General features: G+C 43.7%; 6 protein-coding genes across 13 annotated transcripts; 5 read left to right on the forward strand and 1 right to left on the reverse strand.

Annotated features, from left to right (window-relative positions):
* The first annotated feature begins 10,047 nt into the window (after nucleotides 1-10,047).
* On the forward strand, nucleotides 10,048-35,033 carry LOC106583214 (protein kinase C delta type). The gene is made up of 18 exons (XM_014167130.3): nucleotides 10,048-10,299; nucleotides 22,315-22,450; nucleotides 22,704-22,903; nucleotides 22,988-23,057; nucleotides 24,217-24,376; nucleotides 24,920-24,951; nucleotides 25,153-25,238; nucleotides 25,967-26,096; nucleotides 26,183-26,283; nucleotides 27,042-27,141; nucleotides 27,326-27,456; nucleotides 27,695-27,868; nucleotides 28,110-28,201; nucleotides 30,876-30,938; nucleotides 31,223-31,361; nucleotides 32,231-32,419; nucleotides 32,532-32,660; nucleotides 32,920-35,033. The coding sequence occupies exons 2-18, from the start codon at nucleotides 22,336-22,338 to the stop codon at nucleotides 33,076-33,078; spliced, it is 2,070 nt and encodes a 689-aa protein (XP_014022605.1). The 5' UTR covers nucleotides 10,048-10,299; nucleotides 22,315-22,335; the 3' UTR covers nucleotides 33,079-35,033.
* A 350-nt stretch (nucleotides 35,034-35,383) lies between these two features.
* On the forward strand, nucleotides 35,384-43,823 carry LOC106583213 (man(5)GlcNAc(2)-PP-dolichol translocation protein RFT1). Its single transcript, XM_014167129.3, has 10 exons — nucleotides 35,384-35,670; nucleotides 39,050-39,135; nucleotides 39,579-39,695; nucleotides 39,822-40,113; nucleotides 40,478-40,612; nucleotides 40,811-41,071; nucleotides 41,211-41,355; nucleotides 41,536-41,641; nucleotides 41,726-41,975; nucleotides 42,448-43,823. Exons 1-10 carry the CDS (start codon nucleotides 35,608-35,610, stop codon nucleotides 42,610-42,612), a joined length of 1,620 nt encoding a protein of 539 aa, XP_014022604.2. The 5' UTR covers nucleotides 35,384-35,607; the 3' UTR covers nucleotides 42,613-43,823.
* A 220-nt stretch (nucleotides 43,824-44,043) lies between these two features.
* On the forward strand, nucleotides 44,044-74,978 carry LOC106583211 (scm-like with four MBT domains protein 1). 5 transcript variants are annotated; one of them, XM_014167123.3, is made up of 21 exons: nucleotides 44,044-44,228; nucleotides 45,692-45,787; nucleotides 45,871-45,962; nucleotides 46,090-46,333; nucleotides 46,500-46,588; nucleotides 46,745-46,988; nucleotides 47,260-47,354; nucleotides 47,488-47,589; nucleotides 47,745-47,904; nucleotides 47,996-48,078; nucleotides 48,395-48,521; nucleotides 56,023-56,136; nucleotides 56,251-56,293; nucleotides 56,438-56,502; nucleotides 56,590-56,732; nucleotides 56,916-57,025; nucleotides 67,725-67,900; nucleotides 69,308-69,483; nucleotides 69,725-69,958; nucleotides 70,075-70,203; nucleotides 70,300-74,978. In XM_014167123.3, the coding sequence occupies exons 2-21, from the start codon at nucleotides 45,763-45,765 to the stop codon at nucleotides 70,438-70,440; spliced, it is 2,592 nt and encodes an 863-aa protein (XP_014022598.3). In that variant the 5' UTR covers nucleotides 44,044-44,228; nucleotides 45,692-45,762; the 3' UTR covers nucleotides 70,441-74,978. The 5 variants fall into 5 exon arrangements, with proteins under 5 accessions (XP_014022598.3, XP_014022597.3, XP_014022596.3 ...); XM_014167122.3 differs by lacking the exon at nucleotides 44,044-44,228 and adding an exon at nucleotides 44,270-44,632; XM_014167121.3 differs by lacking the exon at nucleotides 44,044-44,228 and adding an exon at nucleotides 44,270-44,621.
* Nucleotides 74,979-75,614: 636 nt separating this feature from the next.
* On the forward strand, nucleotides 75,615-77,494 carry mustn1a (musculoskeletal, embryonic nuclear protein 1a). Its single transcript, XM_014167009.3, has 3 exons — nucleotides 75,615-75,927; nucleotides 76,093-76,222; nucleotides 77,276-77,494. Exons 1-3 carry the CDS (start codon nucleotides 75,919-75,921, stop codon nucleotides 77,371-77,373), a joined length of 237 nt encoding a protein of 78 aa, XP_014022484.1. The 5' UTR covers nucleotides 75,615-75,918; the 3' UTR covers nucleotides 77,374-77,494.
* Nucleotides 77,495-78,068: 574 nt separating this feature from the next.
* ruvbl1 (RuvB-like AAA ATPase 1) lies at nucleotides 78,069-91,177 on the reverse strand. Of its 2 annotated transcripts, XM_082967479.1 has the most exons (12): nucleotides 90,847-91,177; nucleotides 90,620-90,706; nucleotides 90,330-90,462; nucleotides 87,320-87,471; nucleotides 87,147-87,236; nucleotides 83,858-84,007; nucleotides 83,642-83,705; nucleotides 83,231-83,429; nucleotides 82,932-83,034; nucleotides 82,709-82,800; nucleotides 78,337-78,543; nucleotides 78,069-78,236 (listed from the first exon to the last, which is right to left on the reverse strand). In XM_082967479.1, the coding sequence occupies exons 1-11, from the start codon at nucleotides 90,985-90,987 to the stop codon at nucleotides 78,384-78,386; spliced, it is 1,371 nt and encodes a 456-aa protein (XP_082823605.1). In that variant the 5' UTR covers nucleotides 90,988-91,177; the 3' UTR covers nucleotides 78,069-78,236; nucleotides 78,337-78,383. The 2 variants fall into 2 exon arrangements, with proteins under 2 accessions (XP_082823605.1, XP_014022595.1); XM_014167120.3 differs by having other exon boundaries at nucleotides 78,069-78,543.
* Nucleotides 91,178-91,369: 192 nt separating this feature from the next.
* eefsec (eukaryotic elongation factor, selenocysteine-tRNA-specific) lies at nucleotides 91,370-111,000 on the forward strand. 3 transcript variants are annotated; one of them, XM_014167119.3, is made up of 7 exons: nucleotides 91,370-92,120; nucleotides 93,427-93,634; nucleotides 95,146-95,242; nucleotides 95,971-96,135; nucleotides 98,081-98,752; nucleotides 101,369-101,525; nucleotides 101,776-104,094. In XM_014167119.3, exons 1-7 carry the CDS (start codon nucleotides 91,817-91,819, stop codon nucleotides 101,943-101,945), a joined length of 1,773 nt encoding a protein of 590 aa, XP_014022594.2. In that variant the 5' UTR covers nucleotides 91,370-91,816; the 3' UTR covers nucleotides 101,946-104,094. The 3 variants fall into 3 exon arrangements, with proteins under 3 accessions (XP_014022594.2, XP_045561141.1, XP_014022593.2); XM_045705185.2 differs by lacking the exon at nucleotides 101,776-104,094 and adding an exon at nucleotides 109,656-110,417 and having other exon boundaries at nucleotides 91,373-92,120; XM_014167118.3 differs by lacking the exon at nucleotides 101,776-104,094 and adding an exon at nucleotides 110,448-111,000 and having other exon boundaries at nucleotides 91,374-92,120.
* The last annotated feature ends 11,493 nt before the right edge of the window (nucleotides 111,001-122,493 follow it).

Here is a 122,493-nt window from a genome sequence, read left to right on the forward strand (position 1 = left end):
ACTTCTAGACACTAATGGGAGAACACCTCACTCTGACCATTTTACTCACCCTAGCAGAGCTGGTTAGTCTGTTTTCACGTTATCCAGAGCGTTGGGGACTGTAGCTGTGCTGCTGGCAACAATTTAAATACGCTTTTTTGCCGGCATTTACCGGCACCGGCCATATTCAACAGGTGTTGAGCGTTTTATTCTGCGCTCTGGCACACTCAGACAAGAGTGCTCTGAAATCGGAGAATATAGCCAGAGCGAATATACGAACGCACCCTTAGACTACCGCCCTTACTTCCACTGTGCCTAACAGGGCACTAAATAAGCAGAAGTTGCAATAGTACAATGTTCCCCAATGCTGGAAGGGGGTCCTGAGTGAAAATTAGATTACTGTGAAGGCTGCAGCAGTAAGGCAACAGAGCCTGGGTGATCCAGACAGATAGACAGACAGGCAGCAGGTTGCAGTACAGGAGAGTAGGGCAGGAGAAAGGGCAGCTCTGCTCTGTTTCTTACCTCTCCCCTGAGGTTTCGTGACCCAGAATAGTAAGGGGGAAAGTTTGTTTTCTGGGGTACCTGAAAGTTGCAGACACCTTGTTCTATATAGGTTGGATGATTCATCATCCAGTGCTCTCCTTTCTTCTATGTCCCAGGCTCCCTATCTTTCTCTTTACTTTCTTCAACAGCATCCCTCATTCTTTCAACTCTTCCTCATTATTTTTGTCTAGCTCTCTTTGTGTTTCACAACGTATCCTGTTTCTCAGTTGTAAGGCTGTTGGTTAGGTCTTCTTTAGTTCATGTAGGTCTCATCTTATTTTCATGATCTGACTAGGAAAAACTTCAGGCCCTACTCATACTGCATACCATTCCAGTGATGCTTGCTGTTCTTGACTAATGGCCATTCATTTGTTCCAATTCCTCTCCCTCTCCAGAAACTAGCCCCCCCCCCACCTGCCTTCTGCACCTGTTCCTATTATCCAGCCTGGGTTTTCTTAAAAAGTCTTCGTTAGCAGTCATACGCCATTATCCCATACTACCATACTGTTTCAATGAAAACACTGAATGGGAGAGATTAGAAACAGAACAGGACGGGACAGTATGAAACAGGGAGATAGAGTGAGATATTAGAAACAGAACGGGACGGGACGGGACAGTATGAAACAGGGAGATAGAGTGAGATATTAGAAACAGAACAGGACGGGACAGTATGAAACAGGGAGATAGAGTGAGATATTAGAAACAGAACGGGACGGGACGGGACAGTATGAAACAGGGAGATAGAGTGAGATATTAGAAACAGAACAGGACGGGACAGTATGAAACAGGGAGATAGAGTGAGATATTAGAAACAGAACAGGACGGGACAGTATGAAACAGGGAGATAGAGTGAGATATTAGAAACAGAACAGGACGGGACAGTATGAAACAGGGAGATAGAGTGAGATATTAGAAACAGAACGGGACGGGACGGGACAGTATGAAACAGGGAGATAGAGTGAGATATTAGAAACAGAACAGGACGGGACAGTATGAAACAGGGAGATAGAGTGAGATATTAGAAACAGAACAGGACGGGACAGTATGAAACAGGGAGATAGAGTGAGATATTAGAAACAGAACGGGACGGGACAGTATGAAACAGGGAGATAGAGTGAGATATTAGAAACAGAACGGGACGGGACGGGACAGTATGAAACAGGGAGATAGAGTGAGATATTAGAAACAGAACGGGACGGGACGGGACAGTATGAAACAGGGAGATAGAGTGAGATATTAGAAACAGAACAGGACGGGACAGTATGAAACAGGGAGATAGAGTGAGATATTAGAAACAGAACGGGACGGGACGGGACAGTATGAAACAGGGAGATAGAGTGAGATATTAGAAACAGAACGGGACGGGACAGTATGAAACAGGGAGATAGAGTGAGATATTAGAAACAGAACGGGACGGGACGGGACAGTATGAAACAGGGAGATAGAGTGAGATATTAGAAACAGAACGGGACGGGACGGGACAGTATGAAACAGGGAGATAGAGTGAGATATTAGAAACAGAACGGGACGGGACGGGACAGTATGAAACAGGGAGATAGAGTGAGATATTAGAAACAGAACGGGACGGGACAGTATGAAACAGGGAGATAGAGTGAGATATTAGAAACAGAACGGGACGGGACGGGACAGTATGAAACAGGGAGATAGAGTGAGATATTAGAAACAGAACGGGACGGGACGGGACAGTATGAAACAGGGAGATAGAGTGAGATATTAGAAACAGAACGGGACGGGACGGGACAGTATGAAACAGGGAGATAGAGTGAGATATTAGAAACAGAACAGGACGGGACAGTATGAAACAGGGAGATAGAGTGAGATATTAGAAACAGAACGGGACGGGACGGGACAGTATGAAACAGGGAGATAGAGTGAGATATTAGAAACAGAACAGGACGGGACAGTATGAAACAGGGAGATAGAGTGAGATATTAGAAACAGAACAGGACGGGACAGTATGAAACAGGGAGATAGAGTGAGATATTAGAAACAGAACGGGACGGGACAGTATGAAACAGGGAGATAGAGTGAGATATTAGAAACAGAACGGGACGGGACAGTATGAAACAGGGAGATAGAGTGAGATATTAGAAACAGGACGGGACGGGACAGTATGAAACAGGGAGATAGAGTGAGATATTAGAAACAGAACGGGACGGGACGGGACAGTATGAAACAGGGAGATAGAGTGAGATATTAGAAACAGAACAGGACGGGACAGTATGAAACAGGGAGATAGAGTGAGATATTAGAAACAGAACGGGACGGGACAGTATGAAACAGGGAGATAGAGTGAGATATTAGAAACAGAACGGGACGGGACGGGACAGTATGAAACAGGGAGATAGAGTGAGATATTAGAAACAGAACGGGACGGGACGGGACAGTATGAAACAGGGAGATAGAGTGAGATATTAGAAACAGAACAGGACGGGACAGTATGAAACAGGGAGATAGAGTGAGATATTAGAAACAGAACGGGACGGGACAGTATGAAACAGGGAGATAGAGTGAGATATTAGAAACAGAACGGGACGGGACGGGACAGTATGAAACAGGGAGATAGAGTGAGATATTAGAAACAGAACAGGACGGGACAGTATGAAACAGGGAGATAGAGTGAGATATTAGAAACAGAACGGGACGGGACAGTATGAAACAGGGAGATAGAGTGAGATATTAGAAACAGAACAGAACAGGACGGGACAGTATGAAACAGGGAGATAGAGTGAGATATTAGAAACAGAACGGGACGGGACGGGACAGTATGAAACAGGGAGATAGAGTGAGATATTAGAAACAGAACAGGACGGGACAGTATGAAACAGGGAGATAGAGTGAGATATTAGAAACAGAACAGGACGGGACAGTATGAAACAGGGAGATAGAGTGAGATATTAGAAACAGAACGAGGACGGGACAGTATGAAACAGGGAGATAGAGTGAGATATTAGAAACAGAACGGGACGGGACGGGACAGTATGAAACAGGGAGATAGAGTGAGATATTAGAAACAGAACGGGACGGGACGGGACAGTATGAAACAGGGAGATAGAGTGAGATATTAGAAACAGAACGGGACGGGACGGGACAGTATGAAACAGGGAGATAGAGTGAGATATTAGAAACAGAACGGGACGGGACGGGACAGTATGAAACAGGGAGATAGAGTGAGATATTAGAAACAGAACAGGACGGGACAGTATGAAACAGGGAGATAGAGTGAGATATTAGAAACAGAACGGGACGGGACGGGACAGTATGAAACAGGGAGATAGAGTGAGATATTAGAAACAGAACAGGACGGGACAGTATGAAACAGGGAGATAGAGTGAGATATTAGAAACAGAACAGGACGGGACAGTATGAAACAGGGAGATAGAGTGAGATATTAGAAACAGAACGGGACGGGACGGGACAGTATGAAACAGGGAGATAGAGTGAGATATTAGAAACAGAACGGGACGGGACGGGACAGTATGAAACAGGGAGATAGAGTGAGATATTAGAAACAGAACAGGACGGGACAGTATGAAACAGGGAGATAGAGTGAGATATTAGAAACAGAACAGGACGGGACAGTATGAAACAGGGAGATAGAGTGAGATATTAGAAACAGAACAGGACGGGACAGTATGAAACAGGGAGATAGAGTGAGATATTAGAAACAGAACAGGACGGGACAGTATGAAACAGGGAGATAGAGTGAGATATTAGAAACAGAACAGGACGGGACAGTATGAAACAGGGAGATAGAGTGAGATATTAGAAACAGAACGGGACGGGACGGGACAGTATGAAACAGGGAGATAGAGTGAGATATTAGAAACAGAACAGGACGGGACAGTATGAAACAGGGAGATAGAGTGAGATATTAGAAACAGAACAGGACGGGACAGTATGAAACAGGGAGATAGAGTGAGATATTAGAAACAGAACAGAACAGGACGGGACAGTATGAAACAGGGAGATAGAGTGAGATATTAGAAACAGAACGGGACGGGACGGGACAGTATGAAACAGGGAGATAGAGTGAGATATTAGAAACAGAACAGGACGGGACAGTATGAAACAGGGAGATAGAGTGAGATATTAGAAACAGAACGGGACGGGACAGTATGAAACAGGGAGATAGAGTGAGATATTAGAAACAGAACAGAACAGGACGGGACAGTATGAAACAGGGAGATAGAGTGAGATATTAGAAACAGAACGGGACGGGACGGGACAGTATGAAACAGGGAGATAGAGTGAGATATTAGAAACAGAACAGGACGGGACAGTATGAAACAGGGAGATAGAGTGAGATATTAGAAACAGAACAGAACAGGACGGGACAGTATGAAACAGGGAGATAGAGTGAGATATTAGAAACAGAACGAGGACGGGACAGTATGAAACAGGGAGATAGAGTGAGATATTAGAAACAGAACGGGACGGGACAGTATGAAACAGGGAGATAGAGTGAGATATTAGAAACAGAACGGGACGGGACGGGACAGTATGAAACAGGGAGATAGAGTGAGATATTAGAAACAGAACGGGACGGGACGGGACAGTATGAAACAGGGAGATAGAGTGAGATATTAGAAACAGAACGGGACGGGACGGGACAGTATGAAACAGGGAGATAGAGTGAGATATTAGAAACAGAACAGGACGGGACAGTATGAAACAGGGAGATAGAGTGAGATATTAGAAACAGAACAGGACGGGACAGTATGAAACAGGGAGATAGAGTGAGATATTAGAAACAGAACAGGACGGGACAGTATGAAACAGGGAGATAGAGTGAGATATTAGAAACAGAACGGGACGGGACGGGACAGTATGAAACAGGGAGATAGAGTGAGATATTAGAAACAGAACAGGACGGGACGGGACAGTATGAAACAGGGAGATAGAGTGAGATATTAGAAACAGAACAGGACGGGACAGTATGAAACAGGGAGATAGAGTGAGATATTAGAAACAGAACGGGACGGGACGGGACAGTATGAAACAGGGAGATAGAGTGAGATATTAGAAACAGAACAGGACGGGACAGTATGAAACAGGGAGATAGAGTGAGATATTAGAAACAGAACAGGACGGGACGGGACAGTATGAAACAGGGAGATAGAGTGAGATATTAGAAACAGAACGGGACGGGACGGGACAGTATGAAACAGGGAGATAGAGTGAGATATTAGAAACAGAACGGGACGGGACGGGACAGTATGAAACAGGGAGATAGAGTGAGATATTAGAAACAGAACGGGACGGGACAGGACAGTATGAAACAGGGAGATAGAGTGAGATATTAGAAACAGAACGGGACGGGACGGGACAGTATGAAACAGGGAGATAGAGTGAGATATTAGAAACAGAACGGGACGGGACGGGACAGTATGAAACAGGGAGATAGAGTGAGATATTAGAAACAGAACGGGACGGGACGGGACAGTATGAAACAGGGAGATAGAGTGAGATATTAGAAACAGAACAGGACGGGACAGTATGAAACAGGGAGATAGAGTGAGATATTAGAAACAGAACAGGACGGGACAGTATGAAACAGGGAGATAGAGTGAGATATTAGAAACAGAACGGGACGGGACGGGACAGTATGAAACAGGGAGATAGAGTGAGATATTAGAAAAATGGTGGTGTCTGTACAAGTAAGAAGTAGTGAGAAGGAGAAGTGAGAACTAAAAAGAGAGAGGAGGGAGGTCAGTTCTTCTCTTCCTGTTACTTCTTCCCTGTGTGCTAATTACTGACACTGACTGAGTGTTGAGTGCACTTGAGTGTTGAGTGCTTTAGGATGGAGGTCAAAGGTGGGAGGATATGCTGTTTTAGTGAGATGGTACTGTAACAGTATCATAACCCTAACACACACACACACACACACACCCCGGGCATGAGCCACAGAGAGCAAAGCATGCTGCTCATCAATCACAAAGAACAGAACTGCTTAATAAGGTCAGCTGCCCTGGGCTCTAATTGTCTCTCAAATGCACATCAAATTATTAAAGACTGCTCAAATATCTATAATGAAGTAAACTTATTCAACTATTCCTTCTGACCTTAGAGAATGACAAAGTGAGAGCTGTATTGTCTGAACTCTGCCTTACTCCCACGGCCAAATTCACACTGACACACACATCATTTATTGGGCAGCAGGTAACCTAGTGGTTAGAGCGTTGGACTTGTAACCGCAAGATTGAATCCCTGAGCTGACAAGGTAAAAATCTGTCATTCTGCCCCTGAACAAGGCAGTTAACCCACTGTTCCTAGCCCGTCATTGAAAATAAGAATTTGTTCTTAACTGACTTGCCTAGTTAAATGAAGGTAAAAAATTACAAGGATAAGCTATCTGACCCACTCACCAGAGAGGTGAATAAGGCGTGTGTATTAGTTCTGAAAATATTATTGCCATTGGTTACCATATACACCCTCATTTTCTTGTGCGTAAAGCATCACCCACAAACAGGGTTTTTCTGCTGCTTTATGTTCAAAAACGGAAAGCATTATCAATAGGGATGTAGGAGGTGGTTTAACCCATAAAGAGACTTAAAGAGTCATAGAACTGGATATGTGACAGAGAAAGAGAGGAAAGAAAGAGATGAGAAAAAAAGAAAAGAGATTGAGAAAAAAGAGAACAAAATACTTTCTCATGGCATTGGGTTGACATTTCTGGGTCTGCACCTTGTCTCGCAACGCAGTGGAGAGAGAGAGGAGAACAGGAGAGGGGAGAAGAGAAAGGGAGAGGTAGAGGAGGGTGGAAGAAGAGAGGGACAAGCTGTTATGTCCCATTTTTTGTGACTCTACATGCCGCTCACACTGACAAGTCACTGTTACACCTCTTCCCCCTTCCTCCATACCTCCGTCCCTCCACCAGTCCAGGTTTAGAATCCTCCCGCTCTCCCTCCCTGAACAAAACATAAAGTCCCTCAACCCCTCGGCCCTGTGTTATCTATACATGGAGAGTGATCCCCCCCGGCCCTGTGTTATCTATACATGGAGAGTGATCCCCCCCGGCCCTGTGTTATCTATACATGGAGAGTGACTCCCCCCGGCCCTGTGTTATCTATACATGGAGAGTGACCTCCCGGCCCTGTGTTATCTATACATGGAGAGTGACCCCCCGGCCCTGTGTTATCTATACATGGAGAGTGACCCCCCGGCCCTGTGTTATCTATACATGGAGAGTGACCCCCCGGCCCTGTGTTATCTATACATGGAGAGTGACCTCCCGGCCCTGTGTTATCTATACATGGAGAGTGACCCCCCGGCCCTGTGTTATCTATACATGGAGAGTGACCCCCCGGCCCTGTGTTATCTATACATGGAGAGTGACCTCCCGGCCCTGTGTTATCTATACATGGAGAGTGACCTCCCGGCCCTGTGTTATCTATACATGGAGAGTGACCTCCCGGCCCTGTGTTATCTATACATGGAGAGTGACCTCCCGGCCCTGTGTTATCTATACATGGAGAGTGACCTCCCGGCCCTGTGTTATCTATACATGGGGAGTGACCTCCCGGCCCTGTGTTATCTATACATGGAGAGTGACCTCCCGGCCCTGTGTTATCTATACATGGGGAGTGTGTCATGGTTTCCATATTCTGTGTCATCAGTGTCAGTCTGCAGAGGGGGAACATAAACATGCGAGCAGCACTTTTTAAATTTATGCTTAACTAGGCAAGTCAGTTAAGAACAAATTCTTATTTACAATGACGGCCTACATCAGCCAAACCCAGACGACGCTGGGCCAATTGTGCACCACCCTATGATACTCCCAATCATAGCCGGTTGTGATGCAGCCTGGATTCGAACCAGGGTGCCTGTAGTGACACCTTAAGCACTGAGATGCAGTTCCTTAGACCGCTGCGCCACTCAGGAGCCCAAATGGACACCACTAAAGTCCAGCTCAGTGGGTAGGTGCCGGTGTCTGTGTCAATGGTTGTGTCCCAAATGGCATCCTATCCCCTAGTGCACTATTTTTTGACCAGGGCCTATAGGGCTCTGTTCAAAAGTAATGCACTATACCTGTATAGGGAATAGGGTGCCATTTGGGACTCAGGCTATGTCTGTCTGTAGTGGTGGTGGGTGGTATAAACTGTCCCTGGGGGATAAAGGTATCTTATTGGCTGGGGGTCATTAGCTGGGCTTTCATAACAACGCAAAGTCCCATTATGCTCACCAGCACGACAGGGCTTCCTTTCAATTTAATCAAACAATGATTACATTACCACATTACACTGAGCGGTTCTCATTAACTTACCAGAGAGACTCAGTGTAGAGACTCAGTGTAGAGATTCAGTGTAGAGACTCAGTGTCGAGACTCAGTGTCGAGACTCAGTGTAGAGACTCAGTGTAGAGACTCAGTGTCGAGACTCAGTGTCGAGACTCAGTGTCAAGACTCAGTGTAGAGACTCAGTGTAGAGACTCAGTGTCGAGACTCAGTGTAGAGACTCAGTGTCGAGACTCAGTGTAGAGACTCAGTAGTAGAGACTCAGTGTAGAGACTCAGTGTCGAGACTCAGTGTCGAGACTCAGGTCGGCTCGGAGAGGCTCAGTGTAGAGACTCAGTGTAGAGACTCAGTGTCGAGACTCAGTGTAGAGACTCAGTAGTAGAGACTCAGTAGTAGAGACTCAGTGTAGAGACTCAGTGTAGTAGTACTAAATCAAAAGTGCAGAGTCAGAAGCTGAGTTCCACACCACAGGTGTACAGAGTGGCATCCTGCAGGATAAGGACTTCCCCAGTTCTGTCATGAGTCAGGATCTACCTGTTATGTAACCATGACTGGAATAGAGCAGTGACACACACCTGTACCTACCTGTCCCACAGATGTCTTACCTTACAGCAGGGCGTACACACATGCATGCATACACCTGCATACACACACACACACACACACACACAGTTTAATTAATGTATAATTAAGCCTCTATATGGCTATAGACACATTTCTATGTGCACTTAACTTAACTCTGTGATGAGCTCTTTAGTAGTGATGGTGTGTGTGTCTGTGAATGCGTGTTTGCCGATGTGTGTGCCTGCGTGTGTGGTGGATATATTTGCACATGATGCCGAAACATTGGATGATGTTGAGTAATTTACAGTTCTGGTGCCAGTTTAGCCTCAGGGACAGTGCTAGCAGCAGCAGCAGCCAACTCTTACCACCTCCACACCCGCAGAGTTCTGCCCAAACCCAGACTACACCCACAGCCTACCCGTGTGATCCAAACCCACACACATCAGGACTTTACGTAAAACTCAGCACAAGTCTTCTCCCACATTGAGAGTTTTAGGACAGACATACTCACAGTACTGCACATATACTACACTCTAGCCTGTTTAGGAGACTACAACAAGTCACAGTGAAATTCAGTGAGGGAGTGGAGGCAGTTTTGACTAAGCAGTTGCACTATTGTAAAACCAAAGGTTGAAGAGGGAAGTCAATCATCATCTCCCATTGGTATAAATGTTTCCTGATGTGTGTACAATAGTAAGATCATTCAATGTTACACAGGAGATGACCAAGAATCTGTGAAACCAAACGAGGACACGTGCATAATAACTAAGACTGCTGCGTCCACAGTGCAGTGTGTATGTAGCTACCTGGTCGACGTCACATTGCCACGGTCTACAGAGCGAGCGAGCGAGCAGCTACTTCCTCGATCAACGGAATCACAGAACGAGCAACGGGAAGGAAGACAAGAAAAAGAAAAGTCACAGAACAATAAATAATCCGAACATTTGCAAGACGAGGTAAGTCAATGGGGAAATACTTTCGGTCATTTGAACAATAAAGACGCATATACGTTGGTAACTTCGCTGTTGTTACGTTTTGCAATGTAGTTTAATACCTTTTTTTAGGTTGATTATTTAAATAGCCTTTATTGAAGAAAACATTAGGCTACATACTGTGCACTGGAAACTACGAAAACTTGCGAGAATACTAGGTAGCTAGTATTTCCGTAACCCCAGAAAAAATGAAGAAAGCGTTGTCAACTGTAATGTTATATATTGATATTGGCGTGCACTGAAATCCGCTACATTCCGGGTAAAAAAATGGTACAGTACAATTTCATGTGCAATTGGCAAATTAATTATTCAATAGAAACTTGGCATTGTCGAATACGGGGGAAACCGTGGTTGGTTTTCATACTTTTTACTAATTTGTGTATTTCTCAACACCATTTATTTAACTAGGCAAGTCAGTTAAGATCAATCCTTATTTACAATAACGGCCTACCCCGGACGACGCTGGGCAAATTGTGCGCCGCCCTATGGGAATCCTAATCACGGCCGGTTGTGATACAGCCTGGAATCGAACCAGGGCCAGTAGTGACACAAGCACTGCCCCACTCGGGAGCCCCACCATTAGGCTATATCTTACGATACTATTTTCAATATTAGGAGAAATAGCAAGGTCTTGGGTTGAAATGGGGAACCTTTGTATCCCCATATCTTATTCCAACATAGAGTTACAAGCCATTAAACACACCACTTGTGACAAACAGCTGCATCCAGGGTTGGTTGTCACACAGTATGGGCAAAGATGTTTATATCTAACCCAAGATAGACCACAGCCTGTCGTTTCCAATGGAGCAAATGAATCATAGTGGGCAGCACAAGTAAGGAGGTGGGCAGAGCCAAGTACACCCGAGCAAACAAGGTGAAAAATGTGTTGAAGTGCCCTTGAGCAAGGCAGTTATACTACTATGGCTGACACTGTAAAATAACACATTTCATTGCACCTATCTGGTGTATTTGACAATTGTTGCAGTGTTTGCCTTTTTTTCTAGCAACAATTTAACTAATTTACAATAAAATAAACAAGTTAAGCCGTTATCTGAAAAAAGTAAAGTCTTTATTTATTTAACAGTATTTCTATCTAACATAATACAAATAAATAAGTAAAAATGTATTCAACATAGTTCAATATTTGCTTTGACAATGTAGTTCTTACTCCACTCAAATTGTCATATCAACGCTTAATAAAATAAACAGTAACCATCAGATATTTGGATGAAAATGAAAGTGTGTGTGTGTGTGTGTGTGTGTGTGTGTGTGTGTGTGTGTGTGTGTGTGTGTGTGTGTGTGTGTGTGTGTGTGTGTGTGTGTGTGTGTGTGTGTGTGTGTGTGTGTGAATGTTGCTGACTCTCAGTCGGAGTCACATGACTCACAGTTTTGACAAGCAGGTCCGGACTGGACCAAATCTGAACCAATCAGAGATGCCTGTGTTTCACAAGTTTGGACAGCACAGTATACAGTAGAGCATAGTAGAGTACAGTACAGTAAAGTAAATAAAAGTATAATGTACTCAGTGCAGTACAGTAGAGTAGTGTAGAATACCGTCGGGTACAGTACAGTAAGGTAAAATAGAGTATAGTTCAGTACAGTAGAGTACAGCACAGTAGGGTAAATTACAGTATAATGTACTGTATTGTATCCTACTGTACTCAACTGTACTGTGGTGTACTATAATTTACTGAATTAAACTAAACTGTACTCTACCAAATTAAACTGTTTTGCACTGTACTGTACTCTACTGTGCTGTACTGAACTGTGCTGTACTGTACTGTACTGTACTGTACTGTACTGAGCTGTGCTGTGCTGTACTGTACTGTGTGCTGTACTGTACTGTACTGTGCTGTACTGTATTGTGCTGTACTGTACTGTACTGTGTGCTGTACTGTACTGTGCTGTACTGTATTGTGCTGTACTGTACTTTACTGTGCTGTACTGTACTGTGCTGTGCTGTGATGTGCTGTACTGTGCTGTATTGTACTGTGCTGTGCTGTACTGTACTGTACTAGGCTGTACTGTGCTGTACTGTACTGTGCTCTACTGTACTGTACTGTACTGTACTGTGCTGTACTGTGCTGTATTGTACTGTGCTGTATTGTACTGTACTGTGCTGTACTGTACTGTACTGTACTGTGCTGTACTGTGCTGTATTGTACTGTGCTGTACTGTACTGTATTGTGCTGTACTGTGCTGTACTGTGCTGTCCAAACTTGTGAAAATAAGTATTCTAGGCATCTTTTCGAAGTCATTTAGCTTACTGGGTACATTGTTACAATGGGGATGGTTGTCAGATTGTGACAACATCAATTTAACAACCATGGCCAACCACCCCAATGCTAATTAACATGCTAGTTACCACATTGCTTGACCTAGGAACTCACAAATAGGCTTGAAATAAAGCTATCCCTTTCCACGTTCCAATAAATATATTTTATGGATACTTCCATCAACTATTTATTAAAGAAATAACAAGCAGACAAATGTTTGCTTTCAACCATGAAACATTCTAATATTCCTCTCACCTCAATGTTTTGTGATCCTGTCCTGATTTGACCACATGGATGACCTCTCCTATAGAGGACACACATGTTTATCTTGAAATGATTACACAGCAATAATAAGCAGTGACAATCAATCCATGAGACAACCAACCGTGGTCTTCAATACTTCAAATTATTCTCAACTGTAAACGCACGGATCTTATTGTGGGCAGACTGTCAACATGTTTAAATACATAAAACCAGACCATACTCGGTTATGAGACAATGAGAGAAACCATTCTTCTTCATTTGTAATACCTTGCTTTCAAAGCACTCTGGGGTTTCTCAAGATCATGACATTCTGTGGGTTCATTGTGACATGCATGATGCAAGGCATTGCCAATGATGTAGAAGCCGTTTTGAAGACTTCCACTTATCCACACTGTTCAGTCTATTTCCCAATTACTGGACATGTCATGACCACTTCTGCATGTTTGTTGTTCACTAATAACTAGGTTGAAAACAAAGGTAGTTTCTATACATTTACTGTCAAACTTTTATATGCAACTTTACTTGCTAAAAGAAGCCCCTTTTTAAGTTGCATTGCATTTGATGAGTCACCACTGTGTCTTATCATAATGCCAACTGAATTTTGTGAACCACATCCACATTTGACAAACAGTGCACAGATGAAGCAAGAACAAGACATGATTTCTGCACACCCACCCGTTAACCAACTTGTACTGATCTGATGATGATGTTGTGCGTGTGTGTGTGGAAGTGTGTACAGGTACATGGAGTAAAGATATCATTTAACTTCCTATTCCATTGTGTCCCACTATAAACACTGGACTGTGCATTGTGCTGCATCCTCCATCACAGGGTATTCATCTTTATCCATATACTACCTGGCTTTTTGTTCTGGATTAAAAAGGGTTTAGGTGGTGAGCGTGACAAGGGGCGTGGCAATGGGCACGGCTGGCGGACTGAATTTTAGAGAACATTTTAGAGACCCTCATCTTGGTGGTGTTTTTTGTTGTTGCAATTTTAGCATTTTTAAGCCAATTACAGTGTTTGTAATTGCACAGCTCAACGGTCCGAAGATCATGCCTACACTGTAACATTGTTCAGCTCACTAGCTGCATGGCTTCGGCTGTGACTGCATTGGATCTGTTTGTCATAGAGTAACAGCTGAATAATGATCACTTTGAATGGCCCATTACATTTAAGTTATGAGTCTGTGTTAGAAATCTTGTAGTCATTACCGCTCTCTCTCCGTTCATCCCACTCTCCCTTCATCTCCCTCTCTCTGTTAGGTCATAAGTATTTGTTCTTGCCCGTCGGTTTGGTAACAGACTCCAACCCCAAATTGCACTATATATATAGTACAACACAAGACTGGCTCTAATCTCTCATGGACAAACTACGTAAACATAAATGGTACCGTAGATCTGTCATGATACAGCGGGATGTGTGAGATAACAAGCCGCATTACTTCCGGTGGCTTTTTTATCACTGGTTATTTGGACAAATCACAATTTCGCAGCTGTTAACATCCTTCGAATTTCAGGAGGGAATATTTGGCCCATAGACTTTACGTAACTTGGAAGAGAGTGGAGCTTTTCGTTCCGTTTCCGATCCTCGTTCTATCGCTTCTCTATCTCTAATCTATCTCTTCTCTATCTCTTCTCTCAATTTTGTTATTTTAACAACCAGTTATCCAATAGCAAAAAAATGTACGATACATACAAATTGCCCTTTGAATGTAGTATGGTACAGTACATTACACTGTTTTCACATTAGGCAATACACTTGCACTACCCATTAAAATTGACTAAACATCAAATTTCCATCATTTCTATACCATGTGTGATCACTGAAGAAATGAACTAAACAATGTTTAGCAGGCACTAGTTTGCATCAAACCTGTCTTGAGCATTTGGCCATAGGTTCCCATCGAAATCGCAGTGAATATCCTCATTGTTCATGCACCTGGGAAAAAACCTTTTGGCATGGCCTGATTTAGGTCTGGACTGAAGTCATTGCATGCCTCATCCATGGCCTGAAGGAGGGTGGTACGCTCATGGGGATGACAAGCAAACATCTTCCACTGGGGTCACATACCAAAATGTGTGGACTGTTGTCACTTTGGATTAAAGTGTCTGCTACATAAATTGCATATATTACAGTATTACAGCACAGTATTGGCCAACGCAATTTTAGTAAAGCAGTATGAACCCTTTCTTGTTTTGGACATTCTGGATTATTTGCGTATTGGTATTGTATTGATATTGTATAACTGCACTGTAAGGGCTAGAAACACAGCATTTCGCTGCACCTGCTGTAACATCTGCTAATCTATAGTAGACAAACCAGATTACATGTCAAATCTAAAGGTTTACCAAATGTTTAAGTGATCATCAATTAAGAGCAGTCGGATTAAGTAATAGTAAAATATATTTTAACAAAAGAGAAGATAATCATGTCAAAAGTAATGTGCGCACTGCATTGTGAAAGGCAATGACTTAATATGAACATGTATTGCAATGTGAAACATGTATTTCTAGATGAAACACTGATTAGGTATTTATAGATTTTTTTCTATTGTGTTATTGACTGTATGTTTGTTTATTCCATGTGTAACTCCGTGTTGTTGTTTGTGTCGCACTGCTTTGCTTTATCTTGGCCAGGTCGCAGTTGTAAATGATAACTTTTTCTCAACTAGCCTACCTGGTTAAATAAAGGAGAAATAAATATATATATATAAAAAATAGGTTTGGTGAAAAAGTGACTATATGATTTTGTGTAATGTACTTAGTCAATAAAAAGTGTGCTTAGAGTTGTGAAACAACTGCCTTTTTGATGATCTATTTTGAGTTGTACTAAGAGTTGTGAAAATTTACCACATACTTGTGAAAATTGTACCGAAGCGATTAAAAAAAGCCTGTAAGAATCCCTTCCATAGTTTGACAGATCACAGACACGCAGTGTAAAGAGCTCTCTGAAAGAGAGTGGGCTCTATTTTCGTGTCAAACGCACGTTAGTTAAAATTTCATCATGTAAAAACTGGTGCACTGGCATTTTCCAGCTCTAACGCCAGGTTCGGCAATTTACCTGTCTAACACCAGCACGCTTGCGCTCAGATGGGAAAGGTGGAAATATTTTCGGCGTGTCCTTAAAAACATGACCCAAAGTGATGATTTCAGGCAGTGCTGGTAGGGATATTTAAGACCAACCAAAAGCTGGTTTTAGCGCTAACAGTTGGTTATGGCATTCATTTTAATGCCCATGTGCACATGTAACAAAAGTAGCCCAATGTGCTTTTGGTGCCTGTATTTAGAAATATAAAAACTCATATTTTTTCCCCATTTTATTTTATTAAAAACCAAATATAGCCTCCCCTCCTCTCAATTAAGGCTTTTTTTGTCTGCCCAATGCAATCACAAAGTAGTCAAGACTGTCGATAAAGGGTTTGGCTCCTGAAACCGCTTGAAAATAAATCTTAATCATTAAAAGCTTTATTATAATATCAAGTTTGAGAGGAGTAAAACAGTGAGCTGACATTCCCTTTTTATGCATTGTAGGCAGGCTCACAGTATTTTAGTTATGCAGGTCCCGTTTTGGACGTGCGTAAAACCCCCTCCATGATGTAGGCTACGTTTCCATGCCCATCATGAAACGAGAGATGATAACCTTGGTGAATACTGGTGAACCTCGTATTTAGAAGTCATAAGTAACCAGTAAAAATAGCTTGTTTTCCGTTTCATATGTTCAAAACCCAAGCCCTCCCATAGGCCTACTATAACGAAGGCTGGTTCAACAGCAATGCCTGTCTTTTTTTATCATGGAGATTTTATGATATCATTACATTTTACATGTATTTATTGTTGTTTAAAAAAAAACTGGTGGCTTGTTTTCCGTTACATTTTATGACAACCAAACTTATTAGAATGATTCACCTTCCTGGTATTATGGTGACAAGGTCCGTGGCGTGCTTGCAACTTCTGGAGATGTGTGAATGCGATCTGATCTGTAAGATTGTTCCGATTATTTTCATAAAACATAGGCCTATTGGGAGCAGTATAACGCTGCGTGGATATTCTCCCTTTCTATTTATATTGGATCTTTGTCCAGCAACTGTAAAAAGTTTGGATGTACGTAAACCCTCCATTGTCTGCGTTGTTTTAATATTAAATGCCCATGGGGAGAAATTATGGTGCCTGTAAGTGTGGCATAGCCGATTTAAAACAAGTTGTTGTTTCGTTTTGATTACAATTATTCGTTATCTTCTTAGGCTTTATCAATCATTCATTTAAAATTGCTTATTGACAACGTTTAGCATGTCCATGCTCAGCCATAATGCAATTTACAGTAATCCTAGGCCCTATATCAGTGCTAATTCTATGTATATATTTTCACTTTAAAACCAAGCAATTACTTAACGTATTTAGAAAAGATAGGTCTACATTTTGTATTTTTTTCTGTAAGCCATTTAACAAACTATAGCGGACTAAGATTGGAATTGGAGTTGATTATACACAATACATTAAAGACTGTAAATACACAAATTGAAGCAACCACATATTTTGCCTTTGAACACGCTCTGATTGGCCAGTGAGGGCCAAGCCTCGACACACCCACAACTTGTTTATTCATCAAAACCCAGCTCTTTCGAGCCAACGCCAGCAAGTTCGCCAATAATTGTGATAGTGAAAATAGCAAAACTATTTCTGACACACCCCTGAATATATAAGCTACCGCCTGTGGTTGATTTACCATTTTGTTAGGTTTGTTCAAATAGAGCCCAGTGTGTGTGTGATGTCATTGTCTGAGGTGCTAACAGTCAGCTGTCTGTGAGTCATAAGGGGAAGATGTGTGAATGCATGTCTGCATGGGACAAAACAATAAAATAAAAGAGAGAGAGCGAGAGAGAGAGAGAGAGAGATGAAAAGGAAGAGATTATGAGCTCACAGCAACATTGGGTCCTTGAAAAGCGCTACTGTCATGCCCTGACCATAGAGAGCCCTTGGTTCTCTATGGTGTTTAGGTCAGCGCGTGACTAGGGGGGTGTTCTAGTCATTATATGTCTATGTTGGTGAGTTGTATGGTTCCCAATTAGAGGCAGCTGGTAATCGTTGCCTCTAATTGGGGATCATATTTAGGTAGCCTTTTCACCACCTGTGTTTTGTGGGATATTGTTTGTGTTAGTGTGTTTGAGCACTACGTCGTCACGATCTTTGTAAGTTTTGTTTATAGTTTCACTTTGTAATTAAAGATGTGGAACTCAATTCACGTTGCGCCTTGGTCCGCTCATTTCCAAGATCGTGACCGCTACATAAATGTGTTATTATTAGGTTAAATTCCTACCACATATACTGTACAGAGAGAGAACTAACTGGTGGACAAGATTAGTTAACAACTGACCTTGAACATAGAAAGAGTCCCTTGTCCTTGTCAACCCGGCTATGATCTGATAGGTAATCAATATCGATCTCTGTGATTCCCTGGTAACACACGCACAGGCACGCAGTCACACAAACACAGGCACGCACGCAGTCACACAAACACAGGCACGCACGCGGTCACACAAACACAGGCACGCACGCGGTCACACAAACACAGGCACGCACGCAGTCACACAAACACAGGCACGCACGCGGTCACACAAACACAGGCACGCACGCGGTCACACAAACACAGGCACGCACGCGGTCACACAAACACAGGCACGCACGCAGTCACACAAACACAGGCACGCACGCAGTCACACAAACACAGGCACGCACGCGGTCACACAAACACAGGCACGCACGCAGTCACACAAACACAGGCACGCACGCGGTCACACAAACACAGGCACGCACGCGGTCACACAAACACAGGCACGCACGCGGTCACACAAACACAGGCACGCACGCGGTCACACAAACACAGGCACGCACGCGGTCACACAAACACAGGCACGCACGCGGTCACACAAACACAGGCACGCACGCAGTCACACAAACACAGGCACGCACGCAGTCACACAAACACAGGCATGCACGCGGTCACACAAACACAGGCAGGCACGCAGTCACACAAACACAGGCACGCACACACAGAGTTTATTTTTGATCAACACCTGAAAGCAGCACAGCTCAAGGCTTGAACACATGGACACCTCCTTTAGTACACACTGCATGACATTCCTCTCTCTGTCTCTCTTCCGCCTCTTTTCTGTCCTCTTACGTTTTCTTTTTTTTCTTTCCTTGTTTTTGCCACCATTTCCTTGCCTCCTGACTTATTGATGTGTATGGGTGGTGGTGTAGAGCTGGTGAACAGAAACACAGGACTTTGGACATATTGAGACCTGCTCCCTCCCAGGAATGCAGGGAAATACCTTCACTCCCAGAGCTACACTCAGAGAGAATCAGTCTAGTACAGCTAACCTTGTGGGGGGACACAATTCAGTCCCATTCAAAATCCAATTTTCCCTAACCCTAACTCATACCCTTACTCTAACCCTAACCTTAACCCTAAACCTAACCTAACCATAGCTCCTTACCCTAGCCCTAAAACTAACCCTAGCTCCTAACCCTTATCATAATTCTAACCCTAACACTAATTCTAACCTTAACCCTAAACCTCCTAGAAATAGCATTTGACCTCGTGGGGACCAATAATACACTGCTCAAAAAAATAAAGGGAACACTTAAACAACACAATGTAACTCCAAGTCAATCACACTTCTGTGAAATCAAACTGTCCACTTAGGAAGCAACACTGATTGACAATAAATTTCACATGCTGTTGTGCAAATGGAATAGACAACAGGTGGAAATTATAGGCAATTAGCAAGACACCCCCAATAAAGGAGTGGTTCTGCAGGTAGGGACCACAGACCACTTCTCAGTTCCTATGCTTCCTGGCTGATGTTTTGGTCACTTTTGAATGCTGGCGGTGCTTTCACTCTAGTAGTAGCATGAGACGGAGTCTACAGCCCACACAAGTGGCTCAGGTAGTGCAGCTCATCCAGGATGGCACATCAATGCGAGCTGTGGCAAGAAGGTTTGCTGTGTCTGTCAGCGTAGTGTCCAGAGCATGGAGGCGCTACCAGGAGACAGGCAAGTACATCAGGAGACGTGGAGGAGGCCGTAGGAGGGCAACAACCCAGCAGCAGTACCGCTACCTCCGCCTTTGTGCAAGGAGAAGCAGGAGGAGCACTGCCAGAGCCCTGCAAAATGACCTCCAGCAGGCCACAAATGTGCATGTGTCTGCTCAAACGGTCAGAAACAGACTCCATGAGGGTGGTATGAGGGCCCGACGTCCACAGGTGGGGGTTGTGCTTACAGCCCAACACCGTGCAGGACGTTTGGCATTTGCCAGAGAACACCAAGATTGGCAAATTCGCCACTGGCGCCCTGTGCTCTTCACAGATGAAAGCAGGTTCACACTGAGCACATGTGACAGACATGACAGAGTCTGGAGACGCCGTGGAAAACGTTCTGCTGCCTGCAACATCCTCCAGCATGACCGGTTGGGCGGTGGGTCAGTCATGGTGTGGGGTGGCATTTCTTTGCGGGGCCGCACAGCCCTCCATGTGCTCGCCAGAGGTAGCCTGACTGCCATTAGGTACCGAGATGAGATCCTCAGACCCCTTGTGAGACCATATGCTGGTGCGGTTGGCCCTGGGTTCCTCCTAATGCAAGACAATGCTAGACCTCATGTGGCTGGAGTGTGTCAGCAGTTCCTGCAAGAGGAAGGCATTGATGCTATGGACTGGCCCGCCCGTTCCCCAGACCAGAATCCAATTGAGCACATCTGGGACATCATGTCTCGCTCCATCCACCAACGCCACGTTGCACCACAGACTGTCCAGGAGTTGGCGGATGCTTTAGTCCAGGTCTGGGAGGAGATCCCTCAGGAGACCATCCGCCACCTCATCAGGAGCATGCCCAGGCGTTGTAGGGAGGTCATACAGGCACGTGGAGGCCACACACACTACTGAGCCTCATTTTGACTTGTTTTAAGGACATTACATCAAAGTTAGATCAGCCTGTAGAGTGGTTTTCCACTTTAATTTTGAGTGTGACTCCAAATCCAGACCTCCATGGGTTGATAAATTGGATTTCCATTGATTATTTTTGTGTGATTTTGTTGTCAGCACATTCAACTATGTAAAGGAAAAATTATTTAATAAGATTATTTCATTCATTCAGATCTAGGATGCGTTATTTTTGTGTTCCCTTTATTTTTTGAGCAGTGTATGTCCCCAGTTGGTCAAATTTTTGTTTGTTTACTATTCTTGTGGGGACTTCTGGTCCTCACGAGAATAGTTAAACACGTCAAAACACAAACACACACACACGCACGCACGTGCGCACGCTCGCACGCATGCACGCACGCCCCCCCCCCCCCCACACACACACACACACACACACACACATTCTTCAACACCTGCTACTATAATTTCACACCATACATACGTTTTCACGGACAAAATGATCAAAGCAGCTGTCATTAACAGAAGTGCTTTGCCTTTCTGTGTTCCTACTGTAGCCTATGAGTGTGTTGCTTTGAATTAGGATTATCCTAATGTGATATTGAACCTTCAGTTTAAGTTTAATCGGTAGTTCACAGTGTCATTAAAGGCAGAGTCTACTTGTTGCAGTATGTGAGAAGGGCATTGTTTCTCAGTTTATAATAATTACTTAGTTCAGTGACGGATCTCAGGCCTATTTCACGGAGAGAGTTTCTGTTTGTTTAGGTGACTCATAGAATCTCTTTCTTTCTCACACACGTCTCTCTCACTCTCACACTCTCACACTCTCACACACACATACACACACACATATGCACGCACGCACACACACACACACACACACAATCTCTTTCTGTCATATGACTGGATAATGGGACTGATATCAAATCTCTTCTGCCTTTCTCTCTGTCTCTCCTCATTTCCCTCTACCTAATCCATTTTGCTTGTCATCTTGAGTGGATACATATCACACTTTAGGCTTTGCTTATACTTTTACAATGATCAAACAATGAATTAAACAAATATCCATATTAGTAGCATGTGACTGATGATGCAGGGTGTGTGTATGTGTATGTATAGCTCTCATCACTGCTGGGGATGTTCAGATGCCATATCTTAATTTGATCCTCCCGTTGTTGCAGGAACATTTTTAAGTGGTGTATTCAAGGTTTAAAAAGGCTTCTAAAGTTTGTAATTTCCACTCAAAAATGTCAGACTTGATTTGCCCTAATTAAAAATGTATCAACCCCTACAAAAAATGTCCAGTAATTATAATCCACATAACAATTGACATTTCCTGTTGCTGCAGGATTATTTTCCTGCTGTAGCAAACTGGCTCAAATTAATATCCTACATCTGTAACTGAATCACGGCTGTCATATGCGTATGAACAGAAGGCTGAGTGATGGACTGTTACTAGAAATATGTTGCCGTGGTTACATTCTGCTTGGCCATGTCTTTGAACAGGTGGCCCAGTGACGCGTCAACATGGCACCCTTCTTGCGGATCGCCTTCAACTCTTACGATCTGGGTGTTCTGTCCCCCCTGGCCCCTTCTGATACCCCCTTCTGTGCCATCAAGATGAAGGAGGCCCTCACCACCGGTGAGAATCTGACTATTACTATAGTTTCTAGTGTGTTATAGTAGAAATATATTAGTCCCATTGTCCCACACAGTCACATTGTAATCCTGTCATTAAATACTGTATACTGTATGTCCTATGAAAGTCATACACGAGGACCAGTGTGGTACAGATATGCAGGTTTTTAGATTGTTAGACAAGTATGAAAGAAATCAATCTCTATCTAACCTCTCTCTCCCTCCCCCTCCTTCCCTCTCACCCTCATTCTCTACAGAGCGTGGTAAGACGCTGGTTCAGAAGAAGCCTACCATGTTTCCAGCCTGGAAGGCCAGCTTCGACGCCCACATCTACGAGGGGCGTGTCCTGCAGGTGCTGCTGATGAAGACTGCAGAGGAGCCATTGGCCGAGGTCACAGTGGGCATGTCTGTCCTTGCCGAGCGCTGCAAAAAGGCCAACAGCCACGCTGAATTCTGGGTAAGATGGACTTTGATTCTCTACTGTCCTGCATGAATTGTGTGTCTAACTTGCAGATGATTGTGTGTGTGTGTGTGTGTTCAGGTTGACCTGCAGCCCTCAGGGAAGGTGATGATGGCAGTGCAGTACTTCTTGGAGGGAGCAACTGATACAGGTGAGACTCTTGAGATGAAGCCCAGCTTTACTCTTCTCATCCTCCTCTGTTCCCCTCCTATCTGGTCTGTTTTTGATCTATATTTTATATGTCATGTTTGTCACTCTGAAGCTGTCTGTCTGTTGCCTTGGTTCTCATCTGTTCAATGCTCACTTTTGGAATACAGACGGAGCAAGAAGGAACAGAGCAAACTGTTTGTTTGTGTTTGTGTTTGTGGGGACCAAAAGTTAGAATTAGTGTTAGGGTTAGAATTACGTTAAGGGTTAGGAGCTAGGATTAGTTTTAGGGTTAGGAGCAAGGGTTATGTTTAGGGTTAAGATTAGGTCTTTGGGTTAAGGTTAGGGTTAAGGTTAGGTTTAGGGTAAGAGTACTGGTTAGGGTTAGAGTTAGGGTTAGGGATTAGGAAAAATAGTATTTTGAATGGGACTGAATTGTGTGTCCCCACAAGGTTAGCAGTACAAGACCGTGTGTGTGTGTGTGTGTGTGTGTGTGTGTGTGTGTGTGTGTGTGTGTGTGTGTGTGTGTGTGTGTGTGTGTGTGTGTGTGTGTGTGTGTGTGTGTGTGTGTGTGTGTGTGTGTGTGTGTGTGGGTGTTTGTGTGTGTGTGTGTGGGTGTTTGTGTGTGTGTGTGTGGGTGGGTGTCAGCATGGACAGAGAGGACTTGGAGAGATTGGGAGTATATGTCCACTGCATTGAATCATATCTACAGTATAAGCCTGAGTCCCTGGTCCCTGTTCTAAAGTCTTAATCCTTTTACACAAAGACCCACTCTACTGTGTGTACGCGCTATCTATTCCGCTCTCATCTGTCTCACTCAAGCGCACGTACACACACACACACACACACACACACACACACACACACACACACACACACACACACACACACACACACACACACACACACACACACACACACACACACACACACACACACACACACACATTCTTGCAGTCATGTATTGGTTTTGTGTATGAATACATGTCTGTTAGTTTTTTAAACATAGTTCTCTTACCGGCTCTATAAGGTTTTGCCTGTTTTCTCAAACCAACAGTGGACCAAGCACTCCAAATGTTGTCACTACTGTTCCTAACGCTACATTAATGTTTCTTAACCATAACGCTCTGCTGTTAGCCTGACTCTCTGCCTGTCACCTATAGAGGGCAAGCCTCCCACAAAGGAGGAGGTAGGGGGTCCCACCATAAACCGCAGACGAGGAGCCATCAAACAGGCCAAGATCCACGAGGTCAAATGTCACGAGTTCATCGCCACCTTCTTCAGACAGCCCACCTTCTGCTCCGTCTGCAGAGAGTTTGTCTGGTCAGTTATTCATTTTGTCCAGCGGCCTGTCCTCATGGCTCTTTACTCCTAGCTCTACTTTCTGTTCGCTTCATGCTAACAGAAGTCATTCCCTATGTACGAGTTTTATTATCAGTTCCATTCATCCAATTTAAGTGGCAACGTCTTGGTCGGTCTACTTTATACTGAGAGACTGAGTGGAGGGATAAGATAAGGCGATGTCTTAGTACGGACTATGATCTCCTCCTATCTATCTAACTTTAGGGGTTGTGTTTCCGGGAGCGGGTCAGAAGTCTTGCATTGTCTGGAAATACCCACACAAGACTTATCAACATTTAGCAATGTATTCGCAAAATCAGCACAGCTTCCACTACTAGTCCTGTATTATTAAACTGGAGTGAGTTGTGTTCTGGTAGAATAGGTTGTCTCAGGAGACGGTGGATGAGTCTCTGTGTGCTGCTGTATAAACGGACCTGTCATCTATATACCCCATTCTCACTTTGTCTCCATTCATCCTCACTGGCCCTCCACAATCTCTCACTCCTATACCTTTGTATTCTACAGGGGGCTCAACAAGCAAGGCTACAAGTGCAGACGTAAGTGTACAATAATGTGGACAACCTACTGCTATACAAGCACATACACACAACATCATAGATACACATCTATAAACACTGTAGTTATGAACACTACCTCAATGCAGAGCAGATTGTACAGCCCTACCAGTGACTTCGATATCTGCCTGTATGAATGGTGCTCACTTGTCATCAATGTAGTCCATATCTCTTCTCTCCCAGAATGCAATGCAGCTATTCACAAGAAATGCATCGACAAGATCATCGGCAGGTGTACGGGCACGGCAGCCAACAGCCGGGACACTGTGGTACGTTGGGACTACTAATTCATTCATTAATTAGATGATTTATTCATTTACTTATTTGTGTCAATCCGATGTGGAGTTTACTCCCTATGAGTTTTCGGTTCCATTGATTAAACTGGTCCGGAGGTTTTCCTCCATTAATAATGTGAACAACAGCTGTGATGCCATTAGCTGTCAAGGTGTTACAGGGTCAGAGTCCAAACTAGCAGGCATCAATCAGACATGTAACCTCGACCAAGGATGAGGTCCCCTCACAGCCCCATCAATATTCATCAATAGAAAGGACCAAAGAGCACAGGTAACTGAGCTTAGAGGTTACATTCAAACATGAGGGAATCTCCCTTCACTCATACGTAAGGGGTGGTGAGAAGGGGTGTGTTCTGAGTTAGAAAGGGGCGTATATAAGGCCCTCTCTAGACTGGAGAGAGAGCAGGAGAGGAGACCAAGAGAAAGTGTGCCTGTCTATGGCAGTCTACAGGACCCCACTGAAACTACTACAGACAGGACCTAGGCTCAGGAAGAATAACACCAGGGCACGCAAAACAAAAGAAGATGAGGAGAGAACAAGGAAGGAAGGAGAGAGAGAGAGAGAGATGAATGCGGGCCATGAGGTACCCTCCCAGGCGGGTATTTTGCCCCCCCCCCCCCCCGTACCGATGGATCTGGGTGTTGATGAGTTGTGTGTGTGTGTGTGTGTGTGTGTGTGTGTGTGTGTGTGTGGTCCATCACAGTTCCAGAAGGAGCGCTTTAAGATAGACATGCCACACCGCTTCAAGAACCACAACTACATGAGTCCCACCTTCTGTGACCACTGTGGCAGTCTGCTGTGGGGCCTTGTCAGGCAGGGCCTCAAGTGTGAAGGTAAGGAGCTGCGTGTGTGTGTGTGTGTTGTGTCTGCATTGTCATTGTATTTAACTGTATACTGTAACTCTTCTATGCTCTCGTAGATTGTGCCATGAATGTGCATCATAAGTGTCAGGATAAAGTGGCCAACCTTTGTGGAATCAACCAGAAACTACTGGCTGAAGCGCTTACACAAGTCAGCCAGGTGAGTGAGGGAGCTGATTGTGTGCATGTGCAAGCGTTCGGGCATGTGTGTGGATGTGGGTTCTTGCAAGTGCACGTGTGGGTGTGTGTGCGTTGCAATATGTTACTGAATGTGTGTGTGACACCTGACCCAGATCTACTCTATCTGTATGGCTATGGGAACCTGAGCTTCTTGTCCTGGACCCAGTTTTTCAAAAGTTCTGGATTTCGGCTATCGGGTAGGATAAAATGCATAGAAAAAGAATTAATAGGACGGGAGTCCCAATTGAAGTCAATGATTTGTCTGTTCTATTCATTCTATTTCTATGCATTTTATCCTATCCGATGGGTGAAATCCAGATAGATAACTTCTGAAAAACTGGGCCCTGGTATGTTTATGGACAGGAAGACTTTTTGTGGTGCTGAGGCTTCCAACAACCCTAATGCTCCTTATCATGGCCCTGTCTAGCCAATAGCAATTAATACCTACCTCCCCCTGGACACTATGTTTATATATCATGTTATGACTATGGTCTGACTGAATAAGCTGCTATGTCATTCTTAAGTCAGCATTATGTAGGCAGTATAACAATGGGGTCAAGTGAAATGCTGTATAACTGTTCAACAACAGTATTTTACAGCCCTGTCCCCATACAGTGTAATGCATCTTTGTTTATGGATATCTGTCAAAGGTGACAACGAAGGTGTTATTTGCTTCTCCCTCTCATCACCCTTCTATATATGTATTATCTCTCCCTATATCTCCTGTATGTCTTTCAGAAATCCTCCACTCGGCGCTTGGACCCAACCCTAGCTGACCCAGATATAGGGGTCTATCAGGAAGTCAATAGAAATTCCACTAGTGGTCTGGATGTCAATGGTCAGTCTGTGTGTGTTTGATTTTATGAACATATTTTATGATGATGTGTTATTTTAAATTCACTGAAATCAAGTTTGTGTGAATGGTTTGGAGTAAAATATGTTTTTATATATAACGTTAATTATAATAATGATGATTATGATGACAATTGTGGTGATGACCTTATAAGCTGTGTCTTCCCCAGACGGCCACCCTTATGGCAGGCTGTGGAAGGGCTCCAGCCTGCATCCCCCATCTCGCCTCACCCACCTGACACTCATCAACGTAGACAACTTTGTCTTTCACAAGGTTCTAGGCAAGGGCAGCTTTGGCAAGGTAAGCCTGGTACAGCAGACATTCAGGATGCCAGAGCAGTAAAGCAGTAAAGCTCACCACAGTACAGTTCACATACAATGAAGCAGTAACAACAGACTTTAATATTACCATCAATATAATATTTAATCAGGCTCTCCTCTCTTCATTTGTTTTCTCTTATTTTCTTCTCTTCTTTCCTTTATTCTATCCCTCCTCTCTCCAATCCCCCCCCCCCCCCCCCCCCCCCTTCTCTCCCCAGGTTCTGCTGGCAGAGTTGAAAGGTCAGGGGGAGTGGTTTGCGGTGAAGGCTCTGAAGAAAGACGTAGTTCTGATGGATGATGATGTGGAGTGTACCATGGTGGAGAAGAGAGTCCTGGCCTTGGCCTGGGACAACCCTTTCCTCACACACCTCTACTCCACCTTCCAGTCCAAGGTACGGACTGTAACCCTACACACACTCCTCGCTCCCCTTTTTGTGTGTTATTCTGGTTATTATAGCAACACCATTTTTTTTCTGATTAACATTACTAATAACAATAAGTGTCTACAAAAGCTGTCTCCAATAAGAAGTGATGTAAACACAAACTCGCTATCATAGCTTATTACACTACTACTGTGCTAGGTAGCTTTACAGTATGTGTTATGATGCCTGACCTTGACCGTGTTGTCCACAGGAACACCTGTTCTTTGTCATGGAATATCTGAATGGAGGAGACCTGATGTTCCATATTCAGGAGAAGGGACGCTTTGACCTCTACAGAGCAACGTGAGTTTCCCCAGTCACACACACAGAGATAAACACACACCCCAAATGTCACTATTACTCACTCAAAGAGACATACAGACACTCACCACCAATACTTTGATGGAAACCAGACAGCTATAAAGCAAAGACGGTGTTTACACAGTGTGAGACTGTAGCTGTGTGTTATGGGGTTTCCCTTCTACATACAGGGAAATGATGTATTGGTGGATTTTGGGTTGGTCACCGTCTATGGGTAGCTGTTCAGCTTGCAAAGGAGTGTGTGTGCCTCTCTCTCTGTCAGTGTGACTGTATTTGTTTTTGCAGAAGTCCCACAAGAGAAAGACTAGATTCAGATAGTTTGAATGAGGTCAAACACAGAGAAGGTACAGAGTCGCATGGCTGTTGAGCCCTTCTGAGTGTGGATCTGAAATGTGATGTTAAACTAACTGGTGCTTAGTTTTAGTGGTGTTAAGGTTTTTCAGTCGTTAGGTGCCTCTATCCCCTCTATGCTCAGGACAGGTGAGATGACAGGAGACATTCACTTCTACACTGTTGCCAGCTATAACTGATCCAGCATTGCTCCTATTGTCCTCACACACACTCCCCGGGTCCTCAAGGACAGTTTCAGAAAGGAAGAGAGATGCTCACCTCTCTGCTCTCACTGTATTAATCATTAGCTAATTGTGTATAGGGGGGGGTGTGTGTGTGTGTGTGTGTGTGTGTGTGTGTGTGTGTGTGTGTGTGTGTGTGTGTGTGTGTGTGTGTGTGTGTTTGCGCAGAACACAAGCTGGCAGTGCAGAATGGAAAGTCTCGTGGGTTTGGTTTCCTGGTTATGTAATATGTTTCCCTGGGTAGTTTGGTGAACTGTTGAGTTTCAAATGAGTCCCACTATCACAGAACAATAAACCTGTATCCACTAACTGACCCTAAGCATCTTAAAACCTCTTATTGTCCTCAGAAGGACCACTCACCAAAACCCCTGCTGTTTTTCACCCAGAGACTGCAGAGCTATCATTCCACGTTCTGGCGCCTTCCTAGAGCCAATGAAAGCCTTAGAAAATGTCACGTTACAGCACAGAGGCTGTATTTTCGACAGAGAGGCTATAGAAGGACAAGAAATGGTCAGACAGGGCACTTCCCATATAGAATCTTCTCAGGTTTTGGCCTGCCATATGAGTTCTGTTATACTCACAGACACCATTCAAACAGTTTTAGAAACTTTAGAGTGTTTTCTATCCAAATCTACTAATCATATGCATATTCTAGTTTCTGGGCAGGAGTAATAACCAGATTAAATCGGGTACGTTTTTTATCCGGCCGTGAAAATACTGCCCCCTATCCCAAACAGGTTAACACAGTGGCACAGACACTGGGCCACACCCTAAACAGACTTAACACAGTAAAACCCAATACACACTGTTTCTTACTGCGTTGCCTCTTCACAATATGGCATATTGTTGTGCGATTACCCCAGAATACTACACGGGTGTGTGTGTGTGTGTGTGAGTGTATATGGGTCGTTCCACCAATATAGTGCCATTTGGGTAGTGTAATTTGGTAAAGAAATTAAATAATTTTAACATTCTGTCATAAAAACATGTTTTCCCATCTCAAGAGGTTAAATAAAAAAAATACTTTAGTAACTGCCAAATAAAGTAACAGGGTTGACCCTAACACAGCAGATGTTTTCAACATTAAATCCTGTTGTGACAGGGGGAATGGAAGCTTGTTGTGTGCAACACTGAGGGGCAATTACAAGTTTGGTTCACGTAACAGGGTTGACCTTAAAATGAGGTACAGAGGTAAATGAATCAGTAATCACATGAAATAAATAATCATCTTCAGAAATGACTTTGTCAAATCAACAAAATAACTAGGGCTTTACCATGATGATGAAAACTTGTGGGTTAAAATATTCCAATAAGTCAGAAAAACATGATGAGGGACATCTCAAAACGCTGATTTTTGGAACTTTAACAAGTCTTTATTCATATTAAAAATCTGATTTATTGAATTTTCCATGTGGTTCATATTAAAGGGCACATCATTTAATATAACAGGCTTTTAAAATTCAATATTGGTGCACTATTTCTACTTAAAATATCAAAAGCACTCTGTTCGTTGAACAAACTACCCATATGATGACGTGTGTGTAGCCAGTTGATACCAGGACATCTTAGATACGGCTGATGTGTGTGACGGTATCTACTTGTGTGTTGAGTGAGAGTCAGAGGAGAAACCTGTCTGGACAAAGCTTACTTCAAGTCAATCATTCAGTCTCTCAATCCCAATCAATCACCAGCGACAAGAGCATACAGAGTCTCTATCCACCTATGTCAAGGCCCAATCAGTTTCCCCATGCCAGAGTTGAAAAGAAAAGCAGGTCAGAGATACTGTAGGCTAATCCTTCAGCTGTGGCTAGGCTGGGGCCGCTGGGCCAGGAGCACCTCTCAGGTTTCACCCTACAGTATGAGGCCATTGTTCAGCTCTCCTCTCTGAGCACCACTCTATACAAATGGCCTCTTCAATAATGCAGCTAGCTACACACTGGACTGGAGTCCTCAGCGACAGACAGCAGTGTTCAATAGGAAAGTAGATAGAGTAGTACTCTGCTGCCAGCCAGCTGGATCTCTAGACTGTGTAGTGATATTTATCTCTCTTTTTCCTCCCTCCTTTCTTCTCTCCCTCCCTCCAGGTTCTACTCTGCTGAGATCATCTGTGGCCTTCAGTTTCTGCACTCCAAAGGGATCATTTACAGGTAAATCGCAAATGCCATCATCAGCACTCTAATGTACACTCACTAACTTCTTACTCACTCAATCACATTACCATACAGATAAAAGAAAATGGCCAGAGCCCTTCCACCAAGGATTGATATAGTGATAGTATCACGTTGTGGGACAGTAAGTATGTGATTATTAGCTGTGCTTTTCTATACTGTCACAACTCTAGTCACCCTCTCGACCTTTCTACACCACACATTTCTTCCCACCCTGTCTTCCCTCCAACTCTCCCTCACTTGTTTTGTTTTTCTGCCCTCAGAGACCTGAAGTTGGACAACGTGATGTTAGATCATAGCGGCCACGTAAAGATAGCAGACTTTGGCATGTGTAAGGAGAACGTGTTTGGAGAGAGCCTAGCCACAACCTTCTGTGGGACTCCTGACTACATCGCTCCAGAGGTATGGAACACAGACATACACTCTCAGAAAAAAGGCTTCCAAAGGGTTCTTTGGCTGTCTACATAGGAGAACCCTTTTTGGTTCCAGGTAGAACTCTTTTGGGTTCCATGTAGAACCCTCTGTGGAAAGGGTTCTACCTGGAACCCAAAAGGGTTATTTAAAGGGTTATCCTATGAGGACAGCCGAAGAACCCTTTTAGGTTCTAGATAGCACCTTTTTTTTCTAAGAGTGTACTGTATACATGGCTGCATCTCATGACACCCTATTCCCTATTTAGTACCCTACTTTTGACCAGAGCCAAAGTAGTGCACTGAGAGATGGGTTAGGTGACAACATCACAAAATCGATGCACACGCTTCAATGGGGCAGAAGTCTGCGTCCATGTGTTGTTGTGATTCTGGATGGCCAGATAGCTAGCAACAATGACAAGAAGCTGCCATGTGGGGAATCATAGGTGGCTGTTTTGAGTTTTTTTCACTGATGTCAAGTTTATGCTAATATGGCAACAATTTTGAAGCTAGCTAACCAACAACTGTAATGATGTATTTGAGAGACAACAAGTGTTCATTGTGCAAATGTATTTATGTTTTCAATAAAAATTGGAGACTAAGTACAGTTTACATGTTCTCAACAATCTAAGCCAACCCTATCTGTTTTGCCCCATAGTTGAGTCTGTTTCTCTCCTCCTTTGTGTGTTTTAATCCCTTGTTCACCGTTTCTCTTCTCCGGTTTTGTTGCTAAACAACCAACCTGTCTATAGGGAATAGGGTATTATTTGAGAAGCAATCCACTGCGAATATACCTTTGCGAGTGTCTCACTATGATGATGTCACTGACCATGCCTTTCTATCTGATGACATCACTTTTAGATACTGCTGGGTCAGAAGTACTCCTTCTCCGTGGACTGGTGGTCATTTGGGGTGCTGCTGTACGAGATGCTGATTGGTCAGTCACCCTTCCATGGTGATGACGAGGACGAGCTTTTTGAGTCTATCCGCATGGACACGCCACACTACCCTCGCTGGATCACCAAGGAGGCCAAGGACCTGATGGAGAAGGTCTGCTCACCCCCATTCCCTCCTCCCATACAGTGTCCTATTCTGCCTCGGAGTCTATTTCTCTCCTCCTTTGTGTGTTTTTACTCACTGTTTCTCTCCTCCGCCGCTGCAGCTGTTTGAGAGAGACTCGACTCGCAGGCTAGGCATCGTTGATAACATTCGTGTCCACCCCTTCTTCAAGACCATCAGCTGGCCCGCCCTGGAGAGGAGGGAGGTGGAACCCCCCTTCAGACCCAAAGTGGTATAGACATGAAGTTTTATAGTAATGATAAAACAGTTGTAATATATAGGCCTACCATAATATAACACACAGTATTTGGGGTTGTTTCAAAGGGGAGAAGAGGCTGTCACTGACAGCCATTCATGTATCTAAACAAAGATCAACAATAATTAAACTACTGAATGCTCAGTAGAAATTAGGCATAATTTGATTCATCACCAATTGTCTCCATGTATCACTTGTCCTCCCTACTGATTGACATCTCTCCTGCCAATAACAGAAAGCCCCCAACGACTGCAGCAACTTCGACCGGGAGTTCCTCAGTGAGAAACCCTGCCTTTCCCATGGTGACAAGAACTTCATGGATTCCATGGACCAATCAGCTTTCGCTGGGTTCTCCTTCATCAACCCAGAGATGGAACTTCTCCTGGAAAAGTGAGGGAGGGGCCTGTCAACCAATCCTCATGCTCTTAGTTCTCAGTGACATTACTGGGGTCATAGGGGAAGCCAGGGATACATTACTAATGGGTCGTTCCATGAAATGGTTGCCTTTTGGACATGCAAACTTTTAAGAAATGAATATACAAATATATTTTCTTTCAACATTCAATTGCATTCAATGTGATCAAACCCTCAACTTCAGTGAGCTGTTCAATGTTCAGTATTTGTGACTGTAATAGAAACACAAGCAGTCTCCTACGGAAAAACACATTTTTACATCTCAGACATAAAAATCCTATGAACTAAGAGCATTTTATTTTCACTTGTACCACATTGTCAACCCTGTTACCTAAGACACGTATGTACCTGCCTAACTATTATTTAAAAGCATGTTTGAAATAAATCCAGCATTTTCTCATTGATTAAATATTCCTTGAACAAATAACTCACATATAATATCAAACTGATAAAGTTACCGTTGGGCGTTTAACAGGGTTGACGATAACAGGGTTAAGGATTTAGGTGAAGATCAGCCATTACTCCTCATGTGGTGAAGAGCATGGGACCACATGGTGCTCATGAAATTAGGAACTATATTTATGTTCCACACATAATGAAAGTTTAATTAAATAAAAAATATTCCTAACATTAATTGAGCGAACAGGGTTAATGTGTTGAGATCGACCACCTCAGTCAAAGATGATAAAACAATTATAAATAGACCAAAAAGAGAGAGAAGACTTCCTTCCCTTTCCACCATGCTGTTCAGAAGACCCAATTGATGTCCACTGGTAGGAATGGTCCATTATTTAAAAGGGACAATTTGTTTGCATAAGGGTTGGCCTTAAAAATGAGGGACAGACGTGAATGCATCACTAATCACATGAATATAAATAATCATCTTCAGAAATGACTGTCATAGCAGCACAATAACTAGGCCTTTACAATGATGGTGAAACCTTGAGATATTTTGGGATTAAGTGGGATGAAATGTTCCTATAAGTAACACAGGGTTGATGGAGGGACATGACAAAATGCAGAATATTGGCCTTTATTCATGTAAAAAAAATCTGATTTATTGAATTTTTGATGTGGTTTAAATTATAGTGTACTTCATTTACAGGCTTTTAAAATTCAATATTGGTGCATCGTTTCTACTTAAAATATCAAAGGGACGCAAAAGGCACCCATTTCGTGAAACGACCCTAGGGTCAGGGTCAGTGCGTCAAGGTGTCCTCATTCATGTGATCAAACCCTCAACTTGAGTGAGCTGTTGTATGTTTAGTATTTGTGACTGCAATAGAAGCACAAGCAGTCTTTGGTACTTAGAGAAATTATAGGATTTAAACTTATACAGGAATGGGCCTCTGCTGTACAGATATACTGTAGGTGTTACTGTTTTGTGTGCATGCTAGGGTGTCCAGATTTACACTGGGGGCCTTATATTTTAGTGACCTGACTTGTATTAGGGTTGGAAGGTGCATGTGTGTGTGTTTGTGGCTGTGAAAGGAAATGTTTAAAGACCTCATACCAACACCAACCACCTCTCAATCACAACAACCTCTAAATGTGTCACATATTCTTGAAAGATTGACTTAATCCAAATGTCCAGTTCGTCACTGCATGGGGAGCCTTTGCCTCTATTGTGTGGTCATTTGGACTGTGTGCCATGTAGTGTTAAGAAGACCAAGTTCAGACTGAGCAACTACAGGTATCACTGCCATTACATGTAGCCTCTTAAGGGACAGGGAAAGATTTGGTGTATGATTATTGTGCTTATTGTGTATGATGCTACGTGAATCTCTTTATTTGAATTGAACTTATTGAGATGCTGTATATAGATCTTATATATCTATATGTATATTGTTGTAAAATGTATATTATTGGTGTGCTAAGGATGTGCTTTTTTTACTGTCTCCATCTTTTACATCTTAATAAAAAATCATCAACTTCTAGTGTCTTCAGTCATTCTACCATATAAAGCACTTTAGATAGCAGGGAGTGACGTTTTATAAACCATGCTATCACTGCACTCAAGAAGAAATGGCCTTTGCTTTATGCAAATTGTGACCAGACACACAAACGCACACAATTGGCATAAGTAAATGTTATGTCCATTCTAAAATCAAATATATTTTTTTGGTATGCGATGTTGAATGTAACATAGCAGTATTCCCATGAGACTTTCATTTCTTATTTACAGTTGTTCCTGCATCAAAAACTCAACGTTGGGGTGACCACGCCGCCTAGCGGGGCGTGGTATAATGTACACAAATCGTTCTGGTGACGTAGTAGTGACTTTCCATGTGTACGGAAGTTGATAGCATGAAATCTCTAAAGCTGTATGTAGTCAGGTCTGGTCATACGATCCACCAGAAAAGACAAATGGCACAACAATTAGTACAGATTCATACTTCATAACGCACTTACTGTCCGTATCTGTGAGTCTGCTCCTTTTCACGGTGCAGTTTCTGGAGAAGCCTTGTCATAAGCCTCAAAGGAAGAGGGCTAGCTAGCTAGCTGTACGATGAGTTCCCAAGATATGTTGAAGAATGCCTCCACTCTCGCGTCATACAATGTCTTGCTTCAGGTAAAGTAGCTAGCTATTATAATTAGCTATGCCAAACTCCTTTTTGCACATGATGACAATAGTGTCCTTGCTAAAATTCCTTATATCCACTCCCTCAGAGTAGCATGTGGAGGACATACTTTTATGTTAGTTGTAGTGAAATATCCTTTTATGTAGCAATTTTGTAGCAGTTGTTGATGCGATTAGTGTGTGCCCTGAGTGAGACCAGATTCCTTGTGAGAGAAGGGAGAAGATTACACCTTCTTCTTGTAAGGTTACCCTCCGTGTGGACAACATCAGCATGGTGTGTGACTGGCAATTAAGAACAGCCTTCTACCCAGCCTCACCGAAACACCTGTCTGCATAAGTGAGACTCATGTCTCTCCGTATCCCCCTAGCCAAGATGCGTTATGCTACAAATTGTATTTGTCTCATGCGCCGAATACAACAGGTGTAGACCTTACAGTGAAATGCTTGCTTACATGCCCTTAACCAACAATGCAGTTTTAAGAGAAAAAAATAAGTGACATAAAAGTAACAAATAATAAAAGAGTAGCAGTAAAATAACAATAGTGAGGTGGGTATCGGTACAGAGTCAATGTGCAGGGGCACCGGTTAGTCGACATATTTGAGGTGATATGTACATCGGTCGCTCTCTCGCTGAAAGGCTGAGTGAGGCTGAGCCTCTTCTGAGCGCAGAGGACCAGAAGTGGGCATCTATTAGCTCAGTGCTCTATCAGGCTGCGGCCCACTCCATTGGCTACAAAGGTAGGAAACATCAGGACTGGTTCGATGAGAACTCTGACACCATCACAACCTTACTGGACAATATGCACAAAGCGCACAGGGCTACTCTCAACAGCCCCACATCTGCTACCATTCACAAGCAATGGCGTGCATTGCGCAAGGAAGTGCAAACAACCTTGCGTGCTCTGCAGAACAAATGGTGGACGATAAGTCACAGGAAATCCATATTTCTACCAATCAACTAAAGCACATTTATTTTTAAATGTTTTATTTAAACTTTATTTAACTAGGCAAGTCAGTTAAGAATTCTTATTTACAATGACGGCCTACCCCGGCCAAACCCTAACCCAGACGATGCTGGGCCAATTGTGCACCACCCTATGGCACTCCCAATCACGGCCGGTTGTGATACAGCCTGGAATCGAACCAGGGTCTGTAGTGACGCCTCTGACACTGAGATGCAGTGACTTAGACCGCTGCGCCACTCGGGAGCCGGGCCCTAGAAGTCGGCCCTAGAAGTCGCTCCATCACTCCCATGAAAACAGCTGATGGTCTGACTCTCTTGAAGGACTAAAACTAGATCCTGATGAAGTGGGCTGACCACTTTGACGCACTACTCAATCAGCACTCTCCTACAGACCTTCCAAGAGGTGTTACCAGCTATCCGTTCCCTCAAGAACAACAAGACTCCTGGCGCTGACAGCATCCCGGCAGAGCTACTTCAGAAGGGAGGTTACTTCTGCACCAGAACGCTCCACCAGTACATCACTGAGGTTTGGGACCGTTAGATCGTCCCCCAACAGTGGCGGGATGCAAACATTGTCACCATCTATAAGAACAAGGGTGACAAGTCCATCTGCGGCAACAGCCGGGGGATATCCCTGGCTAAGGTGATGCTACACAGGCTGGCGAACAACATCACAGAGGAACTGCTGCCAGAGTCACAATGTGGCTTCAGAAAGAACAGGAGTACGGTTGACATGATATTCACGGCACGGCAACTCCAGGAGAAGTGCCGCGAACAACATTAGGACCTTTTCATGGCCTTTGTCGACCTCTCCAAGGCCTTCGACACTGTGAGCAGGGAACTACTATGGGGCATTCTACTCAAATTTGGCTGTCCAGACATATTTGTCAACATCCTTTGCCAGTTCCATGATGGGATGATGGCTCGGGTGGCCATAGGAGGGCAGGAGTCAGTGCGCCTTGGTTGGAGTGTGTGCTGACACCGATACTCTTTAACATCTTCCTCCTATGTGTCACCCAGCTTCTCCACAAGGAGCTTGAGGATAGCAGCGGGTTGCGGTGGACTTCAGGCTGGATGAAAACCTATTCAACATCAGGAGGCTCCAAGCAACCACCAAGGTTTTGATGGAGCAGTTTCTTGAGCTGCAGTGTGCTGATGACTGTGCTCTTGTGGCCCACACTCCGGAAGACCTTCAGTCCGTCCTTGTAGCAGCTGTGAGGGTCTATAGTAGGATGGGACTGTCTATCAATACCACCAAGACAGAGGTAGTCTGCCAATGGAGATCCAGCCCTCCACCCACCATGCCTGTCTTCACCATTGAACACAAATCACTGGCAATAGTCCCGTCCTTCAAATACCTGGGCAGCATCCTTTCGGAGGACTGCAGCATCGACCTCGAAATTCAAAATAGGATCAAGCAAGCATCAGCTGCCTTCGGGAAACTCAGGTGCAGGCTCTTCCAAAACAGGGTTCTCCACCTTTACACCAAAGTTACCGTCTATTAAGCCATCTGCATCACCACACTTCTTTACAGCTGTGAAGCCTGGGTCACCTACAGTCGCCACAACAAGCAGCTCAAGCGATTCCACATAAGATGCCTGCAGCGCATCCTGGGAATCATCTGGTGCAACCGTGTGGCCCATACAGATATACTAAGACCAACTGCAAGAGTATGGAGGCCATGGTCACCCAATACCAAATGTAAGAGTATAGAGGCCATGGTCACCCAACACCAACTGTAAGAGTATAGAGGCCATGGTCACCCCAATACCAAATGTAAGAGTATAGAGGCCATGGTCACCCAACACCAACTGTAAGAGTATAGAGGCCATGGTCACCCAATACCAAATGTAAGAGTATAGAGGCCATGGTCACCCAACACCAACTGTAAGAGTATAGAGGTCATGGTCATCCAATACCAACTGCGCTTGCTTGGGCATGTCATTAGAATGTTTCAGGAGTGCTTGCCGTGGAACATTCTGGCCGGTGGTCTGCAGGGGCCAGATGAAGCTCTACATGGACCAGCTGAAAACGTTGCTGAAGAAATGCAACATCAAACCCACAGACCTAGAGGATGCTGCAGCCAACCATTCCACCTGGTGCAGTTCTGCCAGAGCGGTGTACAGAGGTGGGAGGAGGAGAGGAGCACAAAGTCACAGCAAAAACAGCTCAGGAGACATACAAGAATTCACCGTTAACTCAGAAGTGGAAGTCGTCAACGGATACGATGGGCTAACATAAGCAAGTGTGTGTTTGTTGTCCTAAGGCATAAAATATTCAAGTGGCAGAAAGACATCTAAGTTACAGAGCAATCTCTATTCCACGTGAGATAATCATAATGATGACATTTCTATCCATTGCATATCTATCTATGTGCCTCCTGAATATGTTCCTGGTTATTTTTAGGTCATGTTTCGTGTGCTCACCTTTTTTCTGAACGCATTCACGCTGCGCTTTGTGTCCAAAGAGCTGATTGGTGTGGTCAACGTCAGGTAAGATGGTTTTACTGTGGCAATTCCATGGTAACAGAGTGATGCTGGGATTCAGATTTTTCACTTTAAAATGAATGCCAAACAAAAAAACAATGATGGCAAAGTTAAACAAACTGTACAACTCTATGCACAAGGATGACTTTGAGCAATTTCCACAGAATATTTTACAAAAACATTTACTTGAAGAACAGTGCAGAAGCAAAGTTTAGGGAGTTGTGTGGTTTGTTTAACTTTGCAATCATTGGTTTCGGTTTGACGTACATTTTAAAGTGGAAAGTGTCTCAGCATCAGTCTGTTACTGTGGAATTGCCTTCTGTATAACATTACACCTGCTGCAATATGAGCTGTCCAAACCTGCAGTTAAACAAAAACTAACACCACTACATACTGTGTGTGTGTGTGTGTGCGTGCATGTGTACGCGCATGTGTGTTTGTGTGCGCAGGTTGACACTGCTGTACTCCACGCTGGTCTTCTTGTCCAGAGAGGCCTTCAGGAGAGCCTGTTTGAGTGGCGGAACAGATCACCACTGGAGACAAGTCATCAACCTGCTATGGCTGACGTGAGTGAGACTATAGGGGAGCTGCTGCTCCACAGTGTTGGCTCTGTTCAGAACATACACAGTTGGGTCTTTTATCGGCACTATCTGCAAAACAAATGATTGTGTGTGTGTGTGTCATCCTCCCAGGTTGCCGCTGGGTGTACTATGGGCATCTCTCCTGGTGTGTGTGTGGCTGTGGCTCCTGGAGGTTCCGGATCCCCTGACTATCCCTCACTACGGCCCCGCTGTGGGGCTCTTTGCCCTGGCCGCACTGCAGGAGCTGCTGGCTGAGCCTCTCTGGGTCCTGGCTCAGGCCCACATGTTTGTCAGGCTGAAGGTGGTTGCTGAGAGCCTCGCCATGGTGGCTAAGTGTGTTCTGACAGTGGTGCTGGTGGTCTCTGCTCCTCAGTGGGGGCTCTACATATTCTCTGCTGCTCAGGTACATACGTACGCAGCCCCATCCCTTATGCAAATTATCTTATGTTTGTCTATTTAGCGCAAGCGTTTACCCATCTTTTGCAGAAAAAATGCATTGAAAGTATAGGCAGCACTGCTTAATTCACAGCAATCAGCGTTTACCCACTTGTTGTTTTTTTTACCACTACATCACTAGTTACAAGGGAGTATGGTTAGAGGGTTGTGTGCATAGAAGGTATTGTCAAAAAGATGAAGTGGCCATGGAGTAAGGTTGTGTTAGTAAATATGAATTTATATAGGGGGAGATGGTATTGCATGCAACACTCATAAATCACTGCGAACGAGTGTCTACTTAGCTAACTGTTATACTGGCCTGTACTTCATAGCTGGTGTACACAGGGTTCCTGGTGCTGTGCTACTTTGTCTACTTCCTGCGTTTCCTGGGCTCTGGGGAGGCCAACAGGAAGTACTTCCCCCTGCAGCGTGTGGCAGACCTGCTGCCCTCCAGAGTTGAAGGAGAGGTAACATTCACCCCAACAGCACTAACCGTCACTCACCACATACACTCCTCACTGAGCTAGTATACAGTATACCCGAAAGCAATTGGTTGTATTAACTGACAAATCAATGATAAATTGATTGTTTGGTTCATTCATTCATATACTATGTCAGGTCACAACTGTGTGTGCTATGTCATCCCGCTGTGTGTGTGTCTGTAGCCTGTCATTGACTGGACGTTGGCCAGGCTGACTTGGAGCTTCTTCAAGCAGTCCTTTCTGAAGCAGATCCTGACGGAGGGCGAGCGTTATGTCATGACCTTCCTCAATGTGCTGAGCTTCGGCGAGCAGGGCGTGTACGACATCGTCAACAACCTGGGCTCAATGGTTGCCCGTTTCATCTTCCTGCCCATCGAAGAGAGCTTCTACGTCTTCTTTGCCAAAGTCCTGGAGAGGGGGCGGGACGTCAGGCAGCAGAAACAGGTCAGAGGGCAGAGTCAGCCAATCAAATACCTGTCACTCATTTCACCATTTGTCAGTAGCCAATGATAAATAAAGTTGTCTGACACACACATCATAGCTCATGCAGGTGCATTGATGCCGCTTGCTGATTGGTCTGCAGGAGGAGGTTGCCATAGCAGCTGAAGTTCTAGAGTGTCTGCTGAAGCTGGTGCTTGTGATTGGTCTGATCATCACAGTGTTTGGTTACGCCTACTCTCACCTGGCTCTGGACATCTATGGGGGATCTCTACTGAGTAGTGGTGCAGGTGGGTCAACTAACCAAATGAATTGATGAATTAAGTGAGTCAACCACCATAGTCAACTGAATCACTGGAGTTATAGAGAGATAAAGGAACTTATTCAGCAATGATTGGAATATTCTAATTCCTCAAGCTACTGGTTTTATGTGAGTGGTTGTGTGTAATGATATTTGTGTTATATTGAAGGGCCCAGTCTGTTGCGATGCTACAGCTCCTATGTGCTCCTACTGGCCATTAATGGAATTACTGAGTGCTTTGTCTTTGCTGCCATGAGCAAGGAAGAGGTTGACAGGTGAGAGAAGGCAGGCACACACAGACACACACACACACACAGTGTGTATCATGTTGCTTACGTTGTCCTCTCGTCTGTCCCCAGGTATAACCTGGTGATGTTGGCGTTGTCTATCTCCTTCCTGCTCCTGTCTTACATGCTGACGTGGTGGGCAGGGGGCATTGGCTTCATCCTGGCTAACTGTCTGAACATGGGCCTGCGTATCCTTCACAGCATGTTCTACATCCACCGCTACTTCCTGTCCAGCCAGTGGACGCCTCTGCGCGGCCTGATGCCCTCCCCTCTTCTGCTGCTGGCTCTGGCTCTCAGTGCAGTCCTCACTGCTCTCTCTGAGGTACCACACTATAACTGTTCTCCTCACTGCTTTACTGGACACGCCAGAGGAGGCTGGTGAGAGGAGCTATAGAAGGATGGGCTCATTGTAATGGCTGTAATGGAATAAATGGAACGTAGTCAAACATGTGGTTTCCATATGTTTGATGTGTTTGACACCGTTCCATGAATTCCATTCCAGCCATTACAATGAGCCCATCCTCCTATAGCTCCTCCCACCAGCCTCCTCTGATACACCCCACATAGTGTATACACCATCCAATCACATATCAGCCAATCACACTTAAGTCTGTCTCTGACGTTTAATGAAACAGTTATTGTTTCTACCTTACAATCATAGAAATGGGAGTTAGTATACAAACTATATATTTATTCTTCTCAAATAATCAGAGCTAATAGTGAGTCAGATTGTCTTATCTCATTTATTTACCATATAATCCGATTTCCCATCTGTCTGTACTGTGCTGTTTCAGGGTGTGTTCTGTTGTGACGGAGGATGGCTACTAAGGCTGGTTCACATCGCCGTGGGGGCCGGGTGTCTACTGGGTGTACTTGTCACTGTCCTTCTCACAGAGACAAAACTTGTTCAGTTTGTTTGGACTCAGCTATTACCTCGCTATGGGAAGAAACACACCTAAACCTGCCCAGCAGAGGAGTAACCTGCCAGCTATAATGAGAGAGAGAGAGAGACAGGATAAACCGAATGGCAGAAGGATAGATGGATCTGAACACAGTGACTTGGAGGGGAATGTGGAAACAGCTGCAATCCTAAGTAACCCTGTCATGGACTGAGGGTGAAGTTGGAATGAGCAGCTCACTGGCCAAAAATGTTTGTGCGTGCGTGCGTGCGTGCGTGTGTGTGTGTACAGTCAGGTCTAAAAATATTGGCAACATTGATAAAGATGAGCAAAAAAGACTGTATAAAATAAATAAATACAAATACTGAGGTATATTGTATGCTCAAATTTTGGGGAAATTATATTATTATATACTTTATTATATACTAATACAATTGCTCAGAGAAAGAGATTTTGTTTAACAAGTACTGTTTGTTTTTTCTCAAAAAGATAGTGGTCAATACTCCAGTACACCTTGTGAGGATAATGGCACTGAGCCTTTTCCTAAAATGTTTTATGAGATTGGAGAACACATTGGGAGGAATCTTAGACCATTCCTCCATACAGAATCTTTCCAGGTCCTTGATATCCTTCATCTGCTGTTATGGACTGCCCTCTTTAATTCAACCACAGGTTTTCAATGGGGTTCAAGTCTGGAGACTGAGATGGTCATTTCAAAATATAGATTTTTGTGGTCAATTAACAAAAAAAAGGTGGATTTTAATATGTGCTTGGGGTTATTGTCTTGCAGGAAAATCCACTTGCAGCCAAGTTTCAGCTTCCTGGCAGACGCAACCAGGGTTTTGGCTAAATTGTCCTGGTACTGGGTAAAGTTCATGATGCCTTTGGGGCCCCAGGACCAGTGGAAGCAAAATAGCCCCATAACATCAATGATCCACCACCATATTTTGCAGTAAATATGGGGTTCTTATCGGCATATGCATCTGTCTTTTGACACCAAACCCACCACTGGTGTGCATGGCTAAAGAACTCTATTTTCATCTCATCTGACCATAGCACTGGTTCCAGTCCAAATGCGTTTAGCAAACTCCATGCGTTTACATTTATTGGATGACATGAAAATAGAGCTCTTTTTGTGTGTACAGTATGAGCAAGCACGGAAAACACTGTTTCACCTGCACATTGTTGAGTTTTTTCATGTAAACTGCTTGAGAGGTAGGCTATTTTGTAACCAAATTAGGTTTTGATAAATAAAAACAGGTGGATTTTGACTAATTGTTATTTGTAGCCTATGCCAGATTAGATGCAGTGTATTAGGGAAATGTGTCCCATATCATTGTATTAAAAAACATTACTAATTTACTCTGCATGGCAGCGAATATTGTCTAGTATCAATCAATCATTGAAATTCAATGGAAATAATTGCGTCGAGTTTCCCGCCATCGCACATCCATCCTTTTGTGCTTCTCGTGATGTTGTTGCCATGGAAACGGAGCAGTCAGACCTACTGCACGAGTCCCCACCCTGCGAGAGGAAAGAAGGCTATGGAATCAAAAAAGTCCAACCTGGTCTTTGGCCTACAAAAGTAGACTTTGATTTAAAAGAACATGGGGGGATACAAACGAAAAGTAGCATTTAGGATAGAGAATTGATGCAGAAAAATGATCTCGAGATAGGTCTGTATTGAATTGCATTTTTTTGTATTAACTAGTGCTTTATTGCGTGGTTCGCGACGACTGGCTGTGTATGCTTGTTTTCTTATGCTTTATCCTTGTTCGGTCCGCACGTCGTTGTTTGTGGCAGGATATAAGTTGAATTAATTTAGATATGCATTTGTAATTTAAACAAAGAGAACACAATGCCTTGGGCAGAGTATGTCAATATTTCCCCTCTAATCGCTGAAATACATGAACAAGTCCATCAGTGCGGGACGCCTCTTGACAGCACCAGGTTGAGAAAGTAAATGATCGAGCATGCGCAGTTGAGGTTCGTGCCATATTGGAACGAGGTAGAGGACAGGAGAAAGACGGGGGTAACGTTTTCAATTTACTTGGAAGCACTAGGAAAAGGTGAGATTCACGTACGTGGACGAAATACTTACCTATTATTTATTATGTACTATTTTCAGCTGCCTTGGTGGCTCCCGTGTGTTTTTTCCTGGTGTCAAATAAGCTGTATTGTGCTCGACTGAGTAGGCAGCGCCATACCCATACTTGACATTTCAGTTGTTAACTTGCTCGTGGTCAGTGGAAACTGCACCAGCTTCGCGCGCCCGATCAATTTCCTCGCACTGACTTTAATATCCACGATCAACATTGTAAACCCGTCATAGGCAAGCCAGCTTTTGTTATTCTCCTTTTCTCTTTTCAATGTTGTCAATAAAATTTTACTTGAACACAATATAACATTGAAAGTTGGGGTGGCGCATTACGCCTTTTCCTGCTAGATTGTGTCAACAGTAGATTGCAATATTGCTGATGCTGACATAAACTATCCCTGAAAAGTCAGACTAGCTTGTTCGAGATTAGTGTTTTATCTGATGTTTGTTTAGCTTGCGATGTGTCATTGCAAGCGGCCTGATGTAGTAACATCGTAAACATTTTAACATCGTAGTTATTACACAGTACAGCCTATTACAGTGTTTCACTGTAGTCTATGGCTGGCTATATGTGACCAATGAAATCCTTGTATGTGACCAATACTATATTGAATGTTTCTTTCAGCCCCTTTCGCAACCAAATATGAAGATATTATGTATAGGCTGGCATTAGCATTTTTGTGCTGAGTTTGTCATGGTCAACCAACACCTTTTCTGAGATAGGAATATCTCTTTCAGATACTGGCGGGAACACCTGTCGCGAGGCAGAGGCTGCCAGGGTGCAATTTATAACCTCAAAAGTGCAGACTCCACACGCATTGCGATCACATCCCATGACCGTTTGATATTACTGCTTTGACAGGAAGGGGTTTTTCAGCGTGAGTTCGGGAATGGGTGTATAATGGGAGATGGTGGACTTGCAACTGTATAAGTGTGTAGTGTGTGAGATCTAAATGCCACTGAGTACCAGGCCCTAAACAGATGTACTTCAACAAAGACAGGATGTTAAATATTAACATCCTGTCTTTGTATCTTTTTCAGTTGGATCAAAGTGGTTTTAGCTACTGCTGATACAGTCTCCTGGGTGGGGTTGGGAACACAGTGGGGGCATCATGAACCCCGAGACACAGGAATCTGGTGAGTCTCACAATTGTTGAATGGCGGAGGTGTATTCAGATTATATTTCTGTCTTTGTAAGTAAGTTTGTGTGTGCCTTTCAGAAGGCGGCTCTGAACTGGAGTCTGACTTCAACTGGGATGAGTATCTGGAGGAGAATGGAGTATTGGCGGTTCCACATCACGCCTTCAAACATGTATGTCTTATCACACTGCATCAGGGCCCATTTGCAGATATGGTACTTATATTTAGGGCCCAGAGCTTTTTGTGGTCATGGTCCTATTTATTGTATATCCACATACACACCCTTCCCTACCTCTCAGGTGGACCGTAGCCTGCAGACAGGGCTGGCTCCAGGGATGAGTTTGGAGGTGTGTGTGCGTTCGGAGCCTGACCAACCCTACTGGGTAGCCACCATCATCACCACCTGTGGCCAACTGCTGCTGCTGCGCTACGAGGGTTACCACGACGACCGACGAGCAGACTTCTGGTGTGACATCATGACCTCTGACCTCCACCCTCTGGGCTGGAGCAGGCAGCACAGGCAACCAATGAGACCGCCTGAGGGTGAGCAGGGGGGACATAGGGTTTGATGGAAATAGATGTTTGTGTTGCTGTAGACCGGTTTGGCCCTGTGCTCAGATAAATGCATTGGAAAACTCTGTTAAAGCTTTTCATACAGGAATGAACAGGATATAGATGTACAAAATGTATAAATATGATGTGTGTCCAGGTGTCCGTGAGAAACATGCTGACTGGGAAGCTGTCCTAGAGGAGGCTCTGGCTCAGGGAGGGAGTGCACCAGCACACCTACTGGAGGGGGTGAGTCTGGGGGAGGGAGGAGCGGGGAGGGTGGGGACACTAGGACCATAACTATAGTTGGGACCTATTCAACATTACTAATAATTTCAGAACAGGTTGATTGTTTAGTATCAATAAATGTCAATTTTTTAAAAAACCTTCTCTGTCTGTGTCCAGGCCCAGACAGGGGGAGACCTGTTCCCCCTGGGGTGTTGTGTGGAGCTGCAGGACAGTGTAGACCCGGGGGTGGCCTGGGGGGCCCAGGTGGAGGACAACGTAGGGGGCCGGCTGTGTCTGCGCTACACTGGGACGGAGGGGCTCACCCAGTCACAGACCAGGCGCTGGGTATTCTACCTGGACCCCCTCTTACACCCACCTGGCTGGGCTGAGGAGAACAGCTTCTCTCTCACCCCACCTGCTGGTAAGGAACAGAACTGCCTTTGCACCTTGTGGCGCTGTTGACCAACCCGGGTTTTGGAATCCTACAGAAACACAAATACACCTCAATCAATGAATCATCAAGATCTTGTTGAATAAGATGTGTTAATGCTGGGCTGGTTGCCTGGTGACCACTGTTGTTTTGTGTGTGTGTGTGTGTGTGTGTGTGTGTGTGGGTGTGTGTGTGTGTGTGTGTGTGTGTGTGTTTAAGTATTAGTGAAAGTTAGTGATAATGTCACTGTGTTGTGTTGCAGTGCTTCGTGGTTTGCGCAGCGAGACAGAGTGGGAGGAGGTGAGAAAGAACATTAGACAGCCTAAAGAAGAAGCCATCAATGAAGACTTCTTTAAGGTATTCTCTCTCTCTCTCTCTCTCTCTCTCTCTCTCTCTCTCTCTCTCTCTCTCTCTCTCTCTCTCTCTCTCTCTCTCTCTCTCACCCTCTTTCTGTGTCCCTCTCCCTCTGGCATATCTTCTGTGTTTGTAGGACAGGCCTGTCCTCTCGCCTCACTGCTTCTCTGAGGGGATGAAGTTAGAGGCAGTGGACCCCGCTGCCCCCTTCAACACCCGCCCAGCTACTGTCACCAAGGTAACGCTCACATTTCACCATAGTAACACCCTCACCTCATCCACACAGCATCCGTCTTCTCCTGATAAGTGTTTACCAATGACACAATTATCATGTGGTAGGTTTCCCCTAGTTGTATGGGGCTTTAGCAGTGATGTCATCATTGTGTTCCCCAGGTGCTGAGCGACCAGTACTTCAGGGTGCAGATGGACAGCCTGCAGGTAGACAGTGAAGGGGCGGGGCCTGGCTTATCCTTACTCTGTCACTATGGGAGCACCGGAATCTTCCCTGCCCAATGGAGCCTTAAAAATGGGGTACCCCTCAGTCCCCCTCCAGGTAGGGCAGAATACACTCACCTCAGGCATTCTACTGGTCCAGTGAAATGGATCACAGAGTTTACTGTGTCCCTGGGTATGTGGGTGTGTAGGTTACCAGGGCCAGAACTTTGACTGGGCGGATTACCTGAAACAGTGTGGAGCAGAAGGAGCGCCAGAGAGCTGTTTCCCCGTGGTGAGACACACACAACCACACACATGTTTGTTTTACTATCCTTTTTGGGACCAAACAGTTGATTCCCATTCAAAATCCAATTTTTCCTTAAGCCTTATCCTAACCCAAAACCTAACCCCTAATTCTAACCCCAACTGTAAAACTAACCCTGAGCCTAAAATAGCCTTTTTCCTTGTCGGGACCAGTCAAATGTCCCCACTTGTCCGAATTTTCCTTGTTTTACTATCCTTGTGAGGACATCTGGTCCCCACAAGGATAGTAAAACCAAAAACACACACCACTCCAACTGATATGATGACAGGTGTTTTCTCCCCAGGGGCAGAGTGATCATGACTTTGTTGAGTCCATGAGGCTGGAGGCGGTGAATCCTGTCTCTCCTGAGCAAGTTCACGTGGCAACCATAACTAGGGTCAGAGGTCAGCACATCTGGTTGCATCTGGAAGGTGAGAACAGAACAGCTAGAGGAGAGAGAAAAGGGCTGGGTTGGAGGGATGTAAGGTTTTGGGGGAGGGACAATAATGTTGTTGGGTGTCAATTTCACCTACCTGAATACTCAGTCTTATTATATATACAGTACCAGTCAAAAGTTTGGACACACCTACTCAATCGAGGGTTTTCCTTTATTTTCCTTTATTTTATATTTTTGAAATAACATATGGAATCATGTAGTAACCAGAAAAGTGTTAAACAAATCAAAATAAACTCAGCAAAAAAAGAAACGTCCTCTCACTGTCAACTGTGTTTATTTTCAGCAAACTTAACGTGTAAATATTTGTATGAACATAACAAGATTCAACAACTGAGACATAAACTGAACAAGTTCCTCAGACATGTGATTAACAGAAATTGAATAATGTGTCCCTGAACAAAGGGGGGTGGGTCAAAAGTGACAGTCAGTATCTGGTGTGGCCACCAGCTGCATTAAGTACTGCAGTGCGTCTCCTCATGGACTGCACCAGATTTGACAGTTCTTGCTGTGAGATGTTACCCCACTCTTCCACCAAGGCACCTGCAAGTTCCCAGACATTTCTGGGGGGAATGGCCCTAGCCCTCACCCTCCGATCCAACGGGTCTCAGACGTGCTCAATGGGATTGAGATCCGGGCTCTTCGCTGGCCATGGCAGGACACTGACATTCTTGTCTTGCAGGAAATCACACACATAACGAGCAATATGGCTGGTGGCATTGTCATGCTGGAGGGTCATGTCAGGATGAGCCTGCAGGAAGGGTACGGCACAGCGTTGAGATTGCCTGCAATGACAACAAGCTCAGTCCGATGATACTGTGACACACCGCCCCAGACCATGACGGACCCTCCACCTCTAAATCGATCCCGCTCCAGAGTACAGGCCTCGGTGTAACGCTCATTCCTTCGACGATAAACGCAAATCCGACCATCACCCCTGGTGAGACAAAACCGCGACTTGTCATTGAAGAGCACTTTTTGCCAGTCCTGTCTGGTCCAGCGACGGTGGGTTTGTGCCCATAGGCGACGTTGTTGCAGGTGATGTCTGGTGAGGACCTGCCTTACAACAGGCCTACAAGCCCTCAGTCCAGCCTCTCTCAGCCTATTGCGGACAGTCTGAGCACTGATGGAGGGGTTGTGCATTCCTGGTGTAATTTGGCAGTTTTTGTTGTCATCCTGTACCTGTCCCGCAGGTGTGATGCTCAGATGTACCGATCCTGTGCCGGTGTTGTTACACGTGGTCTGCCACTGCGAGGACGATCAGCTGTCCGTCTTGTCTCCCTGTAGCGCTGTCTTAGGCGTCTCACAGTATGGACATTGCAATTTATTGCCCTGGCCACATCTGCAGTCCTCATGCCTCCTTGCAGCATGGGACCCTGGGCATCTTTCTTTTGGTGTTTTTCAGAGTCAGTAGAAAGGCCTCTTTAGTGTCCTAAGTTTTCATAACTTTGACCTTACTTGCCTACCGTCTGTAAGCTGTTAGTGTCTTAACGACCGTTCCACAGGTGCATGTTCATGAATTGTTTATGGTTCATTGAACAAGCATGGGAAACAGTGTTTAAACCCTTTACAATGATGATCTATGAAGTTATTTCGATTTTTATGAATTATCTTTGAAAGACAGGGTCCTGAAAAAGGGAAGTTTCTTTTTTTGCTGAGTTTATATTTTAGATTCTTCAAAGTAGCCACCCTTTGCCTTGATGACAGCTTTGCACACTCTTGGCATTCTCTCAACCAACTTCATGAGGAATGCTTTTCCAACAGTCTTGAAGGAGTTCCCACATATGCTGAGCACCTGTTGGCTGCTTTTCCTTCACTCTGCAGTCCAACTCATCCCAAACCATCTCAATTGGGTTGAGGTCGGGTGATTGTGGAGGCCAGGTCATCTGATGCAGCACTCCATCACTCTCCTTATTGGTCAAATAGCCGTCACACAGCCTGGAGGTGTGTTTTGGATTATTATCCTGTTGAAAAACAAATGACAGTCCCACTAAGCTCAAACAAGATGGGATAGCGTATGGCTGCAGAATTCTGTGGTAGCCATGCTGGTTAAGTGTGCCTTGAATTCTAAATAAATCACAGACAGTGTCACCAGCAAAGCACCATCACATCTCCTCCTCCATGCTTCACATTGGGAACCACACATGTGGAGATCATCCGTTCACCTACTCTGCGTCTCACAAAGACATGGCGGTTGCAACCAAAAATCTCAAATTCAGACTCATCAGACCAAAGGACAGATTTCCACCGGTCTAATGTCCATTGCTTTTGTTTCTTGGCCCAAGCAAGTCTATTCTTATTATTGGTGTCCTCTAGTAGTGGTTTCTTTGCAGCAGTTTGACCATGAAGGCCTGATTCACACAGTCTCCTGTGAACAATTGATGTTGAGATGTGTCTGTTACTTGAACTCTGAAGCATTTATTTGGGCTGCAATTTCTGAGGTACAGTTAACTCGAATGAACTTATCCTCTGCAGCAGAGGTAACTCTGGGTCTTCCTTTCCTGTGGTGGTCCTCATGAGAGCCAGTTTCATCAAAGCGCTTGATGGTTTTTGCGACTGCACTTGAAGAAACTTTGAAAGTTCTTGAAATTTTGCGTATTGACTGACCTTCATGTCTTAACCTGTTAGGGCTAGGGGGCAGCATTTGCACGTCTGGATAAAAAAAATGTACCCGATTTAATCTGGTTACTAATCCTACCCAGTAACTAGAATATGCATATACTTATTATATATGGATAGAAAACACTCTAAAGTTTCTAAAACTGTTTGAATGGTGTCTGTGAGTATAACAGAACTCATTTGGCAGGCAAAACCCTGAGACATTTTCTGACAGGAAGTGGATACCTGATGTGTTGTATTGACTTTAAACCTATCCCATTGAAAAACACAGGGGTTTAGGAATATTTTGGCACTTCCTATTGCTTCCACTAGATGTCACCAGCCTTTACAAAGTGTTTTGAGTCTTCTGGAGGGAGATCTGACCGAACAAGAGCCATGGAACGATGATGTCCCATTAGACACCTGGCGTGCGAGTTCATGTTGGGTACCCTCGTTCCAATACGTTATAAAAGAGTATGCATTCGTCCACCTTGAATATTATTCATGTTCTGGTTAAAAAAGGCCCTAATGATTTATGCTATACAACGTTTGACATGTTTGAACGAACGGAAATATATTTTTTCCCCTCGTTCATGACGAGAAGTCCGGCTGGCTTAGATCATGTGCGAACAAGACGGAGATTTTTGGACATAAATGATGAGCTTTTTTGAACAAAACTACATTCGTTATGGACCTGTGATACCTGGAAGTGACATCTGATGAAGAGAATCAAAGGTAATGGATTATTTACATAGTATTTTCGATTTTAGATCTCCCCAACATGACGTCTATTCTGTATCGCAACGCGTATTTTTCTGGGCGCAGTGCTCAGATTATTGCAAAGTGTGATTTCCCAGTAAGGTTATTTTTAAATCTGGCAAGTTGATTGCGTTCAAGAGATGTAAATCTATAATTCTTTAAATGACAATATAATATTTTACCAATGTTTTCTAATTTTAATTATTTAATTTGTGACGCTGACTTGACTGCCGGTTATTGGAGGGAAACGATTTCCTCAACATCAATGCCATAGTAAAACGCTTTTTTGGATATAAATATGAACTTGATAGAACTAAAAATGCATGCATTGTCTAACATAATGTCCTAGGAGTGTCATCTGATGGAGATTGTAAAAGGTTAGTGCATCATTTTAGCTGGTTTTATGGTTTTGGTGACCCTGTCTTTGACTTGACAAAACATTACACACAACTCTTGTAAATGTACTGTCCTAACATACTCTAAATTTATGCTTTCGCCGTAAAACCTTTTTGAAATCGTAAAACGTGGTTAGATTAAGGAGATGTTTATCTTTCAAATGGTGTAAAATAGTTGTATTTTTGAAAAATTTGAATTTTGACATTTATTTGGATTCAAATTTGCCGCTCTTGAAATGCACCTGCTGTTGATGGAGTGCACCACGGGTGGCACGCTAGCGTCCCACCTAGCCCATAGAGGTTAAAGTAATGATGGTCTGTCGTTTCTCTTTGCTTATTTGAGCTGTTCTTGCCATAATATGAACTTGGTCTTTGACCAAATAGGGCTATCTTCTGTATAACACCCCTACAACACAACTGATTGGCTCAAACGCATTAACCTGTTATGGATAGGGGGCAGTATTTTCAAACATACCCGATTTAATCTGATTATTACTCCTGCCCAGAAACTAGAATATGCATATAATTATTAGCTTTGGATAGAAAACACTCCAAAGTTTCTAAAACTGTTTGAATGGTGTCTGTGAGTATAACAGAACTCATTTGGCAGGCCAAAACCTGAGAAGATTCTGTACAGGAAGTACCCTGTCTGACCATTTCTTGGCCTTCTTTGCCATCTCTATCCATTACGAAGGATCTCTGCTGTTACGTGACACTTCCTACGGCTCACATGGGCTCTCAGAAGGCGGCAAAAAGCTGAATCGTGGCTTTGCAGGCTCTGGTTGAAACAAAGTAGCGCGTTTGGGTAGTGGCTGGTTACAGTACTGTGAGACTCAGGCTCGTGTCCGCGTCGACCGAATGCTTTGTTTTCTTTCCTCTGTTTACCGAAACGCAGATTCCTGGTCGGAATATTATCGCTTTTTTACGAGAAAAATGGCATAAAGATTGATTTTAAACAGCGGTTGACATGCTTCAAAGTACGGTAATGGAATATTTAGAAATCTTTTGTCACGAATTGCGCCATGCTCGTAACCCTGATTTACCATTTCGGATAGTGTCTAGAACGCACGAACAAAACGCCGCTATTTGGATATAACGATGGATTATTTTGGACCAAACCAACATTTGTTATTGAAGTAGCAGTCCTGGGAGTGCATTCTGACGAAGACAACAAAGGTAATCAAACTTTTGTAATAGTAAATCGGAGTTTGGTCAGGGCTAAACTTGGTCGGTGTCTAAATGGCTAGCCGTGATGGCTGGGCTATCTACTGAGAATATTGCAAAATGTGCTTTCACCGAAAAGCTATTTTAAAATCGGACATATCGAGTGCATAGAGGAGTTCTGTATCTATAATTCTTAAAATAATTGTTATGTTTTTTGTGAACGTTTATCGTGAGTAATTTAGTAAATTCACCGGATGTTTGCGGGGGGTATGCTAGTTCTGAACGTCACATGCTAATGTAAAAAAGCTGGTTTTTGATATAAATATGAACTTGATTGAACAAAACATGCATGCATTGTATAACATAATGTCCTAGGGTTGTCATCTGATGAAGATCATCAAAGGTTAGTGCTGCATTTAGCTGTGGTTTTGTTTTTTGTGACATTATATGCTAGCTTGAAAAATGGGTGTCTGATTATTTCTGGCTGGGTACTCTGCTGACATAATGTAATGTTTTGCTTTCGCTGTAAAGCCTTTTTGAAATCGGACAGTGTGGTTAGATTAACGAGAGTCTTGTCTTTAAAATGCTGTAAAATAGTCATATGTTTGAAAAATTGAAGTTTTCGGATTTTAACCTCTAGACGTTCCGCTAGCGGAACACCTGCTCCAATATCCAATGATGGGCGTGGCGCGAAATACAAACTCCTCTAAAATACAAAAACTTCAATTTTTCAAACATATGACTATTTCACAGCATTTTAAAGATAAGACTCTCCTTTATCTAACCACACTGTCCGATTTCAAAAAGGCTTTACAACGAAAGCAAAACATTAGATTATGTCAGCAGAGTACCAAGCCAGAAATAATCAGACACCCATTTTTCAAGCTAGCATATAATGTCACAAAAACCCAGAAGACAGCTAAATGCAGCACTAACCTTTTATGATCTTCATCAGATGACAACCCTAGGACATTATGTTATACAATACATGCATGTTTTGTTCAATCAAGTTCATATTTATATCAAAAACCAGCTTTTTACATTAGCATGTGACGTTCAGAACTAGCATACCCCCCGCAAACTTCCGGGGAATTCGCTAACATTTTACTAAATTACTCACGATAAACGTTCACAAAAAGCATAACAATTATTTTAAGAATTATAGATACAGACCTCCTCTATGCACTCGATATGTCCGATTTTAAAATAGCTTTTTGGTGAAAGCACATTTTGCAATATTCTAAGTACATAGCCCAGGCATCACGGACTAGCTATTTAGACACCCGGCAAGTTTAGCACTCACCAGTATCAGCTTTACTATTATAAAAGTTTCATTACCTTTTGTTGTCTTCGTCAGAATGCACTCCCAGGACTGCTACTTCAATAACAAATGTTGGTTTGGTCCAAAATAATCCATCGTTATATCCGAATAGCGGCGTTTTGTTCGTGCGTTCCAGACACTATCCGAAATGGTAAAGAAGGGTCGTGCGCATGGCGCAATTCGTGACCAAAAAATTCTAAATATTCCATTACCGTACTTCGAAGCATGTCAACCGCTGTTTAAAATCAATTTTTACGCCATTTTTCTCGTAGAAAAGCGATAATATTCCGACAGGGAATCTCCTTTTCGGCAAACAGAGGAAAAAATCACAAAGGCGGGGGCGGTCGGGTCACGCGCCTAAGCCCAGAGTCCCTTGATCGGCCACTTGAGAAAGGCGATAATGTGTTTCAGCCTGGGGCTGGGATGACGACATTCTGTTTTTTCCCGGGCTCTGAGCGCCTATGGACGACGTAAGAAGTGTCACGTTAGAGCAGAGATCCTTAGTAAAAGACAGATATGGAAAAGAAGTTCAAGAAATGGTCAGACAGGCCACTTCCTGTAAAGGAATCTCTCAGGTTTTGACCTGCCATTTGAGTTCTGTTATACTCACAGACACCATTCAAACAGTTTTAGAAACTTTAGGGTGTTTTCTATCCATATGTAATAAGTATATGCATATTCTAGTTACTGGGTAGGAGTGGTAACCAGATTAAATCGGGTATGTTTTTTATCCAGCCGTGAAAATACTGCCCCCTAGCCATAACAGGTTAAAGGAGTTTGTATTTCGCGCCACGTCCATCATTGGATATTGGAGCAGGTGTTCCGCTAGCGGAACGTCTCGATGTAAGAGGTTAAGAAGGAAAGAAATTCCACAAATTAACTTTTACCAAGGCACACCTGTTAATTGAAATGCATTCCAGGTGACTACCTCATGAAGCTGGTTGAGAGAATGCCAAGAGTGTGCAAAGCTGTCATCAAGTCAAAGGGTGGCTACTTTGAAGAATCTAAAATATATTTTGATTTGTTTAACACTTTTTTGGTTACTACATGATTCCATATGTGTTATTTCATAGTTTTGATGTCTTCACTATTATTCTACAGTATAGAAAATATTACAAATTAAGAAAAACCCTTGAATGAGTTGGCGTGTCCAAACCTGTTTTACTGGTACTTTACATATTCTATTCAGCCACATGTTCAGCCACTCATAAACTCCCCTCTGCTCTGTGTGTTCTCCTCAGGGTTGAAGCAGCCTCTCCCTGACATCATCACTCATGTGGACTCCCTGGACATCTTTCCAGTCAGCTGGTGTGAGAGTAATGGCTATCCTCTCCAACACCCCTACAAACCTAGAGGTCAGGCTCCAAACAAGAACCTCCTGACCATTTTGGTGATTGGTCTATATCAGTGTTTTATCTGAAGGTTACTGGCAGGTGTAGATGTTGACTTTTGTTCCTGTTCTGTTGCAGCTCCGAGGAAGAGCCGTGTGGCCGTGGTGCAACCAGAGAAGCAGTGAGCTTTGCAGACCTTGATTATTACAGAGAGCGAGGGATTCGAAATAAAAAAAGCGATACTTACCTCTACTGTTACCCAACTTTGTAACGTGTGTTATTTTATTTTCAACTGTATGTTTATTTTGGTTTTATCCGATTGCAGATCTCCACTTAAAGCCACGGCCCCTGATGCAGCGAGGCAGCAGGATCTGAACCAATCGGAGAACGGTGAGTGTAATTCCTTGTGTAAAATAATTGGTGCAAAAATAATGCGTATAAGAAAATCTTACGTGTGTGTGTGACTGTCTATGTCAGCAGCTCAGGGTAACGGGAAGTACAGCTGCCCAAAGATCTATTTCAACCACCGCTGTTTCTCTGGCCCCTACCTGAACAAGGGCCGTATCGCTGAGCTGCCCCAGAGCATTGGCCCCGGCAACTGTGTCCTGGTGCTGAAAGAGGTGAACGAGAGAGCAGCACACCTCTACCAGCTCCTCTCTATCTTACACAGGCACAACTGTAGATGACAACCCATTGTTATTCCCATAGAGATACATATTTTATTTAATTCTGTGGTGTATCCTACCATGTCATCTTCTATGGCTTTCTAACCCCCCTGTATCCTCTCCTGTCCTGTGGTCCAGGTGTTGACTCTGCTGATCAGCTCGGCCTACAAGCCCAGCCAGGTGCTGAGGGAGCTGCAGCAGGACCCAGAGCTCAGGGGGCACGGCCAGGGAGAGACTCTGAAGGCCAAGTCAGTCTACCCACCACACTATAACACCATAATAATGCTACGTTAATAACACTCACCTTATATGATGATATGGATGAGATACACTCGCACTGCTTCATAGGGATCATTAACTATATGCAGAGCCAGGGAACGATGACTTAGGCTAAGTCAGTGGACATTACAGAGTATACACCATAACAAGAAATCAAATTGTATTGGTCACATACACATTTAGCAGACGTTATTGCTGGTGTAGTGAAATGCTTCTGTTCCTAGCTCCGACAGTGCAGTAGTATCTAACAATTCACAACATCCTGGAGGCGACTCCAGGATGCTTGCCTTCTAGGCAGAGTTGCAAAGAAAAAGCCGTATCTCAGACTGGCCAATAAAAAGAAAAGATTAAGATGGGCAAAAGAACACAGACACTGGATAGAGGAACTCTGCCTAGAAGTCCAGCATTCCGGAGTCGCCTCTTTACTGTTGACGTTGAAGCTGGTGTTTTGTGGGTACTATTTAATGAAGCTGCCAGTTGAGGACTTGTGAGGCGTCTGTTTATCAAACTAGACACTCTAATGTACTTGTCCTCTTGCTCAGTTGTGCACCGGGGCCTCCCACTCTTCTTTCTATTCTGGTTAGAGCCAGTTTGCCCTGTTCTGTGAAGGGAGTAGTACACAGCGTTGTACGAGATCTTCAGTTTCTTGGCAATTTCTCGCATGGAATAGCCTTCATTTCTCAGAACAAGAATAGACTGACGAGTTTCAGAAGAAAGTTCTTTGTTTCTGGCCACGCAGTCATGTGTGAACAGGGAATACAGGAGGGGGTCTGATCATGCACCCTTGTGGGGCCCCTGTGTTGAGGATCAGCGAAGTGGAGGTGTTGTTTCCTACCTTCATCACCTGTGGGCGGCCCGTCAGGAAGTCCAGGACCCAGTTGCACAAGGCGGGGATCAGACCCAGGGCCCCGAGCTTAATGATGAGCTTGGAGGTTACTATGGTGTTGAATACTGAGCTATAGTCAATGAAAAGCATTCTTACATCGGTATTCCTCTTGTCCAGATGGCATAGGGCAGTGTGCAATGCGATGGCGATTGCGTCGTCTGTGGATCTATTGGGGCTGTAAGCAAATCGAAGTGCGTCTAGGGTGACGTGAGGTAGAGGTGATATGATCCTTAACTAGCACTTCATGATGACAGACGTGAGTGCTACGGGGCGATAGTCATTTAGTTACCTTTGCTTTCTTGGGTACAGGAACAATGGTGGTCATCTTGAAGCAAGTGGGGACAGCAGACTGGGATAGGGAGAGATTGAATCTGTCCGTAAACACTCCAACCTGCTGATCTGCGCATGCTCTGAGGACGCGGCTAGGTTTGCCGTCTGAGCCGGCAGCCTTGCGAGGGTTAACACGCTTAAATGTCTTACTCACGTTGGCCGAGGAGAAGGAGAGCCCACAGTCCTTGGTGGCGGACCGCATTGGTGGCACTATGTTATCCTCAAAGCGGACAAAGAAGTTGTTTAGCTTGTCCGGAAGCAAGACGTCCGTGTCCGCGACGTGGCTGGTTTTGCCTTTGTAGTCCGTGATTGTCTGTAGACCCTGCAACATACGTCTCGTGTCTGAGCCGTTGAATTGCGACTCCACTTTGTTTCTGTACTGACGTTTTGCGTGTTTGATTGCTTTACGAATTGAATAACTACACTGTTTGTATTCGGCCATATTCCCAGTCACCTTGACATGGTTAACCTCTATGGGCTAGGTGGGATGCTTGCGTCCCACCTACTCAACAGCCAGTGTAATCCCATGGCGCGATATTCAAATACCTCAAAAATGCTAAAACTTCAATTTTTCAAACATATGACTATTTTACACCATTTTAAAGACAAGACTCTCGTTAATCTAACCACACTGTCCGATTTCAAAAAGGCTTTACAACGAAAGCAAAACATTAGATTATGTCAGCAGAGTACCCAGCCAGAAATAATCAGACACCCATTTTTCAAGCTAGCATATAATGTCACATAAACCCAAACCACAGCTAAATGCAGCACTAACCTTTGATGATCTTCATCAGATGACAACCCTAGGACATTATGTTATACAATACATGCATGTTTTGTTCAATCAAGTTCATATTTATATCAAAAACCAGCTTTTTACATTAGCATGTGACTAGCATGTGACTAGCATTCCGACCGAACACTGCCGGTGAATTTACTAAATTACTCACGATAAACGTTCACAAAAAACATAACAATTATTTTAAGAATTATAGATACAGAACTCTATGCACTCGATATGTCCGATTTTAAAATAGCTTTTCGGTGAAAGCACATTTTGCAATATTCTAAGTAGATAGCCCGGCATCACAGGGCTAGCTATTTAGACACCCAGCAAGTTTAGCACTCACCAAAGTCAGATTTACTATAAGAAAAATGTTATTACCTTTGCTGTTCTTCGTCAGAATGCACTCCCAGGACTTCTACTTCAATAACAAATGTTGGTTTGGTCCCAAATAATCCATTGTTATATCCAAATAGCGGCGTTTTGTTCGTGCGTTCAAGACACTATCCGAAAGGGTAAATAAGGGTTACGAGCATGGCGCATTTCGTGACAAAAAAATTCTAAATATTCCATTACCGTACTTCGAAGCATGTCAACCGCTGTTTAAAATCAATTTTTATGCCATTTTTCTCGTAAAAAAGCGATAATATTCCGACCGGGAAATCGTTTTTTATTACAAAGAGAGTGAAAGTAAAAGCATGCTATCCCCTCATGCACGAGCCTCAGTCTAATGGCCCTCTGATAGAGCACTTTCCAAACGCGCTAATGTGTTTCAGCCTGGGGATGGAATTACATCGTTCAGCTTTTTCCCGCCTTCTGAGAGCCCATGGGAGCCGTAGGAAGTGTCACGTCATGCCAGAGATCCCCTGTATTTGTTAGAGATGATCAAGGAGGGCAAGAAATGGTCAGACAGGCCACTTCCTGTAAGGAATCTTCTCAGGTTTTTGCCTGCCAAATGAGTTCTGTTATACTCACAGACACCATTCAAACAGTTTTAGAAACTTTAGGGTGTTTTCTATCCAAAGCCAATAATTATATGCATATTCTAGTTACTGGGCAGGAGTAGTAACCAGATTAACTCGGGTACGTTTTTTATCCGGCCGTGCAAATACTGCCCCCTAGCCCCAACAGGTTAAATGCGGTGGTTCGCTCTTTCAGTTTTGCTCGAATGCTGCCATCTATCCATGGTATCTGGTTTGCATAGGTTTTAATAGTCACAGTGGGTACAACATATCCTGTACACTTCCTGATGAACTCAGTCACCGTATCTGTGTATTTTTCGATATTCTTAGGTCTACCCTGAACATATCCAAGTCCGGGTGATCAAAAAATCTTAAAGCATGGATTCCGATTGGTCAGACCAGCGTTGAATAGACCTTAGGGTACTTCCTATTTGAGTTTCTTCCTAGGGAGGAGCAAAATTGAGTTGGGGAGGGCCTTGTAGGCATTTCAAAAAGTTGAGTAATAGTGGTGCAATGGTTTTCCAGAGCGAACACTACAGTCAATGTGTTGGTAGAACTTCAGTAGCGTTGTCCTCAAATTTGATTTGTTAAAATCCACAGCTACAATAAATGCGTCCTCAGGATATGTGGTTTCCAGTTTGCATAAAGTCCAGTGTAGTTCTTTGAGGGCCGTCGTTGTATCGGCTTGAGGGGGAATATACACGCCTGTGACTGTAACCGAAGAGAATTCTCTTGGGAGATAATGCAGTCTGCATTTGATTGTGAGGTATTCTAGGTCGGGTGAACAAAAGGACTTAAGTTGCTTTGTTATCACAATCACACCATGAGTAGTTAATCATGAAACATACACCCCCGACTTTCTTCTTCCCGGAGAATTCTTTATTCCTGTCTGCGCGTTATACTGAGAACCAAGCTGGCTGTATGGACGGAGCCATGTTTCCGTGAAACAGTATGTTACAATCCCTGATGTCTATCTGGAAGGAGATCCTCGCCCCTAGCTTGTCTACTTTATTATCCAGAGACTGAACATCACCGAGTAACATATTCGGAAGCGGGGGATGGTGTGAATGCCTTCTGAGTCAGACGAGAAGTCCACTCCGAATACGTTTTCTACGCCGGTGGTGTTTTGGAGCAGCCTCTGGAATAAGTTAAATTGCCGTGGGGGGTACGAACGAAGGATCCAATTCGTGAAAGTCGTATTCATGGTCGTAATGCTGGTGAATTACCGCGGCCCTGATAACTAAAAGTTATTTCCGGGCTGTATGTAATAACACATTTTTTTCGAGTTTTCATAACAATCGGTAATCGGTATTTTTGGCCACCGATTTGCCGATTAAAAATAAATAAATAATAATAATAATAAAGAATTTATTTATTTAAAAAAATATATATATATTTTTATTTTTTATGAATTTTTATTTTTTAATAATATTTTTAACTAGGCAAGTCAGTTAAGAACACATTCTTATTTTCAATGACGGCCTAGGAACGGTGGGTTAACTGCCTTGTTCAGGGGCAGAACGACAGATTTTTACCTTGTCAGCTTGGGGATTCAATCTTGCAACCTTACGGTTAACTAGTCCAACGCTCTAACCACCTGCTTTACATTGCACTCCACGAGGAGCCTGCCTATTACACGAATGCAGTAAGAAGCCAAGGTAAGTTGCTAGCTAGCATTAAACTTATCTTATAAAAAACAATCAATCAATCAATCATAATCACTAGTTAACTACACATGGTTGATATTACTAGTTTATCTAGCCTGTCCTGCGTTGCATATAATCAATGAGGTGCACATTCGCGAAAAGGACTGTCGTTGCTCCAACCTGTACCTAAACATAAACATCAGTGTCTTTCTTAAAATCAATACACAAGTATATATTTTAAAACCTGCATATTTAGTTAATATTGCCTGCTAACATGAATTTCTTTTAAATAGGGAAAATGTGTCACCTCTGCAACAGAGTCAGGGTATATGCAGCAGTTTGGGCCGCCTGGCTCGTTGCGAACTGTGTGAATACTATTTCTTCCTAACAAAGACAGCCAACTTCGCCAAACGGGGGATGATTTAACAAAAGCGCATTTGCGAAAAAAGCGCAATCGTTGCACGACTGTACCTAACCATAAACATCAATGCCTTTTTTTAAAATCAATACACAGAAGTATATATTTTTAAACCTGCATATTTGGCTAAAAGAAATCCAGGTTAGCAGGCAATATTAACCAGGTGAAATTGTGTCAGTTCTCTTGCGTTCAGTACACGCAGAGTCAGGGTATATGCAACAGTTTGGGCCGCCTGGCTCGTTGCGAACTAATTTGCCATAATTTTACGTAATTATGACATAACATTGAAGGTTGTGCAATGTAACAGGAATATTTAGACTTAGGGATGCCACCCGTTAGAATAAATACGGAATGGTTCCGTATTTCACAGATAAAATAAACGTTTTGTTTTCGAGAGTTTCCGGATTCGACCATATTAATGACCTAAGGCTCGTATTTCTGTGTGTTTATTATATTATAATTAAGTCTATGATTTGATATTTGATAGAGCAGTCTGACTAAGCGGTGGTAGGCACCGGCAGGCTCGTAAGCATTCATTCAAACAGCACTTTCGTGCGTTTTGCCAGCAGCTCTTCGCAATTCTTCAAGCATTGCACTGTTTATGACTTCAAGCCTATCAACTCCCAAGATTAGGCTGGTGTAACCGATGTGAAATGGCTAGCTAGTTAGCGGGTGCGCGCTTATAGTGTTTCAAACGTCACTCGCTCTGAGACTTGGAGTAGTTGTTCCCCTTGCTCTGCATGGGTAACGCTGCTTCGAGGGTGGCTGTTGTCGATGTGTTCCTGGTTCGAGCCCAGGTAGGAGCGAGGAGAGGGACGGAAGCTATACTGTTACACTGGCAATACTAAAGTGCCTATAAGAACATCCAATAGTCAAAGGTATATGAAATACAAATCGTATAGAGAGAAATAGTCCTATAATTCCTATAATAACTACAACCTAAAACTTCTTACCTGGGAATATTGAAGACTCATGTTAAAAGGAACCACCAGCTTTCATATGTTCTCATGTTCTGAGCACGAAACTTAAACGTTAGCTTTCTTACATGGCACATATTGCACTTTTACTTTCTTCTCCAACACTTTGTTTTTGCATTATTTAAACCAAATTGAACATGTTTCATTATTTATTTGAGGCTAAATTGATAGTATTTATGTACTATATTAAGTTAAAATAAGTGTTCATTCAGTATTGTTGTAATTGTCATTATTACAAATAAATAAAAATGCCGATTAATCGGTATTGGCTTTTTCTGGCCCTCCAATAATCGGTATCGGCGTTGAAAAATCATAATCGGTCGACCTCTAGTGATAACGTCCGAGAAGCCGGTGTTTGGAGGATATATTGGCATGGGTATTGTTGGGCCCGAGACAAAGGCGAGGGCCGGCAAACCGTCCCAATAAATCCTACAAACACCGGCTTCGAGGGCATTATCACTTAATTAGCGTTATTATGGTGTTATAGTGTGGTGGGTAGACTGACTTGGCCTTCAGAGTCCCTCCCTGGCTGTACCCCTAAGCTCTGCGTCCTGCTGCAGCTCCCTCAGCACCTGGCTGGGCTTGTAGGCCGAGCTGATAAGCAGAGTCAACACCTGGACCACAGGACAGGAGAGGATAACGGGTTACTAACATATTCAAATAATGATTGACATGTTTTAATTAAAAACATTATTTTGATGAATTTATTCATACTATTTTTTCCTTCCACAAGATCTAGTTCCAAGGCAAATCTAGGGTTGCTACCCAAGCCGGCTGGTCGTTCGTTCTATCGGTTCGGTTGCCAGAGATGCGACCCAGTCGTTCAGTCTTTTTGTTCTGTATCTATGGACGCGACCCAGTCGTTCGTTCTAAATGTTCCATTGCCATACTGGCTGGCAACTTTATTTTCCCTTCCTTGCTAGCTAGCCAACTACGGCTAGGTCACATCAAAAAGTACAGCCAGAATAACAGCAAAGTAGCTGCTTTTGCATTTGTTTAAGCTGTTTTCTAGTGACATTTATTTGGATACATCCATAACAATGAGTTAATGAGGCTGATTTCGCCTGGCATAGAAAATGTGCTCATTCGTCAGGACACTGTTGTTCAGAGGACCTTGCCAACAACACAGCTCACACAATTTATTCAAATTGAAGCTGGAAAGACTGCAAACTAGCAGCAATTGGTTTTGTTTTACCATTTTTCAACTGACATTCCTTTGTATATACCCATAAAAATGATGCCAGCTGATTCATGATTTCAACTGGCTGAGAAACGCTGCCTGCCTGTCTGTCTCGTCCCGACTCCCGACACGTTCATTACTTTGGGACTGCTGGAGATTGAATATGAATATTGAAACAATGTTGCAAATGTCGGATAGACAAACAGCAAGGTTTTTGGCTCAGTTGGTAGAGCAGTTGCTGTACCCACAACGCCAGGGTTGTGGGTTCGATTCCCACGGGGGACCAGTACGGAGAAAAAATGTATGAAATGTATGCATTCACTACTGTAAGTCGATCTGGATAAGAGCGTCTGCTAAATGACTAAAATGTAAAATGTTGTACAAATCTACGCTGTTGAAAACTAAATGTTAGTCTAAAAGAAATGTGAGATAATGTCTAGATGCTTTTTATAGTGGAGATCAAAATTATAAATTGCCTGGCTGGGCTGATGCGACAGTGGATTGCACAGTCAGATGGAACAGAGTAAATAGGTATTTTAACGTCATAGATTTAGGCGGTGTTAACTTGTGGAATAGACACCTGCTGGAATGCGCTTTTAACTAGTCAGGATTAGACCTACCCGTTGTATAATTACAGTTTAGATGATACTATTTATTGTACAGTATTGTGATAAAATGAGAAACCATACACAATTTATTTCTGTGTGCTGTAGATTTGGTCTGTTCTAGGTCACTATGTATGCACCATAACACCACTATATACAGTGCATGGCAAAGTATTCATCCCCCTTGTCGTTTTTCCTATTTTGTTGCATTACAACCTGTAATTTACATTGATTTTTATTTGGATTACATGTAATGGACATACACAAAATAGTCCAAATTGGTGAGAAAAAATATATATAATTATAAAAATATAATTTTACGGAAAAGTGGTGCGTACATATGTATTCACCCCCTTTGCTATGAAGCCCCTAAATAAGATCTGTTGCAACCAATTACCTTCAGAAGTCACATAATTAGTTAACTTCTCTAGCGTCCCACCTGCCCAACATCCGGTGAAATTGCAGAGCGCCAAATTCAAAATACAGAAATAGTCAAATTAAACATTCAGAAAAATACAAGCGTTATACATCGGTTTAAAGATTAACTTCTTGTTAATCCAGCCGCTGTGTCAGATTTTAAAAAGGCTTTACGGTGAAAGCATACCATGCGATTATCTGAGGACAGTGCCCCACTTACAAAAGCATACAAACATTTTCAAGCCAAGTAGAGGAGTCACAAGTCAGAAGTAGCGATAAAATTAATTACTTACCTTTGATGATCTTCATATCGTTGCAGTCACAAGAATCCATGTTACACAATAAATGTTCGTTTTGTTCGATAAAGTCCCTCTTTATGTCCCAAAAACTCAGTAATCAGTAATCCACTGGCTCAAAGGCGGTCACGACATGCAGACGAATACATCCTAATAGTACCAGTAAAGTTAGTCGAAACATGTCAAACGATATTTATAATTAATCCTCAGGTTGTCTATTGTCTAAATAATCGATAATATTTCAACCGGACAATAGCACATTCAATAGAAAGGAAAAACAACGAACAGCGGTCATGTGCGTAAACGAGCTCTGCTTCATTCTGCATGCCACTTACAAAATGGTCTCATTCTTCCTCATTTTTCAGAATACAAGCCTGAAACAATGTCTAAAGACTGTTGACATCAAGTGGAAGCCATAGGGACTGCAATCTGGGTACTAACCATTTAGATACTGTATAGGCATTCAATTAGAAAAGTACCCACATCAAAAATATCCCACTTCCTGGATTGATTTTCCTCAGGTTTTTGCCTGCCATATCAGTTCTGTTATACTCACAGACATCATTTTAACAGTTTCGGAAACTTTAGAGTGTTTTCTATCCAATACTAGCTTCTGGGCCTGAGTAACAGGCAGTTTACATTGGGCACCTCATTCATCCAAAATTCAAAATACTGCCCCCAACCTAAGAAAGGTTAAATAAAGTCCACCTGTGTGCAATCTAAGTGTCACATGATCTGTCACATGATCTCAGATTATATACACCTGTTCTGAAAGGCCCGAGAGTCTGCAACACCACTAAGCAAGGGGCACCACCAAGCAAGCGGCACCATGAAGACCAAGGAGCTCTCCAAACAGGTCAGGGACAAAGTTGTGGAGAAGTACAGATCAGGGTTGGGTTATAAAAAAATACCCGAAACTTTGAACATCCCACGAAGCACCATTAAATCCATTATAATATTTTTTTAAAGAATATGGCACCACAACAAACCTGCCAAGAGAGGGCCGCCCACCAAAACTCATGGACCAGGCAAGGAGGGCATTAATCAGAGAGGCAACAAAGAGACCAAAGATAACCCTGAAGGAGCTGCAAAGCTCCACAGCGTAGATTGGTGTATTTGTCCATAGGACCACTTTAAGCCATACACTTCACAGAGCTGGGCTTTACGGAAGAGTGTCCAGAAAACATCCATTGCTTAAAGAAAAAAATACGCAAACACATTTGGTGTTCACCAAAAGGCATGTGGGAGACTCCCCAAACATATGGAAGAAGGTACAAAAAAATGGTGCTTTTTGGCCATCAATGAAAATGCTATGACTGGGGCAAACCCAACACCTCTCATCACCCCGAGAAAACCATCCCCACAGTGAAGCATGGTGGTGGCAGCATCATGCTGTGGGGATGTTTTTCATCGGCAGGGACTGCGAAACTCGTCAGAATTGAAGGAACGATGGATGGCGCTAAATATAAGGAAATTCTTGAGGGAAACCTGTTTTCAGTCTTCCAGAGATTTGAGACTGGGACGGAGGTTCACCTTCCAGCAGGACAATGACCCTAAGCATACTGCTAAAACAACACTCGAGTGGTTTAAGGGGAAACATTTAAATGTCTTGGAATGGCCTAGTCAAAGCCCAGACCTCAATCCAATTGAGAATCTGTGGTATGACTTGAAGATTGCTGTACACCAGCGGAACCCATCCAACTTGAAGGAGCTGTTTTCCCTTGAAGATTGGGCAAAAGTCCCAGTGGCTAGATGTGCCAAGCTTATAGAGATATACCCCAAGAGACTTGCAGCTGTAATTGCTGCAAAAGGTGGCAATTATGCACGCTCAAGTTTTCCGGGTTTTTTTGTCTTATTTCTTGTTTGTTTCACAATAAAAAAATATTTTGCATCTTCAAAGTGGTAGGAATGTTGTTTATATCAAATGATACAAACCCCCCAAAAATCTATTTTAATTCCAGGTTGTAAGGCAACAACATAGGAAAAATGCCAAGGGGGTTGAATACTTTCGCAAGCCACTGTATGGTAGTAGTCAAGTGACACTGAGGATATACACTCTCTCTACTGCATAAATATCATACTGGAAGAGATGCTCCCCTCCACATTGGTCTCTGACAGACAGTAATGAATCAGATTCTGCTCTGGACCATGTTGTGGTGTGAAGGTACAAAGGGAAGAGTTACCGGGCCACTGTGGGGATTGCCCGTACGGCTGACCAGGTGGCTGAGTTCTGCAGGAAGACGTGTGTGAGGCTGGAGTGCTGCCCCAACCTGATCGCACCTCACATGGTGCTGGAACACTGCTCGGAGAACTGCTCCCTTCTCACCAAGACCAAATACAGTATGTGATACCAAACACGCACACACGCATACATACAGTACCAGTCAAAAGTTTGGACACACCTAGGGTTTTTCTTTATTTGTACTATTTTCTACATTGTAGAATAATAGTGAAGACATCAAAACTATGAAATAACACATATGGAATCATGTAGTAACCAAAAAAGTGTTAAACAAATTAAAATATATTTTTTAGGTTCTTCAAAGTAGCTACCCTTTGCCTTGATGGCAGCTTTGGACACGCTTGGCATTCTGTCAACTAGCTTCACCTGGAATGCTTTTCCAGTCTTGAAGGAGTTCCCACATATGCTGAGCACTTGTTGGCTGCTTTCCCTTCATTCTGCAGTCCAACTCTTCCCAAACCAGGTCATCTGATGCAGCACTCCATCACTCTCCTTCTTGGTCAAATAGCCTGGAGGTGTGTTGGGTCATTGTCCCACTAAGCGCAAACCAGGTGGGATGGTGTATCGCTGCAGAATGCTGTGGTAGCCATGCTTGTTAATTGTGCCTTGAATTCTAAATAAATCAGTGACAGTGTCACCAGCAAAGCACCATCACACCTCCTCCTCCATGCTTCATGGTGAGAACCGTCTGTCTCACAAAGACACGGTGGTTTCAACCAGAAATCTTAAATTTGGACTCATCAGACGAAAGGACAGATTTCCACAGGTCTAATGTCCATTGCTTGTGTTTCTTGGCCCAAGCAAGTCTATTCTTATTATTGGTGTCCTCTAGTAGTGTTTTTTTTGCAGCAGTTTGACCATGAAGGCCTGATTCACACAGTCTCCTGTGAACAGTTGATGTTGAGATGTGTCTGTTACTTGAACTCTGTGAAGCATTTATTTGGGCTGCAATTTCTGAGGTGCAGTTAACTATAATGAACTTATCCTCTACAGCAGAGGTAACTCTGCGTCTTCCTTTCCTGTGGCGGTCCTCATGAGAGTGAGTTTCATCATAGCGCTTGATGGTTTTTGCGACTGCACTTGAAGAAACTTTTAAATGTTGCGTATTGACTGACCTTCATGTCTTAAAGTAATGCTGGACTGTCGTTTCTCTTTGCTTATTTGAGCTGTTCTTGCCATAATATGAACTTGGTCTTTGACCAAATAGGGCTATCTTCTGTAAACCACCCCTACCTTGTCACAACGCAACTGATTGGCTCAAACGCATTAAGAAGGAGAGAAATTCCACAAATTAACTTTTACCAAGGCACACCTGTTAATTGAAACGCATTGCAGGTGACTACCTCATGAAGCTGTTTGAGAGAATGCCAAGAGTGTGAAAAGCTGTCATCAAGGCAAAGGGTGACTACTTTGAAGAATCTAAAATCTAAAATATATTTTGATTTGTTTAACAATTTTTTTGGTTACTAAATAGTTTCCTTGGTGTATGTCTATGTGCTCTATAGCTCATTACTATGGTAAGCAGAAGACCAAGCGAATCAGCCTTCCCCTTGGCGGTTACACCAACCTGGAGAGCAGCACCAAGCAGGGGAGCAGGAGGAAGAAGAGGAAGCCCCTGTTTGTCCACAAGAAGAAACACCTGTCTACCTCTGTAGACAGCACCCCTGCTGGCTCCCCACTGGTACTGCACATTCTTACATCATTCATCTCCTTCAACTGCCACTAACTTAGTCATCACAGAGAAGCCAGAAGAGTTGCCCCTAACCATTGGTCCAGGGTCAGATGTTATCTAACGGTTAAGGTTAGGATTTGGGGTATGTTGCAGAGAAATCTAATTCTAGATCTGATGTTTCGGGGAACTTTTATATGGAAGGAGCCAGTAATCAAACTAATCATAACTGTCCACATTTCTTCCACCCCAGGCTAGTGGAGAAGAGGAGGACCTGGATGAGGACTACTATCTGAGTGAGGAGGACTCGGGTTCAGAGCAGCAGGATGACTATGAGGTATCAGAGAGGAAGTCCCAGCCCCCCTCTCCCTCCCCCTGTCCCACCCCTACAGAACCTCGCCCCCGGGACAGACCCCGTCGCCAGCGCAGGAAACCCGCCCGCTCACCCTCCTACTCAGACGATGAGAACGGGCCCACCTTACCTAAGGTAGTGATGGTTACATAATTATGCAGACAAATATACACACACACAAACACACACTGATCCTGGAACTATATATGTGTAACACCCCCCCCCCCCCCCTTGTGTGTGTTCTGTCTCAGAGTGGGCGGGTGGAGGTGCAGGAGAAGCTGCATCTGGACAGCAGTCCTCTGGGCTGGAGCATTACTGATGTGACCCGTTTCATCAGAACTACTGACTGTGCCCCGCTAGCACGCATATTCAGGGACCAGGTAGGAGTGACGCACACACCAGGAAAAACACACACTCACATACGCACACGCACAGTGTGCAAATTTTCTGAGCCATGTTGTTGTGCGTGTTGACAGGAGATAGACGGCCAGGCCCTGCTGTTGCTGAGCCTGCCCACAGTACAGGAGTGTATGGGGCTGAAGCTGGGCCCTGCCATCAAACTGTGCCACCTTATAGAGAGGGTCAAACTGACCTTTTACCAGCACTTTGCCAGCTGAGGAGTATGTGTGTGTGTGTTTGGTCTCAAGCTCATTACTAAGCCATATCACATCCAGCGTTGTTGTAATGTACAGTATGTGCTGCTCCAGGATGGGCACAGCTTATAGCCTCAGCTGTTCACCCTGGAATGTGACTGGATTCTGTATCTTTCAGGGATTTCATGTTTACAGTGCCTTCAGAAGATATTCACACCCCTTGACTGACTATACATTTTGTTGTTACGGGCTGAATTCATAATGGATTAAATTGATTTATTTTCTCACCCATTTACACACAATACTCCATAATGACAAAGTGAAAACAAGTTTTATATCTAATTTACATAAGTATTCACACCCCTTAGTCAATACATGTTAGAATCACCTTTGGCAGCGATTACAGCTGTGAGTATTTCTGGGTAAGTCTCTTAAGAGTTTTCCACACCTGGATTGTTCAATATTTGTACATAATATTTTTATTTATTCTTTGAGCTCTGTCAAGTTAGTTGTTGATCATTGCTAGACAGCCATTTTCAAGTCTTGCCATAGATTTTCAGGCCCATTTAAGTCAAATCTGTAACTAGGCCACTCAAGAACATTTAATGTCATCTTGGTAAGCAACTACAGTGTATACAGTTGAAGTTGGAAGTTTACATACACCTTAGCCAAATACATTTAAACCCAGTTTTTCACAATTCCTGACATTTAATCCTAGTAAAAATTCCCTGTCTTAGGTCAGTTAGGATCACCACTTTATTTTAAGAATGTGAAATGTCAGAATAATAGTAGAGAGAATTATTTCTTTCAGCTTTTATTTCTTTCGTCACATTCTCAGGGGGTCAGAAGTTTACATACACTCAATTAGTATTTGGTAGCATTGCCTTTAAATTGTTTAACTTGAATCAAACGTTTCGGGTAGTCTTCCACAAGCTTCCCACAATAAGTTAGGTGAATTTTGGCCCATTCCTCCTGACAGAGCTGGTGTAACTGAGTCAGGTTTGTAGGCCTTCTTGCTTGCACACGCTTTTTCAGTTCTGCCCACAAATGTTCTATGGGATTGAAGTCAGGGCTTTGTGATGGCCACTCCAATACCTTGACTTTGTTGTCCTTAAGCCATTTTGCCACAACTTTGGAAGTATGCTTGGGGTCCATTTGGAAGACCCATTTGCGACCAAGCTTTAACTTCCTGACTGATGTCTTGAGATGTTGCTTCAATATATCCACACAATTTTTTTGCTATCTATTTTGTGAAGTGCACCAGTCCCTCCTGCAGCAAAGCACCCCCACAACATGATGCTGCCACCCCTGTGCTTCATGGTTGGGATGGTGTTCTTCGGCTTGCAAGCCTCCCCCTTTTTCCTCCAAACATAACGATGGTCATTACAGCCAAACAGTTCTATTTTTGTTTCATCAGACCAGAGGGCATTTCTTCAAAAAGTACGATCTTTGTCCCCATGTGCAGTTGCAAACCGTAGTCTGGCTTTTTTATGGCAGTTTTGGAGCAGTGGCTTCTTCCTTGCTGAGCGGCCTTTCAGGTTATGTCGATATAGGACTAATTTTACTGTGGATATAAATACTGTTGTACCTGTTTCCTCCGGCATCTTCACAAGGTCCTTTGCTGTTGTTCTGGGATTGATTTGCACTTTTCGCACCAAAGTGCGTTCATCTCTAGGAGACAGAACGCGTCTCTTTCCTGAGCGGTATTGTGGCTGCGTGGTCCCATGATGTTTATACTTGTGTACTATTGTTTGTACAGATGAACATGGTACCTTCAGGCGCTTTGGAATTTCTCTCAAGGATGAACCAGACTTGTTGAGATCTACAACTCTTTTTCTGAGGTCTTGTTGGAGAAATTTCTCGTGTCATGCACAAAGTACATGTCCTAACCGACTTGCCAAAACTATAGTTTGTTAACAAAAAATGTGTGGAGTGGTTGAAAAACAAGTTTTAATGACTCCAACCTAAGTGTATGTAAACGTCCGACTTCAACTGTATATGGCGTTGTGTTTTAGGTTATTGTCCTGCTGAAAGGTGAATTTGTCTCCCAGTGTCTGTTGGATAGCAGACTAATCCAGGTTTTGCTCTAGGTTTTTGCCTGTGCTTAGATCGATTCCATTTATTTGTATCCCTAAAAAAAACGTCCTAGTCCTTGCCGATGACAAGCATACCTATAACATGATGCAGCCACCAACATGCTTGAAAATATGAAGAGTGGTACTCAGTGATGTGTTGTGTTGGATTTGACCCAAGCATAACGCTTTGTATTCAGGACATAAAGTTCATTTCTTTGCCAATTCTTTTTGCAGTTTTACTTTAGTGCCTTACTGCAGACAGGGTGCATGTTTTGGAGTCATTTTATTTTTTCTGTACAGGCTTTCTTTGTTTCACACTGTCATTTAGGTTAGTATTGTGGAGTAAATACAATGTTGTTTATCCAGCCTCTGTTTTCTCCTATCACAGCCATTAAACTCTGTAACTGTTTTAAAGTCACCATTGGCCCATGGTGAAATCCCTAAACGGTTTCCTTCCTCTCCGGCAATTGAGTTAGGAGGCACACCTGTATCTTTGTAGTGACTGGGTGTATTGATACACCATCCAAAGTGTAATAACTTCACTATGCTCAAAGGGATATTCAATGTCTGCTCTTTTTTTTACCCATCTACCAATAGGTGTCCTTCTTTGTGAGGCATTGGAAAACCTCCCTGGTTGAATATGTTTCAAATTCACTGCTCAACTGAGGGACCTTACAATTATCTGTATGTGTGGTGTACAGAGATGAGGTAGTCTTTCAAATATGATGTTAAACACTTAATTGCACACAGTGTGAGTCAATGCAACTTATTATGTGACTTGTTAAGCAAATGTGTACTCCTGAACTTATTGAGGCTTGCCATAACAAAGGGGTTGAAAACTTAATGGCTCGAGACATTTCAGCTTAGAATTTGATATATATATATATATATATATATTATTCAAACATAATTCCACTCTGACATTATGTGGTATTGTGTGTAGGCCAGTGACACATCTAAATTGAATCCATTTTCATTTTAGGCTGTAACACAACCATAATAATATATGACATTTAGCAGACTTAGTCATGCATACATTTTACGAACCCACAACCCTGGCGGTGCAAGCACCATGCTCTACCAACTGAGCCTTACAGGACCACAAAATGTGGAAAAAGTCAAGGGGTGGTGTGAATACTTTCTGAAGGCACTGTATGTGTTTGTTTACCATTTTGTTTGTGTACGATCAGATACATCGTGGAGGGGAATTGAAAAGCACAAGATAATTGTATGGAGTCATGATGGAATTCTTTTTCATCCATCCATGACTGAGCTATTCAGGGTATAATGAACACCCAAGGTAAAGTATGTCAACAAAATACATCTGGATTCCTTTTTAGGTACTAGTTCACCCCTCATTGTGAAACAGTAAAAATCGGAATAATGTGAATAACCAACAGCACGTAATGTGGGGAGACACATTTGCACTATCACAGCTAGGTTTTTACATTGGTCTATAGGGGTATGTTATCAATTTGACTGACTTCTTCTTGAATATAAATAGCAGCTCAGACGTTTAGGTCCGGTTTCCAACACACAGATTAAGCCTAGTCCTAGACTAAAAAGCAAGTTCAATGAAGATTCTCCATTGAAAGTTGTTCTTAGTCCAGGACTAGTCTTGATCTCTGAAATCGGCCATTGGATTGTGATTAATTGCATTTTAAATGCATCCTATTAGATTCTCAAGGGGTTAGGCTGTTCTTAACCTTTTGTCTTTATGATGACTATGATGATTGTCACTTTAGTTGTGTGTAGTATAGTAAGTCACTCGTTCTGTGGCCATGGGGTGTACGACAGCGTTATAAGATGGTCCTGACAATTATTGACATCTCGGTTCATACAAATATTTTTTATAGATTGTTGGACCTGTCTGTCCTCATTTTACCTCTTGTATATTGCAGCTTGATCAAAGTATAAAGTTATGTTTTTACAAGTATTTCTAAAGATTGAATATAAACTATGCTCGGAAGCTTTCTGCAGATGGCTTTGAGTAAGCTAAAACATGTCTTTATTGGGTTTTTTTGTATGTAATGTTTTGAGGATAATATGATACACTAATGCTATATCTAAAAAAACGAATGGTACTGAAGGCAAAGCTGAAGAAGTTTTGTTAAATGTAATATTACATTTTTATTAGTTCTGTATATGGTTCAGGTTGGTTTTGTTGAAAAACAAAATGTTGTGCCATGTTTGAGACATTCCCTGTTATTTATGTATCCGTTTTCACATTCCACATCAGCTTGGTTTCATTCAGGGCTGTCATTCTCATTCACTATATCGATTACACTTGATTTTACATCCCTGTTGCTTATATTGGAAATAAGTGTTGGTCGTTAATGTAAACTAAAGGGGTTTCTCATGAAACAATCAAAAATGTAAATGGTTATTATTGGTTTGTGGATGTTTCCAATGTGAATATGTTTACAGAATGATCGTTATTAAAGTTATTGCTTTTGAAACTCAAAATGATAAACTGATTTTCTTATATTTCCTGTATTGTGTCATTTGTTTAATCCCAGGAAGCTATCTTCACTGAATGATCTCATTCATATTTAGTGAAGCTAGGGTCCACCTTTGAAAACTATTGCCTAGCAGCACAGAATGATAACATGAGTATATTGTATTGGCTCTCAAATGTCTAGAGGGAGATGTAAGGTGGAAACAGCCTTCTGTAGCTCCAGCTGTTCTCTCCATGATTCACAGTGTTAATTAAAAATCCTACTAGGTTTTATATGGGACTTCTGTCAGCCCCCCCTTTTTTCTGAAGAGGAACAGAATAATGACTTAATTACAGAACAGAGGAAGGAAGGGGAGGGAATGACACATACCTCTGTTGCCATGTAAGTTGTTTCTCTGCCAATGTTATTTGTTTGTCCATTGAATGATTGAGATATGGACATATGCATGGTAAAGTGTTGCTCTTTGACTGTAGGGTCTCTTCTATCCATTGATGAGTGTAAGGGTTAGATTGGTTCCTTAGGTTGTTATTGTTGAGGGCAGAAAGAAGTCTTGATCTCATTTCAACTTTGGCCTAGTGACAGGAGAAAAGGAGGAGGGCCATGACAGAATGTTGTCATAGTGGAGGAGGAGTTGAGTTTTAGACTTTGATTTGGGATCTTTTATTCGTCCTTGAGGAGTTGCTTTAAAAGAAGGCAAGATCGTTCCAACTGTAGAGCAGATCACGTCATTCACTCCCTAATGATACACCACCCTGAGAACAAACAGACCCAGAGAACGTGAGAGAGAAGAAAGAAGGGAGGAGTCCACTGAGTCATCTACTGGGCCTGCGGACAGACTTATAGCTCACTGGAGAGTTAGTGTGTGTGTGTTGGCCTGCACTGCAGAGAGGGAGAAAGAGCGCAGCAGTCATTCTGACCACAACAGTCTTTATCCAGGAGAATCATCCACTACTTCACAGTCAGTCACCATGTCTCAGGTAAGACTACAGTGCTGGACTAGGGAGGGACATGTAGAGTTATGACATGATCTCACTGAAACTTGCCTAGAAAGTTCCTGCTTAATAAACCTACTGGAGAACTCTACATGGGAACTTTTCTTCAGCTGTCTTTCTTCTGCATTCCATTTCTTCCCTCTTCTCCAGCCCGAAGAGGGGGAGGAGGGACAGCTGAAGCGTCCTGAGGTGAGCGAGGAGGATCTGATCGGAGCGAAGGATAACCTGAGCTCCAAAGGAAAGCTGAAGGGCAAGACCATAGAAGTGATGGATGAGTGTGGTGAGCAGAGTGCTGTTTTTATTGGCATGACAATGGGGTTAGGGCAGCGTTTCCCAAACTTGGTGCAATTTTGTTTTTTGCCCAAACACAACTGATTAAAATTATCAAAGAATGAATATTTGCTGATTATTTTCATCAGTTGTGTAGTGCTAGGGCAAAAACCAAAATGTGCACCCTTTGGGATCCTGAGGACGGAGTTTGGGAAACCCTGGGTTAAGGGGTAAGTCTACGGGGTAGGAGTATATATTTAAAAACCTCTGAAATCTGTTTGTCGTTTTTGTTGCGGATTTAAAGCGGCAATCAACAGTTGAAACTATAACAAAATATACTCCCCACCCGTTTCCGTAAAAAGGTTGAGGGATGGGGCTGAAGAAATGTAACATCTCAATTCATATACAGAGCTATGGATGCAAGGACTGGCTATACATATCGAAATTAGAGTTTGAATATTGTTGAGGCTATATAGTGTTTGTTTGCATTTATTTGTTTACAAACATTTTAATAAAACTTATTATGGGTTATTATGGGATATGACAGTTGAATTAAGCTTGTGAGGCATTTGTAAGTTATATTCTTCAAGAATCAATGGGTAAATATGAATTAAGTCCAAGAATGGATGTAGCAACTGCTGATTGCCCCTTTAAGATTGGAAATAAGTGTACATGTAGAGAACCTGGGCTGCGTTTAGACAGGCATTTTTTTCCACTAACTGTTCTTTTAACCAATCACATCAGATATTTTCACATCAGATCTAATCGGTCAAAAGACCAATTAGTGAGAGAAAAAATATCAGAATTGGGCTGCCTTTCTAAGCAAAGCCAGAGTGTTATTGAACAAGAGAGGGAGTTAGTGTGTAGAGGGGGCGTTCCTTACCATGATGAAGTTTCCACTCCATATACAGCACAGTTGAGGATGGTCAAGACTGTCAAACACACTGCCCGTCTCCTTGCTGCATGAACTATGGATGTTTATACATATCTACTGTATTACATAGCTCTTCGACTGTAGCTACTTGACTTCAGAGTGATGGATGGATCTGTGTTGTGTTCACAGAGCGTGCGGGTAAAGTCGCCCCTTCTGTGTTCAGTGGAGTGCGTTCAGGGAGAGAGACCGCCTTCAACAAGCCCCAGGCTCGACAAATCAAGAAGTAGCAGAGGCAGCAAAGCCACTTCTTATACTCCAGCCTGGCCTATATTTAAAACCACACTTGTGACTGAATGGGCCTTATGGTCAAGTATTTCTTAACTTTTTAATAAAAAGCTTGAACCCTCATTCTGTCAGGAGTCTGATTGTTAAGAAAGGAGTTTAAGTGGGCATTAACTGGATGTCAGTTGAGTAGGCTGTATTGGTTGTGTGTGAATATATTTGAGTTGGGCCTCCCGAATGGCGCAGCATCGCAGTGCTAGAGGCGTCACTACAGATCCGGGTTCGATCCCGGGAGACCCATGAGGCGACACAAAATTGGCCAAGCGTAGTCCAGGTTAGGGGAGGGTTTGGCTGGCTAGGATGTCCTTGTCCCATCACGCTCTTGTGGCGGCCGGGCGGACACACGCTGACTTCGGTTTCAGAGGACGCATGGCGCTCGACCTTCGCCTCTCCAGAGTCCGTATGGGAGTTGCAGCGATGGGACAAGACTAACTACCAGTTGGATATCACCAAAAAGGGGTAAAAATAAAATTAAAAAAATACCCAAAATATATATTTGAGCTGTTCAGCTGTGCTCATTTAGAAGTGGATGTTCTCATCATTATGCTAAGGAGCATCTCTTTGCCATTCCCAGTCCTGTACTGTATCAGTTAACTCTAGCTAGTGTATCTGATAAGTCTGAAAGCAACAATGACAAACATCAAGTTTTCCTTTTTATTGAAAAAATCTAATTTTATTAACAAGCAAAGATCCTTTAAAACAATGTATTTATCTGAACGTAACAAACTACTACAGTGGATGAGGCACAGATGGGGCAGCTTGAGGTTCTGAACAGCTTGAGGTTCTGAACAAAAGGATGAGAGGAAGGCTGGAAAGAGAGAAACAAGAAAGAGCAGGATGAACTTTACATGAAGGAGAATGAGGAGAGAAAAAGAGACTGTCAGGGTTTACAAACATTTGATGCTAGCCTTGTGGTAGAAAGTGAGGATGGAGGGAGGTAGAGAAGGGTAGTTCTTTATTTCATGAACTTGTGCTGCTGGTCCTGGAGGATCTTAGCGGAGGACTTGGCATCGTAGAAGAGTTCGTTGATCTCCTCCACCTGCTCCCTCTCTACTACCTCCTTCCCCTGGACTCTGCCTAACAGACTGGCTGGGGTCAGCAGCTGAGCCGCATACCTGACAGAGGAGAGGGGTGGGTGAGTCAATACGCACACACACACACACACGGGTCTCTCCAACCTTTTCTAGCATGAGAGCTACTTTAGAATTATGAAATATGTCAAGAGCTACTCAATTTCCCCCCTAGCATTCATTCATTTTTCCTGGTATGGGTATTTTGGGGGGGGATTTTCACTCAAAATCACAACTATTCATAGAGAAACAATGAAATTGGATGTTTGGAGTCCATATCAATGCTTAAATCACATGAGAATACAATTTTTGCGTGCTGAAAAAAAAAAATAATTCAGATTTGTGTATTAATACCCCTTTAATTGTGCATTTTGCAAGAGAGGAATTTGCTGGTCTAGTGATGTTTTTGCTGCTGCATATGCCATGATACAGCTTGCAAAACAAAAGCCTACCCGATTTATACAAATAATCATGATATACACTGACTATACAAAACATGACAGACTACCAGGGGAATCCAGGTGAAAGCTATGATCCCTTATTGATGTCACTTGTTAAATCCACTTCAATCAGTGTAGATGAAGGGGAGGAGAAAGGTTAAAGAAGTAGCTAACTGGCTACACATCAGTGGAAGCTGTGGAGGGGAGGGCGTCTCATAATGTCTGGAACAGAGCAAATGGAATGGCATCAAAAACATAGAAACCATGTATTTGATACCATTCCAACTATTCCACTCCAGCCATTACCATGAGCCCGTCCTCCCAAATGAAGGTGCACCAACCTCCTGTGACACACATACAGGGGCAATATGGCTGGAAATTAATCGACAGACAGTGTTACGTTTGTTTTTTTAAAGCCAATTGTGATAACTAGGGATAATGTCAATGTGGATTTGATAGAAGCCAGGAGCTTGAGGTGTCTGATACTGGACAGTTTGCGGTAGAGGCTGACCACCCATGCTGGTCTTATACATAATAGTAACATGCTTGATTGCATTTAACAGCATGAATGACTTGGATGCTGTGTAATGGCATGAATGAATGAATGATTATATTGAAGTTACGTTTAGACAGAAAACAGGACGCGCTCTCACAGGAAGGCCAAAAATATCATCTAGGACATCAACCACCCGAGCCACAGCCTGTTCACCCCGCTATCATCCAGAAGGTGTGGTCAGTACAGGTGCATCAAAACTGACACAGAAAGACTGGAAAACAGCTTCCATCTCAAGGCCGTCAGACTGTTAAATAGTCACCACTAGCCGGCCTCCGCCCAGTACCGTCCTGAACTTCAGTCACTCGCCGGCTACCACCCGGTTACTCAACCCTGCACTTTAGAGGCTGCTGTACTATGTACATATTAAAGTGACCAGTGTTCCATGTCTAATGTTTACATACTGTTTTAGCCATTTCATATGTACAGTGAATTCGGAAAGTATTCAGACCCCTTGACTTATTCCAAATGTATTTTTGTTACAACCTTATCCTAAAATGTATTAACCCCCCCCAATCTACACACAATACCCCACAATGACTAAGCAAAAACAGGTTTGTAGTAATTTTTGCAAATGTATAAAAAATAAATAAACAGATATCATATTTACATAAGTATTCAAACCTTTTACTCAGTACTTTGTTGAAGCACCTTTGGCAGTGTTTACAGCCTTGAGTATGACGCTACAAGCTTGGCACACCTGTAGTTGGGGAGTTTCTCCCATTCTTCTCTGCAGATCCTCTCAAGCTCTGTCAGGTTGGATGGGAGCGTCGCTGCACAGCTATTTTCAGGTCTCTCTAGAGCTGTTCGATCGGGTTCAAGTCCGGGCTCTGGCTGGGCCACTCAAAGACATTCAGAGACTTGTCCCGAAGCCACTCATGCATTGTCTTGGCTGTGTGTTTAGGGTCGGTGTCCTGTTGGAAGGCGAACCTTCGCCCCAGTCTGAGGTCCTGAGCGCGCAAGGATCTCTCTGTACTTTGCTCCATTCATCTTTCCATCGATCCTGACTAGTCTCCCAGTCCCTGCCGCTGAAAAACATCCCCACAGCATGATGCTGCCACCACCATGCTTCACCGTAGGGATGGTGCCAGGTTTCCTCCAGATGTGACCATTGGTATTCCGGCCAAAGAGTTCAGCCTTAGTTTCATCAGACCAGAGAATCTGGTTTCTCATGGTCAGAGTCTTTAGGTGCCTTTTGGCAAACTCCAAGCGGGCGGTCATGTGCCTTTTACTGAGAAGTGGCTTCTGTCTGGCCACTCTACCATAAAGGCCTGATTGGTGGAGTGCTGCAGAGATCGTTGTCCTTTTGGAAGGTTCTCCCATCTCCACAGAGGAACTCTGGAGCTCTGTAAGAGCGACCACCGGATTCTTGGTCACCTCCCTGACTAAGACTCTTCTCCCCCGATTGCTCAGTTTGTCCGGGCAGCCAGCTCTAGAAAGAGTATTGGTGGTTCCAAACACCTTCCATTTAAGAATGATTGAGGCCACTGTGTTCTTGGGGACCTTCAATGCTGCAGAAATGTTTTGGTACACAAGCCTGTCTCGGAGCTCTAGGGACAATTCCTTCAACCTCATGGCTTGGTTTTTGCTGTGACATGCACCGTCAACTGTGGGACCTTATATAGACAGGTGTGTTTCTTTCCAAATCATGTCCAATAAACTGAATTTACCACAGGTGGACTCCAATCAAGTTGTAAAAACATCAAGGATCATCAATGGAAACAGGATGCACCCGAGATCAATTTCGAGTTTCATAGCAAATGGTCTGAAAACTTATGTATGTATGTATGTATGTATATATATATATATATATTTGCAAACATGTCTAGAAATCTGTTTTTGCTTTGTCATTATGGGGTATTGTGTGGAAACTGATGCAGGAAAAAATAATTTAATACATTTTAGAATAAGGCTATAACGTAACAAAATATGGAAAAAGTCAAGGGGTCTGAATACTTTCCGAATGCACTGTATATAATGTATTCTAGTCAAGTCCATCCTATTCAACTATTGCTGTACATATACTATTCTATGTATTCTTCAGATATAGACAGGCTGGATAGAATATATAGTACACATTCCATCACATATATTTATACACCGGACTCTGACATTGCTCGTTGTAACATTTCTATATTTCTTAATTCCATTCTTTTACTTTTTAGATTCGTTTTCAAGATACTGTATGTAACTTTAAAAAGAATCATCTCCATACGGGGATGCTTTCTGTATTTTGAGTTACCCATCTTGAAAACTTGATTGCTGACAAGCAAAACAGTTTGTGACTATGCCAAAATAGACTAATGAAACAAACACCAAAAGATGGTTTTTGGGTGGAGTTTTCCTTTAACAAGTGGATTTTGCTCTTCACTCATGTAGTAGCCCGTCCTTCTCCCGACCAACTGCCTGTGACATGTCTGATTATCAATCAATATGATTTTGTTTCAATTCATCTCCATCTGTACATTTGGTTAATTGATCTCTGCCTGGGCAAGTTTTGGGATGGAATTTTATTTTAAGCTACATAACATGCTAGCAAAATGTTTTGATCAGCTAAAATGTGAGCAAACTATATATAATAAAGATAATCATTAGGACTCATCTCAACATAGCTAACATTTTTCCAGCCTAATTGTTACCAAATATCCAAACTGAGATTCAATGAAAACAAAAATCTGACATTGAGTGATTTATCAAGAGTACACCACGCTAGTCACAAATCCACGCGATGGCGCTGTCCCAATCAAAACGGTGCTGAAATTATCACACACGACTATTTCTTTAAACAATTCTGAAAGTGAATTATTAGGCGAGCTCCTCATAGCTGGGCTGCGAGCTCCTCATAGCTGGGCTGCGAGCTCCTCATAGCTGGGCTGCGAGCTCCACATAGCTGGGCTGCGAGCTCCTCATAGCTGGGCTGCGAGCTCCTCATAGCTGGGCTGCGAGCTCCTCAGAGCTGGGCTGCGAGCTCCTCAGAGCTGGGCTGCGAGCTCCTCAGAGCTGGGCTGCGAGCTCCTCAGAGCTGGGCTGCGAGCTCCTCAGAGCTGGGCTGCGAGCTCCTCAGAGCTGGGCTGCGAGCTCCTCATAGCTGGGCTGCGAGCTCCTCATAGCTGGGCTGCGAGCTCCTCATACCTTGTGATCGACCTGTTGGAGACCCCTGCACTAGAGACAGTGGAATGAACACTCATGCACAGAGTAACTGAATGGTGAGTGTTACCGGAGTGTGGTCTTGGTTCCGATCTCTCCTAGGTGACTGAGGGCCTCCTCACTGATGTTGATCCCCTCAGTCTGAGCACGAATCTTAATGATCTACAGAGAACACACACACGCTGTCAGCATCACGCCACAGTGACCACATACTTCATATATTAACATACCATCACTCACACACACTTCATATGTAGGAATGCCATCTCAGACATGATAACACACACACACACCTGCTTCATCTCCTGCGGTGTGTAGAGCATGGTGCGGATGATCATGACTCTGTCCAGCAGGTCCAGGGGAATGCCATGGGGAGAGCTGATGTCCTCTGTCCCCCTGATAACCAACCACACAACAGAAAGGTTAGGAAACAGGGTAATAGGTTGCTATAACCCTTACATGTTTGGGAGCATAATTAGTGTGCAACTTTATTTATTTTTATAACTTCCAAAACAAACTGTCACAGTAACTTACATTCAAACTGACTGGGAGAGGAAATGACATGCATGCACATTAGCACACACACACCCACCTGATGAGACAGTTGCCCCTGTTGGAGGCGAACACTACGATGGGTGCGATGGTGCTCTCCAGAGCTCGGTGCAGGTAGGTGAAACACTCGATGTCCAGCATGTGCACCTCGTCCACAAACAGCACCCCAGGGACCAGCTCAGCCACACCCTGGTCAATGTAGCGGTTTACCACCTTGTTGATCTCAGCTCGCAGCTTGTCTAATGGACAGCATGAAGAGCCAATGAAGAGCCAGGGATCAAGCAAGGGAGACAATCAAAAGGCAAGGACAGAGCAGAAAGGGTGGGGTTCTTTTGAATGATGCTTATTGGGGGGAGGGGTTGGTGTTTTGAAAGTACAAGCTGCTATTACTACAAGGATAGAACTAAGGTTGTGGGTTTTAAAAAGTTAGTTTACGTGCTTCAGGTCTTACCTGTGATCTCTGTCTTCTTGGGCTTCATCAGTTGTCCCATCATAGACAGGATATCTTGACCTCCCTGAGAGGACAGGAACCTCACTTTAACAACCAAAGATCAAGTGTGTCTGTTTGTGCATAATTCTTTTTCATTCAATAGTTATTTTCTAAATGTATATCTGCAGTGCAGTCTCATATTGACTTGAATCAGGGTCTCGGAGAGACTGTGTGTACCTGTGGTCTAGCGTTGGCAATATCCAGGTCGTGTAGCGTGACGTCTTGGATAATCTCTTTCTTCTTGTGGACGTCCCCCTTAGGCAGCGGCACGTACTCCTCAGCCTCCAGGTCAAACTCTGTGGCAAATGTGTCACACCGACCTTGTCTCTGCGCACACCCCACACACATGGAAGAAATGGTTCAACACAGAACACAGGCATCAAATATTCCCAACCCCGACAGCTCCCATCAGAGGTGGTCAGGTGGCTGAAACTAGACCAATCCCATCAGAGGTGGTCAGGTGGCGCTGGCCAACCACGGGGGTCAGGGGCGCAGGCCAATCCCATCAGAGGTGGTCAGGTGGCTGAAACTAGGCCAATCCCATTCAGAGGTGGTCAGGTGGCTGAAACTAGGCCAATCCCATTCAGAGGTGGTCAGGTGGCTGAAACTAGGCCAATCCCATTCAGAGGTGGTCAGGTGGCTGAAACTAGGCCAATCCCATCAGAGGTGGTCAGGTGGCTGAAACTAGACCAATCACTTCATAGGGGAACAAAAAGAAGGGATGGGAGGAGTGAGAGCAGGTATATGATTGGACTCCATGCCATCTCAAGGAAGGCAGGTGGATGAAAGAGAGTCAGGGAGGGTCCTCTGGGTGCTGTCAACAGCAACAAATGTAAGGCCCCCAGCCCACCTGTCCCCCCGTCCCACCTACACCCTCGGCCCACCTGCACCGATTAAAGAAGCCGTCAACACAAGCGTCAAACTATGCCATGAGGCTGTCCACCAGAACAGAGGAAGCGGAGGAGAGATGGAGAGATAGGGAGAATAAAACCCAGGAGCGATGAAGAGCTGGAGGAATGCCTACAGTAGAGAGATGAAACAGAGCTGGAGGAATGCCTCCAGTAGAGAGATGAAACAGAGCTGGAGGAATGCCTCCAGTAGAGAGATGAAACAGAGCTGGAGGAATGCCTACAGTAGAGAGATGAAACAGAGCTGGAGGAATGCCTCCAGTAGAGAGATGAAACAGAGCTGGAGGAATGCCTCCAGTAGAGAGATGAAACAGAGCTGGAGGAATGCCTCCAGTAGAGAGATGAAACAAAGCTGGAGGAATGCCTCCAGTAGAGAGATGAAACAAAGCTGGAGGAATGCCTACAGTAGAGAGATGAAACAAAGCTGGAGGAATGCCTACAGTAGAGAGATGAAACAGAGCTGGAGGAATGCCTCCAGTAGAAAGATGAAACAGAGCTGGAGGAATGCCTCCAGTAGAGAGATGAAACAGAGCTGGAGGAATGCCTCCAGTAGAGAGATGAAACAGAGATGAAACAGAGCTGGAGGAATGCCTACAGTAGAGAGATGAAACAGAGCTGGAGGAATGCCTACAGTAGAGAGATGAAACAGAGCTGGAGGAATGCCTACAGTAGAGAGATGAAACAGAGCTGGAGGAATGCCTACAGTAGAGAGATGAAACAGAGCTGGAGGAATGCCTACAGTAGAGAGATGAAACAGAGCTGGAGGAATGCCTACAGTAGAGAGATGAAACAGAGCTGGAGGAATGCCTACAGTAGAGAGATGAAACAGAGCTGGAGGAATGCCTACAGTAGAGAGATGAAACAAAGCTGGAGGAATGCCTACAGTAGAGAGATGAAACAGAGCTGGAGGAATGCCTACAGTAGAGAGATGAAACAGAGCTGGAGGAATGCCTACAGTAGAGAGATGAAACAGAGATGAAACAGAGCTGGAGGAATGCCTACAGTAGAGAGATGAAACAGAGATGAAACAGAGCTGGAGGAATGCCTACAGTAGAGAGATGAAACAGAGATGAAACAGAGCTGGAGGAATGCCTACAGTAGAGAGATGAAACAGAGCTGGAGGAATGCCTACAGTAGAGAGATGAAACAGAGATGAAACAGAGCTGGAGGAATGCCTACAGTAGAGAGATGAAACAGAGATGAAACAGAGCTGGAGGAATGCCTACAGTAGAGAGATGAAACAGAGCTGGAGGAATGCCTACAGTAGAGAGATGAAACAGAGCTGGAGGAATGCCTACAGTAGAGAGATGAAACAGAGATGAAACAGAGCTGGAGGAATGCCTACAGTAGAGAGATGAAACAGAGATGAAACAGAGCTGGAGGAATGCCTCCAGGAGAAAGATGAAACAGAGCTGGAGGAATGCCTCCAGTAGAGAGATGAAACAGAGCTGGAGGAATGCCTACAGTAGAGAGATGAAACAGAGATGAAACAGAGCTGGAGGAATGCCTCCAGTAGAGAGATGAAACAGAGATGAAACAGAGCTGGAGGAATGCCTCCAGTAGAGAGATGAAACAGAGCTGGAGGAATGCCTACAGTAGAGAGATGAAACAGAGCTGGAGGAATGCCTCCAGTAGAGAGATGAAACAGAGCTGGAGGAATGCCTACAGTAGAGAGATGAAACAGAGCTGGAGGAATGCCTCCAGTAGAGAGATGAAACAGAGCTGGAGGAATGCCTACAGTAGAGAGATGAAACAGAGCTGGAGGAATGCCTACAGTAGAGAGATGAAACAGAGCTGGAGGAATGCCTACAGTAGAGAGATGAAACAGAGCTGGAGGAATGCCTACAGTAGAGAGATGAAACAGAGATGAAACAGAGCTGGAGGAATGCCTCCAGTAGAGAGATGAAACAGAGCTGGAGGAATGCCTACAGTAGAGAGATGAAACAGAGATGAAACAGAGCTGGAGGAATGCCTACAGTAGGGAGATGAAACAGAGATGAAACAGAGCTGGAGGAATGCCTACAGTAGAGAGATGAAACAGAGATGAAACAGAGCTGGAGGAATGCCTACAGTAGGGAGATGAAACAGAGATGAAACAGAGCTGGAGGAATGCCTACAGTAGAGAGATGAAACAGAGATGAAACAGAGCTGGAGGAATGCCTACAGTAGAGAGATGAAACAGAGATGAAACAGAGCTGGAGGAATGCCTACAGTAGAGAGATGAAACAGAGATGAAACAGAGCTGGAGGAATGCCTCCAGTAGAGAGATGAAACAGAGATGAAACAGAGCTGGAGGAATGCCTACAGTAGAGAGATGAAACAGAGATGAAACAGAGCGGCCCAGGAGGATTGCGCACTGTTCTTTTAGTGTTGTTTTATTTTGGGGGGGGTATTCTTAGTTTGTGTACTTGTTTGTTAGTTTATCTACTTACTCCGTTTACAATTACTCTGGACTTAAATGTTTGAGCCATTGCAAATGTGTAATTTGTGTATGGGAGCCTTTCCAAAGCGAGTGTTTGTATAGAAGTGTACTGTAATAAGTGGAAGTGTACTGATACCTTGACGGCGCCACTGTTTGCTTCAATGTAGATGACGTCTCCTGCTTCCACACGCTCCTTCTGCAGGCTCTCATAAATACTGGGGTCCAGCTACAAAAACAACAGAGACACAGACAGTGAGACACATGGGCAACTTCTATACGGACTGGTCTAGACTCGGACTCGTGCCTGACCTTGAGCTGCTTGGTGCCCTTGCCGGTCTTCAGTCCGATGATGACGTGGCTGATGGTCTTCCCGTAACCACCCATGGGGTTCTCTGTCTCACAGGGGGTCAGCTCTGTAACCTCCCCCTCATACACCTCCTTGGTCTCCTTAATACGCAGACCTGGAGGAGGGAGGACAGGGTCACACAGTGAATGAAGACTCTGTAAAGCCCTACTCTCTCTGAATCAATAAAAACGCCACATCCTTTGGTCTACCTGGTGGATCATTTATTGGAGAATGTGAGACAGTGTGTGCACAGTGCATGGTCCTCTCTCTTCGTAATGTGATCACACTGTAGCCCTTGTTCCTCCTGCATACAGCCTCCCGGTGTGAGTGGCAGGAGGGGAGACACTTCTGAGGGAGAGACCATCTGTCAGAGGGCTCTTATCAGGGGGGTGTCGACAGGCTCAGAATGTACCCCGCCATTTTCCTCCATCGTAAAACTTGTGTGTTCTGTGGGGTGAGGGTGCTGACCACCACTCCGCTCTCAACCCACGCTCCATTTCCTTCTCTGTGACAGGTAATGTCAACACTCCAACAGTCCCTCTCCAAGGCCATCCTCCCCAGTGTCAGCCACACTGATACCCTCCCCTAGTCCTGCTTCTGTCCAGCAGGAGAACGCCTGGCTCTGGAGTCTATTCTGATGGTGGTGCAGCAGGTGAATGAAGGGTGCAGCTTTATCCAAACTGTGCAATTTAGTAGGCAGTTGTAATTTCCAACAGGCCAATATTCTACATATACCGAACAAAAATATAAGCAACATGTAAAGTGTTGGTCCCATGTGTCATGAGCTGAAATTAAAGATCCCAGAAATGTTCCATATGCACAGAAAGCTTATTTTTTCTCAAATTTTGTGCACAAATTTGTTTACATCCCTGTTAGTGAGCATTTCTCCTTTGCCAAAATAATCCATCCACCTGACAGGTGTGGCATATCAAGAAGCTGATTAAACAGCCTGGTCATTACACAGGTGCACGTTGTGCTCGGGACAATAAAAAGCCACACTAAAATGTGCAGTTTTGACACACAACGCCACAGACGTCTCACGTTGAGGGAGAGTGCAATTGACACACTCTCTGCAGAAATGTCCACCAGAGCTGTTGCCAGAGAATTGAATGTTCATTTCTCTATCATAATCCACCTCCAACGTCATTTTAGAGAATTTGGCAGTACGTCCAACCAGACTACGTGTAACCACGCCAGCCAGGACCTCCACATCCGGCTTCTTCACCTGCGAGATTTCATCCGGACAACTGACGAAACTGAAGAGCATTTCTGTCTGTAATGAAGCCCTTTGTCGGGAAACACTCACTCATTCTGATGGGCTGGGCCTGGTTCCCCAGTGGGTGGGCCTGGCACACAAGTGGGTGGGCCTATGCCTGCCCAGGCCCACCCACTGCTGCGCCCCTGCCCAGTCATGTGAAATCCATAGATTTGGGCCTAATTAATTTATTCCAATTCACTGATTTCCTTATATGAACTGTAACTAAAATCTTGAAATTGTTGTATGTTGAGTTTATATTTTGTTCAGTATAGTTTCACACATTAAAACGTGGTAATTAACTACAATCACCATAATCCATTGCGCGTCTACTTCTCCGGTCTGTGTTTCTTTTACGCCTGCTATGTAAAAGAGAGAAGAATGCATAATGGAGAGGGATAGAGAGCAGTTGCTTCAAGGTATCTCTGCCTCAAAATACATTATCAAAGTCATTGTTAGTTGGTATTCAGCAATCAAAAGTATGCCTTATTTACTTTGAAGAACTACTAAAATAGTGATTTTGTCAGACAGCTTTAAGCAGCAGCTCTATAGAGATGAGATGATGACTTGGGATGAAATAATAAAGTCATCAAATAAAACAAATGTAATAACAACTGAAATGTTTTATTAAAGTGAAGTAATGTGAATAAATGATGGTTAATAAGTGATGAGCAGTAATGGACAGTCACTACCATCATGGTACTTGTATTGATTGTTTTATTCTGTGTTGTTACAGCATTCAACCCACATAATGCATTTAAAGGTGCAATATGCAGAAATCGCTCTGCCATTTCCTGGTTGCTAAAATTATAATAGTCCGCCTTTATGTGAGAAAAAAAGCAATGTTTACAGAATCATTGTACCATCTAAACCGCTGTGAAATAAACTCAGCAAAAAAAGAAACGTCCCTTTTTCAGGACCCTGTCTTTCAAAGATATTTGGATTTTTACGGGTTAACTTCACAGATCTTCATTGTAAAGGGTTTAAACACTGTTCCCATGCGTGTTCAATGTTCCATAAACAATTAATGAACATGCACCTGTGGAAAGGTCATTAAGACACTAACAGCTTACAGACGGTAGGCATTTAAGGTCAGTTATGAAAACTTAGGACACTAAAGAGGCCTTTCTACTGACTGAAAAACACCAAAAGAAAGATGCCCAGGGTCCCTGCTCATCTGCGTGAACGTGCATTAGGCATGCTGCAAGGAGGCATGAGGACTGCAGATGTGGCCAGGGCAATGAATTGCAATGTCCGTACTGTGAGACGCCTAAGACAGCGCTACAGGGAGACAGAACGGACATCTCATCATCCTCGCAGTGGCAGACCACATGTAACAACACCTGCACAGGACCGGTAAATCCGAACATCACACCTGCAGGACAGGTACAGGATGACAACAACAACTGCCCCAGTTACACCAGGAAAGCACAATCCCTCCATCAGTGTTCAGACTGTCCGCAATAGGCTGAGAGAGGCTGGACTGAGGGCTTGTGGGCCTGTTGTAAGGCAGGTCCTCACCAGACATCACCGGCAACAACATCACCTATGGGCACAAACCCACCGTCGCTGAACCAGACAGGACTGGCAAAAAGTGCTCTTCACTGACAATTTTTTTTACGTAATCGAACTGAAACTACCTCAAAAAGCACAACTCGCTCAGCACTAGCATGTGTGATCCATTCCCAGTGGCCCTGTGTTTGTGTGTGGCCCCTCACCTATGGCCCTCCTGAAGTTCTCCATCAGCACCTCTGTTTTCTTGATCTCAGAAGAGTAGACCTCACTGCCCACCATGGGGCAGAAGGGCACTTTGTTGCCGAGCTCCTGTGCCATTGCCAACGCCAGGGCGGTCTGCGGAATGAGATGGCGCAAAGTAGGGTTGGTCAAAGTCTCTAAAGTTGTATTCTTTCTATTACTGTGGAGGCCAGGAGACACAGTAAGCATATCAGACATTTCACAATTACGACTTTGGGGTATCATTGAAGTAATGCAGTAACATCTTGTCTACCTTTCCTGTACCGGGAGGTCCAGCAAGTAAAACAGCCCTTCCCGACATCTTCTTTGAGCGGATCAGTTCCACAATGATACCACAAGCCTGTTGACAGAAAACAACGGTAAAGAACATCCATAAAAAAATACACTTGGCTTTGCCAAGCCCAGTTGGTAGTTTAATTAAAAATGAGGAATAGAATAATAAGTAATACATTAAGAAAAATGCAATACAAATTTACCTACCTCTCTTGCGGTCTCCTGTCCAACAAGACCTGACGCATTTTGCTTTGCGTTCCCGGCATCGTCTAGCCCGAGTCCTTTTACATGGCTGTGAGACGCGATGCGCTGGGTTTTCGTGGTGCTTTTGACTTCCTCGATCTTCATGTCTGTGTATTTTATGAACGTCGTATAAGAAAGCAACAAACCCAAACAAAAATGCTCCCTTCGTGATAGTTATTTATTCACCTTTAGAATTGGCGCGGTAAAACAAAACAAACAGATGCGATCTTTTTCAGTGAGGTATGATAAGAACTGTTTCCATGTGGGTTACCAAGGAAGTTGAAGGAAATACCACCCGAAAGTTCTTTTTTTTTAGCTCTAAGAGATACACTATTGGACAATTATGCTCTTCTGTTATAAAGCGACTGGATAGAAGCACTGTCAATCTCACTCATACAAAAACTACCACGCCTCTTTTGGGCTTTTATTTCCGCTTGTGTTCACGTCACTTTGACTTTACGGAAACTGGTACATCATTTGAGATTGATTCCTGCCTTTGTGATCGCATTCCATCGCCAACACTCTCTTATCAAAAAGTTTGCTTAATAAATATAATTAGTTTTGAGTTTTAGACGGATATTTTCTTCCCACCTCATGATTTTGTAGCCTCTACTTGCAAGAGGGAATAAAACGTTACTCACACTTGCATTATTTCCAGAGGACTGTTTTTACTGATACGCAGGAAGAAAAGTTGAAAGAAAAGTTTGTGTAGCTCGACGGCTAACGTTTGTGTTTAGCTACCTATATTTCATCAAACATATTAATTAATTGTAACGCAAGGAGTTCAATGAATGAGGTTATTGAATATTAGTTTATCGTAAATGTTGTCAATTGTGTTGTGTCATTAACTTACTGAACGTAACTAGAGTTCAAGGCCCAGCCAGTAACGCTAGCTGCTGAGGTTGCGACAGGAGCAGATAACTAGCTACCAGTCATGGCAGACTCGAGCAACAACCACCCGAAGACTCTCAATTTTAATGTGGGGGTACTTGGGCATGTCGACAGCGGAAAGACGTCGCTTGCCAGGGCGCTCAGCAGCACAGCGTCGACGGCTGCCTTTGACAAGAACCCCCAGTCCCGAGAGAGAGGCATCACCCTGGATCTCGGCTTCTCCTCCTTCACCGTGGACCTCCCCGAGCAGCTGCGGGAGGACCCCGGGGGCCACGGCTACGACAAACTGCAGTTCACGCTGGTGGACTGTCCTGGACACGCGTCCCTCATTCGCACCATCATTGGGGGTGAGAGAAGTGAATGAGGAGAATATCATATTACTGCAGAGAGAAATCGATACCCTAACCATAGTAGCAAGACAGCAAATGTTCAGGTGTTGACACCTGTGTAACGGTGGAGATCCCATCACTCACACTAAATGACTGTACATGACATGTAGTGACACATTTCAACTGTCCAGTCAGCTGTCTGACAGCTCCTGGTACTCTAGCCATGAGTTTGACAGCCAGCTTCAATTATGGCAAATGGGAACATACTGGGACTGCAGAATAAAGAGTACACATAAACCTGATACAAATATACATTATTTCTTGACTCAACCATTTAATGCAGCCATTACATGGTTAACCCACACTGATTGACTGGCCCCTCCACTAGCCTGTGGCTTGGCAAGGAAGAGAGAGAGGAGGAATGGGTAGAAGTCTCCAGGAGGACAAGTGACTTCCTTACGCCCCAGCTAAATCCTGCTTAGTCATTCCCCCTCTCTTTCTTGCTACGATCTCTCTCTCCACTCCTGAGGAGTGTTTGTAGGCTTTATCCACATTTTTATTATTTTGGTTTTATTATTTCTAGGTAAGGAATTTACTATGTATGCCGTAAGTGGAGACTGCTTTGACAGGGCTGAGAGGCGAAGGTGCATTGGTGGGAGAAGAAGATTGGAGCTGAAGGAAAGCAGGATAAGGAGAGCACACACACAGTGGGAGTGTGGCCTGAGTCAGTGTATATGGCTGGTAGTTGGCTATATAAATCCAGTGTGTCCCTGTGGATGGCACATGCTGTGGATTAGGGCGGAAGGAAGGTGTGGGGATCAGGGTATGTAATCAACTTCCTCTCCTGTCCCCAATGGGGAGAGCACAGGATAGAAGGAAAGCCAAAGAGAGGCAGAGAAAATAGGGGAGCACAGGAAAGAAAGACTGCCAAAGTGAAGGAAAGAAAAGAGGGAGAGGAAAGACAACCAAGTGAGCTGGGGCTCTAATTTCAGCCCTCTAGCCCTTCTCCCTTCTCTACATCTTTACCCTTTGTACCCTCCGTCATCTCTCACCCTCTTCGTTATTATTCTTGGTTGTCTGTTGCTGTTTCTCCATTGATTGCGCAACTTATGACAGGTCATATGGGCCCTGTGTAGATAAGCTGTAACCATGCAGTGCTGAGTGGTCACAATAATTTCACTGAAGTATTTGGACTGGGGTGTTTATTATAGACAAGCCATATAGCATACGTAAGTCTAATTGTGTGTGTGTGTGTGTGTGTGTGTGTGTGTGTGTGTGTGTGTGTGTGTGTGTGTGTGTGTGTGTGTGTGTGTGTGTGTTTCAGGGGCTCAGATCATAGACTTGATGATGCTGGTGGTAGATGTGGTGAAGGGGATCCAGACCCAGACAGCAGAGTGTCTGCTGATAGGAGAGCTGACCTGCCCCCGCATGGTGGTCATTCTCAACAAGACTGACCTGCTGCCGCCCAACAAGAGACAGACCGCCATCGACAAGATGACCAAGAGACTGCACAAGACACTGGAGAACACCAGGTAACACACACACCAGGCCCCCAGTGTCCTTTCTGGAGCGTGAAGTCACCAGTTCTGCTGGTCGGCTACTATGTAGGAACCTAGCGGTGCCAAAAGCTCTGGGCCTGTAACCACAATGCATTTCAGAGGAGAACATTTGTCCTAAGTGCTGAGAATAGAGACATTTTACTCCTACTCCTACGGGTAAAAATAAAGCTATGCAGGGAAGGCTTTAGTCAACAGAGATACCAAGTCGACAGATTATTTAGGACACCTCATAAGCTGTCCTAACCGGTTAATAGTTACCAGCAGGTGTCTTGATAATAGAAAAGTGGTTCCTGCACCACATGCAACTGCTTTGGAGTTGTTGAAAGAATGTTTAGATATTTCTATATGATAAATCTATAAATAATGTAGACCTTCATGCTCGTCTTTCACAATGATTTCACATGAGGCCTATTACACATGATAAGCCTAAATAATTAGAACCACTAGGCTAATAAATATGTCTAATTGGGCATGTCTATAAGTTGGGAAATTGAAGGAATCTAGGGCTTATGTTAACTTTGATTGTTTGATGAAAATGATAGACCTTTCAAACATTGTATGCAACATTATCAGCAAGTGACATTGATGCCTACTGTGCCAAATCGATTTAGATATGTTAAACAGGAGTGACGAGTGTGTTGATATAATGGTAATTGTCAAAATTCCGCTTTTAACAACCATCAGAATTGGTTAAAAAAGTTTATGCATGCCAACATATTAAGCAATCATTAAGAGTAGGCAAAGTGATGGTGTCCGTCGGAAATTATATAACATTTTACCATTGAAACGTTTGAACATTCACTGTGGTTGTCTGAAGAAACACGTGCTATAGAGTTCACAGCTGGCGACGCCTCATCAGGATTGGTTATTCCCCAAATTGCAGCATGTCAATGGGCGTCATCACCATCTTTCCTTTGTGGTACCTCAACTGTTGTGATTACCAGCTTGGTCTTTAAACAGGTTTTAACAGGATTCTAAGAATGTTTCTGAGATGCTTTGTGGATATGGGCCCAGGTCTGACCTAGAAAGCCTGTAAATTACGATCGGCAGTATTGCCAAACACATTTTGTTTAGACAGCTGTTTATGCTGTAAAATGTGAATTGAATGAAATAGTGATCCATTCTGACTACTACATTTGTCGTCACACAGGATCAGGTGCTGACACAGACCAATCATGGCCTGCAGGCTATTAGGAGGCTCCATAGACATTAAGGCAGGATGAAAATGACTACATCGACCATGATCCTTTGCTACTTATTGCCACTTTCACTATGATCCTTAGCTATTTTCTGGGGTGCCATTCAGCCCCATTCAGCAATAATGGTGTGCTTCAAATTGAAATACTACCAACTTCATGCGCCATCGCGAGTTTTCCAAAGGAATACATGGATGACATCAATGCTATCACTGTCTTTTGGTTTTAATGTCTATGACACACACACACACAATAATTCTAACCCTTGTTTCATCCCCTGTTGGATAGATTTAAAGACTGTCCTGTGATTGCCTTGTCAGCAAAGCCTGGGGGTCCTGAGGCCCCTGAAACAGAGGAGCCCCATGGAGTGCCTGAGTTAATAGAGGTAAAGACCCTAGACACACTGGTGCCCCAGGAAGTGCCTGAGTTAATAGAGGTAAAGACCCTGGACACACTGGTGCCCCAGGAAGTGCCTGAGTTAATAGAGGTAAAGACCCTGGACACACTGGTGCCCCAGGAAGTGCCTGAGTTAATAGAGGTAAAGACCCTGGACACACTGGTGCCCCAGGAAGTGCCTGAGTTATTAGAGGTAAAGACCCTGGACACACTGGTGCCCCAGGAAGTGCCTGAGTTAATAGCATGTAAAGACCCTGGACACACTGGTGCCCCAGGACGTGCCTGAGTTAATAGAGGTAAAGACCCTGGACACACTGGTGCCCCAGGACGTGCCTGAGTTAATAGAGGTAAAGACCCTGGACACACTGGTGCCCCAGGAAGTGCCTGCGCTATCAGCAGTTTGGCTTAATATTCTGACTGATGTTTAGAAGCCTTCAATGGTACACACAGTATGATTCAGTAAAAGGTCACTCTTACAGAACAAAGACATATGACAGACACTGTCAGGTCAGGGGTTCTGCCCTATAATTAAATCACAATAGACACTGTCAGGAAGTGTTGATTAAACCACAGGATACACACTCAACACTACTATATGGCTCTCTGTGTGTATGACTCTGAATCACACTCATGCCTACAAGGACGTTACAATGTTATGAGAGCAGTTTTGACTTTGGAGTGTGTGTGTTTGTGTTTATGTGTATGTGTGTGTCCTAGTTGTTGAAGAGCCAGACGTACCTCCCTCACAGAGATCCGGGTGGAGCTCTGCTGATGGCTGTGGACCACTGCTTCTCCATCCGTGGTCAGGGCACTGTCATGACCGGAACCATCCTACAGGGGGCGCTGGCTGTCAACGACACTGTGGAGATCCCTGCGCTCAAGGTATGGTCACTTACCACAGAACACTGATGTACATGACCACTAAAATAAGTCTTGATCAGTGGTTCTCAACCTCAATCCCCCATGTCTATAGACCAGAAACCATTATTTGTGACATTGCAGAACATTCGCGTGCATTAGCCAATTTAATTAGTTGTAATTTTAGTTGATGTGGTCCTATAAAGAGACTATAGCATGATGGTAGTCCCTGCTTCCAGAAAGGTTGAGAATCATTGATGTAGTAGAAGAGCCCTGACTCAGATGACCTGGATGGCTGGAGTAGAAGATAAAAGCTACAGATATTTTTTGGGAAGTTCAGAAGTTGACTGCAAGGGGAGGGATGGGGGTGGAGGATGTGTCTGTGTGTTTTTGGGTAGACTGGGGACGAGGGGTGGGGTATTGGCAGTACAGGAGCTGGCTAATTTAGACCAGATGCAGTCACTCACACTTGTAGGCCAGCCCAGTTTATTAAACCTTACTATCAACTGGTGTCATCATAACATCCTCCACTGGGTGGCGGCAGAACCCTGGATAAACCAGCAGGTAGTCTCAGCGTTCAGTGTCAGAGAAAAATGGTGGTTAGGCCACACCGACCATACTCACCCACTCACAACATAATAACAACACTCAAAGATTATTCTGTTCTACACTGAACAAAAAATATAAACGCAACATGTAAAGTGTTAGTCCCATGTGTCATGAGCTGAAATAAAAGATCCCAGAAATATTCCATACGCACAGGAAGCTTATTTCTGTCATTCTCTGTTAGTGAGAATTTCTCCTTTGCCAAAATAGGTGTGGCATATCAATAAGCTGATTAAACAGCACAATCATTACACAGGTGCACCTTGTGTTGGGACAATAAAAGGCCACTCTAAAACGTGCAGTTTTGTCACACAATGCAACAGATGTCTCAAGTTTTGAGGGAGTGTGCGATTGGCATGCTGACTGCAGGAATGGCCACCAGAGCTGTTGCCAGAAAATGTAATGTTAATTTCTCTACCATAAGCCTACCATGTGTAACCACGCCAGCCCAGGACCTCCACATCCGGCTTCTTCACCTGTGGGAAGATCTGAGATCAGCCACCCGGACAGCTGGTGAAACTGTGGGTTTGCATAACCAAATAATTTCTACACAAACTGTCAGAATCCATCTCAGGGAAGCTCCACTTTACTGGGCAGATGGCAGACAGCGTGTAGGCTTGTGTGGGCGAGCGTTTTGCTGATGTCAGCTTTGTGAACAGAGAGCACCATGGTGGGGGTATGGGCAACAAACTTAATTGCATTTTATCGATGGCCATTTGAATGCACAGAGGTACCGTGACGAGATCCTGAGGCCCATTGTTGTGACATTCATCCGCTGCCATCACCTCATGTTTCAGCATGACAATGCACGACCCCATGTCGTAAGGATCTGTACACAATTCCTGGAAGCTGAAAATGTTCTCGTTCTTCCATGGCCTGCATACTCACCAGACATGTCACCCATTGAGCATGTTTGGGATGCTCTGGATCAACGTGAATGTGTCCCAGTTCCCGCCAATATCCATCAACTTCGCACAGCCATTGAAGACTGTATGCTAAGGAGATGTCACACTGCGTGAGGTAAATGGTGGTGACACCAGATACTGACTGGTTTTCTGATCCACCCCCCTACCTTTTTTAGGTATCTTTGACCAACAGATGTATATCTGTATTCCCAGTCATGTGAAATCCATAGATTAGGGCTTAATAAATGTATTTCAATTGACTGAACTCCTTATATGGACTGTAACTCAGTAAAATCATTGAAATTGTTGCATGTTGCATTTTATATTTTTGTTCAGTGTAATATTGTACATGTTCATACTTCATAATCTGTCAATTGCATACCTAACCTTGCACAAACAATCAATAGAGCTGGTGAGTTAGTTTGACCGTCTCTCTTTGTTTGTCTTTTAACCCCTAGGTGACCAAGAAAGTGAAGTCAGTTCAGATGTTCCGGCGGCCGGTGGCCGGGGCCATGCAGGGTGACCGGGTGGGCGTGTGTGTGACCCAGTTTGACCCTAAACTGCTAGAACGGGGGGTGGTGTGTACCCCTGGTTCCCTACACACTCTCCACGCAGCCCTCATCTCTGTCAGAAAGATTGGCTACTTCAAGGGTTCCCTGGCCACCCGCGCCAAGTTCCACATCACCGTGGGACATGAGACTGTCATGGCCAGGGTCACCTTCTTCGGTCTGCCACCTGGAGAGACCCACCAGACCTCCACCACGGACCCCCAGCTACCCACCTTAGACCCCCACGCCTCTGAGCCAGACCGTAGACCCCTGGACACACCCTTCTCCTTTGACCGGGAGTACTTCCACCAGGATGAGTATGTGATTGGCCAACGGCAGGCCGGAGGGGCGGGACAAGACCCGGAGCAGTGGGCGCTGCTGGAGTTTGAGCGTCCAGTCACATGTCCCACTCTCTGCCTGGTGATTGGCTCCAAGCTGGACACAGACATTCACGCCAACGCATGCCGACTGGCGTTCCAGGGGCGTCTGCTGGAGGGTTTTGAAGAGAAGAGCTACTCTGAGACTACACTACCCAGACTACGTATCTACAAGACCAAACACAAAGAGGGACAGGTGGAGAGGGTGAGTGGACCCCCTGCCACACACAGACACATCTTCCACCCCCTCACTCCTCTAATAGTCTGAACACACACACCCAACTCCCATCAGTCTTCCTGCTTGGCTCTCTGTCCTTGTTCCTCTGCCCCCCTCCCCTCCCCCTCTCCTTCCTGTCTTCTGGTCCTTGTTCCTCTAACCCCCTCCCCCTCTCCTTCCTGTCTTCTGGTCCTTGTTCCTCTAACCCCCTTCCCCTCTCCTTCCTGTCTTCTGGTCCTTGTTCCTCTAACCCCCTCCCCCTCTCCTTCCTGTCTTCTGGTCCTTGTTCCTCTAACCCCCTTCCCCTCTCCTTCCTGTCTTCTGGTCCTTGTTACTCTAACCCCCTTCCCCTCTCCTTCCTGTCTTCTGGTCCTTGTTCCTCTAACCCCCTCCCCCTCTCCTTCCTGTCTTCTGGTCCTTGTTCCTCTAACCCCCTTCCCCTCTCCTTCCTGTCTTCTGGTCCTTGTTCCTCTAACCCCCTCCCCCTCTCCTTCCTGTCTTCTGGTCCTTGTTCCTCTAACCCCCTCCCCCTCTCCTTCCTGTCTTCTGGTCCTTGTTCCTCTAACCCCCTCCCCCTCTCCTTCCTGTCTTCTGGTCCTTGTTTCTCTACCCCCCTTCCCCTCTCCTTCCTGTCTTCTGGTCCTTGTTCCTCTAACCCCCTTCCCTTCTCCTTCCTGTCTTCTGGTCCTTGTTCCTCTAACCCCCTCCCCCTCTCCTTCCTGTCTTCTGGTCCTTGTTTCTCTACCCTCCTCCCCCTCTCCTTCCTGTCTTCTGGTCCTTGTTCCTCTAACCCCCTTCCCCTCTCCTTCCTGTCTTCTGGTCCTTGTTCCTCTACCCTCCTCCCCCTCTCCTTCCTGTCTTCTGGTCCTTGTTTCTCTACCCTCCTCCCCCTCTCCTTCCTGTCTTCTGGTCCTTGTTTCTCTACCCTCCTCCCCCTCTCCTTCCTGTCTTCTGGTCCTTGTTTCTCTACCCTCCTCCCCCTCTCCTTCCTGTCTTCTGGTCCTTGTTTCTCTACCCTCCTCCCCCTCTCCTTCCTGTCTTCTGGTCTTTGTTTGGCTGTTTCTCATTGTGGACACACACACACACACACACACACACACACACACACACACACACCACACACACACACACACACACACACACACACACACACACACACACACACACACGAGTCCCGGCGATGTGGCGTGGAGAAGAATGCAGGGACTTTGCGTGTGCTGGGCTGTGACACAGGCATGTGTCCCCCTGACGCCAGCGGCAACAGCCAGACTGGTGCTGTTTGTACCTGAGTGGCACAGGAATATACCCACATCCACATGGCTCTCTGCATTCCCCCCAGCCCTCACTCTGGCCCCTGCTCTCTCGCTCTCGCTCTCATCTCTCTTTCTCTCTCTCTTTTGAGTCCTCAATCCATTATGCTTTTCCATCTCTCACCTTTACCGTCTTTCTCCCTGGCTCCATCTCGCTCTTGTAATATCTTCAATTACTTATTTTGTCATTTAATTCAACACACTTTCTCTGGCTCTTCTGTTGTTCCTCAGTTTGTCTTCCCCTTTTGACTCATAAGAGTCTTATCTGCCTCGTTGCTCCTGCCTGTCTGTCTGTTTCAGTGTTGTCTGCAGCCAGCAGCGTGTCTGTGTGTACACCCTCTCTCAGGATCACTCACAGTTCAGAGGTCAAGTGTGTGGACAAGTTTTACTGCTGTTAGGCTGTTACACATAGGTCGTTGACCCTGAGGTTGATCCTCTCCCTGTGAGGTCAGACTCAGGTCTTGTGACGTGAGTTCCCCTCCTAGAATGAGGAAGTTCTAATTGTTAGAATGTTTTCTAAGAGGACAAATATCTGCGTTTGAGATATGACTTTGTCATCCCTTAGTCACTGTGTTAGAGTTATTTTATTAGGATCCCCGTTAGCAGTTGTAAATGCAGCAGCTACTCTTCCTGGGTCCACACAGAACATGACCTAATACAAAACAAAAATAAACAGAACAGCTCAAGGACAGAACATACATTTAAAATAAGAGTATAATTTTAACAATCTGTAGCTTATCAGCGGTGACGCAACAGTCAGAACCGAACGTCAGAGTGAGCGAGGGAAGGAGCGGTGCCCTCCCTTTATCGGATCAGTGACGGGTGAGAGAGTCTCCGTGATGGACAGATACAAAACAGAAGAAAAATGCGAAGAGGAATGCGAGGATAGACAGACGGCAGTCCTAGGGGAATGTGGCTCATGCCAGCGTTGGGTTGGGACGGGACAAAACAGTGTCATGGTGGGGTCAGCCACCCCCCCACCAGTCACTATGGCGACAGAGTGGCAGCATGGCAACACACGAGATCATGCAGTAGTGTGTGTGTTAGATCAGAGCGGAACATGAAAAACAAACACACTGACCTCTCTTATACTGTCTGCCTCAAATCATTAAGGGATATGCTGGAACGTTGGTATTGGTGGTATTGGTATTATTTGTAGGATATTTGCTTGTATTTGTTACAGGAAGCTGCTCATTTAATGATAATATTATTTAGGCGTATTACATTACAATAATTATATTTTGTTGCATCTGTCATTGGTGCCTCTCTCAAGTCTCCTCCTTCTTCTGGTCAGGTGACAGACGACTACACTGTGATTGGCCGAAACCTGTTCAAGAAGGAGACCAACCTGCAGTTGTTTGTGGGGTTAAAGGTCACGCTGTCGACAGGCGAAGCGGGGGTCATCGAGGGCGGCTTCGGACAGAGCGGGAAGTTTAAGATTCGGGTGCCAGGTACGTAGGGATGGGCCTGTATGAATGTGTTAATGATTAAACAGACCTCGCCGCTGATCGGTTTAAAGCAGCGTATGATCACATCTGACCAACAGATATCAGCCATTTTCTATGAATTTCCTGCTGTTTGTACATGTTGAAACACCACCACCATTCGTTGACACCCAGCAGTACTGCACATGGCCTCCGTTCATTATGCTCTGTCTTTCCTTCTACTTCCCGTGGTTGTCCGTGGTCCGTTCGTTGTCAGGATCAGGATGTGGTGTGCTGGGAATCCCTCTCCAGGATTCCTCTGGGGGTAGCTCTGGTTCCGGGGTAGTCTGCACCCTGTTTATTTTACCTTCTGTCGCTCCACTCACCTCCGACCCACAGATAGGCTCCACACTGGGCCCGGTGGGAAGAGAAAACAAAAACATTTAGAAAGAGAACCATACCTACTTCCTCTCAACTCACTCACACTGGCGTACACACTCGCAAACATGCTCTTATATATACACTCACATACCTGGCTAGTCACTTAAGACATTCAGCATGCTCATTGATCATTCACTCTCATAGTTTGCCCTCTGTGTGTTCTTCTGACCTCTCGCTACTCTGGGTGTGCTTCTGTGTGCTTCCTTTCTCTCATTGTTTTTCGCCCCTTCAGGGCACATGATTCAAAATGGAGAAAGTGAGGGAGAGAAAGGAAAAGAGGGCTAGTTAGATTTGAGTGAGTCTTTGAAGGCCCCCCAGACCCCTCACAACCTCCCCCTTCACACACACTACTGTCCAATTCCCCCCCGCAACCTGCCCTGACCCCAAACTCATCCCCTGCAAGCCCCTTAGGGCCACCAGCCTGGCACTAGACGGCTATTCTAGAGGAGGAGAGAGAGGTGGACAGATTGAGGGAATGGAGCAGAGGAGGGGGATAGCTGTCATTTAGGCTTTGAAGTATAGATCTTCTCCGGTCTAATAAGTTGGACCCAAGGACCATCGGACCGATTTAAAAAGAAATGAGGTGCCTGAACGGACCCGAGGACCATCGGACCGATTTAAAAAGAAATGAGGTACCTGAATGGACCCAAGGACCATCGGGTTCAGGTCTGATGACATCAAGATCTAGATCCGGCCTGTACCCGATTGGACCGAGTGATGATAAAAATATGTTTATCAACCAAGTTGATCTTCTGGTTAACAAATAGATCTTTATATGTTGGCTATAGGCTATGGGTCCTCTCAGCTCAATCAGCTGTAGTTGCATAGACCCAAGGACAATCAAACAGGACCCAACCTGGACCCGAGGGAAAAGTTTGATTTATGAATCCAGACCCTCTCGGGTATTCAGGTCACATTTTACATTTGAGTCATTTAGCAGACGGTCTTATTCAGAGCGACTTACAGTAGTGAGTTCATATATACATCGGACCTCTACTTTGTCTATGTGATATGTAAGCCTGTAATTAAAAGGATAAAATACATGTTCATTATGTTGTTTAATGCAAAAAACAACTTGTTCTATGTTTGTGGTGACAGCTTTAGGAGGATAATTCAGTGTCTGTTGTAATTATGCTGAATAAGGGGGCGTGTGTGTGCTGACTCCATTTACAACAAAAAATAAAGGATTTTATTTGAAATTACATCACACTGATTAATTTGTGTGTGTGAGAGGTGTGAGCTAAGGCCAAGTGAGTTCTGTAGATCAGAGATTCATTCTGCCTGGCCTGTAACCATAACAACCTCCTCGGTGGCGCCATGTGATGCGGGTAGATGAGGTCAGCCAGTGCGACGGTTTGCTCAGGGAACATTTCTCACCTCTACGTGAGTGGAACAACAAGCAAACAAACATGTCAAACGCACACACACACACAGGAAGAGATGCCCCAGAGGAATCCACAGCACGCGCCCAGTCGCCTGAGGACTGTCAGACATCAGCGTAAATGTCAGCCAGAACAGAACCGCCACACAGAACCCTGACAGAGAGACAGAGTCAAGGTTCTTTCACGACCTTGAGTGTGAAACGGGAACCGTGAGACAAGACCACAACTGCTTAATAAGTTAAGGAGACTATGACTGGTGGGACATGGTTGCATGTGTGATTGGATGCCCAATCTGGAGCGTAAATGTCAGATGAAACATGACCATGGAATAGGACCGTGAGGCAGGACTATGACCCTTGTCTCCACTCTATCAGCAGCAGGATCAGGAGGCTGAGGTTGGCCATCCTGTTCAGGTTCAGCAGACCACAGTGGCTCCAGCATTGTCACTCTTTAAGTAGAGCAGAGAGGATCACTATCTATCTGTTCTCTCTCTCATCTCCTATCTTTGTCATCGTCAGTGTAAAGGGCAGATGTACTGTTGACCCTGAGTCACCACTATAGAGCAGTAAGAATGGGACTAGTGGTGTGGAGGTTTTTAAAAGTGACTTGTGTGCCCTAGAGTGATCTAGCGGTCTAAGCTGCTGCCTCCAGATCACATACACCGAGTATACCAAATATTAGGAACACCTTCCTACACTGAACAAAAATATAAACGCAACATGTAAAGTGTTAGTCCCATGTGTCATGAGCTGAAATAAAAGATTCCAGAAATATTCCATACTCATAGAATGCTTATTTCTGTCATTTTTGTGCACAAATTTGTTTACATCCCTGTTGGTGAGAATTTCTCCTTAGCCAAGATATGCCACACCTGTCAGGTGGATGGATTATCAAGAAACTGATTAAACAGCATTATCATTACACAGGTGCACCTTGTGCTGGGGACCATAAGGCCACCCTAAAATGTGCACTTGTCACACAACACAATGCCACAGATGTTTTTTTTTAATGTATTTTTATTTCACCTTTTATTTAACCAGGTAGGCCAGCTGAGAAAAGTTCTCATTTACAACTGAGACCTGACCAAGATAAAGCAAAGCAGTGTGACACTAACAACACAGTTACACATAGGATAAACAAATGTACAGTCAAAAACACAATAGAAAAATCTATGTACAGTGTGTGCAAATATAGTAAGGTTAGGGAGGTAAGGCAATAAATAGGCCATAGTGGCAAAATAATTACAATTTAGCATTAACACTGGAGTGATGGACGTGCAGATGATGATGTGCAAGTAGAGATACTGGGGTGCAAAAGAGCAAAAATAAATAATATGGGGATGGGGTAGTTGGGTGTGCTATTTACAGATGGGCTGTGTACAGGTACAGTGATCAGTAAACTGCTCTGACAGCTGATGCTTAAAGTTAGTGAGGGAGATATAAGTCTCCAGCTTCAGTAATTTTTGCAATTTGTTCCAGTCACTGGCGGCAGAGAACTGGAAGGAAAGGCGGCCAAAGGATGTGTTGGTTTTGAGGATGACCAGTGAAATATACCTGCTGGAGCGCGTGCTACGGGTGGGTGTTGCTATGGAGACCAGTGAGCTGAGATAAGGCCGAGCTTTAAGTAGCAAAGACTGATAGATGACCTGGAGCCAGTGGGTTTGGCGCCGAATATGTAGCGAGGGCCAGCCAACGAGAGCATACAGGTCACAGTGGTGGGTAGTTTATGGGGCTTTGGTGACAAAACGGATGGCAGAGAGTTGAAGGCTATTTTGTAAATTACATCGCCGAAGTCAAGGATCATTAGGATAGTCAGTTTTACGAGGGTATGTTTGGCAGCATGAGTGAAGGAGGCTTTGTTGCGAAATAGGAAGCCGATTCTAGATATAATTTTGGATTGGAGATGCTTAATGTGAGTCTGGAAGGAGAGTTTACAGTCTAACCAGACACCTAGGCATTTGAAGTTGTCCACATATTCTAAGTCAGAACCGTCCAGAGTAGTGATGCTAGGTGGGCAGGCAGGTGCGGGCAGCAATCGGTTGAAGAGCATGCATTTAGTTTTACTAGCATTTAAGAGCAGTTGGAGTCCAGGGAAAGAGTGTTGTATGGCATTGAAGCTCGTTTGGAGGTTTGTTAACACAGTGTCCAAGGAAGGGCCAGATGTATACAGAATGGTGTCGTCTGCGTAGAGGTGGATCAGAGAATCACCAGCAGCAAGAGCGATATCATTGATATATACAGAGAAAAGAGTAGGCCCGAGAATTGAACCCTGTGGCACCCCCATAGAGACTGCCAGAGGTCCGGACAATAGGCCCTCCGATTTGACACACTGAACTCTATCTGAGAAGTAGTTGGTGAATCAGGTGAGGCAGTCATTTGAGAAACCAAGGCTGTTGAGTCTGCCGATAAGAATGTGGTGATTGACAAGAGTCGAAAGCCTTGGCCAGGTCGACGAAAACGGCTGCACAGTACTGTGTTTTATCTATTGCGGTTATGGTATCGTTTAGAACCTTGAGAGTGGCTAAGGTGCACCCATGACCAGCTCTGAAACCAGATTGCATAGTAGAGAAGGTATGGTGGGATTCTAAATGGTCGGTGATCTGTTTGTTAACTTGGCTTTCGAAGACTTTAGAAAGGCAGGGCAGGATGGATATAGGTCTGTAACAGTTTGGGTCTAGAGTGTGTCCCCCTTTGAAGAGGGGGATGACCGTGGCAGCTTTCAAATCTTTGGGGATCTCAGACGATACGAAAGAGAGGTTGAACAGGCTAGTAATAGGTGTTGCAACAATTGTGGCGGATCATTTTAGAAGAGAGGGTCCAGATTGTCTAGCCCAGCTGATTTGTAGGGATACAGATTTTGCAGCTCTTTCAGAACATCAGGTATCTGGATTTGGGTGAAGGAGAAGGGGGGGTGGGGCTTTGGCAAGTTGCTGCAGGGGGTGCAGAGCTGTTGGTAGGGGAAAAATTGTTATTGAAATGATTGTAGATTTATCGGTGGTGACAGTATTTCCTGGCCTGTGGGCAGCTGGGCAGCTGAGAGGATGTGGTCTTATTCTCCATGGACTTTACGGTGTCCCAAAACTTTTTGGAATTAGTGCTACAGGATGCACATTTCTGTTTGGAAAAAGCTGGCCTTAGGAAAGCTAACTGACTGTGTATATTGGTTCCTGACTTCCCTGAAAAGTTGCATATCGCGGGGGCTATTCGATGTTAATGCAGTACGCCACAGGATGTTTTCTGCTCGTCAAGGGCAGTCAAGTCTGGAGTGAACCAAGGGCTATATCTGTTCTTAGTTCTACATTTTTTTAATGGGGCATGCTTATTTAAGATGGTGAGGAAAGCACTTTTAAAGAACAACCAGGCATTCTCTACTGACGGGATGAGGTCAATATCCTTCCAGGATACCCGGGCCAGCTCGATTAGAAAGGCCTGCTCTCTGAAGTGTTTTAGGGAGCTTTTGACAGTGATGAGGGGTGGTCTTGACGGACGCAGGCAATGAGGCAGTGATCGCAGAGATCCTGGTTGAAGACAGCAGAGGTGCGTTTAGAGGGCAAGTTGGTCAGGATGATATCTATGAGGGTGCCCATGTTTACTGATTTAGGGTTGTACCTAGTAGGTTCCTTGATCATTTGTGTGAGATTGAGGGCATTTAGCTTAGATTGTAGGACGTCCGAGGTGCTAAACATATCCCAGTTTAGGTCACCTAACAGTACGAACTCTGAAGATGGCTGGGGAGCAATCAATTCACATATGGTGTCCAGGGCACAGCTGGGGGCTGGGGGGGGTCTATAACAAGCGGCAACAGTGACAGACTTATTTCTGGAAAGGTGGATTTTTAAAAGTAGAATCTCTAATTGTTTGGGCACAGACCTGGATATTATGACAGAACTCTGCAGGCTATCTCTGCAGTAGATTGCAACTCCGCCCCCTTTGACAGTTCTATCTTGACGGAAAATGTTGTAGTTGGGGATGGCAATTTCTGAATTTTTGGTGGCCTTCCGAAGCCAGGTTTCAGATACGGCTAGAACATCAGGGTTGGCGGAGTGTGCTTAAGCAGTGAATAAAATATATATGCATAGTCACTTTAACTATACATTCACGTACATACTACCTTATTCCAGGATTTTTCTTTATTTTTACTATTTTCTTCATTGTAGAATAATATTGAAGACATGTAAACTATGAAATAACACATGGAATCATGTAGTAACCAAAAAAGTGTTAACCTCTATGGGCTAGGTGGGACGCTTGCGTCCCACCTACTCAACAGCCAGTTGAATCCTGTGGTGCGTTATTCAAATACCTTAGAAATGCTATTACTTCAATTTTTCAAAAATAGGACTATTTTACACCATTTTAAAGATAAGACTCTCGTTAATCTAACCACACTGTCCGATTTCAAAAAGGCTTTTTCAACGAAAGCAAAACATTAGATTATGTCAGCAGAGTACCCAGCCAGAAATAATCAGACACCCATTTTTCAAACTAGCATATAATGTCACATAAACCCAAACCACAGCTAAATGTAGCACTAACCTTTGATGATCTTCATCAGATGACAACCCTAGGACATTATGTTATACAATACATGCATGTTTTGTTCAATCAAGTTCATATTTATATCAAAAAACAGCTTTTTACATTAGCATGTGACGTTTAGAACTAGCATACCCCCCGCAAACTTCCGGGGAATTCGCTAACAATTTACTAAATTACTCACGATAAACGTTCACAAAAAGCATAACAATTATTTTAAGAATTATAGATACAGAACTCCTCTATGCACTCGATATGTCCGATTTTAAAATAGCTTTTCGGATGAAGCACATTTTGCAATATTCTAAGTACATAGCCCGGCATCACAGGGCTAGCTATTTAGACACCCAGCAAGTTTAGCATTCACCATAATCAGATTTACTATAAGAAAAATGGTCTTACCTTTCCTGTTCTTCGTCAGAATGCACTCCCAGGACTTCTACTTCAATAACAAATGTTGGTTTGGTCCCAAATAATCCATCGTTATATCCGAATAGCGTCGTTTTGTCCGTGCGTTCCAGAAACTATCCGAAATGGTAAATAACGGTCGCGCGCATGGCGCATTTCGTGACAAAAAAATTCTAAATATTCCTTTACCGTACTTCGAAGCATGTCAACCGCTGTTTAAAATCAATTTTTATGCGATTTTTCTCGTAGAAAAGCGATAATATTCCGACCGGGAATCTCCTTTTCGGCAAACAGAGGAAAAAATCACAAAGACGGGGGCGGCCAGGTCACGCGCCTAAGCCCACAGTCCCTTGATCGGCCACTTGAGAAAGGCGATAATGTGTTTCAGCCTGGGGCTGGGATGACGACATTCTGTTTTTTCCCGGGCTCTGAGCGCCCATGGACGACGTAGGAAGTGTCACGTTAGAGCAGAGATCCTTTGTAAAAGATAGAGATGGCAAAGAAGTTCCAGAAATGGTCAGACAGGCCACTTCCTGTAAAGGAATCTCTCAGGTTTTGACCTGCCATTTGAGTTCTGTTATACTCACAGACACCATTCAAACAGTTTTAGAAACTTTAGGGTGTTTTCTATCCATATATAATAAGTATATGCATATTCTAGTTACTGGGTAGGATTAGTAACCAGATTAAATCGGGTACGTTTTTTATCCAGCCGTGAAAATACTGCCCCCTAGCCCCAACAGGTTAACCTCTATGGGCTAGGTGGGACGCTTGCAACAGCCAGTGGAATGACTATTTTACACCATTTTAAAGACAAGTCTCTCGTTAATCTAACCACACTGTCCGATTTCAAAAAGGCTTTACAACGAAAGCAAAACATTAGATTATGTCAGCAGAGTACCCAGCCAGAAATAATCAGACACCCATTTTTCAAGCTAGCATATAATGTCACATAACCCCAAACCACAGCTAAATGCAACACTGTGTGAATCAGGCCTTCATGTTCAAACTGCTGCAAAGAAACCACTACTAAAGGACACCAATAAGAAGAAGAGACTTGCTTGGGCCAAGAAACAAAAGCAATGGACATTAGACCGGTGGAAATCTGTTCTTTGGTCTGATGATTCCAACTTTGTGATTTTTGGTTCTAACCGCCGTGTCTTTATGAGATGCTGAGTAGGTGAACAGATGATCTCCGCATGTGTGGTACCCATCGATGAGGCATGGAGGAGGAGGTGTGATGATGTGGGGGTGCTTTGCTGGTGACGCTGTCTGTGATTTTATTTAGAATTCAAGGCACACTTAACCAGCATGGCTACCAAAGCATTCTGCAGTAATACACCATCCCATCTGGTTTGCGGCTAGTGGAACTATCATTTGTTTTTCAACAGGACAATGACCCAACACACCTCCAGGCTGTGTAAGGGCTATTTGACCAAGAAGGAGAGTGATGGAGTGCTGCATCAAATGACCTGACCTCAACCCAATTGATATGGTTTGGGATAAATTGGACCTTAGAGTGGAAAAGCAGCCAACAATTGCTCAGCATGTGTGGGAACTCCTTTGAGACTCGGGGCCTTCCCTGTAGCTCAGTTGGTAGAGCATGGTGTTTGCAACACCAGGGTTGTGGGTTCGCTTCCCACGGGGGGCCAGCACAGAAAAAAAAAGGTATGAAATGTATGCATTCACTACTGTAAGTCGCTCTGGATAAGAGCGTCTGCTAAATGACTAAAATGTAAAAATGTAAATGTTGGAAAAGCATTCCAGGTGAAGCTGGTTGAGAGAATTACAAGTGTGTGTAAAGATGTCATCAAGGCAAAGGGTGGCTACTTTGAAGAATCTAAAATCGAACATATTTTGATTTGTTTAACACGTTTTTGGTTACTACATGATTCCATATGTGTTATTTCATAGTTTTGATGTCTTCACTATTATTCTACAATGCAGAAAATAGTAAAAATAAATTAAAACCCTTGAATTAGGTGTTCAAACTTTTGACTGGTAATGTATACATATTTAATTCCTCTGTCCTATCCAATAAACAAATGATATGTGAAGACTTTTTTTTAAAGGGGGGGAAATATGACTTGTATAAACTAACAGCAATTCTAATGCTAATATGAATTATCTCTCTCTATATCTCTCCCTCTCTCTCTTCCCTATTCCCTCTCTCTTCTCTTCAGAGGGTCTCAGTCTAGAGACTAAGCAGCTCCTCTCCTCCTCTGCCAAGAAGAGAGTTAAGGGTGGGGCTAAGGGGGAACCAGCCAAAGAGGATGATGCCAAGACAGACTCTCAGCCAATCTGCATCAACCTCCGATTCAAGAGATACGTCTTTGACCCCCACAAGAAGATGGTTCAGATCTGACCTCTGCAGCAGCAGCTATAGGATGAGACCTTTGATGTAGTGTAAAAAAATAAATTGTGCGTAAAAGCTGATCTCCGTTCACCGGGAAAGTATTGCTCACTATATTTTCAATGCATTTTTCTGCGATCGTCGCAGCGGTCTAAGGCACTGCATCTCAGTGCAAGAAGCGTCACTACAGTCCAAGGTTCGATTACAGGCTGTATCACATCTGGACGTGATTGGGAGTCCCATAGGGCGGCTCACAATTGACCCAGTGTCGTCAGAATTTGGCCGGGGTAGGCTGTCATTGTAAATAAGAATTTGTTCTTAACTGACTTGCCTAGTTAAATAAAGGTTCAATTTAAAAAATAAATAAAAATGTAAACAAAAAAGGTGCGTAAGCGTCGTTTGTGTGCGTTTTTCCCTCCGCTATACCACTGGATAAGACCATGTTACAGTGATGATGGATAGAGGAGAGAGAGGACAGTGGTTCAGAGACCATGTAGAGCCTGGCCTCTGTATCTGGGGAACAGATGCTTCCATCTTCTCTTACACACAGACTGAGGACCTAAAGATCTCACCTGAATTCCCATCATTGTGGTCTGCTGAGAAGCCTGAGTGAAAAGCAGGAAATATTTGTGCTTCTTTGTTTCAACCACATTTTCCCAGTGACAGTAGTGACAGCCTAGGTTTTCTGTCTCATGTTACTCCCCAGTTATCGCAGACGCCACCCCCTCGTTGTTTTGTTGGCTGACCTGAAAGTTGCTCATGTATGATGTGGCAAATGTCATGTAGTATACAATGGTTCAGTCAGTAAAGCAGGTCTTAATAGTTAGCTCTCTTTAACTTTATACAGTAAGCATAATATAATTCACATCGTTTCCTATTCTACGGCGTGGTGGGAATGTATAAAAGAGTATCTTTATCAGTATAGCGTCATGTCTCTCCTCTTTTCTATTAGCCACGTGCAGAATCTCATTCACCTATTTATCTTATAGCCTATAAGCACAATAATGCCCCTTCATCACACTTACTGTTTTACCTACAGTTGAAGTCGGAAGTTTACATACACCTTAGCCAAATACATTTAAACTCAGTTTTTCACAATTCCTGACATTTAATCCTAGTAACAATTCCCTGTCTTAGGTCAGTTAGGATCACCACTTTATTTTAAGAATGTGAAATGTCAGAATAATAGTAGAGAGAATTATTTATTTCAACTTTTATTTCTTTCATCACATTTCCAGTTGGTCAGAAGTTTACATACACTCAATTAGTATTTGGTAGCATTGCCTTTAAATTGTTTAACTTGAATCAAAGTTTTGGGTAGCCTTCCACAAGCTTCCCACAATAAGTTGGGTGAATTTTGGCCCTTTCCTCCTGACAGAGCTGCTGTAGGCCTCCTTGTTCGCACACGCTTTTTCAGTTCTGCCCACAAATGTTCCATGGGATTGAGGTGATGGCCACTCCAATACCTTGACTTTGTTGTCCTTAAGCCATTTTGCCACAACTTTGGAAGTATGCTTGGGGTCATTGTCCATTTGGAAAACCCATTTGCGACCAAGCTTTAACTTCCTGACTGATGTCTTGAGATGTTGCTAAAATATATCCACATAATTTTCCACCCTCATGATGCTATCTATTTTGTGAAGTGCATCAGTCCCTCCTGCAGCAAAACACCCCCACAAAATGATGCTGCCACCCCCGTGCTTCACGGTTGGGATGGTGTTCTTCGGCTTGCAAGCCTCCCCCTTTTTCCTCCAAACATAACGATGGTCATTATGGCCAAACAGTTCTATTATTGTTTCATCAGACCAGAGGACATTTCTCCAAATAGTATGATCTTTGTCCCCATGTGCAGTTGCAAACCGTAATCCAGCTTTTTTATGGCGGTTTTGGAGCAGTCTCTTCTTCCTTGCTGAGCGGCCTTTCAGGTTATGTCGATATAGGACTCGTTTTACTGTGGATATAGATACTTTTGTACCTGTTTCCTCCAGCATCTTCACAATGTCCTTTGCTCTTGTTCTGGGATTGATTTGCACTTTTCGCACCAAAGTACGTTCATCTCTAGGAGACAGAACATGTCCCCTTCCTGAGCGGTATGACGGCTGCGTGGTCCCATGATGTTTATACTTGCGTACTATTGTTTGTACAGATGAACGTGGTACCTTTAGGCACTTGGGAATTGCTCCCAAGGATGAACCAGACTTGTGGAGATGTACAATTTTTTTCTGAGGTCTTGGCTGATTTCTTTTGATTTTCCCATGATGTCAAGCAAAGATGCACTGAGTTTGAAGGTAGGCCTTGAAATACATCCACAGGTACATCTCCAATGAACTCAAATGATGTCAATTAGCCTATCAGAAGCTTCTAAAGCCATGACATAATTTTCTGACATTTTCCAAGTTGTTTAAAGGCACAGTCAACTTAGTGTATGTAAACTTCTGACCCACTGTTATACGTGAAATAATCTGTCTGTAAACAATTGTTGGAAAAATTACTTGTATCATCCACAAAGTAGATGTCCTAACCGACTTGCCAAAACTATAGTTTGTTAACAGGAAATTTGTGAAGTGGTTGAAAAACGAGTTTTAATGACCCAACCTAAGTGTTTGTAAACTTACGACTTCAACTTTATGGCTCTTGCAATTTTCACCTTTCTCTCAACCAATGGGCGTACATCTCGGGATGTATTTATGTCAAACTTACCCATGTTCTCTTACTTGCTGTGTTACAGCAAAAGTTACAGACAACGCTGCACCTCCCCATCCCTACCAGCTGAGGCCTGTCATTGGAAATCCTTTCTCCCAGTGGGGGGGTTTCGATGCCATCTGCTCCGAATAGGGCTACGTGCTATCAAAGCATTTAGCTCCGGGAGTCTTCCCTCTGAGACGAGGCCACTCTCCAAACTATTTTAATAACCTTTCATATTGCATTTTGTGTCTGTTGTTATTTCAGTTAAGCCTTAAACTCAATTGAATTGAATATCCTGGCTGTCTCTCGCTCTTGCGCTCTTTCTTCCATATCTATTTCGCCTTTTTTCTCTCTGCCTTAATAGGCATGACCACATTAGCTTGTGTTGCCACAGCAATCATCCGTTTTACAAACGTAACCCATCACCAACTCTCCGCTCTGCTCTCTGATCTCTCCCTCATGTTGGGGTGAAAGGTCACCTCTCTCTGGTTATGGACCCGTTAATTCCTTTCATGTGATTTCAAATGTCATTTTTCCCTTTTAATGACATTTACATTTCTGGATGGGTTGCAGCAGACCTTTGTGCCTGATTGCCAGTTGTAATGGGAGAAGTTACTCTAGAGTTTCGATTTGAATAATGATATAAACTCAGCAAAAAAAGATGTCCCTTTTTCAGGACCCTGTCTTTCAAAGATAATTTGTAAAAATCCAAATAACGTCACAGATCTTCATTGTAAACGGTTTAAACACTGTTTCCCATGCTTGTTCAATGAACCATAAACAATTCATGAACATGCACCTGTGGAACGGTCGTTAAGACACTAACAGCATACAGACGGTAGGCAGTTAAGGTCACAGTTATGAAAACTTAGGACACTAAAGAGGCCTTTCTACTGACTCTGAAAAACACCAAAATAAAGATGCCCAGGGTCCCTGCTCGTCTGCGTGAACGTGCCTTAGGCATTCTGCAAGGAGGCATGAGGACTGCAGATGTGGCCAGGGCAATAAATTGCAATGTCCGTACTGTGAGACACCTAAGACAGCGCTACAGGGAGACAGGACGGACAGCTGATCGACCTCGCAGTGGCAGACCACATGTAACAACACCTGCACAGGATCGGTACATCCGAACATCACACTTGCGGGACAGGTACAGGATGGCAACAACAACTGCCCGAGTTACACCAGGAACGCACAATCCCTCCATCAGTGCTCAGACTGTCCGCAATAGGCTGAGAGAGGCTGGACTGAGGGCTTGTAGGCCTGTTGTAAGGCAGGTTCTCACCAGACATCACGTGCAACAACGTCGCCTATGGGCACAAATCCACCGTCGCTGGACCAGATAGGACTGGCAATAAGTGCTCTTCACTGATGAGTTGCGGTTTTGTCTCACCGGGGGTGATGGTCGGATTCACGTTTAACATCGAAGGAATGAGTGTTACACCGAGTTATGTGGGACGCTAGCGGGACACACTATTCAACAGCCAGTGGAATAGCAGGGCGGCAAATTCAAAACAACAAAAATCTCATAATTCAAATTTCTCAAACATACAACTATTATATCCCATTTTAAAGATACACTTCTCGTTAATCCAACCACATTGTCCGATTTCAAAAAGGCTTTACGGCGAAAGAATAACATTAGATTATGTTAGGACAGTGCCGAGACAAGAAAAACCACACATTTTCCAAGCAAGGAGAGGCGTCACAAAAACCAGAAACACAGCTAAAATTAATCACTAACCTTTAATGATCTTCATCAGATGGCACTCATAGGACTTCATGTTACACAATACATGTATGTTTTGCTCGATAAAGTTCATATTTATATCCAAAAAAAACCATTTTACATTGGCGTGTAATGTTCAGAAATGTTTTTCCTCCGAAAACTTCCGGTGAATGAGCACATCAATTTACAGAAATACTCATCATAAACGTTGATAAAATATTCAGCAGTTATTCAAAGAATTATAGATACACTTCTCCTTAATGCAACCACTGTGTCAGATTTCAAAAAAGCTTTACGGCGAAAGCAAATTTTGCAATAATCTATGTACAGTGCTCAGATATCAAAACAAGCCATACAGATACCCGCCATTTTGGAGTCAACAGAAATTACAAATATTACATTATAAATATTCACTTACCTTTGATGATCTTCATCGGAATGCACTCCCAGGAATCCCAGTTCCAGAATAAATGTTTGTTTTGTTCGATAAAGTTAATCTTTATGTCCAAATACCTCCATTTTGTTCACGCCTTTAGTCCACTACTCCAAATGTAAGGCACGCGCTTACTAAGTCCAGACGAAAAGTCAAAAAAGTTATACTACAGTTTGTAGAAACATGTCAAACGATGTATAGAATCAATCTTTAGGATGTTTTTATCATAAATCTTCCATAATATTCCAACCGGACAATTCCTTTGTCTTCAAAAAAGAAAAGGAACACAGCTAACTCTCATGGGAATGCGCGCCCCTGAGCTCATGTCATTTTCTCTGTCAGCTACTTCCAGGAGCTCTTATTCTCTCCCTATTCACAGTAGAAGCATGAAACAACATTCTAAAGACTGTTGACATCTAGTGGAAGCCTTAGGAAGTGCAAAATTAACCCTAAGTCACTGTATACTGTATAGGCAATCACTTGAAAAACTACAAACCTCAGATTTCCACACTTCCTGGTTGGATTTTTCTCAGGTTTTTGCCTGCCATATGAGTTCTGTTATACTCACAGGCATCATTCAAACAGTTTTAGAAACTTCAGAGTGTTTTCTATCCAAATATACTAATAATATGCATATCCTACCTTCTGAGCCTGAGTAGCGGGCACGCCTTTCATCCGGACGTCAAAATACTGCCCCCTACCCTAGAGAAGTTAAATTTGCTGAAAAGAAACACAGTTGACAGTGAGAGGACGTTTCTTTTATTGCTGAGTTTATTCAGAAGAAACACATGCTCAACATCCACTTCTGTCTCTTATTGATGTGTGTGTCTGGTGAATACATATGTGTCTGGTGAATACATACATGTGATTGGCGTCAAATGACTCCTGCCCAATGACATCATTGTGATTGACAGGTGACAGAGTAGGCATGGGTTGATTCTGTTGGATTTCAGCTGTGTGTGTAATGTCTACAGTGCCTACAGAAAGTATTCACACCACTTGACTTTTTCCACATTTTGTTGTGCTACAAAGTGGGATTAAAATATATTTAATTGTAATTTGTTGGGTCAACGATCTACACAAAATACTCTGTCAAAGTGGGGAAAAACATATTTGTATTAATGGAAAATAAAACACTAATATATTTTAATAAGAATTCAATACCCTGAGTCAATACATGTTAGAATGGCAAATAAGTCTGGCTGCACAACCGATTGGCAAACGTACTGTAAATTGAGAAATCATGTGACTAAAGTGAACAATAATAATAAGAAACTATACTATGAAACAAAGATATAAATGATATAAAGAATGATAGTAAAAAGCTCTGGAGCACCTAAATGATCATTTCATCACTAAACCCACTGTAATTGACAATTATTTTCATGATTTTTTTCATTTGCAAGATTAGCAAACTTAGGCAACAAACGCTGACTCAACAAATTCAAGTATAACTGATCAAATGAGGAAAGACAATTGTAATTTTGAATTCCGTAAAGTGTGGAAGAGGTGAAAGAATTATTGTTGTCTATCACCATGATAAGCCACCAAGGTCTGACAACTTGGATGGAAAATTACTGAGTATAATAGCGGACAACATTGCCACTCCTATTTGCAATATCTTCAATTTCAGCCTACTAGAGAGCATGTGCCCTCAGGCCTGGAGGGAAGCTAAAGTCATTCCTCTACCAAACAATAGTAAAGCCCCCTTTACTGACTCAAATAGCCAACCAATCAGCCTGTTACCAACACTTAGTAAACTTTTGGAGCAAAAAATATTTGACCAGATACAATGATATTTTACAATAAACAAATTGACGACAGACTTTCAGCAAGCTTGTAGGGAAGGACATTCAACAAGCACAGCACTTACACAAATGACTGATGATTGGCTGAGAGAAATTGTTCATAAAAAGGTTGTGGGGGCTGTTTTGTTAGACTTCAGTGTGGCTTTTGACATTATCGATCATAGTCTGCTGCTGAAAAAAGTTGTGTTATGGCTTTACAGTGCATTTGGGAAGTATTCAGACCCCTTGACTTTTTCCACATTTTGTTATGTTACAGCCGTATTCGAAAATGTATTAAATTGTTTTTCCCCCTCATCAATATACAATATACACACAAAACCACATAATGATAAAGCACAAATAGGTTTTTAGATTATTTTTTTAAATATATAAAATCAACTGATATCACATTTACATACAGTACTCAGACCCTTTACTCAGTACTTTGTTGAAGCACCTTTGGCAGCGATTACAGCCTCGAGTCTTCTTGGGTATGACGCTACAAGCTTGGCACACCTGTATTTGGGGAGTTTCTCCCATTCTTCTCTGCAGATCCTCTCAAGCTATGTCAGGTTGGATGGGGAGCATTGCTACACAGTTATTTTCAACTCTCCAGGAATGTTCGATCGGCTTCAAGTCTGGGCTCTGGCTGGGTTCCTCAAGGATATTCAGAGACTTGTCCCAAAGCCACTCCTGCGTTGTCTTGACTGTGTGCTTAGGGTCGTTGGCCTGTTGGAAGGTGAACCTTCGCCCCAGTCTGAGGTCCTGAGCACTTTGGAGCAGATTTTCATCAAGGATCTCATTCTACTTTGCTCTTTTCATCTTTCCCTCAATTCTGACTAGTCTCTCAGGCACTGCCGCTGAAAAACATCCCCACAACATGATGCTGCCACCACCATGCTTCACCATAGGGATATTCTAAAATGGATTAAATAAACAATACTCCATAATGACTAAGTGAAAACAGGTTTTTAGACATTTTTGCAAATGTATTCAAAATAAAAAACAGATACCTTATTTACTTAAGTATTCAGACCCTTTGCTATGAGACTCGAAATTGAGCTCAGGTGCATCCTGTTTTCATTCATCATCCTTGAGATGCTTCTAAAACTTGTTTGGAGTCAACCTGTGTGTAAATTCAATTGATTGGAAATTATTTGGAAAGGCACACACCTGTCTATATAAGGTCCCACAGTTGACTGTGCATGTCAGAGGAAAAACCAAGCCATGAGGTCGAAGGAATTGTCCGTAGAGCGCCGAGACAGAATTATGTTGAGGCACAGATCTGGGAAGGGAACCAAAACATTTCTGCAGTATTGAAGGTCCCCAAGAACAGTGGCCTCCATCATTCTTAAATGTTAGAAGTTTGGAACCACCAAGACCCTTCCATTTATTTTTAGTACATTTCCAAAACATTTATAAAAAACTGTTTTTGTTTTGTCATTATGGGGTATTGTGTGTGTATATTGATGAGGGGAAAAAAACAATTTAATCCATTTTTAGAATAAGGCTGTAACGTAACAAATGTGGAGAAAGTGAAGGGGTCTCAATACTTTATGAATGTACTGTACATGATTTGGTAAACCAGTGGGGATTTGGTAAACCAGGACTGGTCAGCCAGTGGGGATTTGGTAAGCCAGGACGGTAAACCAGTGTGGATTTGGTAAACCAGGACTGGTAAGCAAGTGTGGATTTGGTAAACCAGGACGGTAAACCAGTGTGGATTTGGTAAACCAGGACTGGTAAGCCAGGACTGGTAAACCAGGACTGGTAAGCCAGTGGGGTATTGAGCATGTAGTGTGTGATGTCAGCAAAGCGTCTCTGTGGACCGTTCCTATATCTGAGCAGGAATCACTGGAAATAGGAGAGTGAAAGTGAGGGAGAGGGAGGAGAAGGGGACACTACTAGGATTGTTCCTCTGACTGACAGTCCTTTTAGTCTTATCTCCTCCAGTTCCTCTTCTAGAAAACCAGACGGAGGGAGAAAAAACCCTCTCCCTGTTCCTCTCCTTATTCCTCTCTTTCTCAAATTTCTCCCCTGCTCCATCATGTCTCTCCATCTCTCCATCCTGCTTTTTATTTCGGCCTGTTTCTGCCGGTCTGTCACTCTCTCATCCCCTTGTCACGTTGTGCCTTCCTATTTTCCCACGCTCTCATTCTGCCTGGTTGTCCTCAGTAGCACCTCACTTATCTTTGTGTGAAACCTCTCTCCTCTCACACAGATTGTATCATATTGTTCTCTGTGTTGTGGCGTTAACAGAAAGGCTTTACCAGAAACAACAAAACATGGATGCGTATGTTCATATACACATTATTTGCACAGCTGTGTATATTTAGTGCATGTGTGTGCGTGTGTGTGTGTGTGTGTGTGTGCGTGCGTGCGTGCACATGCGTATGCGTGTGTGTGTGTTTGTACCTAGCTTCATGTGCATGTGCCAGCTAATGTATGTGTACGTACCCAATAACGTGCAGATCATGTGTCATTGTCATTTCCTCAGACGGAGACAGTGCGGCTCAAGGAGGATTTGGGGAATGAGGAAATATGAATATATTTTTGCTAAAACAATTCCCACCAATATATGTTGCCTTATTGTGTTGGTCTTTATTTGTGAAGTGATATGACAAGTGTGACTGGGTGTTACTTCAGATACAAGCCTTGGATATGAGCACACCAACTAGATGGAGAATAACTGTGTTACAAGAGTACTAAACAGTCTCCATCATCCATCCTATTAGCTCTTTTCTGTAGTCCTGCAGACTTATCATGTATAATCAACAGGGGTTTTCCCTGTATAATCTATAACCCATACTATATGGATCTTAAATATTCACACCACCTAAACTATGTTTTCTGTTTTTTGCGCGCCCTGTCGCGGGAGGGCAAGCAAGACCAAACTGTACAGAACGTAGAGAATGTGTTTTTTTGTTTAAGGGGTAGATCAGCTTTAATATTGCAGATAGATTGAGGCCTCTATAAATGTAACTGTCTGCATCGTTTCTAATCCCCCATATATTTTATATATATATACAGTACCAGTCAAACGTTTGGACTACTCATTCCAGGGTTTTTCTTTATTTTTACTATTTTCTACATTGTAGAATAATAGTGAAGACATCAAAACTATGAAATAACACATATGGAGTCATGTAGTAACCAAAAAAGTGTTAAACAAATCTAAATATATTTTATATTTGAGATTCTTCAAAGTAGGCACCCTTTGCCTTGATGACAGCTTTGCACACTTTTGACTGGTACTGTATATATATATATATATATATATATATATATATATATATATATATATATATATATATATATATATATATATATATAGACAACAATACTTAGGCTTCTATTTCTAGCTTATACATACTATATACATTTTACAGACGCAGTATATTGAACATTAGTTTTGATTTCTATTTGCCATATTTTTTTCAACTGCGCTCTGAGGTTTCACAAAAGTTTCGAAACTTTCTATTCTCATAGTTTCTACAGATTGTAAATGAAAGATAAACAGTTTTGCTAAGAGTTATTATATTATTAATCGATTGACTATGACTTTTCAATTTGAGCAGTGTTTGTTGGGGCATGATGGAACAGAATATGGAGAAGTGATCCTCTGTCTTCAATCCGTCTCTTCATTCTTCTCTCCCTCCGTGATAAAGATCTCCTCGCGGTTCATTAAGACAGACAAGCCAGTGTGTGCTCACTGCTTTCTTCAGTGTGTGTATTATAACATGCATGCTAATCCTGTTGGTGTGTGTATGTGTGTGTGTGCTGGGAGCATCGCTGGAGCCCAATCTAGGCTTAGGTGAGGAGGGTTAAGGGGGGTCTAATCCGGTTTTAGAGCCATGGCTGATTGTGGCAGGAGGAGGCAGACAAGAAGGCGATGTGACTGGGACTAGGGGTGCATTCTCGTCCCAGCTCAGACACCCCTCTTCTAATACAACAGACAGACAAACAGACAGACATACAGACAGACATACAGACAAGTAGGAGGAGAAGAGACAGACACCAGACAAACAGAGCGATCAAACCTTTACTCTCAGGCCAGCACACAGACACCCACACTCACTGCACAAAGTGATATTATTAGATTACTTGTATGTGTAAATCTATGCTCACACTGTATTTAACTACAATGAATCCAGTGACTGAGACAATCAATTTCATGGGGAGGTTTCACCAGGTCTTCTCTCCTCCACACGGAGATAACAGACAATCAATGACGTGTTTCAATTTAGGTCTACAGCGACCCTAGTATCGTTTCTGTCCACGACGTCAGGGTCACGACAGGGCCAGGGGTCAACAGCTGAGCACCCACATTTACAAACAGAAGAGAGGAACGGAGAAGGACACAGACAGAGAGAGAGGCTATAGAGTAACACAAGAAAAGGAGATGAAGAGAGGGGAATTGACACAGGAAAGTAAGAGAAAAGAGGGAGAAGGAGAAAGTGGTGCGAGGCAGAGGCAGAAGATTAAAAAGAGTAATTAGCATGCGTTTGACTGATGAACGAGAGTGTGGTTAATTAACAGCTGTTTAACCAGTGGGCATGTGGTTAGGCTACTGACGTCCTCTCTCTGTTTCTCCCAACTCTCCTCCTCTCTCTCCTCTCTCTCTCTCTCTCTCTCTCTCTCTCTCTCTCTCTCTCTCTCTCTCTCTCTCTCTCTCTCTCTCTCTTTAGTTGACTTTTGTACTTGTGGTGTCAGTCTTTTTACTCCATGATTGGTTTGGATCATGTGCGGATTCTTCCCAGTCACTGGCTGCGTCTTTGGATCATAGTTTGCTCAGAAGATAGATGGGGTGAATGTTCCCACCTATAGTACACAACCCTGTCTCATAGTACTGTTGTCACAGCTCTGTATTCACATGAAGTCATCCTTCGTGCTTTACAATATAATCTAACCTTTGTCATAAAAGAGCAGCGGCAATTTTTATGTTATTGATGATATGAAGACGGAAATATAGTCACTGTTTCTATTGAAAAGAAAACCCCTGCATTGTGTGATGAGCACGAGTGATCAAATAATGAATGGGTTCAGATAGAATCACCCTCTAGCCCCTGTCCCTCTCCCTCTTGCCTTTCCCTCTTGCACAAATGTAATTAACTATGATTAAAATGGGCATTCTTTAATTTATACTACACTGCCTCTTTTCTCTCTCTACCTCTCAATTTCCTGTCTCTCCTATCTCTCCTCCCTCCATCACCCTTTCTCTTCCCCTTTTAGCTGCTGTGTT

The sequence above is a fragment of the Salmo salar genome, chromosome 22, assembly GCF_965601325.2.
Source record: "Salmo salar chromosome 22, fSalSal1, whole genome shotgun sequence".
NCBI classification, from domain to species: domain Eukaryota; kingdom Metazoa; phylum Chordata; class Actinopteri; order Salmoniformes; family Salmonidae; genus Salmo; species Salmo salar.

What these genes read in the sequence shown, in the direction of transcription:
- LOC106583213 (XM_014167129.3), top strand. Translation starts at nt 35,608, where the DNA reads ATGAGTTCCCAAGATATGTTGAAGAATGCCTCCACTCTCGCGTCATAC. An exon ending in TCTACTGAGTAGTGGTGCAG is followed by an intron (nt 41,356 to 41,535) that starts GTGGGTCAACTA and finishes GTTATATTGAAG; the next exon opens with GGCCCAGTCTGTTGCGATGC. An exon ending in AGCAAGGAAGAGGTTGACAG is followed by an intron (nt 41,642 to 41,725) that starts GTGAGAGAAGGC and finishes GTCTGTCCCCAG; the next exon opens with GTATAACCTGGTGATGTTGG.
- ruvbl1 (XM_082967479.1), bottom strand. Translation starts at nt 90,987, where the DNA reads ATGAAGATCGAGGAAGTCAAAAGCACCACGAAAACCCAGCGCATCGCG. An exon ending in GACCTCCCGGTACAGGAAAG is followed by an intron (nt 90,463 to 90,619) that starts GTAGACAAGATG and finishes CTCATTCCGCAG; the next exon opens with ACCGCCCTGGCGTTGGCAAT. An exon ending in AGGGCACCAAGCAGCTCAAG is followed by an intron (nt 87,237 to 87,319) that starts GTCAGGCACGAG and finishes TTGTTTTTGTAG; the next exon opens with CTGGACCCCAGTATTTATGA.
- LOC106583211 (XM_014167123.3), top strand. Translation starts at nt 45,763, where the DNA reads ATGAACCCCGAGACACAGGAATCTG. An exon ending in GTGGTGCAACCAGAGAAGCA is followed by an intron (nt 56,294 to 56,437) that starts GTGAGCTTTGCA and finishes ATCCGATTGCAG; the next exon opens with ATCTCCACTTAAAGCCACGG. An exon ending in GTGTCCTGGTGCTGAAAGAG is followed by an intron (nt 56,733 to 56,915) that starts GTGAACGAGAGA and finishes CCTGTGGTCCAG; the next exon opens with GTGTTGACTCTGCTGATCAG.
- eefsec (XM_014167118.3), top strand. Translation starts at nt 91,817, where the DNA reads ATGGCAGACTCGAGCAACAACCACCCGAAGACTCTCAATTTTAATGTG. An exon ending in AAGACACTGGAGAACACCAG is followed by an intron (nt 93,635 to 95,145) that starts GTAACACACACA and finishes CCTGTTGGATAG; the next exon opens with ATTTAAAGACTGTCCTGTGA. An exon ending in GTTTAAGATTCGGGTGCCAG is followed by an intron (nt 101,526 to 110,447) that starts GTACGTAGGGAT and finishes TCTTCTCTTCAG; the next exon opens with AGGGTCTCAGTCTAGAGACT.
- mustn1a (XM_014167009.3), top strand. An exon ending in AGAAGTGATGGATGAGTGTG is followed by an intron (nt 76,223 to 77,275) that starts GTGAGCAGAGTG and finishes TTGTGTTCACAG; the next exon opens with AGCGTGCGGGTAAAGTCGCC.
- LOC106583214 (XM_014167130.3), top strand. Translation starts at nt 22,336, where the DNA reads ATGGCACCCTTCTTGCGGATCGCCTTCAACTCTTACGATCTGGGTGTT. An exon ending in GAAGGAGGCCCTCACCACCG is followed by an intron (nt 22,451 to 22,703) that starts GTGAGAATCTGA and finishes CATTCTCTACAG; the next exon opens with AGCGTGGTAAGACGCTGGTT. An exon ending in GGAGGGAGCAACTGATACAG is followed by an intron (nt 23,058 to 24,216) that starts GTGAGACTCTTG and finishes TGTCACCTATAG; the next exon opens with AGGGCAAGCCTCCCACAAAG.